At 42.3% G+C, this 144,179-nt stretch overlaps 1 protein-coding gene across 2 annotated transcripts; it reads right to left on the bottom strand.

The window, feature by feature from the left end:
* Positions 1 to 45,085: 45,085 nt before the first annotated feature.
* On the bottom strand, positions 45,086 to 117,122 carry FAM53A (family with sequence similarity 53 member A). Of its 2 annotated transcripts, none has more exons than XM_069014646.1 (5): positions 117,054 to 117,122; positions 96,195 to 96,441; positions 89,282 to 89,336; positions 84,698 to 85,500; positions 45,086 to 46,292 (listed from the first exon to the last, which is right to left on the bottom strand). In XM_069014646.1, exons 2-5 carry the CDS (start codon positions 96,270 to 96,272, stop codon positions 45,969 to 45,971), a joined length of 1,260 nt encoding a protein of 419 aa, XP_068870747.1. In that variant the 5' UTR covers positions 96,273 to 96,441; positions 117,054 to 117,122; the 3' UTR covers positions 45,086 to 45,968. The 2 variants fall into 2 exon arrangements, with proteins under 2 accessions (XP_068870747.1, XP_068870748.1); XM_069014647.1 differs by having other exon boundaries at positions 84,698 to 85,497.
* Positions 117,123 to 144,179: the final 27,057 nt, after the last annotated feature.

Raw genomic sequence — 144,179 nt, 5'->3', positions numbered from 1 at the left:
GTTCTCAACTACACTCTTCCTAAACTAATTTCTTTTGGCTCCTGGCAGCTTTTCCACTGGTGTCCAAACAGATGACCCTGGCATTCTGGATTCACCCTTTTTGGTCAAGGGCATCAAGAAGGCAGCTATTCTGTAAAGAAACTTAGGAAGAGCTGAATTTGATGACTAGAACACAATGCCACACAAGTATTCTTTTACCTGGGTTTTAGCACTATTCTATGTTTTCAAGACAGGACAAAGTACATCACTGCCACAGCAGAGCCACCTTACCCAGAGATGGGAAAGCAGGGACCAACAGACCTCACACAGAGATGGGAAAGCAGGGACCTGTAGATGTCCAAACAGCCTTCTTCCTTGCTCTAACCACCATGTTACACGTGTAAAATACAAGCAGGCATAAAACCTTCACATTAACATCATTCAAAGCCCAGCTCTACCCTCTCACTGCTCTTTCCTCTGGAGCACATCCCATCCTCCTGTGTGCAGTTATTTATATTTCTTCATGCTGTCCTTTCCGGCAGGCTGTTCTACTTAACACCCCCCCAGCAGAGCATTCCCAGCAGGACCTCTCTGCAGCAGCACTGCTTTTAACCTACCATCATAATGACCATAATTTACTGCCATTGTATTTCTACCCCCCCTCAATGTTAAACATTAACCTTGGGCCCACTGTTGACTGCAGAAGGCATCTGCTGCAATCATATGGGAAATACTGGGCATTATTTGGCTCTTCAGGAGATGGAGGCATACAGAGGTCCATGCTGTGTTGTTTAGGGGAAGAGCAGAAAATGTCTGTGTATGGCCAGTTTTAAAATCAGCCTTTAAATTGAGCTTTCATAACTTCTGCTTCCAAAGGTTGGTTCAGTAAAGCACTAAATCTTTCCACAGCCATAGCATTCAGAAAGAACAGAAGTTTCCTTGATGATCAACCTTGTTAGCTCCAAGGACCTATTCTTTCAGAGTCCTCATTGTGTGGCAAGAAGAAAGAAAAAATGAGTTCTTGGAAGTAAAAATCCTCCCTCTGTTCAGGTTTGAATAAAGAAAGGGTCACTGCCCCTGAAGGCTTGCCTCTCTCTTTTCCTTTTCTTAGACCACATAAATAGAAGAGTAACACCAGCCCATAAGCTGAATACATCAGGTTCTGATCATACACCAAAGCTTTTGCAACACATGAAAATCATATTTGCTGTCATGTGCACAGGGTGTCACGTACACGTTAATCCTACTCAGGATCGAATGGGCAGATTCTTGTCTTTCTGTGGTGTGTATCTCCCGTGGCATAATCCCTGAACAACACTCTGCCCTTGGAAGGAAAATCTGAGAACGTTTTGAACTTTTTTTAACCTGCAAATTGAAGGCTGGTGGTAGGATTAGTAGGTACTGATGGAAGAAGTACTAGCAAGTGGGAATCCTGAAAAACATCTCCTTTTCCTTTGTCTTCAAAAGCTTTGGCAGGCCTCCCTCTCCCTGCTTTTGTCTCACCCAAACTGACCAGCAAAATCCTTGCCACCAAGTCATCTATGACTTCCAGCCTTTTTTTACTTTTCTGGTGTTTTGAAACACCTACCATGCATAAAAGCAAGGTAAATCTAATTGGCTCATCTTCCTCTCCTTCCCCATACAGCTCACAGTATCAGACTAGAAGCATCCCACAACATCCTTCACGTGAGTGCATCCAGCAACTTGCACGTGGGTACTCCCATCCCTATTAATTGCACTTGGGGGCATTTAAATATCCCATGGTGGTCCTGTTTGCAGACCCAAACAGTTTACTGTCAGAGCAGACAAAATATTATTGTTTACCCATGTAATATGGGATGCAAATTATTCCCCTTTTTTTGGGATGGAAGGGACATTACATATTATCCAGCTCCAACCTCCCTGCCATGGGCAGGAACACCTTTCACTACACCAGGTTGTTCAAAGCCCCACCCAACCTGACCCTGAACACCTCCAGGGATGGAGCATCCACAACTTCTCTGGGCAGCCTGTGCCTGTACCATCCTCACAGAAAAGGATTTCTTCCTAACAGCTGAACTAAATCAGTATCTACCATCTTTCAATTTAAAGTTATCCCCCCTGTCCTATCAACACATGCCCTTGTAAAGTCCCTCTTCAGCTCTCTTGTAGCCCTTTAGGTACTGGCAGGCTGCTCTAGGGTCTCCCTGGGACCTTCTCTTCTCTTCCTCTTCTTCTCTTCTCTTCTCTTCTCTTCTCTTCTCTTCTCTTCTCTTCTCTTCTCTTCTCTTCTCTTCTCTTCTCTTCTCTTCTCTTCTCTTCTCTTCTCTTCTCTTCTCTTCTCTTCTCTTCTCTTCTCTTCTCTTTTCTCTTCTCTTCACAGCTCCAACTTCTTCAGCCTCTCTTCACTGGAGAGGTGCTACAGCCCTCTGAGCATTCTTGTGGCCTCTTCTGGACTCACTTCAGCAGGTCCATGTCCTTCTTGTGCTGGGGAACCCAGAGCTGGATGCAGCTCTGCAGTTGGGGTTCCACCAGAGAAGAGGAGCAGAATCCCCCCCTCATTTGCTCTCTTTCTTTTGTACTCTCTGGTGAATATATTCATTTTAATCACAATGTTCCTTCTCTGTTCTTTTTCTCTTCTGTCTCGTGTCTTGCCAGCTTTATATCACTGTGAAGAATTTGGGGTTTTTTTGTTGGAGAAAAGTGAAGCAAAAGACATTAAATATATTTGCCTTCTCTAGGTCATGTGTACTGCTCCTGTTCCTCATTAGGTAATGGGCTTGTGCCTGCTGCTGTCTTTCTCTTACTTTACTGTATTTATAGCACCTTTCTCCTTGTTTCCTAACACTCCACACTGGTTGTAATTCATTTAACATGGAAACCTTTCTGCCCTACATGCTTATTTTATTCCTTGATCTCATCCTCAGTAATGTGACCTCATTCTCCTTTTTAAAATGATTCTTCTGGGACTCTCCTATCCTTACCCTTCCCTCTGGCTATCCACAGTGGGTAGAGGTGGATCTTCTACCATGAGCAATATCCCCTGGCTCAGATGCTTGCTGCCCATGAGGGCAGCTCCTCACCTCTGGCCCTGCTGAGAAAACCTTGCCAACATGTGGGATCTCACTCAAACAGCAAGGCTTTACCCAGCACACAGCACTGAAGTTGTTCCAAATCCTTCCAGCACCCAGAGAAAGAGGATGTGCCCCATATAGAGGACGAGGGCAATGATTGTCCCCTGCACTCAGTACTGGTGAGGTCACACCTTGAATTCAGTTTTCAGCCCCTCACAAGAGAAAGGTATTGAGGTGCTGGAGCAAGTCCAGAGAAGGGAAATGGAGCTGGGGAAGGGTCTGGAGCACAAATTTTATGAGTAGTGGTTAAGGGAACTGGAGGTGCTTAGCCTGGCGTAAAGGAGGCTTAGGAGGAACTTGCCACTCCCTACAACTCCCTGAAAGGAGGTTATAGTGAGGTGGGGCTCAGGCTCTTCTCCCACATAACGAGGACAAAAGCAAATGTCCTCAGGTTGCACCAGGGAAATTTAGATTGAATATCTGTAAAAATTTCTTCACTGCAAGGGTGGTCACACATTAGAATAGACTCCCTAGGGCAGGGGTGAAATCACCATCCCTGGAAGTGTTCAAAAGGTGTGTGGATATGGTGCCTGGGGACATGGTTTAGTGGTGGACACAGTGGTGTTGGGTTAACAGCTGGACTTGATGAACTTGTGGTCTTTTCCAAACTTAATATTTCTATGATTCTATATCAGGGACATGCCAGATGAAATCCTTTTATCTGTATCCCATGTTCTGACATGCTGTGACAGCATAGGATGGGAAATGGTGGGCCTCAGTCCCATATCCATTCCCACCAGCAAAGGAGAAGGGAGGATCTGGAGAGAGGGAACAGGGCACTACAGAAAGGTCTCTGTCCCCATCAGTGAGGAAAAGTCACAGCAATTTGCCCTCCAGTTTTCAGGCCTGATGGATACCTTAATGTCAGCTAGATACTTACTTGGTTTTCTTCTGCAGCAGAGATGAACATTTGCCTGTGCAGATCCTCTGCAGCAAAGTTAAAAGGATGCAGGTCTGCTTTGCTCCGCTCCTCCTCCCTGCTCACACAGGAACCAACACTTCCCAAAGCCACCTCTGTAAATTCTGCAGAGAGTTAACACGACACTGGCAGACATGAGGCTGTAAAAGATTATGTTTAAAACTTTAAAATACATATCTCCTCTGGCAAAATCGTCTGACATAGAAAACCCCATGGTAGGGATAACTCAAACAGTACCAGGAGCTTTGTACATGTTCAGTCTGTGCATGCTGCAGAAGGGGGATATCGGAGCAGGAGAGTCTCACCCATATTTGACTTGCTGAAGGCATGAGGGGTTGTAGCCTTACCTGTTCCCTCCTCAATGCTCAGCAGTTCCCATGCTGAAGTCCCTGCAGTGTTCTGCTGTGCCCAGAAGGAGCTGAGATGCCTTAGGCCCCTTTCATGTAACCTCAGCGGGGGTGGCCCTTGGAAACACTGGTACGGGAATAATTAAAAAAAAAAAAGCAGACAAAGAGCTGATCACAGCTCCCTGTACAAGCAGGACATGAAAGAAAGCTGATTGCAGCCCTCCAGGTAGGACACCAAAGACTTTCTCTGTCCAGTTTGGGTTTGGTGAAAACTACAGTGAAGTCTGCTGAGACTTGACTTGGTCTCTCCAGGTAGCTTTCCTCCACAACACAAGCTGTTAAATAATTTGCAAAATGCTTGTAATCACATTGATACATGCTGGCTGTACTGGCCATGAGTGTTTTTTGGGAAGTACCTCGATCCAAGTGCCTCCTCAAAACTTTTCCTCTCTGAGATTGCAAGGACTCAGAAGCTGAGGGAAGGGAAAGCTGTTGTGATTTCTATTTCAGGTTACCGGAAGGCAAATAGCTCCAGAGAGCCCTGTCTCTGTCATTAGAGACCACAGTTAATGCAGGGCCAAAACCAGAAATCAACAACACTCATGGACCCCTCTTCCAACCTTCCTAGATTAAAACCTGATTCTAAAATATTTTAAAGAGTTTTTATAACACTCACTTATCACATATATGTGTCTGAGTACTGTGGTGTGTTGAAGCATCAGTTTTAATATCACAGCACCACTCTCCTGTTGATGTGTCCCTAAATGATCTCAAACCTCTCTTTACCCAGAAAAGGTTGGGGGTTTATGCCTTAATTACTTAAATTCAGGTAAACTCCAAGGAGTTTCCCAAAGTCAGCCTTGAGCCTGGGAGTGATCCACAGGGCTGGTTATTTTTCAGCCCACAGCTGATCCAGGCCCTGGTTGCTGCCTATCTCACCCAGTGAGACCTTGGGTGAACCAGCCTGGCCCCACCAGCTACAGTATCAGGTTGTGGGAATACAATCTAAATTCAGCGAGCAGCCCTAATTAATGCTCCTTATGTTTATTTGACTCACCGAAGATACACATCGACCTAAGTAGTAAATCTCATAGTTGCATAGGAACTAGAGGGATGAGTTCCTTTCCAAATGTGTCCTGGATAGAGCCCAAGATATCTAATACTGTGGGGAAAACACATATTGAGTGTCAAATAAAAGCAACAGCAGCACTGCAACAAATGGCAACTTCCTCCTGGAAGAGTCAAAGATGGCTGTGACTGCTGATGGTTTTAAATGTACTTTCAGATTATTAATAGAGACGATTTAAAATAGTTCCTCTCACTCCAGTTCCTGCTTTAACTCATACCCAACTGCTAAACATACTGTGGCTGCTCCTGCTAATACACTCTCTAACAAATCACAGCCATGAATAGGTTTCCTTTCAGTATTTCCAATTTACTCTTTAATGGGAGACAAATGTGTCTTATTTGCTGACTGCTTAATGAGTCTGATTTCTGGAAAGAATTTCCAGGCATGCACTGGGATGGTGCTTATTAGAGCTGCTTGCAAATTGTTTTACTTGCTTAAATCTGCAGCCATAGGATATTCACTGGCACCAAGATGCTGGACTGGCTGGTGCAATGCTAACATGCAAATCAGTATATTATGTAAAAGAAATAGAAATTTCAGTAGGACTGTTCCCATTTACACTTGACAAGAGTCAGAAACCAACATATTGAACTGACAAGATGTACATGTAAATAGCTGCTTTGCTCACAGAGTAGGATAGTAATTGCCGTCTGGCTTCCTATTGTAGAAATTTACCAAGTACCTGATCCTGGCAACTTCAGGTCTGTTGAATTTCATGCTCCTGGGGTTTATTATTGATTATTCAGAGGGACTCTTTGTTTTAGTGGCCATGCAAAGGAAATACACCTCTTTGTGGATTTGTACATGTATTTTGGGATTTTTTCTTTAAATCATTTTTTCTGAGTGTGACAACTCCACCAGGAAACATTTGCAAGCGCAGACTTCCTGACATAAATATTTATATTATCACCTGCCTTTCCACCTGCTCCCAGACACTGGGTCAGAGGTGGGAAGCATGGATTAAGGGCTGGGGACAAGGTGAAATGCAGCAGGGAGAGAAGCTGAGAGGGCTGAGCCTGAGGCAAGGGTGCTTGGGGCATGAGAACGGCTGGAGGAGTTGAGGGAGGGCAAGGGATGGAGTCATGGGCAGGGGCGGGGGATTTGTAAAAATATAACATAAAAAATTTAATTTTGGCTAGGATGGGAGTGGGCTTTCACTGGCAAATCTCTCAGTGTCCATCACTCTTCCTTCACAAAGGAAGGGTGGTTTGTGGGTGCTGGGTTTTGTGCGGGCTGCGGGTACGTGGCTGCAGCCGCCACAAAGCGCCTTCAGCAACAAAGAACCAGATGCAGCAAGTTTGATCAGTCAGATGGGGTTTGGGGGAATAAAGCACCCCAAAATAGGTGATCATTGGAATAGAAACAAAAAGAGAAGTTGTACATTGACCCTGAACTCATGTGACCGAAAGAAGGAATAAATCCCTCATTTTTCCAGCATAAAAACCTATGCAGTTTTTAGAGACTAAAAGGCCTTAGATCTTATTGCTTTGTCTTTTTTACTGCTAGTAGGGCATTCAGCCTTAAGAAAGCCATTAAGGATATGCTTTCTCAGGGTATCTGAGGCTCTTTGCTATTCAATAACAGGGGAAAAAATGAATTAATATCATTCTGTTGGTTTCACAAACTGAGAGAGACTACTTTAGGGTTTTCCTCTCTTAGAAAAGTTTTAATTTTCAGCTCTCAGCTATACCAAAATTAGCCACATTTACTGCAGAATAGCCCTTTCAGTGTGTAGCACGTATTTGAAATATAGAGGCACGCCAGATGAAAACCAGCAGTGTGAAATCAGTGCACCAAGAGAAAAAGGCAAGGATCAGATCAGACCCTCTGGGGCTGGCTGCTGGCAAGCCTGCAGCGTGTGTGTGCTCTCCCCTCTACTCCCAGTGCCCTTGATTTCTCAGGCTGTTTTGAAAGACAAAAAGAAAGTTGGTAATCATACACCGACAGATGGTTCCTTGGTTAGTTACTCTTTATTTAGATGGAAACAACTGCGATTCATCAGCTTTTTCTTTTTTTTTTTTATAGCTACATCATGGTGAACTTTCAACTCCTAATCTATTCCGAAGAAGTATTGTGTGGAAAGTGTCTATTAATAACAAACCTTAGCCTGACTGGAAATTTCCTTTTCTGTATTCATATTCCAGTTTTTGAGATGTTTTCATCCAATTTTGTTTTACTTTTCAATGACAGAACTATCTGGAAAGTTTTCCACTGAATGTCATATTAAAGATATTGCATACATGCCTATAAATAGATATTCCCTTCTTATTCTTGGACTTGCTTTCTTTACCTTAATTGTGAATTGATACCTATTGAACTTCTTGTTTCTTATTTTGATCATGAACAATTTTGATTGATTATTTTGGGGAAATATGCTTGTAGCACCTTTCTAGGCATATCAGAGTTAAGCTGTATCTGTGAAGAGCTCTTTTGAATGGTATTTTACAGAACTCTATATGCATTTAAAGTTAAGAATGTCCCAAAACAACTTTTCTAGATGGAAGCCTGAAACAAAGATTTGGAATGATTGACTTGAAGTTGAAGAGTGGCTGTCCACAATAAAAGGAAAAAACTCATATTACATTCCTGCTCATGCCTAGAGGTTCATTTTCCTTTTGGCCCTTTTGGATTGATGTAGGATTTCACTGCATGTCTTAGATCTAAGTGGACAGTAATTTCTACAAGTTTCACTAATTAAAGGAAAATCCTGTTTAAAAAAATCCAAACAATGAGAGATTCAGATTCTTTGGGGGCTTTTGTTTCATGTTTCCTACCATCTATCATCACAGGCCTGCACCAGAATTACTGAGTGCAAACAAACGTGCAGATGAAGTAGTGTCCAAGTTTTCTTTTACAGACATAGGGGAGACTTTCACTGATACATTTTTTTCCAGCTGCACAAACAAAAAATATCAGAATGACTCATTTTTTCAGGTATTAAAATGGGTTGAATTAAAAAAATATTACTACTTCGATCTTTCAAAAATATATTAAAATATTTCAGATTTAAAAACAGAAGGAGACCGTCTATATGCTTAGTCACCATAAAGCACTTAATGCATCTGTGGTTATTAATTTTTTAAGGAATTCATTTAAATTTTGCAGGGGAAAAATCTCAGGGAACACTAATGGTCAACTTAATGTCTTTAATTCTAAAAGAATCTGATCCAAGTCTGCTCTAAATTATTTTATATTTGGACCTAATCTACCTCAAAACCCGTCCATAGCTGACCATTTTCAGGTCACTCAACTTCTTGGAAATTCTTCCCTTTTTCACATACTATTAACACTATCAAATTTTTGCCTCAAGTTTTGTTCTGTAACAGGCAAAGTAAGAGGAAGAGTCCCTTTTTCACAGGATATACCACACTGCTGGCCTCCTAGACAAAAGCTGTGTACACTGATTTCCCATGAGGAATGGCATGCTGTTAGGAGATGGGATCATTGGCAAGAACAACTCACTTCCTTGCAAACTGCTGTCTTCCTCATCTCCCTTTGGCAAAAAGCTCTCATTGATAAACCTCAGCAGGCAACTGGGAATTTCCTCTGTTGTTTTATCCTCAGTTCACCTGTCTGGACTTGAGCTTGCCCAAGTGCTGCTGAAAGGCATTGGGATGATGCCACATTTTTGCATGGAGAAAGAAGATGCTGTGAGAAGATGCAGTGGGAGGCCCCTTACACAAAACTGCCCAAAGGCCTGGACAACTATTTCAAGGATTCACTTTGTGCACATCCTACCTCGAGGTAGCCAGGACTGTTGACCTTCTCCAACTCCTCATGGTGAGAAATGGTCACATCCCCAGCACTCAGCTCTGAGATTTGCCCTGCACTTCCCTTCCCCTGACTCCACAGATCCTCCAGCTGCCCTCCTTCTCCTCCTCTTCCCCTCTTTGGCACTGATCTGAAACCCCCATGGGTCACACAGTGGGCAATGAGATTAAGACTGGGATTTGTAAAGATGATGCCTTTTTAGAGAGCTTAACAGCCCAGATGCTCAGCTGAGGATCAGGCCATCTGTTTGTTCAAGCCCTACCTGTACAGCACATTAATGCTAACAAAGAGAGGGAGAAAATTTGGGACTGCAACCCCAAAATCCAGGGACACAGCATCTTTCTGACACAAACAATTTGGAAGAGAAAATGGCAGATGATGTTCCTGGCTGATATAAGCACTAGTAAGAGGGAGACAATCCCAACTGCATGCATGGCAAAGGACTTCTTTGCTCTTCCAGCAGATATTAAGGAGCCCAAGAGTCAGCAAAAACCATAATTATGCTCACTTTAAAATCCTTTGCTCTACTAGAGTGGAGTGAAGTGAGCCCCCCCCCCAGAAATGAGAGTCAGGCCCAGTCTCCAAACCAGCTGCTGCTTTAGTGCAGTGATCTGTCTCCACACTCCCTGATAAGCAGTCTATGCCCCGTGACTTATAATAAAGGGAACGATGGTCCCTGAACAAACCCAGAGAAGAGGTATTGATTTGCAAATAGTTTAAAAGAATATTCAAGGGTCATGAGCTGACCCTTTTTCAGCTCTGACATTTTATATCAGGGGGGATCCCATTGAGATGGGAATTCATATCCTAGACATTGTTTTGTCCTGTTTCATAAATAAGTTGAATAGCTTAATTGATTGACACCCACTGCACTTTCCCAGCTTCCTCAGGCTCAAAAGTACACTGCTGTTTTCTGCCATAAATAATATGAACTTTCAATCAGCCGCCAGGCACAAAAAGGAACTGAAAATTCTTCATACAATAGCTGCAATCTGGCATACGAGGCACTGCAGGTCTAAAGGGAGAGCGGTATTTGATGTCATCAGGTATTCATTTTCCTCCTGTGGCACCAATAGCATTTTCCTACCCAAATGACCTAAATCCTAAAAAACAAGGACCCAGGGGCCCCTGCAAGGAGGAAGATTGGTTTGTCCTGGATTTTATGTGTGGGTTAAGAAACTGGTTTGCAATACTGTGAACACAACATGGAACCACATGCTGGATCACCAAGTGCAGTCCTTTGGAAGTGCTGGTACAGCATCCCTTCATCTCTCTTAGATTCTGATCCAACTTCATCTCAACCTGACTGACATTATTCTCCCCCAAAATCCCCATTTGTCCCCAGACCTCACTCCTCTGGTAATTACAAAACTTCTCCTAATTTTCAATCCATGCTTATTTATGTTTAACTGAGATCAATCTGTTCTCATGGCAAGTTTATTCTTTTACTAAAATAGTTCTTTTCCTCCCAGGATAGTTAGTCCTCAGTGGATTTTGTTTTCATTGCTCCTCCTCAGTCTTGGCTGCACTAAGGAAAATGAGATACACACTTTACATCTCTTATTTTTAAGACAATTTAATGGCCTTTTCAGCAATTCTGGTGACTTTTGGAGAGCTCTTGGCTAAGATACAGCCCACACTTTCAGAAAAAGGATGCAAAAAGAGTGTGAAAGTGTTGAGGACTTCCTCTCGAGGAAGGAAGGTGCGGCTGTAAGTGCTTACCTTCAGTTGCCCAAGTTGGAAAATTTTAGCTTTGACCTCCCTGTGGTTTAATTTCCTCATCTGTAAAACAGAAGGAACAACACAGACCTCAAAGGGGAGTAATTAAGTTTTCCAAAGTGCTCCAACATCTTCAAGTGAAAAGCTCAATTCTAAATGTGAAGCTCTTTTGTCTGTTGTTCTTTACTTGTTTCTTCTTAAGCAGTGCAAGCCCTGGAGAGAGAGCACTGAGCCAGACTAAAGCCAAGGCAAGTTCCTCCATTGATTACAGTGGGAACCTTTTATGCAAAAGGTTTTATAAGGGGTAACAGGCATCTGTTGCTAAGACAGAGCAATAAACACTGGAAGAGAAAACATACTGACTTGAAACCATTGCAAGGCCAAGTGAGAAGACCAGTAATTTTTCTTTAGAAATAGCTGCATACAGTTAAATCTATTTTTCTTGCTTTGTTTCAGAAGAAATTTCTTCAAGGATGATCACCATACACACCCTCATCTGTAATTAATAAATGTCTGGAAGGACACTTTCCCACTCAACATATGAAATTATAGATGATCCCTTAATTCCCCAGACATTTGCAAGCCTTGTCTTGTCAGAATTGAATTTACTACAGCTGATTACCCTGAGAATGCACTGACCTTCTTAGCTCCTGCTGTGGTCTTTATTTTTTCCATGGCAGATAATATGGGGACCAGAAACTGGGGACTTGGTAGTAGGGATTATGTGATACTAATGAGACAAAGCTTATTGTTGATGTTAACTGTTATTACCACTAAAAAAAGTGCACCACTCCAGACAGATGGACTTCACTTTGTTACACCAGGAGGGAGTGAATGCATTTTGACAGTAGCAGCATCTATTTAAAATCTGGACCACATCTGGTGCCTCTCTGAAGCAGACCATATCTGATCAATCAGAATTATGGCTCTTCAGTCTCCAGACAAGTTAGAAGAAATTCATTATCTGTTTTGAAGCCTGCTTCTCTTTCATCTATTAAAAAAAAATGAATTGTCCTCAGATCCATTCAGCTACCGAAAGAAAAAAAAATGGACAGTAATTAAACTAACTAGCAAGCTCCACATCTGAAGATATGATTAAGTTTTTGAAACACAGTGCATGTAGGGTCTTGGCTCATGCTAGGCTTCAGTCAACAGTTTCTTAGCTGATGAAATAGATAGCCTAGGACTTATCTCCATTTCTGGTTAATTCATAAACTCTTGGAAATACCCACATGAATTTCTCCAAACTCTGTCAGAAGTCAATATTTGTCTTGCAGTAACATTTAGTCCCTGGGCATGGGGCTTGAGAGTCACCACCCTGAGGACAGCAGAGTCTCCATGGGGCCTCTTGCTCCCAAGGATGTCACTCCTCTCCTGTGTATCCCCTTCTGGACCAGCAGTTTTGAATGCTGAAAATTGACACTGAATGCTGTGAATTCTGCCATGTGAGGTCTGCTGAACCCAAAAAGGTCGTGAGAGCCTGGGCTTACAAATAAAAAAAGCAGAATGCAAAAGGATCCTGTTCTGGATCACTTTAATTTCTTCAGTTTTTTCTGATTACAGAGCTTCTTCTTGCCTTTGCTGATGAGCACAATGATCACACCAGCTAGAACTCAGACTCTGAAGTTCTTATCACTGCTTCCGTCCTTACCATATTTTGAGAGCCCAGTTCAGAAAGCAGCCTTGTGAAAGCAATTGACTTATAACTCACTCATTCACAACTCTTCAAGGAAATCCTTAATTAAAAGATAAAGCATTTTATCGGTGTTATAACTGAAGTTAGTGAGAGTGGGGAAACACAGGTTTTAGGTTCAAAAGTATAACATTGGAAGAACAATTTAAAATGCTCATCAACATCTGTGAAATACTTCTCAAAATTCTTTGTCAAACTCTTATTTTTAATTCATGCCAATGAAACAGAGGGAAATTATCTTTTTAAAGTGAGGTGGAGGCAGTGACTGCTACCTTCCAGAGGAGCATCAGGTGTGCAAAAGAGACCAAGGCTGGCATTAATTTCTTCTGTAGCAGTGATAGCTCAGGAGCAAATGATTTTGACTGCTTGTTGATCACGTCCAGATGGCTAAAGCACAAAATGAGGTTATAATAGCTGCCTGCCTCAATGCTAAACCACCCTCAAAATTAGGTGGGGTGGCTCCAAAGCCATTTATCTACCATGGATGCAGGACTGTCAAGAGAAAATTGACTCAGGATGATATATATCAAAATCTCCCGCTGGCAGTAGTAACTCCTCTGGAATTTCTACAAATCATGGATGACAATTTTCTAACCAAGAAATAAGAGCTAACAGTAACTAAGGTGGAAATGATTATGTTGGATCCCTGTCTGAGTCGGTTAAAAACACATGGTATTTCAAGACAGCGAGGTTCACAAAGCTGAAGCAAGTACAAGCCAGATGTAAGGAAGGACTGAAGACTAAATGTGATGCCTGCAATGAATAGTGCAAAATTATTTAGCTAGAGGTAAAAAGAACCAAATAACCAAAACCAAAATCAGACTAAAACTGTAAGTGAGGAAGCAAGCATGGTTCCAAAAATCTAGAATAGAAAAGGATGCAAAATAAGCAATAATGATGGATGGATGTTTAGAAGACAGATGTTGTAAACACTGAAAATACATCCTGGAGCTATACAAAATTAATAAGGAAGCAAAGGAAATACATATGGACAAAACCCAAAAAAAAAGACAGTAAGGAGCAGATGTTTGAGTCCATTGGGACCAAGAGTAACCCTACTAAATACTAAAAGCCCATGAATAGTAAGAGCACCAGAATGGTCAGTAATAATGCAGAAAATCAAAAGGGTTTAACAAATGCGTCCTTCTCTGCCCAGGAGTAAATCAGGACATGTTCGTATCATGAGGAAAGAATGAATATTTTCTACTCAAGCCATAATCAAAATGGAAGTAAAACAGTCACTACTAAAGTAACTTTTTAACAACCAGGTACATGGCACCAGGATTATTAAAAGCGCAGGTTAGGAAGTTCCTCTGGATGCTGCTTTTAGTGACTCAGGCCCAGCAGTGGCCTAAACATGAGAGAAAGAAAATACCTTTGCAATGTTTGGACATGGTAAAGGAAATGATCAAATAAGTATAAATCTGTCATCCTGGCACTCACTAAAGGTTGCAATAACAGAAAATTTTTACAGGATTTAACTACTAAAGAATTCAAGGAGGTACTTTAAATATTTTGCAATTTATGGAATTCTAAATTTATGGATCTTCTAAAAGTTGCTGATATAATCCCTGCCAAAGACAGAGACAGATAAGACCTGTTGCTTTCACTTGTTCTCATCTCCAGAAAAGATGGGAAATATTCCCTATATTCCCCGAGTAAGAAATATTTGGGGTTTAGAAAAATGTGACACAAAATTCAGACTTACTTTCTTTGTAAAAAACATTTGTTATCAAACTTGGAAGGATGAAGGAGGTCCTAATTAGGGCTGGTACAATTTGACCTAATTTTAAATTTAAAATTACCAGCGGTAATCTGTAAAATTTTTATTTAGTTGTGGTGATGAAGTAATAATTTATTGTCAGTATTATATTTTAAGAAAGGTATAAAGCTTTGAGGCAGTCCAATCCAAAACACCTGCAGACACCCACATCTGATACAAAATACTCTTCTCCTCTGTATTTTTACATAGGCTTCAGTAATTAACCTCTGATATAAAGAAATAAAGAATTTGTGAAAGAAGTGGAAGAGAAACAGTCAGTTCCATCTAATTTCCACCCAAGTCAGAAACAGGTGTGAAGCATGTTCTCCATAAATAACTGAAACGCTCCTTTTTTTTTTTTTTTTTTTTTTTTTGATCTGTCATTTCTTTGCTGAAATAGGGCATATCAATTCGTTGAGGTGAAGAGAGAAATTCCCTTTTTGTCCTGAGCTTTCTGAAATAATCCCCACTCCCAGATGGAGCGTGCAATGGCAGGTTACCGAGTTCAGGGAATGACTGTGGCTCGTGCTGCCGATCTCTTTGTGTCGTTATTTCTGCATTTCCCAACAGCCCTTTCACCATATGGAGATGAAACTCACTTTCAACCTCTGAACCATCACACCTGCTTTAAAACTGTCTGTGATTTGAGGGGTGGGATTGAGATCCAAGATTAGGACATGGGAGCACAGCAAAGTGCCCAAATTCCCGCTGTGGTCAGTGGAAATGGAATCAACGTGGTCTGAGGGACCTGGAGAGCTATTTTCCTGTAGAAGGCACTCACTCCTATCAGCAGGTTAAATTCCACACAAGTCCCCCTAGCATCAATTTTTTTCAGAGAAACTGATCCAATGTTTTGCAGCAGGAAAATTGAGCCCTGTTTTCAAAGGAAATACTTCAATCTATGTTTCTCTCTAATAAAATTTCTCCCTAGGGCCATAGAGAAGGCATTGCTTGCTGTTTTAATGAAAATCTTCTTTTAAAGACCCCATAGTTCCTCAGCATTTATAAACTCCTCTGCTTCACAGCTCGGTCCTCTCAAATCCTGATGTCTGATGGGTGCAGCTACACTCAGATTTTTGCAAGCGCCATTCAAGAATTAGTAAAACCAAAGCTTTGCATTGATATCAGTCTGCTTTTGGCTCTCTATGAGAATTTATTCCTCCTTACTTCTAGACATGCCTGTTGACTCCTTTGAAGGAAGGAAAAGGACAGCCTTCTCCCAAATGCTGTGTGTGACATTCCACCTCCAGATGGGAAATAACAGCATTGGAGCCAGGCTTGCAGGGGTTGCAAATCCCTTGTACTAAGACTGTCCTCAGACAGATCAACCACAGCCACCTCTGTCCTGCAGCAGAGAGCTTGGAAATGACAAGCAGTTTTTGCTCAGGTCACCCTGAGCCATAACCTTCGGTGTGAACTCCCCCACCTCCAGGAACAGGGTGGGAGGTGCGTGCATGAGAACGCCTGAGGGAAGGAGGCACATTTGCACCACATCTCTGATCATCAAGATATGCCGCCAGGAGACTGTTTATGAGTACTAGGTTATCGCATTATGATTTGCAATATTCCAAAATACAGTATAAAAAAAGACCCCAAACTGAGACAATGCCCTGCAGCACCAACTCTGATGGTAGAAACAGATTTTCCACACCTGCTGACTTCATACCCAAACCCACGTCTGTTTAATAAACAGTAGCAGGATTAAAAAATACCAACTCCAGAGTTTCATCAACAGTTAGAGTAAACCTGTTATTATGTCAACAGTCGGCTATTTCTGCTTGATGACTGTCACACACATTCACATGAGAATGTTTCTGAGTTGTTCTTATTTGGGACAAGGGCATGATACAGGTGTATACTGATTTTAAAAGCACTCAGATAACCTGACATGGATTTCTTTAAAAGGACTCTCATGGTGGAACTCAGACTCAAAGTTATCTTGTGGTATCAGCGCATTTTCATCCCTGATTGAGTTTGAATTTTAAAGTTAATTGCATTAAGTCAGACAAGATGAGGAGACTTTTAAGTGTGCTGACAGTCTTTTTGCTTTGCAAGCCATGCCAAATGCTGATGATTAGCACCTTACAATCTCCTGATCTTCATCCCTAACATTTTTCTTCGAAGTCTTGTATTTCAGATTCTTTAGGTATTCTACGGAGCCCTAACTAATCTTCCCATTTTAACATTGTTCACTCACCTTCCACACACGTCAAGCATTACAATGCTTGTTGACTTCCTTAGCAATACAGCCTTGCAAGACCCCAACACATTTGTCATCACAAGGTTTACAATGAAAATACTCCATGGAAGAAAAAATAAAATACTTCTTTGTCTTTTTTCTTTTGTTTCGCTGAAATACTGCATTTTAATTTGTTTATTAAAAAAAAAATTAAACACAAAATGTTAACAGTTTTCATGGCTCTTACAAGAACAAACATATTAGAGCAAGACACCGAGCTGGACCAAGAGTGCAACAAAGCATTATAGTCTTAATTCCTAAAACCAAGTAAAAATTCAGGATTGTGGCAGGAGTCAAGGTTCCTCCAGCTTATTATTACAGATTTGAGTAATCTGAGAAATTTAATAAACCTGGCCCAAACCCTTCAGCTGTTACATCAGCCTACAAAAGAGAACCCCTTCACTGGGGTCCCCACTGAAGCTCCATCTGCCATCAGCTGCGGACATGTCCTGCTGGATCCCAGCACTGCTGGGACGTGCTCCCCTTTCAAAGCCAGCCAAATCCATTTGTGTCACACACTCTGCCTGCCCAGGACCATTCCCCTTCTGCCCCTGTGCCCATTTGGCAGGGCCCCCAGGCCTTCCTCCAGCCCATGCTCCTGTCACACACACAGATTGCAGCCCGAGCCCTGTTTTGGCACCTCAAACGCACAACACCTGTTTTGAAGGTTAACAGATAGTGACAAGTATAATCACGGCTTCTGCTGAAGTTTTAGCCTGCCAGACAGTCAATTATGCTATTATTTTCAATAGTTTTTTCTCCCCACACACATAATGCATCACTTTTGAAGGCAGTGCCACAGGCAGCTGCAACATGCTCTGGTTTTTAAAGGTGGTCACATTTCCTTACTCTCTTTCCTGATGGCCAGCAGCTCTCAATGCCATTCCCCACCATGCCATGGCATTTCTCTGTGGTTTTCTCCTCAAAGGTTATGGTATGAAGATGCTCCAGCAGCTTTTCCCACCTTATGCCCATCAGGCAAGGTTACATCTGGAGCTCCATCCTCACATTTCACCTTTCAGGGCCCTGGGGTCCATGGCCAAGAGCAGTCACAAGCTGCCCCAGTTGTGGTCACACTGCAGGACTGGGATTGGAGCCTGCCAGAGGTCACTGCCAGGGCAGGAGGGGGAGGCTCGTATATCCTTGTCTAAAGGTTCCCACGACCAGAAGTTTCCTCATAATCTCAGCACAGGGGGCTTTCATTTGTCAGAGAGCGTGCTTTGACAGAGGTCTTCTCCCCAGGCAGGCAGCTGGGCTCGTCTCTTGTGCAGGGAGGAAGAGAGGGAAAAGGGACTTAAAAATGGGAGTGTAGCAACACCCCCAGCTCCCCCCATCCCCTACAATGCACAGTTTACTGGCGTTCAGTCCTGCAGCCTCAGTGAGGACACAATTCCTGGCCATTACAGTGTTCACAAAAACACTGTCATAAACTTTCATATCTTCAGCATTAGGCTTCCAAAAACTTCAGACCAGAAGCAATTATTCATTTTCCAGTGCACCATTTTGCTTTCTTCTTGGCACAGAAAGGAAAGACAAGCTTTCTCCTTCCTTTCCTGGAAGAAGGTCTAAAGATACCTGCAACACATCCAAGGTCTGTTTCAAGATCCATCTCTATTGCAAACCCTGCTGACCTGAGCTGAGCAGCACAGATACAAGTGAGGATTCTTTCTTCAGGGTGCTTAACACACTCTGCAATTGAATCCCAAGGGCAGAAAACAAACACTGGGACTGTGGATGTAATATGGAGGGATGGGGGAAAAAACACGTTGTTACTTCACAAAACAGGGGCACAAAACTTTTTAAAAATACTTATTTTTCCAGTTAAGCTGAATAAGAAAGGAAGCTTTAAATATTCATTTGAGGGGTCATTAATTCTGTCATCTAAAATAAAACAAATATAGCACCATGGAAAACAGCCATGATGAGCTGACACAGTCTGCATCACTCCTCTCTAGTGAAATCCATTTCTTGTTTCCACTGGAGCCAATGTGCTTTCTGTAGGACTACATAAAATAGATATCCCTGTCCCCATCCCATGAGTGGGGACAACAGCCAAGTTCAGCAGGTTTGCAGATGGTGACAGGGACAGCACTGGCATTTTTTTCCTGGAAAGTCAGAGGCTCAGAGTGTAAATAGAAAAAAATTACATTACTGGTGTTTATGATGTGCCAGTATAGGAAAACTCAGAGGACTATTTCCTTTGGGGTGGGAAGGATGGATATGGAATAAGGTTTTTTCTCTTTGCTTGCTTCCCTGATACCTAGCAGGATCTGCGGACCAGCTTGGCATTCTTCTAGTTTTGGGGAAGGTAATGTTTCCCCTGCAAATTTCTGGGAATATAAATATATTTATATTTTATAAAAATATTCCCCAAAACACCATTTTGGGGGAATTCACAATTTCCCTGCAGACAGGAAGCTGATGGCAGCACAGCTTTCCTTACTTGCTCTGAGTTAAGAAAGTTCACAGACCTGCACAGATGGGATAGACGTGGGAGACCTGGAGATGTCAGATGCCAAAATCTTGTGCCAGCTTTTCCCGACCTAAGGTTGCACTGGGGATACTTGGAGGCATCATATCCCAGAAGACAAACGGAAAGGCTTGGCATGGGAAGTGGAGAGGAGGAGATTAACAGCTGTCAACAACAAGTGCAGATCCCACCTGGTCTGTGCAGTGAGAGAGGGCTGGGAGAGAGCAGGGAGCACAGGAAGGTGGGATCAGCTCCTGTGCATTCCAGAGTGGCCTCACGGAGCAATTGTCTTCGAGAGATGGGAGATCAGCCTGTCCAGATGTATCTCCTACCTGGATCATGGGGTGGGAGGGGAGTCATGGCACATACCCAACATTGCAGATGATGGTTGCCTGACAGGGAGGTTCATGGCAGTTCATGATCCACCTGCTTCTGCTGTGGGCCTTACACGCCTCCCAATGCTAAAATGTTGGCCACTATTGTGGATGCTAAGAAATCAGAAAGGCTCAGCAAAACAGTCTGCAGGAGGAAAGAGGTTATTTAAAGGGTGTTTGCCCAGGCTCTGCACCAGCAGTGCTGTGTTTGGAGGCTGACAACCCTACTGGGGGGAGCAGTCCGAGGTGAGGAGTTAAGTGCCAAGTTCTCATCAGCCTTTTCCAACCACAACACTGCTGCTAAATTTAAACAAAATCTGTTCCCGTCTGTTCTGCCTGCCGTGCTCTTCCCTGTCACACTCAAGGCGACCTGAACCTGATACAGCCCCCAGGAATTTATTTATTTATTTTCAACCTGTTCACCTGGTGACCACCCATCCCTCCAGAACACCCCATGACCTCCAGAGCAGACCATGTGCCAGGGGCACCCAGCCACCCTTGCATGGGAAAGGAAAGAAAAATGCAATAAATTTCCTGATGAGGTGCACTCAGGCTCCAGGAATTGTTAAGGACCTACAGGTTGTCCAGCTGTCAGGTAGTTTGGGCAGCCATGAGGGTACCTTTTCCACTAAAAGTAAGGCTTACACTCAAACCAAAGCTGTTCCCAAAGAGAGGCTAAGTTCACAAGCATTATTTTTTCTGAGTGCAGATCTCCTTGGCAAATGCTTTTCCTTTTTCTGAGAGAGGAGAGACAGAGAAAATGTCTACTCAGAGCTCCTGTGTCCTCAGCTGCAGGACAGGTCAGTGAAGAGCAATGAAACACCCCATCAGCTGAGCCTGTGCTATTAAATTCAAACCAGCGATGCCACACGAGTTTTCCCGGTATCATATAATCAAATAAAACCAAAATTTCCACTCCTTTTCTGTCCTGCACTAATGCCACTGGACTGACGTGTACAATAACACCAGGAAAGTTACTGCTGCAAAGTAAGCACCTGGAGCTTAGTTTGCACACTGCATGGGCTGGGGGTTATTACCCATTTAAAACATTTCTTTTGCCATGTATCAGAAGCAGAGCGCTTTTGAGTAAAAATCTGTTCATATACCGGCTATAACTAACACTGCCAGTTAAAATATTGTGCAGTATATTGTTAATAGGATACCAGAAAAGCCCAAAACAGGAAGAACACCATTAACAAAAAACATAGGGCATGTCCTCAGCAGAAGGAAGAGACAAAACACACCTATATTCCACAATGGTATCCAAAATTTTCCCATTTGGCAAAGAAAAAATATTGTCCTGAACACAGCACTTTTGAATGAAATCCAAGATGGATGGGTAGGAAAATGCCAGACCCTTTTATTTTTTCTTCAAAAATTTCTGAAAGGAAATAATAATTTACAAAACCTTTCTTACTGGTAAAAAAAATACAAGAAAAGGAAAAAAGAAAAAAAAAAGGAAAAAAGAAGGGGAAGGGGAAGGGGAAGGGGAAGGGGAAGGGGAAGGGGAAGGGGAAGGGGAAGGGGAAGGGGAAGGGGAAGGGGAAGGGGAAGGGGAAGGGGAAGGGGAAGGGGAAGGGGAAGGGGAAGGGGAAGGGGAAGGGGAAGGGGAAGGGGAAGGAAAGGATTCTAGCTACATACAATCCTGCCAAAGCAGTTTTTGTAATTACTAACCCAGGAGAGACCTGGGCTATGAGTTGGGTTTCCTAGTGTTTAATTAATTAAAGTCATACAGAACAACATTAAAAAACTTGTTTTGCTTTGTCCTGGTCAGTTATGGCCTGACATGGGACCTGTGAGCAAACCACCAGGACTTTCTTCTGTCTGATGCTGTTGTGCTAGGATTTGGTTTGTATTAAGTAACTCTGCACAGTCTGCACGAGCTCTCCAAACAAAGCCAAGGCTGTGAACACCCAGTGCCACTGAGCACAATCCCCCTGATGTGCCCAACAGCTCCCAAACTCACATCTAGCCCAATCCCTTCCCCAAGGATAATGTCATCCCAGGACTCATCTCTTTTAGCTGGTTACATTTAAAAATAAAGAGGATATTTTCTTTTTCATAACTTTCCTTTAGAGTCTATGTAGCCTTATAAACAACAATGGTGGGCTCCGAGAGGATTTTAAAAAAATCTCCTCCTGCTTGGCAAATCAGAAGTGAGACTCTTTGGCACTACACAGGCAAGTGTGCAGAGAATCACCCTGATAGCTGGACCCAATCTCTTCTGCATTTCTGCTTAGCTGAAACTAATCAGCTAAATAATTACTAATTAATGCTGGCTAATGCTGAACCACTCTGTGGCAACCTACAAGTGATCTACAGGAGCTACAGAAGGCACGTGACCAAAGCCTTCACCCCAGAATAATCGGGAAGAAGGCTCATATTTCTGATTCAATATCTGTTTTTGCCACAGAGGATAAATGATTTCTGCAATACAGACTTGAAGACAGCTCTGCTAATGATAACTTGTCAACAGGGTAGCAGAAAGGCAAGGGCATTAGTCTTTCAGTCCCTGTGTATGGAAATGTGGATGGATTTCTGGGCTGCTGCTCAAGCCCAAATACCAGCTCTGCACTGTGTTTGGAGCACCAGATAAATAAAGCCACCTACATCACTTATGAATAACCAAAAATGGTGGACAACAGGGAGCACTTCCTCAGGCCTTCAGGAGAGGGCCATAGGTGAGCTGAGAGCAGAGACTGCTCCCCAACACACTGCTGAGAGCACTCGCACACCATTGAGTCATTCCCTATCACCAGGAAAGCTGAATCCACCCCTGGTGACCTCTCAGGACGAGGTGACCCCAGCATGGGAGGCAGCAGAGGGACAGCATCCACTTTCTTGACTCATCCCAGCGTAGCACTTTGCACCTCAGAGCAACAGTGTGGGACACACCAGCCTTGTTCTGAAGAGGAGCATCTTCCCCAGTCCCCAGCCATGACTTGGCAGTGCCAGGCCTGCCCACAGCCACTCACCACAAGGACACCATGTATACATTCGTTTTAAATATAGAGGGGTGATCCACTCCCCCGCCGCCGTGCAGCTCAGTGATGCTTAGCCAGTTAGATTGATCCGAACGTCCTCAGTGGGATATAGTCAGCATTTAGGTAGATCATTGACAAAAATAGAAAATCAGAAGGACCTAGGAGCTATTTTGGTCTAGCCTTTGACTGTAAATGGTGTGGCTGATAGCTGAGATGACTGGCTCCATTACAAGTAAAAGCCCCATCTAGAGTAAACAGATGAACTGACTCAAATAGACCAGCTTCTGTTTTTACATTTTTAAAAGCCTTTTCCTATGAGAAGTACTCTTAACAAGGTCTGCAATGCCCTATCCCAAGGTCCCCTACAAGTGAAACAATTAACCCCTACTCTCACCAGATACCTTCTCTCTTTCAAGTGTATCCAGTTATTTATGTACACAACTGTTTTTAGATGATGCCATTTCATTCAGAACAACAATATCCATATATGAAAATACAGCTCATATCTTCTAGTGCTATCAGAGGACTCAGTTTCCAGTAGATAAGATTGCTGCACTAAACCATGTTTGGGAATGTAATATCCAGCCTCTGGTCTCTGACTGCCTTAATATTTGCTTCCCACTGTAGCATTTGAGAAATGTTAATGGTCTCTTTTTTTGAACAGCTAACACCTGTGAGAGGGAGGGAAGTGGTATTATCTCTGTTTTACAAAGGATCGCTGTTAGCAGAAACAAGCAAAGGTCAAGGTTATCTGCAATGTCTACAGCCCAGCCAGAAATAGTTCTTCTGAGTTCTATGGAGGGTACTAAAAAGGTAAGAAAGTTGGTAAAAGCATTTCTTGGAAACCAAACTTCCCCTGGCAGTAGAAGAATGCTTAATCCAGAAAAAAATCCCAACAAAACAAAAACCAGCAAACCAAAACAAACCACCAACACAAATCCCAGAGGTGGAAGCTCAATTAAAGCACTGAAATAGAGAGTATTTTTCCCAGCTGTGAGGATAAACTTATCCTGACCTCCCGAAAACGGGGTACTTCAGTCCTTCATTCAAGAGTTTAAAACAAGCTCATTTGGAAACTCTGAGCTTGATACAAAATGATGTCGTATGGCTGGACTGTGTGGGAGGTCAGACTTAAAGAACATCACAGTCCCTTCCAGCCTTAAAGTCTATGACAGATCAGTGTCTTTCATATGGATAGTTCTTGCTCCAAGCAGATGCTGAATTATTTCAGCATTTAAGTGTTTTGCTGCTGGCTCTGATAAGATTCTATGCTCCTATCATTCTGCTTTCCAGCTCTTTATCTTCAAGAGAATGCCCTGCTGGTAAGGGCTGACATGAGCTTTGTCTTGCAGACACCATTTTATTATAAAAAGTACCAGATCCAGTAATGGACTGACAACCCAAGATAAGAGAGTGGCAGAATATCAATTTACAGCCTCTTGCTCAAGACAGGCACAACCCAGAAACACTAACAGAACACATGGACAAAATGCTTGTTCACACTGCTCCAACATGCCAAGGATTCTCAAGTCTCCCTGCCTGGAAAATTTCCAACAATACCTGAGATGCCAGAATTGTGCTTTAGTAGATGACACCTCCTAATATGTCACCTTGGACTGATGTCTCTTGTGGAGGAACCTATTAGAGTTCAGCCTAATTGCAAAATCATGGAATGATTTAGGATGGAAGGTACCTCTGGAGACCCTTACACCAACCCTAGCTTGAAATAGGGTCACCTTCAGAGCTGTCTGCTCCACTTTTAAGTATCTTCAAGCACAGACAGTCCCCAAACTGAAACTACTGAAAGAAGAGCCATAAGTAATATAAACAAACTCTTCTTGCCCGTGGTAGAGGGTAGAGCAAGAGGCAGTAATAAAGGGGAGCAGAGGACGTTCCCAATTGCAGCTCAGAAGGCTCAGACTGGCAGCTTTGGGATCTGTAACTGGAGACAGGGTAGAAATTCCACCCTTGGAGGTTTTCCAGAGTAGGTGACACAAAGGCTGTGCTGGCCTCACCTCTTATGGCCTGCTTTGAATAGAGGTTGGACTAGAGATCTCCAGACAACCAGTGTGTCTGTGATTCTGTCAATAGATTGTTCAATGGATCAATCAATCAATGAAAGCCAGCGTAGTTTTTGTAAAGATAAGTTGTACCTCAAAATCTATCAGATATATTGGAAGGATTGCCAGCCATGAGGGACAGAGCAGTTGGGTTGATTCACTGCACCTGGGTTTTGAAAAACACTTATAATTGGTAAAGTCTCCAAATAATTTATTGTCATGGTCTATCATAAAATCATACCAGATTAAAACACAGGAAGTTAAAAGAAGAATAAAGGATGGTATGAATGCAGACATACACCCATGGGTCCATATTTTTGCATATATATGTACATTCTGACATATGTAACAGAAGAAGAGTGTCTGGAAAGTTCCCCCACACCTTGTGCTGGAATTTCAGGTGTTTAGTGCAATCATAGTCATGTGGAAAGACGATGAGTGATGGGTGAAATGACCAGTGATCAGGTATTAAAAGTTATCCAAGACTTTCTGATCTAAGCCTGAATGTGAGTAACTGTAGAAAGATGACAATTAGTAGCCAGGCAATGAAGCCACAGTTAAGTCAGTATCAATAAACACAGATTAATTTATGTGGGAGAAATCATCCCAGCCATACACAGAAAAAGAACGGACATAATTGTTAATAATTGTCTGAAAATTCCAGGCCAGAGGCTTTGAAAAAGAGAGTGATATGATTTATCAGAAGAGGGCAGAGAACACAATTAAAAGTTCATTGCACACCCTCAAATTTTGTAGAGGGAAACACAGATCAAAACCTGGAGTGGCACTTGTGTGCCAAGTGACTGCAGGAACTCTGAAGCTTGCAAAGAGCTGATGGTGGGGTGTGTCCCCACATGCAATGACACCAGAAACAGGCTGCTACATCTGTAGGTTGACTTTCCCCTGACCCTGGCATAGATTCCTTGCAAAAAAAGCATAACTATGCACAATTCACACCTGTGCACCCAGATGCCACCCATAACATGTGCAGAGGACAGGACAATTAGAAGCCTGACACCATTTAAATATTTCATTCTGCAATGGCTAAATGTCATATATGTTACAAAGTCCACCAGAAACCCCCCATTTCTGCAGAGGGAGAGTGAGAGAAGGGAAGAAAGCAAGAGACAGACCACTGACTCACTGGTGCTCAAGTGTAATAAGAATGAAAGAGAAATGGCTCAACATAAGATGAATCTTTCATACCCACAGGCTCCATGATGGGACTGTAAGAGCCCTGTAGCTTTCAAGTGGCATCAGGAACAGCAGGGATTCCAGTTTAAGGCCACTACTGTTTACTTATAATTGGTATCAGTGGGTGGAAACTCCTATTTCCAGTTTTGTAAGAGAATTACTCTAGAAGTCTCTGCTCCCTGCAGAAAAATCAGTGTCAGGGGCTGCAGCAGGTTCAACAGCCTGGAGGACAAGATCTGGGCACCAAGAGCAGTGAACAGGACACTATATTGCATGGGCCAAATTGGGGCTGGTGCACAAAATTTGACTGTAACTGTTCCCAGGTAATGAGTCCAGTGAAAGAAAAGCTGTCTACCTCTCGGATCAAGAAGAGCTTTCTCCGTGTCTGGGCCACTTGTCACCATAACAGGCAGGGCCTGAACTGCCAAGTGTTTTTGTGACCACTGAACAAATCTGTGTCCGGAGGGCAATCCTTTCTAGAAAGATTTTCATACAAAGTGCTTAAGTATATTGCAAGATTTACAATGTAGGTTATTAAGAGCTAGGATGTCAAAATGGTCAGGGTTAGAGCTCCCACCCATTCTCAAACCCAGGTTTCCAGACACGATGTACAGACCCTTGAGCTCTTGGTATGATAACCATCATCCAGATGGATTTGGGCTTCTACTCCTAGTGTAATCAATGTTTAAGTCATGCATGCAGTAGTATTTTTGACAGTAGTATTTTGACTTCTTACTGAATATTGTTCTGCTTCTTAGAGAATGTTGTTACAGAGGCCTGCAAAACCAAGCAGCGCCACTTTTGCACTTTAGTTGCGCCTGACAGGTTTCAGAAACCAAAACTCAACCCCACAAAGTTTTGCAAGCAGAGAGTGTGACAGGAAAGTTGGCCAGCACCCAAGCCCATCCTGACAGGGGAAACTGGCTCAGCTGTTTCTGAAAACACCTACTCAGTTCACCCATGCACCGAGCAGTTTTACAAGTTAGTCATTAACCACCTCACCTCCACTGAGGCACACAGAGTGTAACAACCTCATGATGTGGCTCTCTGCAGCTAAGTGCCTAGCAGATGTGTAATGGATCCAAATCCTCACACACTGGTTTGGGGTGTTGGGCAGGAGGAAAAGAAGGGGTCTTGGAAGGAAACTCCCATCACTGTTTCAATGGGACTCCAGCTGACAAAGAGGAGTCAGGATTCTCTGTGGGTGCAGAGCCAAGTGCTGAAGGTGAGTTACAGAAAGTCAGCTGAAGCATTACATACCCTGAAAACAGCTGCTGGAAGCTGCATTGTGTGACACTGCTTGCTGGCAAGAGCTTGCCTAGGGCATGAGGAAAGAGCTCCTCTTCCACCTGGAAAAGACAAAGCCTCATGGTGCTTGGAGGGTGTCTCAAACACAGGGTTCAGGGCATGTACACTCACAGGAAAGACTTATGGGGCTAGAAAGGGGCCAGGTGGAGAGAAACGAGACCTGGTAATTCAGGCATGCAGCAGAGTCCTCACTCCCACTTCTTGTTCACAACTTAAAGACACACAACTTAAGTTGGGTATCCTTATCACTATACTATGCCTCCAGCCTCCAGGAAAATTCTGTATCACAGAATTTTCTCATCTATTCATATTTTCAGAGGCCAGTTAAATCTGGAAAGGTTAGGAATAGATTGCACAGAAGAGGACCAGCCTTTTTTGCTCAATTTTGAAGAGCTCTGCTTTGAGAGAGCTGCTTCCTGCCATGGCTCTTTGTCCACTCAGAGCAGGACAAGTAAGCAAGCACAGAGTAAGATTTCCCAGCACTCGGGGAGATTGCAGTGAAAGGCTGGATAGAAACATTCCATAAACAACAGGCTTCCCTCCCCTTTACATCAGCAACATTACAGAAGGAAACAAAACAAAAAGTGACAGTGGGCTGAGATAATGCCCTGCACCCCTGTACTCCAAAACCCCCTTGCAGGCAGTGGCTGCGCGCTGTGTCCTCTTCTAAGTATGTCACTGCAGGCAGGGCATGGCTGGCAGGTGGCACGTCCCCGGCTGGAAATGGGGTCCAGCCATGGCCCTATGGTGAGTTGAGCCCCTCAAGCCTCCCTGTTCGCCTCAGGCCTTGCTGAGCCCCGCCACGTGCACCGAGGGAAAGGGTTCCACTCCCATCTGGCAGCTCTCGGAGCAACAAATCAAGCGAGGCCTTGTTAGTTTTAAGACAAAAGGGGAGGGGAAGAACAAAAGGTCAGAGCAGGACTGATTTCTGCCTTGTCGGCCTCCCTGCGGCTCTTTCCTGTTTATTGGAAAGTTTGCTGAGGGCTACGGATGAGCCTCCAGTGCAAGCTCTGCTCCAGCCAGCCTCGAGCACTTGGGAGAAGGAAATGACTCCAAACTTGGCAGCACGAGGCCCATCTTTGCTAGAGTGTCCTGCCACTCTCTGGGGAGCAGAAAGCCAAACGCCTCAGAGGAGGATTTCAGAGCACAGCTTTTTGCCACAGGCCTCCAAGCAAAGGCAAACACACACTGAAGCTGTGGCTCTTATAAGGAGCAACCCCCTTGTCCGGCAGAGTCATGGCTGTCGGCAGCACATCTAGAAATGAGGCCATTCTGCCACGGGATCACACAGGGTTTCTCAGGAAAGTGGCTCAAAGGGAATGAAGATCTCACCCCTTGAGGCTGCTGAGTTTGCTTGTCATGCTCACCTGTGAGCACTTTTAGCCTACAAACCTCAGGCATGTGGACAAATAGTTATGGGAAGATATTGCCCTGTCCAGATTGCATGGGCAAGGAGGCAGCATTTGCTGTGACACTTGCAGAGCCCTTGTTCCTGCAGTAATGCTTGTATGGCTCTGGTTTAGGATGATTTTTTAAAATAGGAGCCAAACCTCAGTTTGCAAACACAAGAGCCACTTTTCGCTTGAAACAGGCAAATGTGGTTGTGAGGCCTAGCTTACGAGCACAAGTGCAGACTTTGGAACATGCAAAGGCTCTAGAAGGACATCCACATGTTAACCAAATCACTCACCAGCGCTGTCTCCTCATGCTCATGCCTTCTCTACAGGCGCAGGTCTGGATTTTACCCACCAATGATGCTGGAAAGGATGATGTGCAGACACGTCACACCTGTGCACCAGTGCTCTCAACAGGGACCTCAGGATGATGAACAAAAGGCCAAATAGCTTGGGTGGGGAGAAAAAAGTTTAAACATATGTTTTACCTGAAGGAAACAGAAATGGGCCATGGCACAGATCTTATCTCCCCACTTACCAGCAAAGCTTTTGCTGCATGACCCTGGAGAGTTGAGACCACTCCCAAAGCTTCAGGAACAACCACTGACAACAACTGTAACAAATGCTTTTCCCTGGGTGAAGCTGAGGGACCCTTACCCGGCCCACAACCCTTCTGTTCAAAATGACCAGCTAAAACATGCCCGTTGCCATGCCCAGGAAAAGCCCTTCTGAGGCCTCTTGTGTAAAAGGTGAACATGCAAACCATCCCCATGACACAACAAGGAGTGCATGGGTGAGCAAGCACATCTCAAAGGCACTCTGTCCAACAGCAGGGCAACATTTTCCTTCTGCCTGCAGCCCTGAAAATGCAGGCTGAGGTCTGAACCCTGCTCCTAGGTTCAGCATCAGCACATGGTCCCTGTGCAGTGCCCCTTGGGCTGTAGCTGTGTCTCAGTCCCCTAGCATCCTGTCATGTCTGCTCGCACAGGGGTACCCTGGCTGCTGGGAAAGAAAGGAGATGGCTCAGATTTCCACTTCCCAGATGAGTCTCCAAGGCAGTCAGTAAACAACCCACAGCAAACAGCAAATGGAACTGGAGAGACAGTAAAGCAACTGAGCCATTTTCAAATGGCTGGAGTATTTTGCAAGCCAGGGACAATTTAAGTGGAGTTGATCACAAGTTTGCACATACACAAGGCACAAACAGCCTTTTCTTGTCCAAAATTCAGCATATCCTACAAAGCTAAGAGAAGGAATCAGGGGAGGTCCTGCAGGGTGCAAGTGCTGTGTGCCCAAAGCATCCTGCAAAGGTAGGAGCTCATCCTTGCTGGTATCACCTGTATGCAGAGATGCCTCTCACAATGGGACAGGGTTACAGTTGCACAGCATGAAAGATGTCCTCACTCTAACCTGCTTTTCAGGCTGACTAATTCCTCCTTTAATAGAAACTCTTCCCCAGCCATGGGCATTCAGTGGCTATTGCCTTGTGGGGGCTCTTCCCTCCCACAGCCTCTCAATGATCCTCTCTGGCCAGAGGAGCAGCCTCCAGAGCAGCTGTGAGCTGGGAACCTCCTGATCCCCCTCACAGGCAGCGAGGCTCCCCTGGCACAGCCCAGCTTGTGCCACCCAGCCCCAGGGAGAGGACACTCAGCCACAGAAGGGCAGTTGTTCCCCAAGGCAAAGCCCAAAAGTGTCCCCCTGAGGGCAGGTCAATGCCAAGGGACACTCTTGAGATGGGGGGACACATCCCACATGGGCAGTGGCCACCACCCCTGCCAATGTGCTACAGGTGGCCACAGCAACTGCAAGCTGTCCTGAAACTGGAGCCTTTACAACTAGTTAGATAACAGATATGGTCCATTAGTTTGGCAGGCTGACAGGCCCCCGTGCCAAAAAGCCCATCTCTACTCAAAAGAGACACTGTTAACAGTAACTCAAGAGGATGCAACAGAAGAAAATAAACAACAGTTGAGGCAGTTGGTGTAATTGGCCAGCAGACAAAAATAAATTTATGCCAGCTTGTGAATACGGCTGCTGAGCATGATTCAGTGAGTAAATCGTGTGGCACAGAGCACAGGGCAGGCAGGAATAAAATTAAGTAAAAGACAAAAGCCAGGCTGCCTCTTGGAGAATATCACCCCTCCAACCACCCAGCTTTTCCCATTTCTGCCCATTTCACTCTCATGTGTCCCCTCATGTTATTAATGTATGGGTTTCCCAGCCAGCCATAATGTTTTTCAGGAGGGACATATGCTTGAATCACTGCTAAAACAAATACCCAAATCCCACAAAACCCAAGCAGAATTAAAAAAAGAAAATGTTCAGCAGAAAATCCCAACCATTTCAAGTGCTCTTTGAGCACCATACATGAATAACAAAGAGTGAGCCTGCCATTTATTCCTTTGCGGATCACTTTTAAGATCAGCTTTTGTTCTGTGCTTTTTAGAGCAGCTCAAGTCCAATGGACAAAAATTCCATTCCCAGGAGCACACAAGAAAGAACTGGGAGCCCTGGGCTGCACATTTCACCTTTACTTTTTCATTTTATACTATAAATGTTCAGCATGGTCTTAACAAACTGAGCCAGCGTCTTCCTTTGTGCAGTGGGGCCGACAGCTTGGAAACTGGAATTCTGCAAGCGGGAGAGGAGGATGGAGGCTGTAGATGATGTGAATCACCTAGAGAAAAACAGACCTCAGCCAGAGTGGATGGGACCCCACCAAGCATTAACATAACCTCTGCTTTGCAGATGTTGCTTCCTGATCTTACAGGCAGCAGAGAAAAGAGCTCCCCTTTTCTCATCCTGGCCTGGATACATAGAAGGCATTTTAAGACACCTGTTTATCTCCTGGTTTAGCTGCAAACCACTTGCTCTTATCAGTTCTCTCTGTGAAACACCAGCCTACCTTCTTTTTGCAGAGAAGTTTCAGTTATTGCTGGCACAGAGGTGGCTTCAAAGGCAGCAGAACCCCAATGTTCTTGCTGTCTACCACCTTCAAAGGGACATCCCTCCCATGTCTTGTTGCCAGCTCAAGCCCATCCTTTGCAGACAGCTGGGGGGTCTCCTTCCTACTGAAACGAGCTCCTAGCAAGAGTTGGTTTTCTTGCCTTTTTCCTCCAGATGATGGATTGCTTGTTTCCCCCTGGTTTATTCACTCTATCTTTTTCAAAACAGTCAACCAAATCACAGTGCAAAGCAATGAGGTCACTATAAACTCCACAGAAGATGTTATCACTGCTATCCTACGATTCCCTCAGTCTTTGCTTTGACTGCCTTGTTTTCCTGAGCCATATGGGAAGATAGTGCCTCTCAGCAAAATATAGATGTGAGAAGTCTCAAGGGCTCTGCCTCAGATAACAAAGACAGTAGCATTTCCTTGACAATTATAACTCTAAGAAATAGAATTTTTCCTCTTTTTAGTTATAGAAGAAATATTTGGGCCAGATTTTCAAAGTGTATTTCAAGCCCCAGGTAGGCATGGCAAATAAACGGCCTGGATTTTTCCCCAGATCCAAGAGGCTCTTTGAAAAATCAGATCACAAAAGTGACAGTGGGAGCTGCTGAAGGCAGAGACCTTCTACCAAACCTTGCCCTAAACAGCTTCCTGTGCTGACAGTTACTTCACTTTTCAGCCTCCTATGTAGCTTGGGAAATAAGGTCGCACTGGCAGCATCAGACAGCTGTAGGAGGTAGGGACCACTGAAGTTAATGATTAGTTAGGTATATAAAGTTAGGTATAGGTGACACATCTAAGCAGATATATTTTCATGCTCTGGTAGGATGAAACCAAGCCCAGGAAGATCCACAGCAGGTGTCTAGCCTGGATTTGTATGCCCAGTACAAAAACCATTTCCTTCTTTGAATATGACAAACACATCTGTAGGGTGGCCACAGAGTCTCCAGGCACAAGACATTGTAGGGTGAGGTTAACTAATTAACAATGAACTGCGTTTTGTGCACATTTGAAACCACAACATTCCTTTGAGAAAGCTGTTGGTGGGCACGTGTGGCTGTGCACAGACACGTGAAGGCACTGGCTGCTGCTCCTCAGCGAGGAGGCTCTAATGTGTGTCTTTGTACCTGCAAAGTCACTCATCCAAAGTCCTCCAACTGCCTTGCAAACATTAATTGTCGACTCGTGTGGTGGGGATGCAGGTAAATATCAACTGCCCTGTTTTACAGACAGGTTGACTGTTGCATAATCTCAGCTGATGTCATTCAGAAACGAAAACCAAAAGGTCATTTTCTGGTTTAAGGACAATATTCCTTTCCTTTCATTGTGCAATATTTCTTCATGTTATGAAACCATTTTTTCCTGGTATTTTACATGTGTGTCTATCCTAAATTCTGCTGCCTTCCATGATTGTCTGTTCTGCAACTGCAGATAAGTGTCCCGCTTATTTATCAGAGATATCCCTTATCTGCAGGCTTTCATCACATGTTGGAGTCCCCAGCAGCTCCCAGCCCTACAGAGCAGCACCAAGCCCCATTTGCAGGTACTCAGGGGGACTGTTTGGACCCAAACCTTGAGCAGATATCACCGAGGCAGGCTGTGAACAAGATGCTCATATACTTCTAATGACTGTCTAGACACATCTGGAAATCTGAAATCCTGCATCAAGCCTGGGTGGGAGGCACATCTGCCCAAGTAACAACTGGCAAATTTAAACTGTCTCTGGAGGCTAATTTTCAGGGCTTGGCATAAAAATTCCCCCTTTATTTGGAGAAATCCACTGTGATCAGAGGATTTTCAACTCCCCAGACCTCCCTAGGGTGATGGGTGTGTTAAACTACACCTCATAAAGGGAAAAGGTGTGATCTCAGGGCAGACAGCTACTGCAGAGTGACACAACTGTAGGGATGCGTATCTCAGTTGTGGGGCAATTTCTGCTCGTATTATCGGGACCTTCTGCTGCTGCCTCATTATTGAAGTGTGCAATGACAGCCAGCTTCAGAATAACCTTGTTTGCAGCAGGTGCAGCTCCAGATTTCATATCTCCAAGTTCATCTTTTGTTTGCTTTTCTCTTGTTGGCCAAACTTCTGGTAGAGCTCTGCCCAGGGTGACAGCACCAAGTTACAAAAGCTGCGTAGGTAAGGAGCAGGAAATGACTTTCTCTAATGGATACAAAATTCAGCATCCAGATATCAAGGTCAAGTAGAAAATGAAATTTTTTTTCCCCTGCCCTTTTAAAATTTTTTCTTTAAACAGGGTGAAACAAGAGTGATATTCTTGTCACAACTGCAATGTAGCTGGTGACAAGAGACATGAGAGGCTGTACTTGACTCTCCAGTGTCCCATGGAGCATGTCCACAGGAAAAGAACTACCTTAGACAAGACTGTGACAAAATATGCAGCCCAGGATGATCACTATGGGAGCAGCCAGAAGACTGATTTCCCAAGGAAAACCGTGGTCTGACATAATTCAACAATTCACCTCCTTCATTGTCTCGTTCCCCTTGAACCTGGAGCAAGCAGGCCTCACATCACCTCTGCCTCCACACTGCATAAGGTGTTATCCTTCAAAATAACTAGGCAAGACACCATGCAGCCTTTGTATCTTCTCAGTATTCATTGTGGAAGTTCCATTTTCATCCTGCCGTAGTGGTGGATCATGCATTTGGACCTGTATCTACCAATCCAATAACTATGCTGGTGCTTGGGGTGAAACCATCATCTTCTGGGCAAGTTACCTTCAGTTTTAAACTGATTTCTCTGCCATAAGGACAACATGATGTTTCTGTTCCTGATGATAATGACCTAGGAATGACCACAGTTCAGCACAAGTTAGAAAGATGAAGAGTTGGTACCACATAAGGAAGGTGCCCTCCCTGCCCAGCAGCAGTTAAAGTTATACAACACCTTCTAGGTTTCCCAAAGGACCCCTTTACTCTTAGACAGGCCCTTGAACTTTTTTTCTTTTTCTTTTATGCAGCACAGAAGGGAAAACACTAGCCTTGCTGATTGAAAACTGTGTTTAAAGCAGTAAAAGCTGGCAATACTGAGAAGAAACATAAGCTCGAGAGAGAACTGTGCTCCAACGAGTGCCCTATTGTGAGATAAGTTTTTCTTTTAGTGATGAATCAACATAATAATCCATCTGTAACACTAGATGCGTCTGCCTGTACTACAGCAAAGGGCCATCTGCCCATCTGCATATATGTTCAAAATGCTGCTGGGACAACCACGATGGTCTCTTAATGAAAGGCACTTGGCAATTAGTACTTCAGTGAAATCGTGCCTGGGTGGCTCTGAACCCTCATTTGTCCTTCCCACTCCAATGCAACAAGTGTCTGTAACTTTTTTTCTTTGTTTTTATTCCAGCAATTTCTCTTTAAAGCCTGGCGGGGAGGGGTGGACACGTTCTGATTCCTGCAACAGCAGGAGCTGAGGCAAGTTGTAATCAACATATGTCCTGTGTGAGCTGCGCGGCCGCGAATTAGCGGGACAAACCGCTCCTCGTTTCCAAAATACCCACCTGCTCGGGGGCCAGGCTGCAGCAAAGCCATCCACTACGTGGCTCCATCTGTCTGACAAACAGGCTGCACATTTGCTGAAAGCTGAATCATTTTGCTTCTATTTACTTCCTTTCTTTTCCCCCCTCTTCTCCCCCGCTCTTCTAATTGGGGCTGGTTTGAAAGGTGCAGACACCCACAAAAACAATGCAGCACAATGAGGCCACGGCTGACGTTCGTTAAACTGCTCCAACTGAAATCCGCTGAGGCTGAGCGGGCAGAAAGGAGACAGACCTTGTCAGCCTGTAGTCAGAGCGGGAAAATTAAAAATAAAAATGGTCCGGCTACAAATGGGTGCAGAAAATCCATTGGGGAAGCCTTGCGTTACAGTTAGAGGAAGGAGCTGGAACCAGGATGCCAAGGGTGCTGTAGCACATGGGTCCTGCTGGGAAAGCCAGGGGAGAGAAAATGTCAGATATTAAAAGTCCTGAGGACCAGCTCTCCAGCACCACTCAGAAAAGGGGCAGCACAGGGGAGACCGAAACACCCTTGAGTCTGCCCCCAGCTCTGATGCAGGCTCGCTCATCAGTTTTAAGGTATAGCCCCAACAATTAGATCAAGCACAGGACTTGAGCACAGTCCCCAGAGTGTACAAGAAAGAATTGAAAATTGTGTGCGTTGGCATTGCAGTGTCGAAGCAGGTGTAACCAGGAAAGCACAGTTTCTTGGAGGTCTTCCTTTGGTGTCCACAGCCAAGAATCATCCTGACAGTCCTGTGGTCAGTAAAATAAGCATATTTCTATCCCTGCTGCAAAAAAACAAATGATGGCCAGGAGGCTGGGTTGCTCCGAGTCTGGAAAGCACAGAGTGCTGCATGGAGCTTCTAGGCCAGGACATACTGTGGTCATGAATTTCCTTCACCTAATCACTTAACCTCATTAGGGAAATGACAGATTTCTCCACTAATCAGACCTTCCATTTCACTTACAAAGGAGAGACTAAAAAGGGGAACTAACTGTGATTCTAAAAGACATTTTACTAAAAAACTTTCAATAATCTACCAGGCAGTAAAGACACATTATTTTCCCAGTAGTCTGGACTATCTCCATAGTAATCTATTATGTTTTCAGATGGACTACTCACAAAATGCATTAAAATTAGACTGTAAAAGCTATTTGCAAGGATTATCATTGGTAGGAGCACCAACTTTCTGGTGAGAGAGTGAGACATGGAGAATGAGTCAGGTCTCAAACAAGGTTTTGACAAGTCAAAAAGGGTCTTTCTGGGGAAAGCACCATCTCTCTGCAGACAATGGTGAGATTTTTCTTCATTCTTTGCTACCACCTCACTGGGTTGCTCCCCAGCACAGCATAGCGAGGATCTGAAAGATGCATTGAGTTAATATTTAGGATAGGAAGTCTGTGAGAGAACAAGGTTCACTGCACATCTGAAAGCGTTGATACACGCAGCCGATATTGCTGCCAAGTCCAGTAAATTTCTCTGTGGGTTGCACTGCTCAAACCCGGCTCAATGTCTTTAAAGGTGGAGCTCTTCCATTCTTTCTGTCTATGATTCGCTCTTTTCCTTTGGCTTTGGAAACCCATATACTGACCTGCCCATCCACGGCAGCCTTCTTTCCCCACAGACATCTCACCATGATGAGCAGCTTTGCCCCAGCCCCCCATGACCCCCCCCCGCCTGTCTGTCCCTCCTGACTCCCCCTCTCCAAGCAATGCAATTCATCGTTTGAGCCCAACAATTTACATGCCTAATTGCAGTTCAAAGTTTGCATGAGTGGATTTCAACACCTGAAACGGTGCTCGGCCTTCAGCCAGATGAATTGCTGATCCTATTTTCCCAGCCTTTCTTCCACCTCCGCCCAAAAGGAAGGTGCTGAATTCCCTGCATTCATGTGTCCGGTGCCCTGGCTGCACCGAGGGCGGAGCATCCCTGCATCCTGCCCTTGGGCTACCCATCACACGGTGATGGGGGTTTTGATGTCAGTGTGGACACAGGGAGGGCTTTCCAGGAACAATTCTACAGGAGCGAGTTGTTTTGCAACCACTCGTGCAATGACAAGGGGAGAGCTGCTGGTGCAGCTCATTCACCCACAGTGGGCGGCTCTGGAGAGATTTTATTTTGTGGCTTCTGTGGGGAGAGCTGATGTGTGCTTGCCAAGGGATGAGAAACACAAAGGCTGACAGGTAGCCAAAAGGTAGGGAGGAGGGAAGGGGCCCAGACCCTTGTAAAAGGTCTGTGAGGCATCCTGACCCTGTTTCAGCCCAGCCCAAGGCCATCAGTCTCTGTCCCAGTGATGCTGTTTGGTGCCCGACCAGAGCTCCTCACCGCGGACACTGCAGAGCCAGGACAGTCATGCAGGCTGATGTCCTGTCCCATCCAGCCCTGTGCCTGGGGCTGCCCCACTCCCTGGCGGGGGTCACCCAGCCCTTGCTCCCCAACATACACCACCAAGCCTGAGACCCCATTTCATAGCCCAGCAGGGGGATGCAGCTGCCCTCATGCTGGAACCCCCACATACCCCACAGGAGCTGAGCTCAGACGGCCCGACCCACCCAGCTGTCTCTCAAACCTGGAGCTTTCCACCACACTGCAGAACAAATCTGACACCAGGGCAATGGGGAGAGGTGGGCACACCACCCCAGGAACCCCAGCACATGGTCAGAGGGATTAAAACAGGGGTAACAACACAGGATGAGCCAACTTGCTGTGGCAGAGCCTGGATTTTTGTTGAAACATCACAGTTTTTCGTATCTCCGTGGCCAGTTTCAGACAAAACTTTCCTCACTGCATGGAAGAGATGAGGGTGGGAGGGAGGAGCAGGGCCACGGGCAGGGGAGTCACCCATCCTGCTTTACAAAAGCCAGTGCACTGACCTTGGGAATCCAGCATTCCTGCCCCAAACAACTGGAGTTTTTGAGCATGCCATGGGGCCAAAGGCAAAATTTCAGCAGGCAAATGGTAAAGCTCATCCCAAAGCACCGCGGGCACACACAGCAGCCTGGCTAAGGAGCAGGCTTGTGATACAAAGCCCAGCTGCCAGCTTCAGCCCTGGTCCAGCTGCCTTCCTGTGCCCCCCTCCATTTGCATAACTATCCATGGGAGGAGCGGGGCAGCCCCGCAGCCGAACAGCTGGCCACTGGCAAAATGGATTATATCAACCTTTTGTCCCCATGTCTGGCTCACTCCGTTTGCATATTCAAGCTTTTCCCCCCACCCGGGCATCTCCTGCGCCGGGAACTCGAGGTGCTCCCGGCTCAGCCCCTCGCCAGCAATTCAGTTTTGTTCGGGTATACAAATATCCCGGTGAGGAGAATGGAAACAGATCCACTGGGACAGAGCCCTCACTGTGAAGAAGTTGGGAGAGTGGAAATGAGGTTGGATGTTACCATTTGCAAGTGGATTTAGGAACAGGTGTAACTGAATACTGGAGTCTGTAAAAACGCAACACCACACAAATTAGAAAAAAAATATACTTTTCGAAGTCACTCTTTTCCTGTCTGAGAGTCACTGCTACCATTCTGAACAGCTCTTGCTGTGCACGATACACGCGTCTTCAGGAGTTCAAGGTCTATAAAGCTTTGTGTATGCACAAATCAGACGAACAGTCCCAGTGCTTTCCTGCCTGTGGGCTAAATTCACATTCTTTTCCTCAAGGGCAATGGTTTTAGGAAACTTCTCTTGGCAAGAACTCAAAGAGATTGGTGCCTAAAGACTATCCCAGTCATTCTCACTAGCACTGAGTAAGGCTGACTTAAAGAAATTCCTTCCTTTGGAATGAATGTGTGTTTCAGACCAAAAATATACTGAGTAGAACAACTTGCATTTCCTACAGTTCAAACATTGTGCCACAACCTTTTTTGGTTTAACTTTTGGTTGCCTATATTGGACCTTTTCTCATATTCAAATTTTGCTATTTCTGTTGAGTTCTGTGTGTTTTCCCTCTTTGTTTCTGTCACCATTTTCTCATTTGCCTAGACAGATTCCAGTATAATGACATTTGAAAGCAGAACACCCACATCAGACAGGCAAGTCAGACACACTCACCCTGCTCTACATGATGGAGAAGAGCTCCAAGATCAGGTCACCCAACATTTTTCATTACAAGATTTCAGACTTCTTTCCAATGACTTAAAGGTGTTCAGACCGAATTTCTTCCATGACAGGTATTTGCTTTGGGTCAGTTCCTTCTATTTGTTAAAAAAAAGCTAAACTTGTTCAACACCAGAACCAAAACAACCAACCAACCATGTAGGTAAGAAGTCTTAGCATCTACAGGGACTCACTTTCCTGTGATCATCACAAACCTAGTAAGGTAAAAAGGTAAAAATCAGCATTTGTGATTCCTATAAAGTTTCATCCAATTTTGACCTTGCTTTAAGATATGCAAAAACACACCAGTTTGTAAACTTTTATTTGAGATTGGAAATTTCAGCATTTCAGCTCTTTGAACATTTCACATGGCATGGGAACACACCTGCTGTCCCAGCTCTCTGTCACTGCCCAGGTAGCCCACACACTGCCCAAATCCTTCCAACAAACCAGCTCTGGACATAATTTTCTAAACTGAAAGAGGATAATGGGTGTAACTGAGCAGTATGGAGGATAGAACAGAATGATGGGGATGGGGAGACATAAGGGATGCTTATGAGTCAGAGGGGAAAACCAGAACTAGATCATCTTGTAACAGCCAGACTAAATTCCAGAGTAAATCCTATGAGCCCTAGGCATGGACATTGCTTTCTTGGCAAGTAAAAAGCTATGAAGACATCTGCAAAACATGTATTTCCTCTTTGGTGGATCCATTCTATCAGACTATAAATGAAGTAATCACAGGCTGTTTGCTTGCATAAGACTGACTCTGATGTGGGCCACACAGAATGACACAGAGTCATTGGGGTTGGAAAAAACCTCCGAGGTCATTGAGTCCAACCTTCTGACCAACCACCACCTTGTCAACTGGACCATGGCACTGAGTGCCACGTTCAGTCACTTCTTGGACACCTCCAGGGACAGTGACTCCACCACCTCCCTGGGCAGTCTTTTCCAAGGCTTAACAACTCTTTTTATGAAGAAATTCTTCCTGATGTCTAAACTGAAACTCCCCTGGAGCAGCTTGAGGTTCTGCACTCTCATCCTGTCACTGGTTGTCTGTGAGAAGAGGGTGGTCCCACCTGGCTCCAACCTCCTTTCAGGGAGTTGTGGAGTGACAAGGTCTCTCTTCAGCCTCTTTTTCTCCAGGCTTTTTCTTTCCAGCTCCCTCAGCTGCTCCTCACAGGACTTTAAAAAGTCATGACAATGCTGGTGAACAAATCTGGACAATTAGCGTATTTTCCTGTCTTGCTTCAGTAGAGGATTTATATCACAATGTTTTCAGAACTGTGCTAGAGGTAGATGGACGTTGAAAAGTCCCTCAGAATTAGCAAACAGCAGAGGCAAGGCTGCCTGCAGATTCACAGTTTGCTCTCATGCACCTTTCTGCATCATGCAAGATTGTCCATTCATATAACAACGTGCTCCATTTTCCATGGGAACACATCTCAGTGCATGGAAAGAGCTTTGGAAGGATGAAGCAGCGTCATGCAGCAAAATCACAGGCAAGGGCTACAGCACTGACCCTTGCTGTACCCACATGGCCATGAACTCTGACACTTCAGAAACCTGTTCAGACAGTGTCCCAAACCCTCACCTGACACAGAGCAGCTGTAAGATGAAGAGCAAAGGAAAAAAATACAGTGCTGGGGCAGCTGAACATCATCCCAGCCCATACCTGAGTGCTCTGGGAGTACATCCTCACTCCACACTGCTGCAGGGAGAGTTCAGCCAAGTCTGTTTGGGAAAGTGGGACACAAATTTTGAGTACTCTACAGAATAGCCCTCACTTCCCATTCACATCACCACTCACATCACACAAGCTTACCTGAATCAGGAGACCACAGCTCTTTGCCCAAACTGAGGCATTGCGAAACATTTAAACTTACAGTTTGGGTTTTAAAGAGTAAGAAATGAAATGCTGCTCTAAGGAAGTTTTAAACTTGTTTCCATGGAGTTTATGCCATACTTCTCTGGCTCAAAGCACTCATAGCGTAGATCTCAAAGGCATTTTACAACTGCAAAAAGCCATAAAAGCAGTATTGCTGATGGGTCCAAGAAGCTGTAGATAGTAAAAGCAGCCTCATTTTCCCTATCCAGCATTTCAGCATGCCAGTGACTATTGTGATAACCAGATGGTGGTGGGAGCAGCAAGTTGGATGATGTTAACTACACACAAACTCCAAAACAACTGATGCCCAAACTCACTTTGAAAACACACCAGAACGGGCTGCTCAGCATATGGCAGCAACACTTCACTGAAACTGCATTTTGTGTCCTTTAAACAACTAACAAGCTCCACCAAGGGGTCCAAGGGCGAGCAGACACAGCAAGCAGGGCCCCAGACCCTGACTATTTGATGCTTGTCCCTTTATAATGGTGATGAAAAGGTGCAGAGATGTGGTGGAAGTGTCAGCCTGCAGCTCCTGGACCAGGTCCTTTGTAAGGTGAGCATGTGCAACACATGCCACCAGCACAGCTGTGTCACCTCTTCTAATGGCAAGACCTCGAAGGAAACATCCCGGGTGATTTGCTGAGCAGCACTGGATGATTCCTAATGAAAGGATGAGCCCTGCTGTGAGAGCACAGATCTAGACTCGGGTACTTTAAACAACAAACAATGCCTCATTTGCAAAATAAACACAGTGAACAGATTGAGAAAAATCATTCTGGCATCTGCTGACCTCCACGGAAGGCTCTCTAACAAACCTGTGTGTTTTCAGAGGAACTGCAGAGGCCGTCTTTACACCAACAGGTAAGCAGCAACTCCACCTGCGATTTGAAAGCAAAGGTAAATTCACTAGGCACCACCCCTCAGAATAGACCTGCATACACACAAATATGTATTTATATTTTTCTGAGAGATGATTTAGCCAAAGTTACACCACAGGGGCCTGTATTCAAACAATGTCAGCTCTGAGCAGGATCCACAGATCCCAGGTGAACATGGAAAGGAAGGAGCATGGGAGCTCCTTCCTTTCTACTCCAGAGTGCTCTCCTTGCCACCTTATTCCCAGCTTCTCTTCCTCCAGCAGTTATTTACCTTGAAACCTCTAGGCTTGCTTGCAGATGAAAGCTGCACAGATTCAGAGGAAAATGGGACAGGAAAGGACTGTGGAAAGTCAGCCAGCCGTGTCCCCTGGCCCAAAGCAAGCTAAAACACAGCTATTGCTCCTGACAGATGCTTGCTCTTAACAGATCTCCATTTGTGGAATGGCTACTACTGGCTCCCCACACATCTGTTCAGTGACTCCCTACCCGTTTTTTATTATTTGGCCTTAGAAGAAACTACCACTCACTCATCCTAGTTACAGTTTAAGCTCTATTTACCATATGATTTCAAGCTCAGTTCTTCCACTGCATCCTCACAAATGCCTTTTCCCACATTTTCAAGATATCAGTCATGCAACTCTCCACTGCACTTTAATGCCCTGTGTGCAGTGTCTCAAGTTGCACCTCTAAAGCACAGGATTATCTTGAATCTCACCAAATGCACCACCATTTGTGAACCCCAGCCTGAAGCTTTTCTACCACCAGCAGGACAAGCTGACAGATCTTTTATCTGAAACAGTGCTCACTAGCTGGCATGACTCTGAATTTGTGCAGTTGTTTTACCCTACCTAAATTTAGTGCCTTGCTCAAAAAGGATCTTGTCTTTCCCCACCATCTCCTCCCTACTGCAACCATTTCTACAAGTCGCCAAGACTATTTTGAATTTTAATGCTATCTTATCTTCCACATCTGTCCAGCTTCCTGTTGACTGTAGATTTAACGTGCATACTACTTTGTTATCCAGGTTGTAATAAAAATGAAAGATAAGTGACCTAGAGCAACTCCCTCAGCCCCACGCAACACGGCCTTCCGTTCTGACACTGGGTGCAAGATGGAAGGAAACCACTCCCAGAGCAGAGCTGCTTACAGCCCACTCAGCTACTTCCAAGCCCAATTCAGTCTCTGAAACCAGACTTTCCCTTCTTGCAAACCATCCTCTGTTTGCCCAACAGCCACTAGACCATCCTATAAGCAAGTGCAACAGTGCCATGCTCATAATCTGTGATTTTCTTTTAGAGCGGGACTTCAGATCTCATGGGGTGGATGCAAAGTCCAAGCCTGTCCCATCTGAAGGAAGTTTTAACCAATAATTCCTTCTGCTGTTGATTCTCATGGGGGATTACATTGGAATCTGCAGACAAAGTGCACAGATTCCTTCCAGCAGATTTCTTCATTTGTGTCACTGCACAGCTGTTCAACTGCTTATTTTCCTGTCACCGACTAACACAAGCCTAAACTAGATAATTACTACTTCCTACTGTCATGAAATTCATTCTTCAGTATCCAAACCCACTCTTTTCTGTTTGTTTCCATGAAAGGCCTATTTAGAGTTTTAACAGCTGGCTTAGCAGGAGACTGAGTCCTATGTTACCACGAACAAATGTATCTGTAACTTCCCTTGGGAAACCCCCTCCTACCCTGATCCTCAGGGTAGGAATGTTGGTTTGTTGACTGAAAACAGCACACCTACAAAAGCAATTCATTAACACCACAGGCAGGCCATATTTCAGAGCTAGAACAAATATCTGGTTGTCTATCCTTGCCTTTGCTTTATCACCATCTTATTAATAGGTTCAGCTCTTGTTATTTTTTCATTGACAATGCACATCTTAAGCTCTGAGGCATTTTCTTCTTTTACTTCTTCCAGGAGCTTGTCTTCCTTGGGGGAGGAAGAGCTAAATGGATTGCCACATTAGCTCTCTCATTCCATGCCATTACACTTTTAACTAGTGCTTTCAAATAGGTAAATTAGCTTTTAAGTGATCCCAGTTGCACCATTGGCCTTTGCTACAATCCTGCATTAAAGCTGATTCACTTTTACTTACCTCTGCTGCTCAGTTAAGAACACACAGAGAGGAAATGCAGTTCTGCAGCCAGCAGCTGCAGTCCAGAGTGAGCTGCACTGTTCATTATCCACAGCATCTCATCACCACACTGGAGCACTTGTCCCATCCACCCAGGAGGGGAACTGGCTGCACCTCACTCACTATTTCTTGAGGAAGCACCAAGATCCTCCATCACGAGATTATTCCAAATGGCTGTATGTGCCAGCACCTGTATGCTCCGTGCTGCCCCAGACCAGGCATCTGTGGGGTGAGACATTCCCAGCAGGAGCTTCTGAAGGAACTCAAGTCTTTGCTCCAACAGCAACTCCTTTATTTACTCATCCAGAAAAAGGAGAATGATTTTCATCAACAGTGAGCGGCTTCACTTCTCCCACACACTGTGCAGTGACATATCAAGAACCCAGCAAGACTCTGCAGTGTTCTTGCACCTTAGTACGCACACACACACCAGTACCAACAGCAGAGATCACTGCCACTTGCAGTAGGAGCCATAAAAGTAAGAAAAAAGTTGAGAGCATTTTACTGAATACCCTGAATTTTAAAATGTTGTTTAGATTCTGGGTTATGTGCACTTGTTCAGTAATTAAGGGCCAATTCCCTTTATGATCCAAGGCTGACCCTAACCACATGGCTGGATCCTGTATCACACCTTGCCACAGCCTTTGACGTATCTCTAAAGGGATTTTTTTCATATTTTAACCATATTCCATCTCAGCTGACTTAAAATAGGTTGCTGTACTTTGATTTTATGGCACAAGTTCCAGTAGGAGTTGGCTCATTTAAGAACACTAACATAATGCACTCAAACACCATAATCTAAGTTTCCCATTTCCTATCCCCTTTAACACCATTTTGAGATCAGCTGCCCCCTTTGTTGAGGAAATTTCTTTTTGTAGCTGAACTAAAAAAAATAAGTATGTGTTGCAATAGTCTGCAATAAGTGCAATCCGACATTTGAGATGATTCCAGTGTATGTAATCATTGAGACACTTTTGGGATCCAGCATGAGTTATTCCACAGCTCTCCAGACAAACCTGATGTCACTTTTGTTTCAGATGACCAGAAATCTGCCCTTCCCCTCCACCCAATTCCACACATAAGTACCACATTACTGAATCTGCCACAGACTGCACATTTTTCACCAGTAAAATCCATAAATAGACACAAGTGCAAAGCAAAATGTCGTTTTATTTAATTCAAGGACTATTTTCCTTCTAGTATTGCTGAAGGGATCACCTCCTGGGGAATTGATCATTACAAAGTCCCTGTCTAAAAGTTCAAGTGCTCTTGTTGTACATTCTTTTGAACCACAGAAAACGTAATGACCAAGTAGGTGGGCAGCTACTTGCAGTTTTAGCCCACCTAAATTAGCATTGCCTCAGGCTAGAAAACAATTCAAGTAGTAAAATAATGAAAAATGTTAACCTTTAAGGTCACTACCATATTTTGATCAAAAAGTCCTGAATGTATGAAAAGAACATTTGTACATGTTATGAAGTTGTTTTTTAACCAGACACTGTCAAAGATGGCAGTTAAGTATTTTGGACCAGTTGTCAACCAGATATTTAAGAGTTCTATCTGAAGGTTTATTACCAATTTTATTATGCAATTCAATTTTCACATTAAGCTCTTTAACAAAAGCAACATAGACCCGCACCAGAATCACTGTAGACAGATTTAGTTTTATAGAATGCCCTTCTGAAAATTCATTTCAAAATAGAGATGCTTTTTCTCCAGAACTGTAAAAGCCATAAAAATGCAAAATATTTGTTAGGAAATTTTTAATCAAAATTATTCCTTAATGTTCAAAATAACATTTAACCTCCTACTTTTTGTTGGTGTTGTTGCTGTTGTTGTTGTCATCCACGTATTGACCAATAGACTAAACAGGTAACAATGGTTCACGTTTTTCCCCACCTGAAACATTTCTTCTAACACAGGCCCAAAGATAGGCAATACAGAGATTCAGGGACATGGATTATGCATGGCAAAGGTAATCCTCTATCACTTTAATTTAGAACAATTCTGATTCTAGCACACAACTTGGAGTCTCAGTTGTTTTCGATCTGCTCTAGGTCCAAGTCGCCACAGTCTAGAGGGAAGATTCCTTCCTCAGTGCTCTCACAATCACTCGTGTCCTCGTCGCTTTCACACACTGCGGCTGCTTTCTTATAATCCCTTGTTTTGAAGCTACGTTGGCATGAGCCGTGGTGCCTCCCTTCATCCAGCTGCTCTTTCATCGGGCTGGAGCCAGGGGTGATGATGTTCATAAGATCATTTGAGTCACATGGGGATGACACAATTGTCTTCATTTGTGTGTCATCATCATCATCTTCATAGTCAAGGGAGCAAAGACTTTTGGAATTTTTTAAAGTCTGCAATTAAAAAAAAAAAAAAAGATAAAACCATGACTATATTAACCATGACTGGACAGGAGGAACAGAACAAATTCCTTACATTGTTGAATGGTTTGAGTGTATGTACTCAAGAGTGCCACGTGTTTAAAGTAATCCTGGAAATGAGAGGCATGAAGAAAGAGGAAGAATGGTATTTACCTACAACAGTCAGGTTTTGCACAGATATTTTGGCTATACTGATTCCCATTTGTGAGAAAAACAGTCTCCTTTTTTGTGCAGGAAGTTCCAAAACCTACCTTTGGTCAACTACATGAGGAAGCAGAGACACCCACCCAGTTTGCTGTACTGGGTTTCTGGCAAATCCAGTGCAGAGCATTTGGTAACACCAGCATTTAGGTCAGACAGCTGCACTGCAGCCTGGTCAACAATTAATTTCCCCTGCAGACAATGAGCCCTCAGGCATCACCTCAGTGAGACCGTCAGGACAACTGGCACATTTGGGTAATCTCAAACAGAAGAAACCCAAGCTTCTACTGGGAGCATCTTGCTCCAGAGTCAGCTTAGTTTGTCTTTCAGTTGGGTACTGTCTGAACAAGAGCTCAGGAGCAATTCTATTTAAATTCAAAGGATATTAAAACCAGAGGGGCACTCATCTTTATTTATACAAAGGCAAAAGAAAAGAAACACTCAGTAAATGTGCTACCTCTGTCCCACAGAGAAAGGAAAAATGCCCAAGCTCCTCATGGAGCTGTAAGGGATCCTTGGCTAGAATCCAAAGACAGCATTTAAGAAAATAAAAAACAAATATACAGAGAGCAGAACTTAGATTTTAACAAGTGAGAAACTTCCAAATTGTGCCTCATTGAAGCACCCAGTGAGAGGAAGGTGAAATAGCCAGGGCTCCTCTCAGAGGTGGTGCAAGACAGAATAATGCTCATTTTCAGTCTCTCACTGGTTAAGTGACTCCAGTCTCACACACGGCAATCATTGTATTACAAGGAGATCCACAGGGAACAAGACCAACTTTCACACCCATTTCCAGCTTCCTCCCCCAATTTGTCATTTCTTAAGTATTTTATATTTATTTGAAATGGGAATATTGCAACATTCCTAGTATGCTGTATTCCAGATGCTCTTCCAGAGCACAGGGTAATGGTTCCTACTTCACCAATGCACATCAGCACCCACATAAGGGGCTTACCAGTATCTTTGGGTATTTTTTAAACAAAACTTCACAAATTCAGAAGAAATTTGAATTAGGCTTGTCTGTATACAGCTGGTTAAAAGAGGAAACCTCACTAGGGGGAGGTGACTAGCCTGATTCCTTACATATGGAACACCCTGCAGACAACCCCACTGCCATGCTGCAAGGTCACACAGTTCCTTGGACACACCTACATCAAATGTACACAGAAAGCTCACTGGAGGGAAAGCTCAGGTAAAGTTAAAAGCAGAGCACCCAAGCTTTGGAGCTCAGTCACAGCACAGGCAGGCTGAGGTGATCAGAAGCACTGGGATGGGATGGGATGGTGGTCCCCATCACTGGTACCCCCCTCCACAGGGAAGGCACTGCAGCAGCGTTCCCTGAGCCTGCACCACATTTAACACATCAATGCAACACATTTCTCTACTGATCAGAGGTTTGTTTTGCTCTTCTCCTGCTCAAACAGCTTTCATATCTTACAACACACATTAGATGATTAGTTAACAAATTATACATTTCCGGCCAGAAAGATCTATAAGGGATAATCTAGTTTCTTTGAACAGACAAACAAGCCCTCATTTAGAAGCTGATTTATGTAACTTCAAGGCCTGCATTCAAAGATCAGCTCTCAGAAAAAAAGTTACCATTGGTAATAGTTCTGTCAGGAGGAATTCAAAGTCTTTGCTAGCCATGGTTAAAGCCCATATCCAATTTTGCATGTGACTAACACCAACAAGATAAATAACCCTGAATGATCAAAAAGATTTCTACTTTCAATTTTCACTCCCCTATGAAAACAGCTGTGGTAAAATATACATTCCTCTTTTCAAAATGCTTCTGTATAGCTCACAGCTTATTCAAGTAGAAACATTTGAGTTTCTTTCTATGACTAACAGGTACAAATTTCTCTCATGTTTACTTAAGAGCAAACCAGTATATTTTTAAAGTAAAAAATGTTTAAGTATATTTTAATCCTAAGTCTATCTCATTCCTTTGGAAAACACAACAAGATGTGTTCTATCTCCATATAGGGGACAATATTTTCAGTTCTTTAAACTTATAGTAGGTACTGGGAAGGAAAGGGACTAAATAAAGAGAAGCTTTGAAAGTTCTGCTTTCAGTGTTTCAGAAAGGAATTCCCGAGTCCCCCTTCAAAATATCTTTTATTCAATTTACTGCTAGAAATTAATCCAACCACACAGCTGTCTTTCTAGAAGGTTTGTGTACATAAATGGAAAATTGCCTGTTAGCTGTACTGTGCTGAAACCACTTGAATGGGAACTTTTAGCCAGTTTCAACACAACAGCAAGTGCATTCAACTGGTTCTTTGTTCACCCACTTGTCACAACCTCACCAAACTAAAAATAGGTGGATTTATTATCTCACAGCACAATCCCGCTCCTTTCACAAAGCAAAAGGTAGAAATTGCAATGCATTCAGGCCCTCTGAACTGCAGCTTTCCATGTTACACTGGTACAGTACCACACCTTCCAAGCACAATTGTGCTCAGTGGGGAGCCTGCGAGTACTTGCTCAATGGTCCTCATTTTATAAAGGATGCTGGACTAGCAAGACAAAAGAGTCCACAGTTGGCAATGGATAGAACTCAATCAGCTAAAAGTATTCTTTTGTGTGATGGAAAAAAAGGAAAAAAAAAAGAACCTCAGAGTTTTAAAAGAAGTGAGGCGATAAAATGTCTGAATATTAAGAAAAAAACCCCAACTTTGTACCAAAAACAATGGCGGGGAAGGAAATAAAAGAAATCTCTCTAGACCCTTGCCATACAAAGCAAACAAGAAAGGCCCAGAGCAGCTTGAAAGGAAGCTAATGTCTGTACTCTTTACTAAACCTTCAGCTCAGAAACCCGTAATACATCACTTTCCAAATATAAGAAGCAATAAAAAGGTTGTTTTTGTTTTACTAACAAAACTAGAGCATTTGCTACAGTAGTCAAGGGAAAAAATAAGACATTTATGTGCATGAAAACCTAGTGTATAATGGGAACAGCAGTTCTCATGCTTCTCCCCCAAGCCCCCCATCATCCTCCAAGTCCACCCCTCAGCTTTGAGTGGGAGTGAAGATCCAGCTGCTCTGAAGAGGTGCAGCTGCAGCAGCTGGCACACGGTGAGGAGCAGAGGAAGCCCGAAACCACCAGGAGCTCTGAGCCCATCCTACTGCTTTCTCAGCACCTGTTACCACCACAAGATGGGCTGCTCCCTGAAGTCACAGGCTTAGGAAGAGAGGGAATTTATCAGGATAATCAGACTGGTTATCTGGCTTGCTTCCTGTCCCATCCTGCAACTTCTGCCTATGATGGCACAAGAGATGCTGCTTTAAGATAAGACTGGCACGCAGGATTTCTTGACTGTTAAGGTCCCTCTACCAGATATATGAAACATGTGGCTGGTACAGTGGTCCTCATGAGGAGATTCTGGAATTTCCTGGAGTATCAGCATCTAATCCAGGAGTAAAACACTGAAGTAGCAGAACCCAAGCATGGAGCAACATGTGGCCTTTTTGTTCCTTCCCTGTATCTAGCCAGTTGACGGAGATGGGGCAGGTTAGATGGGCTGCACTTCTCCCTTGAGAGCTTCATGGGTCCTTACTTCACTTCTTTGACTTATGTTTCCTGTAGGTTAGTGAGACTGGCTGAAAAACAAATGCCTTCACTGATGGTAACTCATAGTTGAGCTTCAGATCAGAAGCACTACAAACAGCACAATGTGTTCATGTCTCAGACACTAACCTGTCCCCAAAAAGGTCACAGTTGAGTGTCAGCAACAACAAAATCCAACCATGGTACAAATTCATTATTTGGAGAGACTCCATTCAGTGAAGCTAAAAGGGAGGCTTAAGGAAGGACTTTGTAAGAACTGACAAAAGCCTGGTGCTGAGCAGCTCACAGTCACACTGAGAACAAACCATCACCTGGCTGACATCACATCCAACCACACAGATGTGAAGGGTGTCCCTCCCTGCAAACTGAATTTTCACTTTGTGCACCTCATTACTTTTAATACCTTCACCTGTGACAATTTAAGTTGGAGATATGTGCAGTGTCTACTGTAAATGATTAGAAATGTCAACTGGTTGTATAGATTAAAAAATATCCCATCAGTCCTGAACCCTGCATCTTCTACTATGCATAAAGTGAAAAATAGCAAGAAAAAATGCTGTGTTTGTTTAACAAACTATTAATCTTTCTGTAACGTAAATCTCTTGACATTTGACTCTGACTTTTCTGTCTTGAATTGCACTGAGCATTCAGGGAACACTCCAATGTTTGCAGATAACCTTTGCTTTCAAGTAACTTGCAGCTGAGTAGAAATGTTGCTTCACTGGTACAAAGTGGTGCTGACAGGAGGAAAACAATACAGTATTCTCCAGGATGTTATGTGCTTGAGGTTTGCTAATGCACTAAAAGTTAAAACCCAAAGTGTAGTGGGAAAGAATTTCTCCCTGTTCAAACAAGAAATTAAAAGGTGTAGCAATACATTAAATTTTGGAATTCTAGTGTCTCGGAAAATACATCAGGTCCAAACCCACTGAAGATTTTTAAGTTATGTATTTGAAGTAAATCAAGAGAGTTGTCATTTTTGTTCTTGCACCAGGTTAAAAAACAAGTAGTGAACAAAAACATTTCTATTTATGTATTATGTGGAAACAATCAAATCTCAAGAAAATTCCTGACAGCTTCATGGGCAAAATCAAATCTCTGATGAAACTGACTTTGGAACCAAAGATGCTCTTCCCTTTCTGTAGCTCTGCAGGTATCCCTCATTTTCCTGGAAATCTGACTGTACTTTTATATGTTAAAAAGGCAACGTTTATGTCATCATCTATAGCTAGGAATCAGAAAAAAAACCTGGAATACTGGATATGAATGAGAACAAGCAAACAGCCTCTAACATTCTGCCATGTAATTAGACACTAAACTATAATAACCATTCCTTTCAGCAGAGAAAGAATTACTGCTGCAATTCTTGTAGTCAAATAAGGTGAAACTCTATTTGCAATGCCAGAGACCCAGTTAAAAATCAATACAAGCTGACAGCAATACAAGCAATATGGCTACAGCTTGAAATGACAATTGTTCAGTGCTTTGTCTCTGCTGTATCTTCAAAGATTATTTCAATTTTTCAGATGTAGGTGCCCAGGAAGGGAAGGGAACTGCCATCAACTCATTTCACATCAGATGCTAAACAGCATCATGATGTAATAGGCTTTCATCTCCCACTAGCCAGACTGTTCCAGATTTAAGCATGCAGTTTTCTGGTGTAGTCTACCATGAAAGTTGATCTATTTATTGGCCTAGATATTTATGCTCATATTCTAAATTGTGCCACAGTATCCTTGTAAGTTTTGTTTATAAGCTGCAAGAACCTGTGATTTAATTTGGCTTTTTATTTAGTGCTATTAGTTGAAAAAAATAATGACTTAAAGAAATACTTAAGCAAAATGCTGAATTTATCTAATTATACTCAGTTACGCCAGAATACAAGGCTGCTCAAAGTGCGAAGTAAGGCTCCAAGTGAGAAAAGTAAAATGCACAAAAATTGGGGGACCGGAAGGGAAATTGGGATCCAGTTCCCTGACTGAGCACCACTGCACTCACACAGGGTTCCCAGCAATGGTGAGGTGATTTCAGAACTCAGACACTGCAGCCTTCAGAGTTGTAAAGCAGCCTACTCACCTAGCCAGGAAACTTGTAAGACCCAATTAACATCACTCCTATCACACCACAATCCAAACAGCCAAGTTGGAGGCATGGCAGATCCCATCAGGGATTACAAATACCACAGATTGAGTTTAACCTAAAAGCCTGCTTCCCCTTGCCCCAAACTCAGACAAAAAAAATCATTCATTATGGGCACTGCACATATGATATTAAATTTCACACTCAAACTAAATATCCTCTCAAACAAAGCATCTTTTCCTTTTAGTGATCTGAACAACTGAGAGCATCCCCAGCCCCCCTCAGAGCTAACACAGCTCACCCCTCATGTGCTTACGGACTACACGCACTCAGTGAAGTTCCAACATTATGTAACATAATAAACTAAGGAATTTAAGCAGATTAAAGAAAAGTTTGTCAGTCTAAAAGACTTTAAATGGAATTTACTCGGCCAAACCACTACTATCATTCCTTTAAAAATGAAATTTTGGTCTGATAGGGGCAATTTAGTGCAGGAAACCCAGCACTGGGGTTTAGCAGCTTCTACAAGTTCAGAACCATTCATCTAAGAGGTTAAGTTTTGTTTGCTTTTAAAGACAAATTGAAAGCTAAGTGAGTTAATGCAGTACTTAATGTAATACAGTCAAGAATATGATTCAACACTAGTGCTAACATGAAGAGGGTGAACATATATAGCAATTTTCCCCTTTTATAATGCCCAGATCAACATTAAACCACATTTTTAAAAGTTTACAGTATGGAATTTTAATCAAGATGTTAGCCTCATAGATTTTCTAATTCAGTGGATTTGTGAACCTCAACCTTTTACCTTCCCTGTCTGAGTAAGTATAAATCATGCAAGCTTTTATTGTAAGAATGTGGAATTACACTCTACAAACATCAGGCCTACCTATTTCACCTGCATGTAATTAAGCAGAGAAAGTTTCAGCTATTCTTAGGACCAGTCCAGTAAGCACCTCCAGATGCTATGAATTATGCCATTAGCTACAACAGAGGGGGCTCACACAGTGGATTTAACTCTTCTGAACTGGCTGATAATCAATACAGTGCCAAAGTGAAACACGGTGACATTGCTTTGTTCAGCTGCCTAACGCAGTACAAGGCTTGGGCCAAACAGGACAATTACCAGATACAGCAGCAGCATTCATCTGAAACGCACCGATGCATTGAAACAGAGGTTTCTTCAAAGGCAAAGAAGCACCACAGAAAAAAATGATTCAAAAGGGCACTGAAAGAACAGGGAAAGGGCCTGGATGACAGGTTCTTGCTCTGGTCTTGCTTCAGCAACAGCTGCAGTCAGGGGTCTCTGCAGTACCACAGAAACTTTTCTGCCTTAAGGTAAACACTGTCTTTGCACACCTTCATCCAGATTATTTTCCTACTCGCTGCTTGACCCTAAGCACATCTGTTATGGATAGCAAATTTATTCACCTTATGGATAGACTGAAGAGCTAGACAATGTGGAGTTGGGCCTCCACTGTGCTTGAGCTGCATAAGCTCAAGAGGCTTCAGTCTGGCAAATCCAATCAGCCAACAGCACTAAAGAGCAATGGTGTGATGAACAAACAGATGCACCACTTGTGTGCATACAGGGATGATAAACACATCTGGTTTTGTGGTAGGAGGACACAGAGGAAAACAATGTAAGCACATGCTCTCTCCCAGCAGAAATGATTCATGCTTTGCCAGAGTCATTCCCTCTTTTCCTATTCAAGAACTATTACCTTTCCTTTCAGAAAAGAAACAGGCTATGGAAGCAAGAAACAACTTAAACTGCTTATTACCATCTTCATTAGTAATATGAAAAAATTTTATGAAGACTTAATTTAAACCTTATCCAATTAATACAGATGAAAGATGCATCTATTTTCCCACAATTTAGACTGGGAAATAAGAAGGCACGTACACATCATTAACATGAGCTACACACACATCCCTGAACAGAAACAGGCACAAAAGGAGCAGCACAAGAAAACTGCTTAACAAGACTATGATTGCTTGCAGTACCATCTCTCAGTGTTCAGCATTCAGGATCCAAAAACAAAGACCACCCTGGGTAGTCAAAGCCTTCTGATGTATTATTCCTCTGACAGAAGAATTAACAGACTACAATCAGCTCTGAAACAACATAAACAAAAAAAGTTAACTCCAACCCCAGGAGTTTTAGTAAGTTTCTCAGTTTCTAACTAGATACACTTAGACAAGAAGAGAAAAAGCTGTAGCTGTGCTTCCACAAAACTTCAAATAATCAGTGACATTTCAAAGTTTGCTTTGCCATGCCAAACTCTGCTCTCAAGTAACAAGGTTTAACTTGACTGATTATGCACCAGAGTAACACAGGACAGGATTTGACCCTTGTGGCTTCAAAACATGACCATATTGGCTTCATTTCCTGCCATTTATGTGTCATCTATTTTTATAGAGAAGTTCTATTCCTGAGCAGTTTAGCCAAGGTCTTATTCCTTCATGACTTTGCTATGAGCTGCAAACAATTACTTTAACAACTGAATCACATATGCACCAATTGCTGCAGCACACATCCACGTACCCACTTCTCTTAAAATTCCTGCATGTTCTCTTTTTTTTTAATCCTCAGGTCCAATATTAAGTTGATATCATGGGTCAAACTTAAGAGAAATTAGAAAAGTAAACCCCAAATCCTAATTCCAATGCTGCCCTCATTAGTTACTGACAGATGTCAGACTCACCTATATTATTGGGTTATGCTAGCACTCCATCATAACTAGCATTTTAAGGGATTCTATAATTGGGCCATAAAGTTCACTTCTGCCAGGGAAGGGGGATGGGGAAAAAAAGGGAAAACTACCCCATCAGCTTGGGAACAGTTCCCCCTTCTTCAGACCAATTTTCCACTACAGAAATACTTGTCCAAAACAAAGCCTTAAGATCTTGCTATGGAAGTGCACAGAGGCACACATGGGCACAGACACACAAAGCACAAGTGCTACTATGAATCTTTTGCTGAGCTCAATGCAAACCCCACAATTTAACAGTAAATTCTTCCAGGAGCATTAATTCAAATTGTAGGTGGACCTTTACCACTAATTATTTCCAGGGCCAAGTTAAGTTGAACACAATGCATTTGTTTAAGAACAACAGAATTAATACCAGAGATTGAAGGTGAATGGTACATGGACTTCATTTTCTACCTTGGTATCTGATTTTGGACTATCTATTTTTGAAATAATGTGGTTCAGGAAGTGTTCCTGACATTAAGTGACAAGACTGCTATAATTTTTAATACTAACTCAACTTGTACTAAAGCTCCTGCTTGATAAATACATTTCAGACAAGTTTGTTTATTGGTTCAAATACCAAAGCTGACAACATGTCAGCAGTTGACGCTCACGATGTTTTTTTAAAAACCAGGAAACCATATATGTGGTCCTTTATCCTTCAGTGCAATATATGTTTTAAAATACATCAAACCAAGTCAGAGGAGAAGCAAAGTATACACAACTTGTGTAAGACAAGAGTCAGCACTCAGATTCCTAAAACATTGAGGTAACACTAAAACTGAGCTCAACCTCTCATTGTATGGCCTCAGTTTTCATCTATCGTGTGGTAAACCCAGAGTTTGCATGAAAAAGCTTAAACATTCAAAAAACTGTACATTCAGTTATTACACGTGCTTTATTTTGAATATGAGGATTTGTTTATGCTACCCCAGCTTGCAAACTTCCTAGCAGACCATGAAGGCCTTCTAAGTTTTAGTCACGTGGTTATTACTATAAAGAAAACTGAAATCAGGAAACTCATCAGAAGTCTCATTTATTTAAATTTCCTTTTCTGCTAATACTTAAGTTTTATAGCAAAGCACATGTCATCATCAGCATAAAAATAAATGAGTACTTCCAAGTATAGGAACAGATGAACTATTTGATTATCTGCAGCTCACCTTAGCACTGAACCATCACCTCCCAGATCACTTATGCAGAAAATATCACCTTATTAACTATATTCCATTAAAAGTTGCATCTAACAGCAACTTAAGAACAGAACAAACTTCCCTTCCATTTGTATGTACTTGAAAAAGCATATAAACAAGTCAATATTTCCCATCCTAATGGAAGAACTGACATCACTAAGTGATGTAGAGAAATTCCCATCAGTTCATTTTCAGAGTCCTGAGCTATCTGTTCTGCTTTTATCACACGTATGCACCAGTGCATAGATGCAACAGGAATTGATCTACACAATGCAAGACTAACAAAAGACAAAGTGACAGTTAAACCTTCCACTTTTCCAAGTGATTTTAATAAACTTCTCTGCAGAGAAAAGCCTCAGGTGAATCAACTTGGTTTAAGGTCTCTTTTAGATGATGATGATGCATCAAGTCAGAAAGTGACTGTCAAAAAGCGACTGTCAAAAAGCAAGGAAGTTTCACAACAGATAACAGAGTATGGAAGAACAAAGTCTAGTTTGAGAGTTAAGTCCTTGCATTCAGGTACCATAAAAATGTACTAATCTATTAATTTCATTAACATGTTATTAAAAAAATGCTGCATATCTAAAGAACCCTCTCCCCAAATTATCCTGAGTTAAAGTCAAAGACATGCAACTTCTTTTTCTAATAAACTTTAGAAGATTACAATGGGATTTTATTTTTTGCCAAAAAAATCTGGAAAAAGTTCCTATATCAAAGATGAAACATTACTCAACACTTCTGCTAGCCATCATCTTTTGCAATTTAGAGCAAGGGTAAAAAAAAATAACTTAATCCCCTGCCACCTGCCAAAACCCAGATGGTAAAACCTGAGAAAAGTGCTCTCACCTCTCTTTAAACCCTCTGGTGCAGCTTAGGCACATTAACTACAAGTACTCTAACACTAAACCATAGCTCTAAACTCAGTATTGTATTGTTTTCGAAACAACACCACCAATAATTTTAGCATAATCCAATTTTCTGATGGGATAAGTAATAATTAAAAAAGAAATATCCACAGCTGGCTGAAACCTGACATGCGATTCAATAGATGGCCCCTTTCTTTTAATGTCAAATGCAGCTGGTCTGGTACTCATTAGCTCTTTCAGCAACATATACTTATTGTACATACAGGAACTTGCCAGAAAGGAAAAGCAACTCTGCAGCAGATATTAAGCTGCCTCCTCTTCTTCTTAGCACGGTGCTTACAGAAAAGTACCATAAATATACACACAAAGCTGACTGCAGGTATGGCAAAACAACAGTGCTGAGCAGCTCTGGGTATCTGCAAGACATTTGTTACAGAATCCATTCACAAAAGAAGGGGAAAACCTCCATCCTTAATGAGATTTCCTTTTCTTCACTCTCCTCAGGGAGAGGGCTTATACTCCCTCACTGTCAGAGCACAGGGCACCTCCAGCACAAGGGCTCACTTCATTAAATGCCATTTCGGGCCTAATTTCACATTGTGACCCACTCTGCCGAGGCAAAGAAAGCAAAACGCCAGATGCTCTCTGTGCCTGCTACCTCAGCAGCGTTTCATTCACTGCTCCAAAAAACTTCCAGGCATCCATTCAAAACCAAGTACCCCCAGCCTGGTCTGTCCTGTCACAGGACAAAGTGCTGGCTTGTCTTCAGCTCACTTTTGACGCTTGCCTATCATCTCCCAGCCCAGCCTACTCCTATCTCCTTTCCTTCTTCCCAAGCCTGCTGGAATTTGAACTTTAAATGGACGCCCTCCATGGCAACAATAGATAAAAAAGGAGCCTTTGATTGTTCATGCGTTGCAGAAAAGAAAGGAGGAGATTCATCCTGGCTGCGACCTAGCAGGAACTCATCAAGCACGGCTCCCCTTCCATTGCAATGGGATGCCTGAGCCTGGAGCTACTCATTCAAGCTCCCTGCATCTATGTTTCCATTCAAAGAGGATGAATTCTTCAGGTTTCCCCTGAAGGAATTAAATGTTGATCTGTGAATGAAGAACACCACCAAGCTTGGAAAGCTGCCAAAAGGTTCTGTAACACTCAGCAGTTTGGACTTAATTCAATACTTATTGATACCTAGCAGGACTTACAGCTACATTATTTATAAGGGGGGGGGTGGGGGGGAATCACAGAGCCATATTTAGACCTTGGCAATAAACTATTTTTAGCACCATCTGTTTTTCTAGTTTGTTCCCTTGCTTAGGCAAGAGCATACTTTTATCCAAGTATCCACAGAGTCTAAACTGAAGTGTAAGTTAGGATCACTTGGAATATTTATTGTGCAGCAATCCTCCTAATCATGTTCTGGAAGTCAAACCTGCTGACTAAGGACAGTCTTGGGCTGATGTAACACTGTATGTTGTCTTGACAGAACTGAGCAGATATATTTAATGTAAGGGGCAATGTGTTTCACAAAAAGGAGGTTACTATCTGGAAAGAAACAGCTGATCATTAACTGCATTGAGCCATCTGAAAAGTGGTTCAGAACTCCTGGCAGTGCTTTTCTGGGCCATTTCTGGGCCACAGTTGCCAAGTTTCACCCTCATTAAACACATAGATTTTCTTTTTTTTTTTTTTTTTTTTTTTTGTCACAAGTACATTCTGTCAGGCCAGGCTGCTGTTAGAGGGGGAGACAAATCATAAGCAGCTGCTGCAAGCACCTTGTTTCAGAGATGAGTTTCAAGCTGCAGCTGCTATCCAACTCAAAAGCTCCCCCAAACCTTAAATTACCTCTTCAAGTTTACACTGATATTCTGCTTTTAGTATGTGACAACACTGGTGGCCTCTGCAGCATGACAAGAGACAGAGTGAAAGGATTGCTGGTTCCTTGAACTCTGACAGAAGTAAAGCTTTGGGTACTTCGTGCTGATTAAGCTCTCAGAAATGCACTTGATAGCAGCAATATATTCATCTTACCCTCCTGGCTCACAAAAGTTTTGTTTTTACCCAAATAGCATAAATATTCAGAAGTTTCACTGTTAACTGTGTCAGATTAAAAACTCTTAATGTAGAGCAAGGCAGAAAACTCCTGTAAAATATGAGCTCATGGAGTTCTTAGTCATTACAAGGGGCAGCAGCAATAAGGGTTGCAAGCTGGTTTCCTAGGCCTTGCAGCACAGGTCAAGCTCTCCTGGGAAGCTGACTGAATACAGCAAAAAACCAAAATAATTCCCAGCATGTAGTACATAGGTCAAAATTAAATTCTACAAACGCACAACAGAAATGCACAGCCACCCCTATAATGGGTTCCAACAGAGTCTTGAGGGCTTTGAAACATTCAAGCAATCAGTATTAATACAACATTCATCTGGCACTGGCATTATGCAACAGTAAGTTCAGTGTGAAGGAAATGTAACAGTGATGCCCACCCAGCAGCCTCTGGGATGTTTCCTTCCACTTCGCTGCATTTTTTTTTTTCTCCAGTGGAGGAAACAGGGCACAGCACTTCCCACAGTAAGTACAGGTACATGGAAAGGCTCCTTGGCAGCACAACATGCAGACAAGGCCATTCCCAGGATCAGAGCCAGGATGGGAAAGTCTGCTCCTGGTGAGAAGCATCTCCACATGCCCCAGCAGCAACCACTGTGTCCCATCTGCCAAAGCTCCCAAATGATGTGACAAGTGGTCTGTCCCTCTCCAGGGAAAAAAGCTCCAAATCCATGCTGCTTGGAGAGGACACCTCTCAAAGGACAGTCTGCCTCAACTGAGAGCGCTCAATAAAAGCCGTTCAAAGGACAGAGTCAGTCTGCAGTACTTCGAGAGGCCACACAAAGCACACGGACAAAAGCCAGCACATACAGTAACTGTCGCAATAAATTTAAGATTTATTGCCAAGTATGTTTAAGAGTAAAAACTGAGATTACAACTTGTAGTTCAATTCCCTAAGGCTGTTGCATAACCTGCAAATATATTACAACATGAGAGCAAACTAATACTGGTGATTAACCAGGAATATAATCAGAGGATCTGGAAATCTTCAAAAATGCAGCTTGTTGCAAGCCTTATAGCAAAGCATCCAACTTTCATGGGGGCAAGGATGCTCTCTTGTTTGCACATAAGTACACATTTTTGTGAAGATCTGGAAGGTGTAACCTACCTGATTCCTTTTACAAAGCTGATACTTTATTAGCTACTACACATGCATGTTTAGAATGATTCTGCACTCAAACAGGACAACAGGGACAGATGAATCACAGTCTCAGAAAGCAACTGGAGAAGATGATGGCAAAAAGATCCAGGACCAGGCTTGCTAGGATCTGCCCATTCACCCTTCCCTTACACACCAGATGGTCATGGAAAGACAACAGTTATCTGTCCTTAAAAATCAGTGATGACAAAGAAAGGACTTTGTCATTAACTCTCAAGTCCATACCCATTTGAGAGGTGGCTGGGTGCCAGTGAAAGGAACTGTGGCAAGTCAGAAAAATCAGTACAAACTCCATTTACATCCTAATTCATTCACAGATCTCTCCCCTCCACCCCAATGACTGTAAGGGATCTGAGCAATTGTGATTCACAACTCCAACGCTGAAACCCTCTCTATCAATATTCTTACATAGCAAGCCTATGTTAAACTGAACTACAGCTGGTTCTAACTGTATCAAATTATATATCAGCAAAAAACAGGAACCATTAGATTTGTATTTTATCCTACTTAAGTAGCTAATCTGTAGGTGAAGTCTGAGCTATCTATTTTGAACCTTCAATTTTAAAAATAATGCTCCAAAAGCATTGAAGTAGTTTGAACAAAATTACTTTTTAAAAAAAAGTCATACAATAAATTTATTTTTTTAACCTCAGTAAGTTTGTTACCACTACTTAGCATTTTGAACTGTATTACTTCAGTTCTCATGATGAACATTATTCAGCAACATGTTTCCATGTCAAGGCCTCTGATGGCAGAGTACAGTGAAAAAGGTACAGAAAGGCCTTTTTATATAAAAATATCTAATTAAACTGTATGTACTCTGTAAGCAGCCACAAACAAATCCTTGTCACCTGACACTAGTTAGAACAAACATATCAACACTAGCCTACAAGGTCACTCACATTAACTTATGCAGTATCAAATCCTGATTTGGAGTGGTATCACCCTTGATCCTAGTAGAAACATTTTATGGTGACATGCACACAGAATTCCTTGACCATTTCCAACAGTTCACCATTTTCTACAATTGCTGTATTTACACAAGCACATGCTGGCTTATGTCTACTACAGATATCTTAAGGCCACCTGAACGAGTTCAAATTATACTTGACTCAAGCTACAGGTGGGAATCCAATTCTTTAGTTAAGATATAAGAAGGGGATACATGCTTCAGGTATTGCAAGTACACATTATAAAGGATTTCTCCTACCCCCATCAAACAAGAGAATAACATTTACCAGATTAACCACACCCTAAAGTTTAATCTAATTGCTTTTGAATCAGACTGTATCACTACAAGATGCAACAAAAACACTACACTCGACATGCAGGCACCCCATTGACTTGAGGACCCATTTCTCTTAAAACTGAATTCTTTCTGCTACCCACTCTTGCCAGGAGAGGACACCTCCTGCAGAGCTCAACCACCACAGAACAGAAGTAAGATAAGATGAATTTAAACCAGGCTTTTTTTCCAAGGGATATGGAAACAACCAGACAGTTTGGATCCCAATTAAGAATTTATTATTAGTGCCTCAAAAGATGGGGATCAATTAAGTTCCTTCCAGTATACTGAAGCCATTCAAGACTACTAATTACTGCCTATCTACTCAGGGTCTGTGCTTTCTGCTGTTAAAGAACCTTAGGCTCAGTAACAGAAAGGACAAAAATTCTTATTTCTTCATCTGGTTATTCAAACTTTCCAGGAGGTGTCCTCTCCCTAGGAGAGGGGACAGCAGAAAGAATTCAGTTCTCTTAAAATACAAATACCAGAAAATAGTATTTTTCAACATGGAACATATATATACTTTAGTCAAAAGTCTGAGCTGAGTCTGGAAGTTAAACACATTTCACTGCAAAGTTAAGTATTTCTGTTCATATTAAATCCCATTATTACATTCCTACTCACCTCACAAAGTACTTTATTTAACAAGCTTAAGGGCCATTTACCAACCTAACTGCACACTTGCATGCCCTGAAAACTCACCTTAGTGTGCCAACTAAGTGAGCTTTGCAAAATTGAAAAAGGCAAGCTTATTGCTCTGGGACATGCAATTTTAACAAGCCTTGGAAATTCAACTTAAAACAATTTTTGGTTCTATAGTAACACACACTCAAGTTACAAGAGTTACACAACCAAAATAATATTAAATGCTTAACACAATGGCCTGTCCATTGAGCACTTCAGGACCATACAATCACTCTGGAACCTTCAAGTTCATATTTTGATTCATGAAGGTATTCTTAAAACAAGTAGGATGAATAACATTCTCAAAAACAAAACAAAACAAACCTGCTAGGAAAGCTATTATACCAAAGTAAACTCTAAAAGCTGAAAGGACAGAAGGGAGAAAAACCCCCACACTAAGTTTTTATTTTAGGGGTTTGTAGCACATCGAGAATCTCAGCCTCTGGATCAATTTTGGTTTTGTGCACTAATGAAGAATTTCAGCGAGGCTCTGTGTTGACTATGCTTCAAGCACATCTGATTTCTGCCACTCTCAGCACACACTACAGCAGTTACATATAACCTTGAAGCTCTACAAAATAGGACATGACAGTTAAGCCACAAGCACCTGTCATGAGTTTTAAGATCTCATTTAAGATCTTTCATACTATTTGTACATCATAACACTACTTCATATCACTTATTTTAACCTACTACTTCAGACCTAAATACCCTTATATATCTTTTAAAAGGGGCAAGTTTTAACACATTAGCTGAAATGGAGCTACCCAGCATTAGATGAAGTTCAGAAAACTTTCAGTCCTGCTAACCAATTTACACCACAGTATTCTTGTTCCAGTACTGCCAAGACCACAAAGTTCTCTTGCTCTTTACTGGTAATGTGAGTTAGTCTAGAAGACAAGCAAAGCACACACTGATCAACGTAAAACAGAACTGAAAACTGAGATAGTTAAAATATAACTAAACAAAGGGAAAAAAGTCTCATACAGTATCAAAAGCCACACCCGAAGAACAGTGGGAATATGCAAAACCCTTTCCCAGAAGGACAGTACCTTTGCAGAGCTTAAATTGCTCGACCTCTGGTCTTAAAGGCTCTTTTAAACTCTGCATTTGTAAAACCTTTAGTGGCCCAAGCAATCATATATGGAATTTCTGAGTTGTGACAAACTAGTCTACCTCTTGGATGAGAAAAAGGACCACACAGGCTATATGCCTTCTAGTTTTACTACTCAGGCTTGGCTGAGGGAAGCCAGTTTCCTTAGCAGGAAGCTAGAAATGTTAGTAAGTGTGGTATTGCAACCTCCTGCTACATGCATCCTTCCTAGGTGAGGGCAGGGTAGAAGGACAAGAGACTCCTCAACCTACAGCAGGCACCAGTGACCCCATAAGGGACACACTGAGCCAGGCCTTGGTTCTAGTGCAGACCTAAATATCTACCCAAGAGTGAGATCTACCACTTCTCCTTCCCCTTACACTGACAGGCACAGGATATTGTTCTCCTATTGCACTAGAACATCGTGTCCTTTTGAAAATGAAATAGTTACATACAAAAAAATCTGCCAGTAGAATTTCAACACTTTGATATTTCTGATCAAGGCAGACAATGTAATGGTACCTGGAACACTAGGGTACTGCAAATAGTGAATGTTAAAAATTTAACAGGCCTCCAAAATATAACTCAATATTTTATCCCACTGAAACACACCATGAAAACACTTTTGTGCTGAAGATACTTCATGTTCAAAACATTCCACTGACTGAGCAAGAGGGCTCACTTTTGCAACCCACAAAATACCAAGATATGCCCCTTCTCCTTTTTTAGAGGAAAACAGAAATTATTAAGGATTTGCACATACAAAGAACTGGGAAGAGGCCCTACACTAAGAGAAGAGTGTCTGCATTGAGCTATTCTAGAACAGTCATTATCACTCAAACTTCACACCCTTCTCACTTGATAACTGTGCTACATAGGCAAGCCTCAACTCACTCATACATGGGGCCTTGCTACAACTTGTCCCCTCAAAGTAACGAGTTGTCAAACTAGTGGTATGATTAGGAAAAAAAAAATTAAAGTCCAGGCTTCCTTTGGTTATACCACAAAATAATTCATGTGAAAAAATGTAAGTGCTGCTTTCAAATTAAAACCAGAGGGTGTTTCCCTACTACAGGAGAAACATGTTTGACAGACTGAAGATAACCCTAGTCAAATCATCCCATATACCTTGCATTAATTAAGCACAGTTCAATTAAACACAAGTACAGGTCAGATGAGTACACTGTATTTCATGCAGCTGGAAACAATGCTCCTAGGTCAGAGAAAGACAAATTTGTTCAAATGTCTGCAAAAAAGTTCAATGAGTTGATCCTCTCTCCTTTCCCAGTTTCCAAAGTAATCTGCATTTTTGCTTCCCCTATCATACTTCTTTATAATGCCTAGAAGCATAACTATTCTTTTGGACTAAAAAAAAAAATTAACTGCCAAGATTAGCTTGAAAATATTTCAGTTACACCTGAAAAAACAGTTATTGAAATTTAGTTTACATGAGTTTATCAGTTTCTATATCTAATTTGAGTACTTGAGTATTTAGTCACTTGGTTGAAATTTACAAAGTTGCCACATTAATAATGAAGTTTTCAGCACGCTGTTGCTGCTCAGCAGTACTGGCAGCAAGCAGAAACAGTTGCACTTCAGAACTGAGGATGCATTTGCTATTTTCTCAAAAGCATAGGAAGACAGTTAAAATGGAAGTGCTGTTAAGCAAACATCCGGATCGATGGAACAGTCATTTCACAGAGCACTGAATGAACCAAGTTATTTTTTAACTACTGCAAGTTCAAGTTTCTTAAAAAATCCGCTGTTGGGCGGATGAAGTGTGTCACACCACTATTGCAACAAGAACAACTAATGGAAAACCACCCAGGTTTCTGTTTCACACAGGGTACTGCAGCTCAGACTCCAAAAGGCTTGGGCTAAGACAAGCTCTCCACATTTCTGCCATTTTATTGTTAAAGTCAGAGCACCATTTTAGCCACTACAGGTTTATCAAAAATACACTGTCAGCAAGATAATTTTTCTATGTCAAAAGATGTAAGTTTAACACAAAAGGACCTACCTACTACTTATCCTGTTGATGACTTGCACTAGAAATTTTATTTCATCCCTGATTACTTTCTATTGCACTTCAGAGCTAAGAACTCCTGTTCAGGAGCTGCACTTTGTTCTCTATCACTTCATTATTACAACAGACCTAATCTCCAAGGTACCACCTTATTTCCCAGCTAATGCAAATATTTACTTGAACTATTTAATTGCATTTTTAAACCAGACAGGTGATGCCTGATCAAAGCATTTTCCTGAAAAGTCAGATACACAACATAGCAGATGTGTTCACGTGGCAAAGCAACCTCAAAATCTGTGGTGGGATCTCCAACACTGGGAACAGTGCAGAGAAACTATAACCATGACAACAGCAAATCACCTGGAAAAAAAGGCTGCAATACCTCCTGATATCAAAACAACACAGGTCCTAACTTCATCCTGTGTTGCCCAAATACAAGCAGTGTTTTACACTCCAAACTGACACTTTCAATCCTGATCTCACAAGCAAATCTGAAACCACCTCCTTCTGCTACACACAAATGAATTTATATAAATAAAAATGAATCAATTTAGAGAATTAATCAGAAACTAAGAAAACCAAAGACTCCAGGACCTAAAGAAAAGCAGGTTAAAACAATTCATTTTTTCATCTCTGCTTGCACAGAAAGTTGGACAACTCAAACATCTGGATATGAAGAAACTAGCAAGATTTGAAAGAAAATTAATCTCATTTAGTCCTGATTTTCTTTAAATAGACTCACCTGAAAGTAACCATACTAACTTCTGCAATGATTTTTTTTTTTTTCATTTAACAAAAATTCTTCAATCCTTTGCTTCAAAATGCACAGTAGAAATCTCATTCATTTGACCTCTCAAATCCTGGTAAATTCTCACACAGATTCTAGAAACACACAAAATCCACACCAGAAGACTGCCTACCAGCACTGAGTGACCTTCCTGTTGCTCCCTCCCTTCAACCATACCAAAAAAGTCCCAAGATTTTAGAGGCTTCTAGGCACTGTCTATTCCTGGATAATTCTTCTCAAACAGAGAAGACTCCTCTTGCTTTTTACAAACTTAAACCCTTCTTATTTCAAAATGGAAATTCTCCCCTACACATACAAGTCCTCACCCTTGTAATTTTTGCAACAAAAGCTCACTTCATATCATGATTGTAGCTGCATTTGTTGTAAGCCAATTTTCTTCCTTCACCCAAGATCCCCAGCAGTCATTACACTCAAGTAGTCTTATAGATACAAGTTTGAAGTTATTTTCTCTAATGTTTATACACCACATTGAATTTAAAAAGTCTTTCTGAACATCAAAAACCCCACAGAAGAGGAGTCTTCTCTACTAATCCAGTAGTACTTTCTTTTCTTCTTGTGTGCACTGATCTCACAGGAAGTTTCTTGGGTGGAGACTTGAGAAAGTTTTCAAAAGCCTCTGAACTGTCTCTGAATTACTAGTTTGGTTTTATTGCACATGCCCACTTTCTACCATCCAAACAGTGCTAACCCAGAACATAGGTCCAGAGAAAAACCTCAGCCCTGGCACATCTTCATCCCCTGAGAGCTGAGGAAATCACACACCCCACTCAGCACAGCAATTAATGTCATATTCTACTTACCCTTACTGACATAATCAAAGCAGGTTAAAAGACTTTTCCATAAGTAAGACAGGCAAGAGAGCAGAGTGACCACACTTCAGTCAAAGGGAGCCCAGAACAGCAGCATGAGACAACTAGTCTTGGAAGTTACACCTTATCCCAAAAGGAAAGGGGTGAGTTATTCAAAACCATGCTGTGACACAGCACTTGGAATAAAAAGTTATAGTCTGTATTAAAAGCCCTACTAGCAACAAACTTGCAATGCCTACAAGAAAAATAAACTAAGCATTGAACCTCAATTGCTTACTCCAGGAAAGTATGTAGGAAAACAGGTCCAGAAGAGAATAGTTCTTTCTTCTTTATGATCACACAGTTTTCTAAGAAATGTATCTCTTCTAGTTTCATGTACTTAAGAGCACTGGTACATCTACTTCAAGTGTGGCACAAAAACCTGTTTCCAACTCTAATGTTGTATCTACCTCCATGACCAGCTAACTCATCATTTATGAGTTCTGCAAGACACAGTGCAGCAATACTGAGACTCTCATCTAGAACAGAAATACACAAAACAACTGCACAAAGATGGAGGTGGACATACATCTTTGTGACAATGAATCTGAAGACTGCTTAAAAATGGGAAAAATATCCCCAAAAGAATACATTATATTAACAGACTTCATGAGTTAAAGCTGAGTGACATCAGCCACATAAGGGAAGGTTGGAATATTCATGAACTTAATTGAAATGATATCATGGGCACATTTATAGAAAAACACAAGGTCACACTATCAAACTGCATCACGAGGAATTAATCAGTTGGAAGGGTCAGTGCAGGACAAGAAAAACAAGTGACTGCAGTCACCAACTCAAAACAGCCATAAAAGGAGAGAGAATAAAAGCAAACAGAAAAAATAGTAGAGGTAGGGATGGTTCACAATCTGCTTCACTAGAGCCTGTTTTACTTAGCATGGAGAAAAGGACCATCAGCAATAACTTTCTCTAGGCAGGCACACTGCAGAAGGATCAGCTGGAAGGAAAAGCTAAAGAACCAGCTCCAGGGAACACACACTTGATAAGGACATGTGATACAATCATCTATGAGCAAGTTAAGAAATCACTCACAACCTTTTTTTCTTCATGGAAGTTTTCTATCATAAACCAACCATGCTGGGAATGAACAACAAAATCCAGTTCCAATTAAAATCCATGTTAGATTGGTGCTCATGTGCTAATCCTAGAAGAAAAACAAACCACAACAACTTCTGCTATATTCACTTGCTTTTTACAGTATGTTGAAGGCCAGGAACCTGTGCAATCTCTTTCAACAATCTCTTTCAACAAGAGACTTCAGCCTGGCTATACATCTGACAGTTACTACTTCTTGGAAATTGATGCTTCTACAGTATGTAAGCCTAACCAAGAAGGTTAAGGAAGAGAAACTAGCAGGGTGGGGAGTGTTACACAAGAACAAATCTATCATAAATCTCAGGACATATTTAAATAGATCACACAAAAATATTTTGACCACAAGCTGGTGAAAGTAGCCTTACTCTGTGTACACAAAATCTCTTCAGAAAAAAAACCCCTCAAAGTAGGTATGAGTCATATTAAAGAATTTAAATATGATTGCTCTGGAACTGACATGTAGAAGGGGAAGGAGCTTTAAAGCAGAGGGAGTTAACAGCAGCCCTCATAGTTCACTAACAGTTCCACTGAGGTTTGTTCTTACAGATTAGAGGTTATTACAAATACGACTGCTCACGAAAAATGCATTTCAACATCCTGCCCCGCCTTCATTTCCTCTCTGTAATCCTTTGGTTTATAGTTTCCAAACATGAACTTCAAGGATAAAGTTATTTCTCCTGTAACCCAAAGGTAAAACCACTAATATACATTACAAACCGCATTATCATTACAAAACTGGACTTGACCCTCAGTCTGAATGAATATAGATCAAATGATCCCCCATGGAAGGCATGATGAAAACTGTTTCACAGCAAGGGAAGGACTTCACCACAACAGAAGAAAAAAAACACCCCAGCATGACAGCAGCCAAAGCAGTACTATTTGCAACATCTCCTGTAAGATATCAAAGCAAAAAAAAGGTTGTTTTGTTTTTAGATATGAGATGAGAAACTCAAAGTGTCCCAAACCTGTCACTTGTTACCCTCTGCAGACAGTATGTTGTAGTACTAGTTTGAATCTCCTTCCTATTTAGGTCAGTTCCTGCTACTCCCCCAAGTTTCTGCAGGACAAAGAAACACCTCATATTGCCACTATTACTTGCAGTGAATATTGATTTTTGCTTTGTGTAAGTGGCAGTTGGTTTCATCACTAGTCAGAAGAACAAGCATCTTAACTGCAGTTATTTCACAGGTGCATGAGGAACTCCCGAAGTAGAAGGTCCAGCATGTATCAGTAGACTCATACCTGAAGAAAAAATAGCATTTATGCTTGAACAGACATCTGAAACCAAAGGCTGTCTCAAGAACATCAGCTTTACAAATAGTGCTGCTCAGGGAATTAATAATTGGAAGAGACAGGCATTGAGAACTATTCACAGACCTAGAGCATACACTAAAAAGGTTGCAGAGGACATTCCTTCCTTCCCCCTCAAACTCTGGCATCCCCTCCTGAAGTACACTAGCATGCTTTTTTTGACCCATAGCTATAAGGCACTAACTTCCAGACTATCAAACTGCTGACAGCAGCAAAGAAAATTATTTCCCCAAATTCTGCTTAGGAGCTGACCTTTTGGGCAGTTTTCACGCTTTTGCCACCATCCTCTAGCTGCTGACTGCCATACATGCTACTTGTGAGATTTGTCTCATGGCTCCCCAGAGGTCTTCATATTTTTCAGAATAGGTATTAAGACAGAAAAAGCCAGAATTATGCTAAGTGGATTTCAATTTAATATGGTAATGTTAAAGATTCAAAAACCACAGTCACTGATGGCAGAAACAGATTCACTAAAAAATACAAGTACGAGCCAAAAGAAGAGTTGATCACATTTGAGCCAGTTTGGATAGCAGAAGGATGGTCCTGTGTGCATAGGAGCAAGCATGGACACAGATGTTTGAGTGAGTTCACGTGGCTTCACAGATGCTGGATACTCTCAGCCCTGGCTCTCAGATATGCCATGGCTACAACATCCAGCAAATGTCAGGGTCACTACATCCCAATCCTACCTAGTCAGGCAATGTTTTGTATAAAGCAGCTTCTACAGTAGCCCAAGAACAGCTCAGTGTCTTTATGTAGTACTGACTGTGGGTCATGCCACCACACAAGAGGATTAGAGAACTCAGCTCTACTGGATATTTCTGGTAGAAGTCATAGAATATTCCTTACTGCCATAATGAAAATGGAGCAGGACTTAGTGATGCTCAGCACCAGGAAGGACAGCTGGTTTTCTGGACAGTTATTCTCTACAAGGGAATCTAAACAGGATTTTGACACCAGACCAAAGAACTTGAAAAATCCCTAAACAGAAAGCAGCAGAGCAGAGCTGCAAAGATAACTCAGAGCAAAGCCAAAGGGACTAGCAGAGCAGCAATATACATGAAGCAAAACCTGAGGAGTGGCAAGTTGTGTAAACTACTTAATTCTGCACATGTCCTGTTCTCACACAGTAAAAGAGAAAGAATCACTCCTGCTTCCAACATTCAGTTCTGCTGTTCTCCCTCCAAAAGAAAGAGAGCTTATAGCAGCAAGCAATAGTCTGTAACATCCTTATAAAACATAAGCACATGTAGGAACACACAGACACAGTAATGGGGAGAGAAGCTGGCAACACTTAGGAGGAAAAAAGTTTTTAGACCATGTGAAATTAGCCAGCAGACATCATGCTGGGTTGCCAGTTCCCAGTAAACACAGACATGCATTTCATAAAGATGCTTAAATGCCGTCTGACAAAAATGTTGACTCCCAGTAGAACAGTTCCATACTTTAGGTTTGTACTAAGATTCATCCTAGAGGAAAAAGCCTGACGTGCAGACAAAAGTTTCCTTTTTCAAAGCCTGTTACTGAAGGAGCTTTTCAAGTTCAAGAATCTTACTTTTTTTTCTGCCCAGAACACAGCTGGGCAGAATAGCATCCAAATTCAACAGTATCAGAGGCAGAGACTAGAGGTTCTCCAAATCCTGTGTCAAACCATCACACTAACCCCTTCAGGCAACAATGTTCAAGGTAAGAAAAACAGTCATCTGTCTTTGAAAAATAACTAGGTCAAGAAAATACTCTGCTGTGGTTAGAAAAAACCCACAAGGCCACTTCTTAACAAACTTTATGACCTGTACAACTCCAGTTTGGAATGTAGTTATCAGTTATGTTTCAGCACAGAAAACTTAAATCTGTTCTCAACAGCAAGATCATTTTAAGGAACAAGAAAAGGAAAAAAAATGTTCCCCTCTAACACTGCTCAACCTAAAAAGCTTTTTCTAACAAATTAAGGACTCCATTAATTAGCAATTAGAGCTATAAGTAAATGACCTTTTTCATCATAATGAAGGGGGAAATTACACAAGATCTGGATTACCCAAGATCAGATACATCTGAAATGGAGCCCTAGATGGACAGCAATTCCTAATCCCCTTCCCTCCCCCTTTTTTAAGCTACCTAGAGAATTCATCTTGTTCATGGCAGAAAGAGCTAAAAGCATCAAATTTAAGTCTGGCATTATCTCCAACAACTTGGCAAACTGCAGATTCATCCTCAGGTACTTAGACTAACACTAGAGTAAAACAAGTCTCAGTTAACTGGCCCTGTTCATTAAAAAAGGACTGGAAAAAATGAAAGTATGTTCAAATTCAAGCCTGGTAGAAGCTGAAGGCATGGGAACAGGACCTGCTGGTCCTGCCTGAAGGATCTGACATCAATATGAACACTTGCTCCCATAAGTCTGAGACTACACAAGAAGCCTTAGATGTGCCCTGGAGCTCTTAGGAAAAGCTTTCCTGCTCTAAGACACCTATTTTTAAAGACCTTCCTTCTCAAAATGGCTGTTCCTTGGGCAAGTTACAAAGACTAACAGCTCTGGTGACAAAAAATCTTCATCAGTAACCAAAGGAATTTCACTAGTTTTATACCAGGCACAGAGCTATACACAAACACCATCAGATGCACTGAAATAGCAGGGATTTGGAGACCACTCATGTTCAGCAGACACCAAATGCTATGGGCAGGACACTCCCACTCAACAGGAAGTGTGAGCTCTGATGATTAAGAGCCCCAGGCTACTCACAGAAGCCAAATACTGGCAACTGGAAGCTTCTAGCTTGCTGAAGTAATTATTTGTAGTACTTTGAACTAAGCTAAAGATACATAGCCTGGTATATAAAGGATGCTTCTTCTCATCTAAATCAGTATGAAGGTAGCACAACATGCACACCAATACAGGCAAAATACATCACTTGTCCCCCTCACTATAACAATAATTACTTTTTAATAGATTACGGTTTCATTTTTAATAGTTTAATCTGTGATGCCCTAAAATATAGCCACAAGAACTGAGCAGATAAAAAAAGCCCAAGAAGTAACCCTGTGACAGCAATTCATACTGTTTTTGTACCACTATATAAAAAGTTGCCATTTAAAGGTTTCACATATTAGATCAAATTATAAACTGAGTAGAGAATGTTATTCTAAACCACCCCACCAAAAGTAAAAATACCTGTCAGATGCTACAGCTTAGCAGGACCAGGACACTAATTATCCATGATTCATTAGCCATCCCACAAATCTGTTATTGCTTCCTCATATGGAAAGTTCTTCAGGACTGTTGTATTCTGAAGCCTGGCAGTCAGAAGATGACTCACTTGCTTTGAGACAAAACATTATTACCAAAATATAATGCCTGTTTCATACAGACATTGTTATCACCATTGTATTTGGAAGATGAAAACAAGGAAAAGGAATTCAGCTTCCCTTCCTCTGAGTCCTCCTCATACAAAACTCAAACCACAGGGGTGGCAAGGGGAGGGGAGTGAGGAAGGGAAAAACAAATGTTAAAGTGGTTTCCACAACCAAACCCTCCATAATTTCAAAGCATGTGCAACATTAAGATGTTGCAGGGTGACCACAGGAAAGCACAGCTTCAGGGAAGATAACGCCTTACACCAATGCCTTGCACACCACCATTCGTCTAGGGACATCCTTGAACAACAAAAATTCAAGTACTTTGAGAGCCCAAACTTAAAATTACACAATAGTGGTTGTGAAAAGAAATGTTTTGGAGTTAGCTTATCTTCATCGACATAAAATAAAACACAAGAAAGTTAAGCAGCAAGTGATGAAGGAGGGTCTGTAATTCACAACAAAAAAAAAGATACAGTTTAAGTTGGGTTTTTTTCACCTATAGAACTTACTAGAAAAATTAATTCAAGTTCCCAATCAGCACTTTATTGGATGGGGCAGGGGGAGTCTCAGTCTCAATTACATCCTAGATTCAAAAGGAACTGGGAGGAAGTTGAGAAGTAGTAGTTTCGACATCTCATTTTGTGTTTAATTACACATGCCCTTTTCTCTAGCTTCATTCAATTGCAGAACTATCTGAACTGTAAAGTTCAAGAAATTGATATAACCAACATTAATTGCTATCAGAGATGCTTCTACTTGAGTAAAAAAAATTTTTTTCTTAAAGGAAAATCAAAAATACTGAAAACCTTGAAATTCAAGCATCCCTCTCAGTTTAATTTGCTGGACTCAGCATGTACCATCAAGCACAGAGGATTCAAACTCATCGCCCCAGTCTGCTGCTACAGAGTCTCCTACATCTCCCTCTTGCAGTAACTACACTCTTGAGCCAGCATTGCTCTGCCAGGAAACCCTTAGAGCTTACACCATCTACTACCTGTACTGCTGCCATAAAGGTTGACACAGACTGTTCAAAAGGAAAGTTAATTCCACAGGGCAGTGTCTCTGACAATTAAATCCATTTTGAGCTGAGTTCATATTATTTGGATAGAGCCCACAAGTTTTACATGAAAAGCTCAGACAAGTCAGTTCAATAGCTACACACCATTGACACCATCTGGGATCTTAAGCCCTACAAGATTCATTGTCAAATTAAGTTATGACCTGTCCTGCCCTTCTCATAGGCAGATGTTGGAAGGTTTAAACAATGTTTGCCACCTTCCACAAAAGAAGGTATTAGATTAGATAGCATTCTTCATTTTAGGAAACTAAACTGTTCTTCTCACTTCCACAAAAACTTGTCACAACAGATTAAAGAAATAAAAACCACACTTCAGTCTCTGCACCTCCCCATCAGCAGAGAAAGTTCCTAATGTTTGCTCCCCAAAGGGCCTTTAAAGTCAGTCATGGCACAAACATTGCCCTTCAGCACTGCTGCTACACACATTTGGTGAAAATTTTGGTGAAATTTGTTCAAGAGTACTTCTGTTTTCACCTGGTACAGTGTCTGAACATATTTTTAAAAATTAAAGCTTAAGTTTGCTATGTTGCTTTGCTAGTTATTAAGCATAATTTACAGTTTTAAAAATAGATTTTCACATGGTCCACATTAAAAACTATCTGGGAAGGGATGGAAAATGAACATCAGTTTTGCAACACCACAGTGTTAATAGGAACTGTGTAATTATAGATAAGCCTTTTAACTGATGTTAACAAAGTCACTCTTGAAATAGAAAAATTTAGAGACCTCCTACATTACTTTCACACAACAGATGTGCAGTTCATCTATTTAGGTTTAGAAGGATGAAAGAACCATACAGCTATGCCTGAAATGACAAAATCCAACTGAAAACTGATTGTCAGATAGTAACATAAGGCCTAGTGGAAAATAAAGATTTTTGACAAGGTTAAAAAGCTGCCTTTAAGCTTAAATCAACTACTTATGCCACAAATGCATACTCTAAAAATAGTTTCATACCTCCCTGAAAATACTACTGTAATTTAAACAAGTTCCTGCTCAAACAATGGACATAGCATGAGACAAGCACTAGCTGCTACACATGATCAAGAAGTTTAGAAGAATGCTATACTGATTTGTAATGGCATAAAATAAAGCTGGGGGGGTTGTTTTGGTTGTCTGAGGTTTCCTTTAAATGTTTGGAGTTTAAGCCCACTTACAGGCTTTTTATTCTGATATAACACATGTTAAGGATTTTTTGTTAAGTTTTGAAACCAACAGTTGAGTATTTCTAACGTAAGTACTTCAACTTACAAAGTAGCATCTGTATAGCACCTTACAAAGTAGAGTAAATAAAGCTTAAGATGACTGAAAAAGGTTCATCATTTTCTACAAAACATTTCATTAACCTATTTTACAGGAGTACTTTGAAGAGGTTTAAATTAAGAGACCTAACTATTAGTGAAAGGAATAGTCTAAACGTTTGACTGGAAATGGAGATCCAGCTGAACACCTCAGCTGGTGCTACTCAAGTTCTTAGAACTCTGCAAGGAGCTCTAATCCTTGACTATTCAGAGCAAAAACTCCCGCTCGTGTGTAATTCTCTAACTCACAAAAAAAAAAATCTTCCCGGCCAAAAAAGCAGAGTCATTCATAAATTTTTCACAAAACAGAGAGGTGTAGCTGGATACAGGCTCCCGGGCTCTAGGTACCACACCTAGTATCTGCCATTCCACCTCTCGTTCCTGCAGAAGTTGCTTTCAAATGGAGGCTAAGACATTTCACATGTTTTTATTAACTAGTGGACCAGGAAGATTAAAGTTCTATTTCCATGAAATATTATCATGACAGTAGGAAAGAGATCCAAAAATACATGACACTATCTTACGTGAGTCTGAATGGCTTTTATAGCTTAGGCAAAACTGCCTCTGCTTCCCACAAAAGGCTCTTTTATCTGCTAAGGAAACCACATCCCTGGAGGCATTTAAAAGGCTACAGTGGACCAAATACTAGAAAAATATATATTGTGGGAAGTAATCATGCATCAACAGAGAACAAGACAGAACGATTTAAGACATCTTTCCTCAGCCATGACTTCCACAGTTGTTTTTCACAGATTGATAGCCAAATGTAAATAGCTACTCACACAAAATTTGACTCAAACTGCTGTATATTATTTTTTATTTAATTTGAGAAAATTGGAGGTTTAATCACACTACATAGCAGATGTATATTGCTTAACTTCAGAGAGGCAAATTTAACTCGCAGTCCAAGTCAAAATACTTGGAAATTCATTAGACATCTGTTGTCCAGAGAGGTGCAGAGCACAGGAATACCTGTCCTCTTCCACAAGTGACAGCAGTGCCAGGACTGCCACTGGCCATCACTGAAGTTTGCTCAAGAAGTAAATGACACAGAAGGAGGCATCTCAAGAAACTGCTCCTACCTTCCACATACCTGTTCCTCTCCAAAGAGAATTTCTTCCTGATCTTAGCAATTCTCTGGCCTCTTAACTGATTTCCAATGAATAAAATATAGCTTGACCAACCTCTAGCAGATTAAAGCTGACTTGCACTTCATTGTTCAAATTCCTGCAGGCATAGCAGTAGTTTATCTTCACTCTACTGAAGTTTAGAAAACCTGCAAGTATCTTACTGTACTCCTTTCCATTCAGACATTTGTCCTCCAAGACAAGGTTACTCTTAAAGAAAAGCCACACTCTGGGAATATTGAAGTCTTTAGCCTCTTGCACAAAGGGGAACACTGCATAGGCAAAGAGTAGGAAACTTTTCCTTGAGGTCCATTGCTGACGATTTATTTTCAGCTATAAATTATGTTTATGCCTAGAATTACATAAAATGGATTTAAACCACTGATTTACTTATCTGGACAATTTTGATACTATCTTGATATTTGAAATACAAATCATGTTATCTTTTGCTTTCTTGGTTTATGATTGCTTACAGAAATTACTACCAGAGGAAGGAAAAAAAAAAGCCCAACAAGTCCCAGAAGTGTTTTTCAAAGCAAAGGTAGGCCAAGATAAGTTCTATTTTTCAAATGTTAAGTTAAAGGCTCCCCTGGTAATAGGTATTAAGTTTTCAAAGAAGAGCTAAAATTCTGTTCCTGGCTCAATTGCTTCATTCATAGCTGTTCTTTTTGCTCTTAATCTTATACAAAGGGAAACTACTGGTGTTACATATCTGTATATGCTACCATTTTATTGATCCCAATCAACCCCAGACCAATCCTCCTCTACATATTACTCATCTGTATTGCATTTTCCACAAACCATATTCCAAAAGCCAAGGGCATCAAGGGTGCCCTCCAGCACAAGATATCCACATGTAGTGCAAGGACATCTACCACCAATTTTATCTGAGCAGTGCTGCACCATCAATGCGCCACTGAATTGCAACATCATTCACAGGTAGAAAAAAACAGGCCGACGTTCTGACCAAGAGATGCTGTGTAGTACATCTTGCCAAGTGCATCACAAGAGCTTAAGTGATTAAGTGCTGCAATTTAAAGACCTTCCCAAATCACACTGCACTCATGTGCAGGGCACAGAACAGCCTTTGCTGACTCCACTGCATCCACAAGCAGAAACTACATCTACCCTAAATAACCTGTTTGTTCCCATTTAGACAGAAGGCTACAAGAGACAAGCTTTACATAAGCATTTCAAGCTATTTAAAGCAACATGTTTACTATTTACAGAACACAATCTGAATGAACTTCATGAGCCAGTACTTAACCTACTTTAGCCAGTGCAGCCCTGTGTCATGGTTTGACACTGGCCCAACACCAGGCACCCACGAGAGCCACTCGCTCACCCTCCCCTGCCACAGCTGGGCAGAGGAGGGAAAAGGAAAAAAAAATTAACAAATGATTCATGAGTGAGATAAGGACCGGGAGAAACACTTCAAGGGCGAAACAGGCTCAACTTCAGTTGGGATGTGAATTTATTACTAAGAGAATCAGAGGAGGATAATGAGAGGTAAAACAAGCCTTTAGAACACCTTCCACCCCCAGCCTCTCCCTCCTTCCCACCGACAGTGTAGGGAGACAGGGCACGGGGGTTTGCTCAGTCCCCCACCAAGACTTCCTTCCGCTGCTCCGGCAGAGGAGTCTTCCCCTGTGAGGCCGTGGGGTCCCTCCCACGGGAGACAGTTCTCCTGAACTTCCCGGCGTGGGTCCATTCTCAGGAGCAGCAGCCACACCGCCCCTGCTGCAGCCTGAGCCCCTCCCACGGGCACACAGCCCTCCCAGAACTGCTGCGCTGGGGCTCTCTTTCCACAGGGTGCAGTCCTCCAAAGACAGGCTGCTCCAGCCTGGAAGCAGGGCCCTCTCTCTCTACTGCGTCTTCCACTGGATCCCAGCCTCCTCCAGGCATCCACCCGCTCTGGCACGGGCACCTCCCCACGGGCTGCGGGTGGATCTCTGCATCCCCCGTGGATCCCCATGGGCTGCAGGGGCACAGCTGCTTTGCCATGGTCTGCAGGTGGATCTCTGCATCCCCCGTGGATCCCCATGGGCTGCAGGGGCACAGCTGCTTTGCCATGGTCTGCGGGTGGATCTCTGCATCCCCCGTGGATCCCCATGGTCTGCGGGTGGATCTCTGCATCCCCCGTGGATCCCCACGGGCTGCAGGGGCACAGCTGCTTTGCCATGGTCTGCACCACAGCCTGCAGAGCAATCTCTGCTTCGGCATCTGGAGCACCTCCTGCCCCTCCTTCACTGACCTTGGCGTCACCATGTTCTTGTCCCTCACATGTTCTTACCTCCTCTTCTCTGACTCGAATCCAAAATCTTGTGACTTTGTTTTGATTTTCTTCTTAAATATGTCATCACAGAGGCACCACCAACCTCATTAGCCCAGTTTTGACCAGCAGCATGTCCATCTTCAGAGCCATCAGACGTTGGCTCAGCCAGACATGGTGGGAAGCTTCCAGCAGCTTCCTCACAGAAGCCATTTTTGTGGCCCCCCTGCTACCCTAAAACCAGACCGTGCCAAACCAATACACCCTGACTCCCAGGGCAGGTACCCTGTGAGCTTAGTGAGGGACTTGATATCACTTACTTATCCTGCACATGCTAAAACAGCAACCTGGAAGAGAGCCTAAAACAGCAACCTGGAAGTTAGCCTTGACTACACTACTCATATATATGACAATACTGCCTTTTTTTTTTTTTTCATGTCCATTCTTGAGTTCTAAGTACAGCAGTACAGCTTGGGAACATTAATGCATTTTGCTGTAGCATAATCAAAGTGAACAAGTTGACTGTAACTATGCCTAACAGAACATAACTTGAAATCTTCTGGACAAGAATTCAAAGAATGAATGAGAATGCTTCCACACTTATTTTGTTAAACTTAATGAGGTCACAGTATGGCTAATTCATAAACCTGTCCACATACTGACCATTACAGTAACCTCAAAGGGCAAAAAAGAACCATTGCCTGGCAGTTCTCAGACTGCAATGACAATTTTGTTACCCTGGTTGTATACCTAAATAAAATAATTAGTATTACAGCTCACCCCTGTATCTATGCACACTGGCTTCTACAAATTGGCCTCCACAAAAAGAAACTCAAGTAAGTGGATGCAGAGATTGCACAAGAGAGATCAGGAGTTACCAGGAAAGTCTCTGTAATAAAAGCAGCAGTCACCTGACCCAAGCTCAGTTTGCAACACCACTGATGTGCTCTGCCCTTTATTAAGCACTGCCTCCTCCTCCCACCCTTCAGGGAAACACATCCACCCCCAACATTCACCTCTACTTTGGTGTGTATCTTTAAACTGCTGTGGAAGTCACTACCAACTATAGTCCCTCTGCTTATTCTCACATGTAAGTGATACTAATTTTGCTGTTTTGGTCAAAGTTGACATCTTTGACTCTGTTCACACTCACCCAGTGAGAAGTCCTCCTTACTACATAAAGCCACTACATCACTGCAATCTGCAGCATAAAGGTAATAGTCAAAGCAATTTTAGCTCAATTTACTTTAAGGATCAAAGTTATCCAAGTGTTTTGCCTGTTGAAGAGCTTAAACTTCAAGAAAGACTAAATCAAGCATTCAGGTTTTACAGGTGATGAAGAACTGTTTACAAAAATTAAACTGTTATATAACACTGGAAGTCCAAGATACAGGGTTAAAAAAGCAGATTATCAACAGCAAGCAGCTCTACCAGTAGTTGTCAGAATTTGATTCACACTCTGAAGCCCCCAAGATGCACACTGGCAGGAGCCAGGCCACACTGGAGGAAGTATCACATTGCGCATTCATTGTTCTTGCATCCCTCAAAGCAGCTGTTCTGGTTGGGCAGGGTGCCAGCCACAGCTTTGGCCTGACCTGGTGTGGCACTTAAGAGTCTCTCTCAGTACCAAGAAAATCCAGTACTATAAAATCCAGATGACTTTAAAGCACTTCTACAAAAAAAAAGCATCCTGTGCTAGGAAATTACAACTTCAGTCCCTGAGTTACTTGACTGTTTAGAAGACCCTTAAAACTCTTCACTGTGTTGTCTTACCAGTCCAATGTTAATTAATGCACGAGATGCTCTAGGATTCACTAGTTGAAAATATTAGTTATGTGGATAAAGCCACGTGTTTGGTATTAACTATTTAAAAAGACTAAGCACCACTTCATAGAAAACACAAATAGTTTGGGCTTTTTAAGTATGATACCCAGATTATTGTTTTTTGGAACTTCGTGCCACCACACTGGGGGAGGAGTAACGCAAGAATGTTGAACACCAGAAAGACTTCAAACTACAGTGTGTTGTTTGATCTAAAACAGAATTAAATCTCACTGTCACAGTAAAACTTGCTTACACACCAAAAATCATGTGCAACCTCTTGGCTGCTCTTTCCTTGTCGCACCTCAGGATCAACTGACATAATTCATGAAGCAGAACATTGGAAAAAACTCAGCAGTTTCCACTTCAGTAAAGAAACATTTCTCTCCACATACTGCAGTTAGCAGTCAAAACACCACCTTGACTCATTCTGCAGCAGCCTCTGAGACAGAGCGGACCTGCTGCGGGAAAGCACAAGCCCAGAGAGGCTCTTTTCCACACACAGGCACCTCCAAATACCAGGGTGACGGGATGTCTGCTGCCATGAAGGAGGGCTGAGACTGCTCACCAGAGCCAGCTTCTGATTTGGGTGGTTGGGAACAAATGCTCAGCAGGCGCAGACACCGCATTCTGCTGTGCTACAACTCCTACAGTTCTTCTTGCACACAAAACTGAATGGAGAAAATAATTTTGAGCCTTCAGGGGCTGAAAACAGCTATCATATTTTGTTATCTTTTCCACTTGTTTTTACAGCTGTCTTCGTGTCCTAGAAGCTCTGATGTTTCACAAGTTTGTATTTTCAGCTTCTAGTCCAGAAAAAGATCCTTCCAGAATTTAGCACTACGCGAGAGCTAAGCAGTGGTGTACAGCAATCTGCCTGAACACTTCAATCTCTCTCTACGTACATGAATCACTCACTTTACTGGATATTAATGTAGCATTTTCCATGAGAACTGAAGATATGGCATATTCCTTCTCAAGAGGGCATGAAAACCTAAACCAGAGGGGGAATGCAGTGAAGTGTGAAGGTCTGTGGAAGAATAAAACAAAGTCAAAGTACATAGAAATAAACAGTTTATGATATTAAGAGCCGCTCAATTTCTTTACCTCTCCTAAATAAAAGCACAAATCAGAATATTAAAGATGCAACAGTGGAAGGAGCAAGCCATGAACAAGTGCATAAATTAAGAACACGCAGATAGATTAATATCTCAATTTTCTCATCAGTGAATTCTGAACTTAAAAAGCAATGACAATGGAAACTTTGCTTTCAGAATTAGACTTTTGATTTTCTAGCACTAATATTTATCAAATTATCAGGGACTGAAGCAGCAACCAACAAGTACGTTTTCAGAACTCAACTAACAAAAAAAACAGTTCAGTAATGAAAAAAAGCCCAAAACAAACAATAAACAACACCAAAACAAAAACAAAATAAAACACATCAAACAAAAAAATCACTTTTCATCCCCTTCTGCCTCTAAAGCTTCACCCAACCACAGCTATTTAAGATCTTCATTCAGATATAACAGCCCTTGCTTCAAGCTAAAGTAAATAAATCATTTATTTACTGATAAATATTGACTTGAGACAATTCCTTGCTGAGAAGCCTTGAGCAACTTTAGCAGGTGTTTGTGTCAACCTCTCAGAGCATTGGCAGAGATGCCTGCAGCCCCAAAACTTTCATCTTCAAGCAACTGTGGCTCCAATATACCAGTTTCATATCTATCATAAATCATATTTGCCCAATGTTAAATTCTGCACAGGCACTATTATCTAACTGCTGACCTGGTTTTAAGCAACTACTTGATAGATAAGTTGAGCTTTTTAGGAAGATTTGAGAACATCAAAATATTTGCAGTAAAGCTTAGAATAAAAATCCTTAAAAGCACTTGTTTTCAACAGAGGCCTTTCATAAACTGACTTGGAAGTGAATTTGAAATCACAGAAAAAGTATTTTTGGAAACAATAAACAGTCATCAAGATACATGAAAGGAAGGTCTTACTGAACTTTCCCTAATGGTAGCCCTGATCTTCACTGAGCTACATGCAGATATAGGACACCTTGTATGACACTTAGAAACAACCCCAGGGCAGGGGGGTAGATTATCTTTGAAAGTCCCTTCCAACCCTAACTATTTTATGACTTCTTGATTGTATGTTCCAGCTGATGATTCTAATAAGTAGAGACAAAATCAAACTTCTGCCTTCTGTAGTATTAGTTCATGGTATTTTTCACAGTACTAATTTTGCTTAGGACCACAATGCAAGTTTCACAGCATATACATCTGCCAGGATTTGGGGCATAGAGAGAAGGTAAGATATGAAGACTAACAATATAATGGGTAAGCAAGCTGTCATTCTAAAAAACCCTAATATTTCTTGGAAAATTAATTCAACTTTTACTTCAAATGTTTCCAGTACTTGCCTAGTTTTTAAACAGATGTTTCCATAAAGTTTAGCATGTTTGGAAATTGATGTATTTCCAAGCTATACTTTGTGCCTTTGATTAAACACCTTAATAGGAAGATTCTACTGAAATATCTGGAAAAAAAACCATCAGGGCCTTAACACTGCAGAATGAACTTCACTGCATAAACTACTCAGTTTATCATGAAATCCTAATTTCAAAATAGGTCTCACAGGAAAAAGTCATCAAGACTGGCTGAATATTAGTCTCATGTATAATTCTACAGCAAATCTAAATGGCCAAAAACCTTCCTATAGACATGAGCTGTTAACAGGTTCCCTCCATACACACTGCTGTACAGATTACTTAAAAGGTGTAAGATCTGAGCAACTGAAGCTATTCTGTAGGCTGAAATATCGCATCTCACCTCCAGAGCATGAAGAATGCAAGCATCAAGTCTAGCCAAAAAAGGGGTAGGTTTCAAATTTTACATAAAGAAACCTGCATTAGACCACACAGGCAGTTGAAAGGCAAATCCAATAATACTTCTGGTCTAGATTAGCAAACTAATCCCAGCAGTGATTAACACAGAAACAGGTAAAATCTGATTAGCTAACTAGTAAACTTGCATCTTGGCCAAAACTCAGAACACTGTCTAGTCATACCTAGAACAGAATTGGTTACCAACCTTGTCAATAAGTAAACCAGACTGTTCTACACCCATAGCTTCAGCAAAAAAATTGTATTTTTCAAGAGGAAAATCCTTTAAGATATAAGGAAGCTGTTTTATAGAAGTAACAAGGGAAGGACAGATGTTACCATAGAGACCTTTAGCCAAGCCGATATAAATTAGTTAGCATCAGACAGGTCCAGTATCTATCTTACTAGTATTTTTCCCATGTATTTTGATGTAAAGCCTACTAATACTGGGGTACCACAAACTGGAAGTTTTAGCCAACCCCCCATCCTATTCAGCTTTTCTTTTGCTCAGTGCATCATGTACAGGGACACTGGTGCACAACTATGTCCTTTCCTTACATTTTAACTGCTACTTTTGCCAACTACCTCCTCCCCACTACTCATAACAGATCTATCACACAAGCTTTCCAAGTCTGGTACTTACTGACCAGTAGGGTTATACTCACAAGCACAAAGTGTTCTCTGACCGTAATGTGAGATTCAGTTTTACATTTTGAACTGCAGCACTCAACTCTGTGGACACAGAAGCTCCAAAAAATGAGCTGTGTACATGCATTTGTATTACATGCAGAGTATAGGCATGAACTAAAGTTTTCTAGTTCTTGAATCAGCACCTCTACTCTCATGAGAAAGGAAGTAGAATTCTGAATAAAATTCTGGAGTAGAACACCTCTCCATTGAGCTGGAGCACCTGCAGCTGCCATATTAGAATACTATCTCTTTCCAACTGCTTATTAGCAGCTTCTTTAGTTAATCCATTTATACAGGGGTTTACTTGCTCTTATTTAGGTTTATGGAATTACTCAAACTAAGGGGAGGCTTAATCAAACAGTTGCACTAAGATTACTCAGAAATCATTGCATTTGGGAACACAGTGGTACAAATTTTTTTGCTACCACATCTACTCCATTCCCCATGGCTTCCTTGCTTTTCAAAAAGCAAGCATTTCTCTGTGGCCTCTGCTTTAAGCATCTTTTCGGAGCTCACAGCATTCTGTATTAAGTACAATGGACTTCAAGGACTGGGTTTCACAGGCAGAATGTAAATTGCTTTAGGGTATAGCAATGGCAAGTACAAGCAACCTGCTCTCCTGCTGAAGGTGTCAGATACAGTTGTTGCAAATTTGCAACAACTACAAATTAGTGCCGCTGATCTAGAAACAGCCTTTCTGCAAGAGCTCCCTTCCCACACCGAGGAAAGCAAAATCTCACCCGTGTCATTTTAAAAAAGTCTAACGATGGCCTGTTCCATCGTACATCCTCCTCCCGTCTGCGCTTCAGCCGGCTTTTCTTTTCGTTCAGGACGCAGGGCTGCGAGCGGCACCTCAGCAGGCCCTGCCGCCGGCTGAGCTCGGGTGTGGAGGTGGGAGTGCTGTTGGCTGAAGGCATGAGATTTCCTGTCTCGGTGATGTGCTCCTGGGAGAGGGAGAGGCGGCGCCTTGGGTTAAAGTCACAAGGGCCTCCGGAATTCCAGCGGGTGCTGGAGCTCGTGCTGCCCTCGCTGCTGTCCACAAACCCGCTGCTGGCAGAGGAAGGTCTGGGTACTGGAGAGGTGTTGAAGCTGGTGATGGTGAAGACGTTGTTTAGGGACAGGATGTTTTGTGGCAGGCTGATGCTTGTGCTTCTCTGCAAGGTGGCACTTCCGTGGCTGTTGCAGCGCTGCAAGGTAGCGCTGCCGCCGCTGTTACAGCGTCTCTTTGACACAGGAGTCCAAACCTTGGAGCTGCCCGGCTTCCAGGGCGACCGGCAGCGAGCCAGCTCGTCCGGCTCCGACAGGGACCTGCAGTGGCGCTTGGTGGGCGGTGCCAAGGGCTGACCCGAGTTCTCGTTCAGGTTTAATTCACTTATCCATCCTGACACCATGGACGTGTTGGAAGATTCCTGCTGCCACGGCAGACTGCCATTGCTGGCAGCGCTGGTGCTGAACGGGCATACTGGGAAAGGGTAAGCTGAATTCCTGGTTGTGTCAGGCTGGATTGGGTAACCCCCATTTAAAGCTTTCCAAGGACTGTCTTCTGAAAGCAAAAAAAGATACAGGTAAAAGATGAAAAGTGAAAGAACAATTTGTTTTAAACCTAGTTTAATGTATAGCCAACAAAATCATGTTTAGAAGGCTGAGCCATAAATACCCAGCTCTTAATCAAAATTTCACACTAAAAAAAAAAAGATAGAAAATTCAAAAAACACAAAGACAAAGTATTTCAGGAACCAGTCCAGGCATTCCAATGTATAAGTACCTTGTTAATACCTTTTCCTTTATACTGAATAATTACAATATGTGCTTTTCAGTGAGCAACAGGGACAGTTTCCTAGTGTACACACATACCACAATTAAATCACGTAACAGTGAACAACCTCAGGTACAACCAAAACAGATTAACAATGTGAGAAGCCAACAGGGAATTTTTTTTCTTTAATGCAAAAGCAGGATAATCTCTTCACATTGCTGTTCTTCATTTAGCTCTTATACTTTTCTATTAAGAACACCTTATTAAAGAAAACTTGCAAAGGGTGTTCACACATTCTCCACTCTGAAAAGCTTTACTTTGAATTAGAAACAGTATAAAGTTAAATCAGATTGAAGATTGTTGCCTTCCCCCCTCCCTTACACTCTGAATATAAGAAAAAACCCCAAATCTTAATTCAACACATAAAGTATCCCTTAAGAACCTCCTGCAACTTTTACTGTGAATGCAGACATAGTGCACAATTTCTCATCTGAAGTGGCAATGCTGGGTTAAAAGCAGTCTGCCAGTGCAGCCTCTCACTCTTTTGTGAAGCGTTTCTTTGAGAACATTCTGCACATTTTACAGCTGTTCCTCCACATTATACAATGAAGTGTAAGAAGAACTACGGCAGACTTTGGATTTGCAAATTGAAAAGCAGCAAAACTCTTGGCCAGCTAACAGTGCTTCATGCTTGGTTAGAAAATTTGCTAATTTAAACCAATTAGCCAAATAAGTTTCACTTATCCTGGCTTTAAAGAAAGAACATTTTAAATACCCATTTTTTCCCATACACCTATTTTAAGAACCTAGATAGAGCCTAAACACTAAATACTAGTATATTCTTACGGTTGACTTTCTAAACTAAGTTTTAGAGTAATCTACAGCTAAAAGATTGCTGAGTAGCTTTAAAAGTTGCAAACCCAAATAGTTGTACATGTTCCATGCCCAAAGTATGTCATGGATTATCCTGTTTATTTGGATCTTATTTAAAGAACACCCTATTGTCTCAAAATCATTTAACTGTGCAGACAGCTGGCCTATTCAAACATGTTTTATTAGAATTCCTCTGTCCTTCCTCCTCCATTCTTTCAGATGGGTACAACCACATACTGTGCTTTGCCTTAAGCATGCAAGCTCTGCAAGGCAGGGACCATCCATAATTCAGTGCAAGTCAAAGAGCCAACACAATGGGATCCAGCTAATGTTTGAAACTCCTAGCATCTACTGTAGGACAATTTCCTAGCTTGGACTTGCCTGATTTTTTAAAAATCCTTAGGAAGTTTTCTTCCAGGCTGGGAGGCTTATTTAAAAGTTTAAAGTAAAAAAAGAAAGCCAAGAGTTGAACCTGTTTTAATTGTTTACATGACAGAAGCACCTAATAATTTAGACTGGAAAACAGCTCTAAGATCAGAGTCCAACCATTAACTTAACTCTGCCAAGTCCACCACTAAACCATGTCCCAAGTGCCACATCTACATGTCTTTTAAATACCTGCAGGGATGGTGACTCCACCACTGCCCTGGGCAGCCAGTTTCAATGCTTGACACAACCCTTCAATCAAAGAAATTTTTCCTAACACCCAATCTAGGCTTCTCCTGGTGCAATTTGAGGCCATTTCCTCTTGTCCTGTCACTTGTTATTTTGGAGAACCCCTTCCCTCATGCACTAGATAGGTCACCTTGTTAGAGAAGGAAACCAGGTTGGTCAAGCAGGACCTGCCTTTCATAAAGGCCAGACTGACAGGCCTGTAGTTCCCCAGATCCTCCTTGTGGCAGATGGGTGTCACATTTGCTGACCTCTGGTCAGCCAGGACTGCTGGTAAATGATGGAGAGTGGCTCAGTGAGCCTGTCTATGAAGTCCCTCAGTCCTCTTGGGTGGATCCCATCAGCCCCATAGACCTGTGTGTGCCTAAGTGATGTAGCAGATCTCTGACCATTTCCCCTCAGATTATGGAGGCTTTATTCTGCTTCCTGTTCCTGATTTCCAGCTCAGGGGGCTGAGTAGCCAGAAAACAACTGGTCTTGCTATTAAAGACTGTGGCAAAGAAGGCATTAAGCACCTCAGTTTTTCCTCATCCTTTGTCCCTATATTCCTCCCTGCATCCAGTAAAGGATGGAGATTCTCCTAAGCCTTCCTTTTGTTGCTAATGCATTTATAAAAATATTTCTAATTGTGTTTTATGGCAGTAGCCAGATTAGGTTCTTGCTGGACTCTGGCCCTTCTAATTTTCTCCCTGCATAATCTTAAAACATCTTTGTAGTCCTCCTGAGTTGCCTTCCCCTCCCTCCAAAGGTCAACTCTCCTGGTCTTTTTTTTTTTTTTTTTGCTTTGAGCTCCAGCCAAAGCTCTCTGTTCAATCAGGCCAATCTTCTTCCCCACTGGCTCATCTTTCAGCACATGAGATAGCTTGCCTCTGCACCTTTAACATTTCCTTCTTAAAGCACATCCAGCTTTCCTGGACTCCTTTGTCCCTCAAGACTACCTCCCAAGGGATTCTGTCAACCAGCCTCCTACACAGGCTGAAGTCTGCCCTCCAGAAGCTCAAGGTGGCAGTTCTCCTGATCTCTGCCTCCGTATTTCTTCAAGGATCAAAAACCCCAGTCACTGTGCCCAAGGCAGCCTCTGACCACATCACCCAACAGTCCTTCCCTCTTGAAACCCAGCAGGTCCAGCAAAGCATCTCCCCTGGTTGATCTCACTCATCAGCTGCATCAGGGAGTTTTCTTCCATGCAGTCCAGGAACCTCCTAGACTGCTTCCTCTCTGCTGTACTGTACTTCAGCAGACATCTGGTAAGTTGAAGTCCCCCACAAGGGGGGACAACAAGGACTAGTGATTGTGAGACTTCTCCCAGCTGCTTACAGATTATTTTGTCTGCCTCTCTTCATCCTGGTTGGGTGGTCTGTAACAGACTCCCACCAGGATACCTGCTTAGTTGGTAATGCTATTTATGATAAATCACCATTTGCCTTTGAAACCTCTCACAAACCAAGATTAACATTTTAGGAGGAATCCCACTGAGCAAATAAAAGTCCTCCATGCTCAGAGAAAACATAACATGCAAAATTTCAAGTCCATCCCTTAATAAGGCAGTGGAAAGTTTACATATCAATAACTGGAACTTTTGCTTTTGCTAGATAAAACTTATTCTAGTAGGACCAAGGAGCAATAAAAGCAAATAACACTTCTATGAGGGCACTGGACTTCACCTTATGATTTGCATCATGCTGTATGTTCTATGTGGCAAAGAATAGAATAAGGTGTACAAAGATTTCTACTAGCTGAGGAATCTGAAGATGTTTAACATGAAAAACAGCATTTCTGTGCTTCTGTACACCAAGGCAGATATTGAACAAAAAGAAAGTGTTACAAGGGCTTTTTACTATGCAAAGCAGATCACAAGTACAAAACTAACAACCAGCTATTCCCAGTATTGTTCAAAGACCAGCTTAAACCAGCAGGCTCTACAGCAGCATGCTCCATCCCCCTCACCTTATTTACAAAAGAAAGGCTGCTTGCTATACCAATTACCTCAGTAAAACACAGCTAAGGCTTCTGAAGAACTTACCATTGATTTCGAAAGGGAACAAGCTGCCACTTTTGTTCAGCTTCTCAGATGAGTACTGAAATCAATCAGAAAAAAAAAGTTTTAACTGTGGAAAGAGTCAGCATTTACTTCAAGGAAGCTGCATGCAGTTTTTAGTTTTCCTATATGTGCACTTAACAATGCCTTTAAAAAGATGGGGTTTATTCAAGATTTCTTGAAGAAATTCCTGAACAGTTGATCTTTATAAATAAAGCCTCTGGCATCTATTTATAATGTTTTCTGATATACTGCTAAGTATCAAACTGTTTCAAGAATTACAAAATTAGCCCATGTGAATAAACTGGAAAATTAAGGGTGATAATTCATCTTTAATGAAAAAGCTTTGATCCAATTCTCATTTCAGTAGAGAGGAAATTACAATCTGGCAGTTGGGTTTCCATTTTCAATCTTAAGGCTAGAAGGCAAAACACTTCATCTTCAGCTAAGAGACAAGAATAGCTTTAACTAAATTAAATATACAAGCTCTTGAGGTTCACCACCATGAACCCTGTTCCAATCAGGCTTTATTGGTATTTTACATTTTCTTATAATCAATGCAGTGGCATTATTTTTTATTTCTTCAAAGTAGAAAAGCCATTGAAAAAAATCTTTCCTATCCCCAAAACATCTGTTGCAGACTGACTGCTTTTTAAATCTTAACTTACTGGTGGTGGCTCCCTACTCAGAAACAACATAATAGACAGGCTTAAAACAAGGTTTGTGTATAAAGGCCTTCAATTAAGCCTCATCAGTAGCATTGGCACAGTAAGACAAGTTTGTAACTAATTTTACCTAAAAAATTACTACAAAGGCATTCTTAATGGTCTAGATTTCTCAGACCAAGCATAGAGCTTGCAATCCAGCATCCTATAAAGGAGCTATAAATAAGTGGCTCATAGCTCCATCAGCCCAAGGGTCATTAGTCACTCCCCCACCACCACCTCAGGATGAAGAGGAAGATTGCTTTAAAAAAGAGCAACACACTTTATGTGAACATTGTTCTTTGTGTATAGCCAAAGATGATAGCATTGTACATACGCTTCCTTTCCAGATACAAAGTCAATTTTTAAACAAACATCCTTGGGCTACAAAGCTTTTTCCTTTTTTTCTGTACAGCAGCACATAGTGCTAGTGACAACTTTATATCCTTGAGCCCCACAGAGACAAACACTGAGTTCTGGTAATATTCCCTTGGTATTATTGTTTTAGAGGTAGAAAATAATAGAACAAATGAAAGGATAGGACAGCAATGAGATTAAAAATCTCATTTTTTATCAGCACCTGCACGAGACAATCCATTTCATTCTTACTTTCCATTTGCATCTGTAGATGCATTTATAACCTCCTTTTAAAGAAGCTACTTCAAGTAAACAGCAGAACCCTAAGTTTAAATCTCCACTGAATTTGCTATTAATTAGTCCAGTTCAAACCACATGAAGTCTGCAAGTTGCCAGTTTTATAGTAGTATTCACATTTAAAAAGCCAGCCTCCATCGTTTACTCTAATCAGGTACCAGCTTCATGTGAAACACAGAAGCACATTAAGGTAACAGTAGCTACATTTCAGCCGTCCCTGAAGGGGAAATGGACGAGTTAGAGACTAAAAGATAAGGTCTTCAACAAATTCTTCCTTTCCAGGTTTCCCCAAATAAAAGGCAACACCAACCTATTCAACTATCAGAGAGTAGCTAAGGAAAATGTGTTATTGGAACAAAATTGTGTCAGAAAGTCTTATAGCTAATTTAACCTGAACCAGATGAAAAGGGCAGAAAGATGACTTAATATGAGCATAATAGTTAGGGATGTTTAAAAGACTATTTATTCACAGAGGCCAAGATATTCAATGCTTATAAGGAACAGAACCTCAAGCACAATCCTATGTGGCAGTTGATACTTAGTTTTTACAGTTTTACAGCCAAATGTATCTTTAACAAGGTTCTCTTCATGAATGTCCAACTTGTTTGATTACCTGCACTTTTACCACCTTAAAAAGCCTTGTCCATCAGGTAGACACTAAACTACTCTGACAGCTGCAGAGCACTGAAAGCATTTTTCAGGGTGAACATGGAAAAAGTGAGATCACACACACACAGACCATTTGTCCTCCAGAGAACTGCAATGTTCTCTTAATTCAAACAGCAACCTTGTCTTTACAGCTATTTCTGACCAGGTTCTGGAGAAGTCAGTGCTCAGTTCCATGACAAAGCAGACATATTTTCTCTGCAACTTGCGATCATTTATACAGAATCCTGCTAAGTGACAAAAAAATTCTTTGCTAATTCTTTGGAGATTCAGACCAAAAACCTTAAGAACATCACATGTGACATCACATGCTGAAAGGGAGAGTAAGCTGCACTATTTCCAGCAAAAGCTCAAGGCACTGAAATAAGGGTTGAGAGACTAAGAGGACAGTAAGTAACAAATCTCCTTTACAATATATGCTTTGCTTTCCGTAACTGAAACTAAAATACTTGGAAACAGTGTCTGCTGGTATATTTTAACGATGTCTGGAAGTCCAAATTTGAATAGACTCTGTCAGGCTGTACATTCTTTATAGGAGGGAGGATTTTTTTTATCTATACAGCACATGGCACAAGTCCCACTAGGTATTACTGTAACAGGGCACTGAACCAGTTTATCAGCTCTCCTGGGCTGGCCACACTCTACCCTCCCCCATTCATTCCCTTTGTGCTATGATCTACCTAAAGCTTCCTCAATGAAGACTTTTCAAGCATAGTCATAAAAGAAAGACTGCAATTGGCTAAGAACCTTGACAGGGAAGTCTGCTACCCTCTGTGTGAAGGAAGTCTTCCTTAGAATAAGGCCAAGTTATTCAACAAAGTCACTTTCCTGAAGAGGAAGCATCCATCTTGCAACTACTGCTTTTTGAATAGATGTTAAAACATCCACCAAGATCTCATGCCTCTGGAGAATTTAGTAAGGAAATATGACATATTTTAAGATGGACACACAAAACAATGAAACTACAAGTTTCACCTGAGGTTAGAATTATTTGCTTCATGCCAAGAAGTGGATCTACTTTGAAATGCTTATTCACAAATAGAACCTCTTTTGTGCAGTTGGAGAGACTATGCTCAAAAGGAAAGAAAACATGTGGCACAATATTTAGAACAATGCTGCAAGTTTCAGTGAGTTTTCTGAGTAATAGCTGTTCTTTCATTAAAATAGTCACTTGAAAAGACACCTAGTCTGAACAGAGTAAGTGGAAGAGCTGTGTGAGGCTGACAACAAATTATAATTTCATCACTAATTTTAAGTGTTCTTTGCTAGCAGAAGCCAATTGCAACAAAAATAATTCTGGCTATTCTTCTACACTCCAATGTACTGCATTAAGAACTTCACAGCCTGTGCTATCCCTCCTCATTATTCTCAGAATGACAATTTCATCTTCATACTTTTAAAATTAACGGCTTTAATTTCAAGGCACTTTTTCCAGTTTCCAAGTATATTTGAGTTCCTCCAATTTATCAGCATCCTTTCCAAACCACAGGGAAGCCATTGTTTATCATTCAAATACTAATTTAACCACCACCATACAGATGTGACTCAGTTCAAATAGGTCATATCAGACCTCCATTTTTCTACCAAATATCCTCCAAATACGACTGGATATGAAATAGTGAGGAGGAACATTTTGACCTTTTCTCAGGTTGTAAAGAAATTATTAAGTCAAGTCTTCTGACCAGGGGCTTTTCCTCTGAGGAAGTCAATAGAGTTCTACATCTTTCAACACAAATAAGCCTCAAAAATTAAAAATAATGAAACCCCACATGCCTGTAAGGGGTTTTATAGTAAAACATTCCTTTTACAAATCCTTCTCTGGCAGTTCTTATGGTTTCTTCTTAATACCACACCTTGAACTCTTACAGCTCACATGCTGTTATTTCACAAACCAACACGAGATTCTATACAGGAATATGAAAAAGGTACAAGTTTAGTCAGAATATACAGAAAAATCCAAGACTTTGAGCTCTATGAAAGTTCCGAGAGTTCAAGGGAATAGAGACCAACTATTTGATTTAATGCTGCTGTCAATCCATGAAAGACACAATGTGCTCACAGAACTTGTGTCTTGTGAGGTAAGTTGAGCAACCAGGGACACCACCTCGTGTGCTACAGTACCCAAATTGAGGAAAAGAGCTTGGGACAACCTTCCTGCTTCTAGAGCAGGTCACTCAGTCATTTTCCTGAAGGCAGGTGCAGGACAAGGCTGTACAACATAACTGAGCATGCACTGGCTGAATTACACCAGCCTGGAAAATTAGCATGTCATTTAACAGAGCACTAAAAAGCTGCAGCCAGTATTTTACAACATAAAAGAGAGGTACTTGGTCACCACACAGCTTACACAACTGAAAAAGTGTACTATGCCCTATACATGTTGTCTTTATGCCCAGTTCGGCTGCACAGTAAATAGCTTTGAAAGAGCTATTCTTTTTTCTTTTATAACCCTGATTCATGAGCTGTATTACAGAATAGCTTTTCCCCAGCTATTTTATCTACTTGTGCCAAGCCACTTGAGCAGATGCACTGCACAAGGTATCACAAAACTGATAAGGTTTAACTACATTAACCCAGGCAAGAAAAGTTGCTTCTTAATCCTCAATCAGCTCACAATGAGGTTCACCACATGGTGTCACAGAACTTTCTGCCAGCACAAGTAACAAAAGGTGCAGGCAAGATGACTTCAGAATCACTCTAAACTGCTGCTATTAGAAGAAACTACAGCATTAACCCAAGCTTCTTGCCAAAAAGCCTAAATGTGCTAGCACTGATACCACACCACCACCAGCAGCCTTTTTCCCTTAGTGAAATTACACAACTGCCTTCACCAGTGAAAAAACACTTTTTATCATCTCATGTTCACATTTTAGTCAGTAAGCCATCATTTGCTTCCATGAATCCTTTTTCGTAGGGAGCATCCTACTTGCACACTTTTATTCACACTTGCTTCTCTATTTCCACACCTCACTACACACTTTCCACACTTTTTCAGGGTGCCATTGTGTACAAACAGAACCTGTTCCTGGCCTCAGAACCTATTTTCTGTAAGAACTAAAGCACTTACAAAACCAATTACTTGACAGATAAAAGGAGGAGAGGAACAGGAGAAGGGCAAGGACAAAACAACTGATGAGACATCATGTGCCATTTTCCGCTCCACTTGTTCTTTTTCATGCTTTATTGTAAGTCCAGATAAGGAGAGGAATAAAAAACAACCAACCTACAACACATTACAGCATGCCAACACACTCCTGTACAGACTGCACACAGTGTAAAAGCAGTAGTATGTCCTTCTCTGCTATCTGAGGTCTGCAATCCAAAACCTACAGTGACTACTGGTAAAAAGACAGCTCCATTTCCAAATTTATGCAAACTTTAGGACCTCAAAAACTAGAAGTTACAAGGTGCCACCACATGTAGTTACAAACACTGCTCCTGGTTATAAGTCATCATTGCCTTACACTTAGGCCCCAGAGTTTAGTTAAATGATGACTTTGCCAGTTCACAGATACAGCAGATTCTCCTACAAACTGCATGTCCCAAGTGCTTCATCAAACCAGACAAAATAAATGAAAGCTAAGTAAGCACTTCTCCTGAGAGTTAACACCATTTTAAGACCTTAAATCTGTCTTTCAAGAATAGCACATATTTAAAGGGAAGGCAAAATAGAAGTAGAAACAATTATTAGAAGAACTCTAAATGGACCTGCTACAGTTTTGAAAATAAAACTGCTTGATTAATGTCTACTGTTAAGATATCCTTACTGGACAAGGAACTGGATACATGAGAATTGCAAGTGCTTGTGCACAAACTCCACCACATTCAAGATATGCTTCACCTGCTTTGGGCTCATGAAGTAAATAAGGAAGCAGTTCAGCTGTTTAAGTTACAATAGTTTTAAAATAACTGACATACTTCAGGTCCAATATTTGAATTATTTTTTTAATAAGTAACAGAACTAGAGTTGAACAACACCCTGACTTTTAGTCAAATTAAGTTCTTTTGTGTCCCACTGGAACCTTGAAGTTTGACCTACACAAGGGTGCCACTGTAATTAAAGTCAGTAAAACAAAATTAGTGCATTCCATACAAAACATGGTCTCGAGGCTCTCAGGTAGGCACCTGAAATCGACAAGATACTGTTCTGCATTACTCACTCTAGAGCAGATATTTCATTCACAAATGACATGTGAAGAGAATAGACTCCTTCATGCCTGAATTGCATGCTTGAACCACACTATGCACTCAGAGATTAAACCAGCAAGAATACCACTATAAACTACAAAGATTTTCAGAGCACTAGGCATCTGAGACACTGAAGAAGCAAGGATCCACTCTACTAGCATCAACAACAGTCTGGAGGTAACCTGACTTTTTGTTTAACTGTATTTACCTGACAACTTGTTCTCTTTCTGCCTAGTGCTGATAGTTACCTACGTGGCAGTCAGGGATTTTTATAAATACTCTTGTCAGATATAAAGATATCAAGCACCTGGTTATAGGAAGTGAAGAAAACTTCAACCCATACAAATATTTGTGGGTTTTGCTAGCAAAAACAGGAATTCTGAGAAGCTTTGATAATTCTTTTCAGTCATTAGAGCACTATTTCATGAAAAGAACTGTTTTTTTTGCTATTTAAAATGAAGTAGCAAGGTTAAAATGATCATTAAAGAAAGAAAGCATGACTTCAAAAAGGGGCTAAACACTGAAGTTCCACTTTTTTCCTCCCCTTACAACTCTCACCAAACCTTGCAAACCGGTCCTAACCTAAATAGTTACATTCTGGCTGAAATACATTCTTGAATTTGTTATGCAGTTCTGAGTTACTTGGCATTTCACATTTATTTCATGTTATTTTGGTAGATCCTTACCAGATTAATATTGTATGTTTTACAGGTCAGATCATCCAAGCTCTGGTTCTGCAGCTTTTCTGTTATTAGTGTTACCATGGTAGTTGCTCCTTTTCCACTGCTCACACAGAAGTGTCAGAGGCTCTTCAGTCTCTTCTTTCAATACTCATGAGCCATTTCTGGTTTGGTCTAGAATCTTGAGATTTATGCTTCCATCTTATTGCCAAAGTTTATTTTCAAATGTTGTCAGTGTATCATGTCTGGCTTCCTGTAAAATTGGATTAGAAAAAAGGAAAAAAGTCAGAAAAATTCTTGCATATATCATAATTAGTATTGTAATAACACAACTCTTATTTGGACTATTCCTTCATGCAAGCTGATGGCCTGGCATTTCAGATTACACATCTCTATTCATGAAAGAATATTCCTATTTGAGGTTTCACTGATTAAAATTTCAGAAAGGAGATAAGACTCAATGGCAAAGATCAGAGTATCATTTGGCTTTTTCCTGCTATTGAACTGATTCTACCCAGGAGTTTGATCCAAGGCAGATGGAAAGATTTCCCAAATTTTAACTAATGAAGCCCAAGCCAGGTATATTAGAACAGCATATAACACAGGCAGATACCCACCATACTGTTCTGCATATTTAACATTATTTAGCATTTTTTACCATGGTTTTTCATCACTAACCCCTTCTTAAGAAAAGTGGAGCAGTGGGTAACAAACACTATACCCACTTCCCAAACCTTCAGCTACTTTTAATACCTTGCCCTGAGGTTTTTTTTCAGGGTTTGGGGTTTTTTTTTTAAGTTACAAAATTGTCAGCAAACACCAGATCTCCTAACCAGGACAGATTCCCATACACATAAAAGTATCACAGACAACAGCTTTGATATCTTTATTCTATGAGCAGTCATCTAAATCAAAAGCACTAGGTTCATCAGCCACATCTTTTTATCCTAAAAAATCCTCTACATTCCCACCCCCCCCCCCCCCCCGTGACCTCCATTAACCATTCTCAATTATTTAAGCTGGTCAAGCATATTCAGGGACCACTTATGGAAAATAAAGTGGGAAGAGATCCTCATAGAGGTATTTCCAAATTTAAACATGAGGCTTTGGGAAGGAACATTGATGCCGTTAGGACCACAGGTTTACTTACGTTTTCTAGTTTTAATATCTACAGTTTAAAAAAAAGGCAGAAAATTATTTTCAAATAATGTTTCCATAAAATATTGCCTCTTCCACACTACTAATTAGTTGTTTAAATAACCAGTAGTAGCAAGGAAAAGAGGCAACTTGAGGCTATGAGTCAAGTTAAACCCACTTAAAACTAGGATATTAATAATCACAATAGTGATGTCAGACTATCTTTTAAACATGCTGCCTTTAAGTACTCCTCTAATATTATTTTCATACACTATCCATGCACTACTTTACCTTCACAGCAGTCTGCTGCACAGCAGCCTCCTTCAGCCTGAGAGCTGTCCCACAAATACAACTTCTACCCAACTTTTGGCCCTGTTCTTATACCTACTTTTTCTTTTGCTGTAAGATAACATGCTTAGAAATGCTCTTCCACCACAAATAATGCTACCCAGATAGCTGGAAATTCAACTGGTCTGTTTTTACCACGTATGTCCTGTCTTTCAGGAAATCACACAAGAACTTGAAATATTCACATATTGTTCTGAAATTACAGCAGGTCAAATATCAAAAAACCTCCAAGTTCATACACTCACAGGTAAAAGCTGCACATACACTGTTCAATGTGAGCAGCCAGAGCAGAGTGTGGTTCATGAAATACTGAAGCTAACTTTGAGGGCAAGCATGTGAAGACAGCAGTATCTAGAGCAGCACAATCAAACACTGCTGTGTCCCTTTTAAACCTGGCCGAGTTCAAGTAAATCTGGAAATTCGGAATACAAGTCACACGGAAGGCTGACTGGAAGTCAGAATTTGCTCCTTTACAGATTGAAAACATACTGAAGAGCTTCGTAACTGGTGCAAAGACTTTCAGATCTATGTTAAGGATTAATATTTCCACACATAAGAGGCTACTACTAAGAATCAGCTGAAAAGTTCAGCAGATGCTTCATTACTTCTATTTGAAGGGCTGTAGAAGAATTTGTGGGTTTTTTTCCTCAAGGAAAAAAAAAAAATCAAAATCCAATAAAACTACCAAAGATGGGAGAAAAACTGATCTGTAATCAGTTAATTATAGTTTTATTTTGCTTAGTACTTCAAATCTTCAAATGTTTCACTGCAATTTTAAGTCAGCTTAATACAAGCTAAAATAAGGAGAGACTAGACAGAATGATATTAGACTTTAGTTAATGAACCAGCTGAATCAAAGGATAAAGGGAAAGCAAATGAAATCACAGAAGCATGGCACTTTCAGAATCATGCTGACTTGTAGTTATCCACATTCATAAATCCTACCAGCTACTGAAAGTAATACTTGGGCACTGCAACCACTCAGGCCCTTTGTGACAGCATGGAACCCAATCAGTTCTGAAACACAGGCAGTGTGGAAAATCCCCCACAAGAAGTTTCATTTTAGCAACTCACACTTACCAATCATAATTTTTCAAATGGAGACATGCTCCACTGACAAAGATTTTATTTTTAAGTAGGGGGAGGGATGAAAAGGTGCTCTTGGCCAGAAAAGCCTTCACCCATCTGCTCCCACTTTCTACTACTCCCCCTCCTGAGTAAATTCCATGTCTCAATATGAAGCACAACCCTAATAGCAGGGGTTGTAGTTCAGATCAGAAGCATGCTTTGGAAGTGAATTCTCTTCTCATCTTTCTTAAATGTTCTTGATCTGTACATTGGCATTAACTGTTTTACACTAGAAATCTGTTCTTATTGGGCAGTCCTTGTTAAGGACAACACAATGAAAGTTTAAGTGGTCAAAACGTCGCCAACACTTCTACCACTGAAATGTCACCACCACACACCTACCACTGAAAGGCATTCTAGGTTGCAGTTTGATGTACCTCAGCTGCCATCACAACTGCCAACACACTGTCTTCTCTGGCTATTTGTGGCCCACAGCAGTGTGCCAGCACAAGTGTTTCTGCTCATCACAGAACTAGATCAGGGAATTTTTATAGCTGGATAAAACCAAAACACTTCCTTTTGTTTCTGGGAAATGTTGTTTTCCAGCTGGATTAGCTCCCCAGCCTGGTTTGCCATGAACTGGACACAAATGCTTGTGTGGGTGCATTGTGGGATGCTGACAGTGCTTGTCCAACTACCTGTCCAACTACAGTGTCAGAAAAAGAAAAATACATCACACAAGAAAGCCAGTTGACATCAGCATTTCCTACAGTGAGCCAGGCAGATTTTTCCTTCATTAGAAACCAGGCATCTCCTCCTCAAGCACGGTTTGAGCATTTTTCACTCCCATCTTCCTTTTCCAATTTGTACTTCTTTGACTGGTCAAACTTACCAGCTCAAAGGGATCTGAAATCACCCCTGCAGCCTCAGCACCTTAACTCAGTGACCAGCCTCCTGGTTCATGCTGGTTCAGCTATTTATACTCCCCAAAGAATTGCTTCCCTCATCCACGCTAATTAATATTGGCTGACAGGACACAAGAGATTCTTCAGAGTGACTCTAGCTTCACTCAACTGTTGTCATCTTAAAACTTCATTATTATGCATTTATAGGCTTTTTGTCCCTCTAGCTCCTAGAGGAAAGCTTCTCACTTGATTTTCCTACTTTTGAGGATTTAGTTTATTTCAAGACTCTCTGCTATGGTATGTATTTAATGGATCCACAGAGAGAGTAAGCTGTTTACATACTTTTTCCACCATGGTATTCTTCTAGAGCTGGTTAAAGGCATCCAACTTCATTTTTCAGTCTCTCCTCATCATACTCTTTATGCTTATCAGGCTGAATCCCTCTCAAACCGCTCAGCTCTTCATACTAATTGGATTTTCAGTAATATGAACCATTTGACCATCCTTGTTAGGGCAACAAGGATGCTGCTGAATTTGCATGTTTTCAGCTGCCTCATGGCAGAGATCTTGGCACAATCCAGTCCTGCCCGGGAAGCACAGCCCACAGGTAACACAGCTCTGTTGTCACCAACTCTCCACAGGCAGCCGTGGAGCCAAGAACTGCCAGTTCAAACAGGAACATCCTCTAAGCCTTGAGCTAATAACAATTGCCCTTGGAGCTCCAAGTTGGATGGAGTCCTACAAGATTATGGCCATCTTTCCCTTAGCACACCATTCTTTTTGGAGCCTGATTAGGTAGGATAGCAAGCAAGCTGAGACCTCCAAGATAAACACACACAACAAAAGATGTTACTCAGTCTCTGTCCTGGGAGAGACTTAATCTTCCTACAATTTCCTTGAGCTGGGGGGCAGAGGTGAGAGGTAGGGAGGAAGAGAAGCTATTTTTATTGTTGAAAGGTAGACTAACCAAAAGGAATAAATGGAATATAAATATCAAACTCCAAATGCAAGCCAAAGCTAACATTCCTCACAGCTGGAGAATGAGCTGTGATGGAATCAGTATTACCATTGTCTATGTTCTAAAGTTCTTTTCTATTCATTCTGAATTCATTATTGTATCTCTATAGTACTACTAAAGGAGAGAGGGTTTATTTCTTTAAAAGTTTAGCTACAAGTAGTAATGACTTGTAAAATCTCTGCCAAAATTAACAGTGGAGATAGAACAGAAGTGCTCATGTCATGAATTCTGTATCTTCTCAGTGACATCACTGGTGTCTTTTTTGGGAAGACTACTAAAAATACAGATTATCCAACCTCCCAGTCAATTAAAGGATGTCAGAGGCTCATTCAATTTGACAAGCTACTTTCAAAGAGATGAAGAGTCCTGATGAAGAACACAAAGCCAATACAAAAAAAAAAATCTCTCCTTGGCTCTAAGAAAGTAAGGCAGCCAGACTCATTTCCAACCCACTCCTCCTCCTCTACATCCTGCAGGACAAAATGTTCCAGCAACAGCTCATCTCAATGGGAAAATTTATATTTGTTTGAAACACTTCTAACAATTTCTTCTCTGTTTCTGGAAGTTCTATCTTGCATAAAGAAGAAGTGATCACAAGATTTTTAGATGATTTCCCTGTAAGACAAATGTAGGTGTTTCTTGGTGCTCACAATTCCATTTTTTTCTGCCTATGGCACTAAAATTACCTGAGAGAACAGAGAGGGTTGCTTCTTCTGTTACTCCTCATTATTTCCCACTCTTTGCTCCATGTGCTACATGGAGCCTTCATTACCAACAATCCCATACATGCACTTAGCCTGCTCCCAGCAGAAGAAAAGGATTAGCTGGAGTCAAAATTCCAATTCGGATAAGTAGGTCCTTTAAAATATTATCTCTGCATCAGCAAGCCAAAGGAGCTAATCACTCCAGCAGTACTAACTCCAGATCTAGATGATTTTGCTACTAGACTCTAGATGAAAGGTGATGTGATTTTTCGCCTCCTGGCACTTCCTGAAGCATCCAAGAAGCATTTCAAAATTGAAACATCACACAAAACTGATCAAGTTTTAAGAGAGCATTGTCTGTCCCATCTCACCTATGCTTGAAGCAACACTAAGTTGGAAGACCAGCTTTTCAGAAACTGCTAAGCCAAAAGTTTATGCCATCTGACAAAAGGCTACAAAATGTCTAGTTTCTTGCAATGCAAAATTCCAACTTCCAAAAGGGAAGAGAACATTCTATTTCTAAAAGTACACATATTTACTACAGTGCTAAGAAGTTCACAGAGAGGCTAAGCATTCCTTACAACATAAGTCTATTATTAATAACTTTTAGCCCAGAAAAGTTCTTGGTAGTAGGTACTTAAAAGAGAATTATTTGGACTCTATCCTTTCTAGTACTAATCTGCAGTGTGGCTATTCTGCAAACCTTCCAAAATTCCACATCAAGTGTAAAAAAAAAAAAGTTCAATTAGAAAGTTTCCTACAGCAATAAAGTTATCAATGTTTTGGGGGATTGGTACTAAAAGGGGACACCTCAATTTCCAAAAAATTTTACTTCAGGAGTCCTCTCAATGCCCTTTATAGCACCCCTTTCTTTTCTGAGGTTCTTTACAAAGAGTTTTTAAACAGTGCATTAGAATAACAGGTTCTGACCAGAAGTGACAAAGAGAGGAGAGTTTATAACCCTAGTCTGTATTCTGTAGAAACTGTTTCACAACTATCTAGAAAACTGTTTAAATTGTAGTTGTTCTCCCTGAAGAGTTCAGATGTGACAAAATAAAGGCTTAACACCACACTCTACACATTCTAGAACTCTGAACAAACAAACCAAAGAACCCAGTTCCAACATTTGCAATTTAGAGTTTCTCTAAAAGGGTTGAAGACATTTCCTGAGCTACAGAAGCTCTTCACTTTCTCTATGCAGTGCTTTCATAAGCCAGTTTTTATTAGAAGGAAACTTCAGTATTATGAGGTGTTCAAGCTTCGATTCAGACTGACAATTCCAGCACAAAACTCCAAAAAGGGACAAGAAAAATAGGCTAGAAGGCATCCTTTACATCAACTGATGGCCAGTGGAGACAAGTTTTTCAGATATTCCACAGTCTCTGGAAGCACAAGGAATATCAAGAGCTCAAAACTTTCTGCTGAAGAACATACATCACTTAATGAATGTGCAAGGCAGGACTACAGATCACCATTTTAAGGTCAAAAACTAGGATTTGGGTTGTTAATGTCTCCAGAGATAGACGAGAATAAATATTAGGTCCACTTACCTCAAATGCAGAAAATCACTCCTGAGCCCAGAATTTCACTGTTTTGACCCTAAAGCATCATCACCAAGACCAACTGGTCACTAAGGCAGCTGAGAAAAAATATAAACTGCTACTAAAATAAGGCTGCATCCTACACACTCACTTCTACTGCATCTCCCACACTTCAGATGCAAGAGCTCCTATGAGAAGGAAGGGAAACCTCATCCATCACAGCCTATGGGTTCCACTTTACTTGAAACAGACAGGTGATGTGTTGGAAAGAGGTTAAAGGTAATACTTTGGTATTACCTTTGATAGCATGGTTTCCCTTCCTTAGCTGTACAATTCACCCAGCTTGGCCGAGAAACACATACAAAACAAAGGCCTAAAATAATTTAATACATTTTGATTACACACAATATTTTACACAATGAACTGTTGTCTGTAATAAATATACCACCTTTTACTTCTCAAGTGTCAGTGGTTTGGCTTTGGTTTTAAACCAAGATGAGAGTCTCCTTCCAGAAAGGAAAAAGAAGGGTGGAGATAGGCAATGTTAAACCTTTGTCACAGTTTATAAAGTACATTTCTCAAAGCAACAGAAGTGGTGAAGCAAGCTCAAGAGACTTTTTCCAGGTCATACCTAATTAAAGCAGGGAATAGATCACTACAGAAAACTAGGGCTAAGAATTCAACTCAGCCAGAGGTTAAAGCATTTTTTATTGCCAACTCATACCAGTAAGAAGTCAGTCTCTCAGGTTTAAACCTGTCTTTCACACCTGAAGACCACTAATACTCATATCACAGGCAAGTCATCCTGCATCTTTTAAAGCATCTATGTCAGACAGGACAACAGATTAGCTGTGCCTTGTGTCTGATGCTGTACAAAGATGCTCTTCCAAGATGCTTATGTTACTTACGCTCTTTCCTAAAATAATCCACCACAATGACAGGCAAGGATTTCATTAATTTTGCTGAAGAATATTTACATCTGACCTGTTTGGAGTTCCATTTGAATGAGCCATCAGCTCTGGCCCACGACCAGTCATCTCCCTGCAATGTGGGACTTGGACTCCTTCTCCTCAGCCCTACTGCAGAAAACCCAAGGCTACAGCATGATGTTGAGGAACAGAAGCCTGATCTACTGAGGCTGGAACACATGAACACCAAGCCCTCGGTTTTATGCCATAATTATGAACTAAATGAGTTAACAGTCATTATTTCAAGACAACACTACTCAAACCAAGAGCTATTGCCTGTTTAAGCAATTCAGAACAAAACCTAGTGGGCAATCACCACTTTTTTACTGTAACTTTCAGTCTATACTACTAAAATCTCAACGCTCAGGTCCTAGCAACAAATTAGTTGCACCCCCACATACTGCTTTTATAAATTATGCTATTTAAAACCAATTGAAGTATTTACTTCATAGACAAAGCCTCCAGCAAGATACAAAATTCAGACTCAAATAGTAATTTATACTGATAATATTAGTGTTTGGAGAAATCTACCTACCTAGCAGACTTTCACTAAAGTAAGTGATCCAGACTGTACAAGACCCATGAGATTTCCTTTTTCTACTAAGGCTTGAAGAATGAAAAAAATAGATCAAGATTAACCAGCCCTACTGCTGAGATATTTGCTTCACTCCACCAGTTCAAAAAGCCAGAGGAAGAAAAATAAAAATAATGAGTAGTATCACCTACTTTCTCTTAGTGTCTGCCCTTAAAACTGAGAAGTAAAACAGGCACATATGCATACTTTAAAAATATCCAGGGTTGAAAAAAATAGCACTGACCCTTAACTCATATGGCAGTGACAACGATTACCCCACGCACATCCTGCTTCCCTGTGATAGAATGGAATAATATCAGCACTGAAGTACTGTTCTATTACCAAAGCCTATGGGCTTGGAGCTGAGGGATTATACAAATCTCTTCCATACATCCTGCTCCCAAAACACACACAGCTAATAAACCTCCTCCTGTTTGCCTTCAGGTTCATTCGGAGGAGTTTCAGACATCTGGTTGGCTTGTTTAAAATAAAAAGCCCAACTAGTAGGTTTGTTTTTATGATCCCAAGTGTGAAATGTTCTGGCTGGAGGCCTTAGGCCAGGTGAAAACCACTTATGTAAAGATGCTACTTCATGGAATTTAAGGGATCTAACGAGCTATATAATCTGCACACAGGGAAGACTCCCTTCATTAGCTTGCATACAACTATGGAAATTAAAAATGAGGAACCTATGGTAGTCCAAATATTTTTCAGTAAATAGTACAGCTGGTGAACTGCAGATAGCACTAAATTTAGAACTCAAGTTCTGAGCAGCATTCTGTAAATATCCATACATCTCAATGCTTACAGCAACATGAAGCACACTTCTCCAAGCTTTACTGTCCTAATTTTTCATACTATGAGTAATATTTCCTTCCTATGACAAAGTATTATCCCCAATTTAGCAGTTTAAGAAGAGTGTATCTTTGTCTCAAAATTGTAACTCTCCAGAGGATCACTGTGCAACTATACTGAATGAGCATATATATGTGTATATCCTTGTTTTAGCAGTTCACAAGTACACTGTTTACATATTTTCATATAAAACCCTAGAGTATAAAGAAAGCAAATTACAGGAAACGTTTGCACAACAGTAAAATTCTATGCAGGCTTGCACAAAGTGGTTAAAGCTTGCTGCTACATTATCTGTGTGGAAAGAGCATGGAAATGCATTGAACAGATATGAAATATGGTGTGTAGCTGACAACCAAATTCCATCTCATGGCCCAAACTTGTTCTCTATCATGGCTCACCATCTGTAATTTGTTACTGAAGAAACCTTAATTCATCTGGCAGGAGACACCACCTCAAGAGGTGGCACACAAAGATCTCAAGTTCTGCAACACTAGATCCATTAGAATTCAGAAAATAAAACCCAAGTACCACACAGTTTTCAAATAGCAGAAATTTTATTTTAAATAAAGAGGTCCTGGTATCACACTACAAGTACCAAAACTGAATGGTAGCATGAAGAATTTCTTGTTGTTCCTATCAAGTTAATTATTTGTTGGTTTCCAGCTTCTGTTTTGCACATACCATGGGCTTTGGAATGGTGAAGCCTCTGAAGGGATCTGCATTACATATAATCTGCTCTACATGTGAGCCCTCAGTCAACAAATGCCCCAAGTATGAGCATACCACAAATTAAAGTCCATTAAAATAATAGAATGAAATATGAAGACAAAAGCAGTACACATCAATACTGTGTGTGCTTTCACCATTCAATTCAAACATTACTTCAAGTGTCACCAGGGACATCCCTTTTGCCAGACCTATTAAAGGTAAAATTAGTTCAGTTGAGCTATGCAGCTCTTACTAGTTCACTAGACTATTTCAAAAGCCAGATAACTACTTTGTCTCTATGCAGTCAGCCTTCAGCAGCACAATGAACAGCTGGATTCAGGAAACACTGTGTTAGAGGTCAAGACACGAACCAAGGGGTAAACATTGCAGTAGGTATTTAGAAAAAGCATTTGTAACAATTACATCAACTAAAAGAAATCCCATGAGACAAAGTTACAGCACATAAGAGAATGGAAAAAAGGTGAACTACTTCAGCACATTAGTATGATTATTTTTTCTTTAAATACTGGAAGATCACCTTTGCTCGATGGAAAAGCTAAATATATTCTATGTACTACCTCAACACTATCTGATGTTCAGCAACTCATTGCTTCTACAAGCAAATTCTGTGGAAAGATTTACTTGTCAAAGGGGATTTACAGAAGTCACTAGAACTCCAAACTACAAAGCTTACTTGCAGACTGGGCTACAAAGCTTTAATGTAAAGCCATGCCCCTGTATGGGGAGTAAACAGGCACAAGGTGCCAATTAGTACACAAGTACTGTAGACCACACTTCAATCAGTATAAGCCAAAATTGCTATTTTATTTGAGCACAAAAATGCCAGGTGAAAATAAGCATTGAGGAAGGCCTTTACTTTTAATCTTCCCTGACTGGGACAGAAATTTAGCAGTTTTTGAATGGCAGCAGGTAGTCACTTGGCAAGTTCAGCACAGAATATTCACAGACAGCAACTGTGCAAGGGAGGACATGACCAAGAGTGTTTGGAAAGGAAATGGGACCTCCCACTCGGGTAGTTACCTTTACAGACTACAGCATTCTGACAAGATCAATTCTGGCAATCAAGCTGAAGGACAAAACAGTAAAGGTTTATCTGATGAAGTCAACAGTAAGAAAGATGCAAGTGTGTCCTTTTAGCTCTCCACCTGAAAATTCAGTCTTTCAAAAAAATCTTTCAGTGCTGACAAAAAGTGTTAGTTAATTTAAGCTTCCTTTAAAATAAGCCTCTGAAATGACATCTGGGTTCCTGGCATCTTCACACATGCAAAGGTTAAGCACACTCTAGTCTGCATAAAGTAGTAACATCTTTTCTGCTGAAGATCTGAAGAAAACCACTGCATTAGGGGAAGTCGCTGGCTGAACACCTGGACCCAAGAAGTACTGAAGTGATAAACAAGCTTTTGACAGCTGCAGCCTTTTCTGCAGGTGCAACAGGCATTTACTTCATTGCAGTTTGGCTCAGTTCAACAGCTAGTTTAGAACTCAGAACTAGCTTTGGTTTTATTTGATCAGCTTGAGCTCCAGCGAGAAAAGGGCAAAGGGAAGGTCCCCCCAAACTAGTTCCAAAGTTTAAGACTGTGTATTTAACAGGACTATAAAGTTTAATCTCAAGGATACATGGCATTTTGCAATTTTAGTAAAATTTGAGTATCACACTTAATACAAAAAAACCTGCCACAACCATGAACGCACCTTGAAAGAGCTTTTCTGAACACAGCTCCCCCATAATCCTGTTTAATGTTTGTAATACTTAAAAACAACTATTAATAACTTAAAGTACACTCAGCACACATTTCACCATCCACATTTGCCTTTAACTTCCCAACACCAGGTGATGCCGCCTTACTGTTGTGGTAACATTTTGTGGGTTCAGAGTGGTCACTGAGGCAATCCCATCTAACAAACATTCAATATCTTTAGGATTATCAGACTTTCTAAAACTCTGCTCAATTTAACATTGCAGCATGATTTCAAAGGATATCTGTCCATCTCCTTAGAGCATCCAGTGGAAAGAATGGTTGGAAGATTAATTATTCCAGCTTGTAGCCAGGCACAATAAAACTTTTAACTACACTCAAATACATCTGTGTGATGAGAATAAACTGCTACACGTGCAGGGACTATAAATAAGGCAATAATAGGCAAGTCTAAGGGAATTGCTGAATGGAAGAAGTGTAAAGAAAGTTTACAGGGAGAGGTGCTGGAGAAGAAACAACAAACAGCACTTACTGAATTGTGTCAAACAACCCCAACAGAGACAGGGCTCAGAGAAATCCATTTCTATGCAGCACAAGATTCATTATGTGCATCGAGTTCAACAGGGGAGATGATACAAGAACTAAGATTTCAAAGAGAAAATTGCACCTATAGAGATGTCAACAAATACTTACAAATACAAATCTAAGAAAAATACTCTAAAGAAAAGCTGTTCCAAGTAGTGGAGCTTATCCTTCAACATGTAGCTTGCAATGCAAGAGCAATTTCATCTCAAGAATGAACAGCTTCAAAAAACCCTAACTACAGATGACTTCAGCCACCCTGTAACACCTGGAATTATTTGCAAGGTACTAGATTTAGGCTTTTATGTGATATATTTAAATACAGACAGAAACAGGACATGGGTTGGGGGTTTGATTTTTTTGGTTTTTTGTTGTTGTTTTTTTTAAAAAAAGGTTTGGACATCAGTTTGAAGTTAGGCCTGTCTTTGTTCCATGCCTGCCTTCAGAAAAAGGTCAAAATTCATGTCACTGGTCTCCAATTCTCCCACATTCAAGTAGAGCCTCTGGGAAGAGTGGGAACCTTTTGTGAGCACTGAACAGCTACAAAGAGGTGTGCAGCACCCACCTGGCTCACTGGGACATCAGTGTAACAGGGTTTAGGGACAGGGAGGAACCTGTGACCTCACATACCTAAATTTTACAGACTTCTGCTGCTGAGAGGTTAAGCAAAGGCTCTACAGCAAATGCAATCCTTGGGGGACAATCACAGATAGAGAGCAGTTCCCAGTGGTGCGTGGGAGAACACACAGAGCAGGAACCCAGCTCAGTTCCATTTCTGTGCTTCCCGTGATCTGCTGCTGGCAGAGGAGGCTTATTACATGTAGGAGAACAGCAGGAAGGACTGCAAGACAGCCTTAAAATTCTGCATAACTTTGACACGTTGGAAAACTGTTCTGCAAGTAATAGGATACAAGTGAGTTCTGAAAGGCACGCTCAGGCAGGATTAAATGAACAAACAGGAAGGCAAGTTTTCAGAAGAAAGCTGTGAGCTAGGTGGGATCAACAGGCTGACCTTGAAATGAGTGTTAAGCTGGTGTAAAAAAGTCAAATGTATGGGGATGCATAAACAGGAATATCAGCTCCAGGGCACATGAAGCCATTTTTTCACTCCACTCAGCACAAAGTCTCAGCTGCAGTACAGACCTGGGCTTTGAGCACCACACTTGAAGCTCAATGGGAACTAACTTAAGCGAACAACAAGAATGGTTAGGGGTGAAAAAAACCATGACCTCTCAGGAAGACCTGAACACAAAAGTTTTATTTAGGACAAAAGTATCACAAGGGTGGAAGGCAAACAGATGGAGAAACAGGAACATTGCAAAGAACAGTTCAAATATTTTCAAAAGATTACTTACTACAGGGGAAGGAATAGCTGCCCCTTATGTCCAGGGAATTAGGCAATAAGCTTGATCTGCAGTAAGGAAGATGACTGGTTTCATATTCAGAACAAGTTTTAATGCTGAGGACAGCAAAGCACTGGACTAAGTAGAAAGAAGAGCTGCTCAGGCTTCTGTTATGAATCACATTAGATGTGCAATACCAGCATGGGGCAGGAGACTCACGATCAGCCTACACCTTTCACAGCCCTAATTTTTTTTTTTTAATGACAAACTCAGTTTCAAGTCCCTGTAATGTTTTTGCTTATCCTTCTACAGTGAATGTTGAGTTTCAATAAACTAGAAGTTACTTTTCTGATTTTTCAAATTAAAACTTCAGGTTTTGCATAACCAGGTTATTTTATGATTACCAAAAGAAAGTACCACCTGCCCCATACTTCTTTCACACAGCAATAAATCCCCTTCAATCACCTCCCACAGCAGCATGCAAGTTTCAGCAATATTGCAGTATTCTGCTGCATCTTTCTTCTGACCAAGAGAAGCCAGAAGCCCATTACTTGAGAAAGACAGGCGTGCTTTGCCTTCTAACAGCCCAGCAGGGTGATGTAATGGCTTTCAGTGATGTGGTGTCAAGGCACCGTCACACAAACATGTGAGTGCACCTTTTAACACCCACTGCCTCGGGCTGGGCTAGAACTTCCTGAGGATGGAAAATGCTGCACACAGCAGCCAAATACTCCAAAATAAAAACTAAGATATGCAGCATTTTACAGATGAGGAGTTGAGGTAAAGAGCACTAGTTATAGCCAGTCAGAGTTCCCATTTAAACTGCAAAATCTAAAGTCACTAAAGCACAGAAGAGTTAACTCTTAAGAACTCAAGCATAAATAGACCACCTAAAAAGCATAAAACAAAGTACTATCCTTTTTCATCCTCTGTAGTAATTTCGTACTACAAGTATTCATCCAGGTACTTTCCTGCTTTCTTAAATGACATTCTTCTGATTTGTAGAGCATGAAAACAGAAGAGCAGCAACAGTCCACCTTACCCTCCTACAGTTCAGCAATTTCTTATCCAAATATTGAACCAGAAAGGTCTGGTCAGGATGGGGCACTAATGGAAGAAGAGGATGAAGTCAGCAGGCACATGTGTAGCCAAGCTCAAGAGGACCAATATGCATCCTGAGAAGGGAACAGGCCAAGTACCAGGCTGGAACTGGAACACACTGCCTCATGTTCCAGTGCCAGCAGAATCTCCAAACCAGCAACACACCCCTGCTGTCTCTTAACCTTTGGTAGCCTCTTACAACAGGCAGCAGCACTTCAGTTCAGCCCCCAAAATACTCACACTTCTCAAATTCATCAAGGTTCAACTTTGTTGTTTCATTTCATTGCTTTTAAGAAATGAAAAGATGAAGTGCTGGGTACTTGTTCCTTTCCCCCCTCCCACTACAAGAAATACATGCTGTGCTTCAGCCAGTTCATGTAAGTAGTTCTTATATGCTGTTTTCATTACCCCTCTCTCCTCTCATTTACTGAATACTGCAGCAAATAATGCTCCAAAGCACAGTAGCAGTCTTCAGGCATGCTCACACACCACTACCCTCCATTCCAACAGATAGCAATGAATTATTTGCCACCACCATTACATTGGGATAACTGGGCAAAGAAACTCCCTTTTTTTTTAAAGCTAGGATTGTAATTTTAACTATCAGTTTATCAAAAACACTATACAAACATAGAAATAGGTCTCAGGTATCTAAACGGAGACCAGCACTTAAAAAAAAAATCAATAAATCACAGCCTCCAACAGTCCATAGATCAGAAGTTTCCTATGTTATGAAAACATGACACAGAAACCACCTGCAACCTCAATGGCCATTTACATATTGACTAAGAAATGCTGAGCTGCAGAAGGCAGAACCCCAGATCCAGACCCATCCTACCTTAACCATGTTCCCACAATTCTGTTTTATAACTTACATCACACCTGAGGCTCCAAACTTTAACCTCTTCCATATTCTGCATACTACTTTTGTACAGTGGAAGCTGATAAAGCCCCAGGGTTTGATATATCCAAATGACACACAGCTTTTGTCACTTGCACCCTTCCTTAAACATGATAAACTTTCATCCCGCTAAAAACAAAGGAGGTCAGCTCAACAGAAACCTGGAAGACAGAAAAGTGCATTTTTCATTGGGAAAGCAGGGGGGGTTAAAGGAAAAAAACTTTAAAACAAGAATTTTCATTATAAACAAACTTTTGAGGGTAGAATAAAGAACAAAAATATCATACAGTATCCAGTCATAACTGTATGAGATGGATGAATACTTTACCAAGACAAAATCGAAAGCCACAATTAAGAAGGTGAAACAACACATGTGCACAGCACTGAAGGAATGATTTAGAGCCACTGACATCAACAGAAGCTGTGCAGAGCAAAAATTAAACATGCTGCAATAATAATGTGAACTGCCCAATTAGGTTAAAAAATACATTTACCCTACAAATTAAAAAACCTCCCAAACCCCTTGAAGGCATTAATGCTGTTCACAATGTTATTTGAGATGCAAATTAGGGACCTAAAGTTAATACAACAACCAACAGAAGTTTCTATTATTCCCATTCAGGCTCAAGGGAAGGCAACAGTAGAGGAGAAGCTACAGCCCTGTTGTATGAGGTCTTATTAGGACAGTAAAGGTTTTCCTTCATTTTTTTATACCTTCCCTTTAATGTAGAAATGGGCAAGCTAAGAATGTGATCTTTCATAACCCAAGAAAACTGAAGTGAATTAACAAACAGCAAGTCAGTTGTCAAGGCTGGCTGGATGACGGGAGTCTTATGGAGGAAGAAGTATTCCTTTAATAAAATGGAATTCAGATCCTGTCTTCCAACATCACAGATCCCAGGCTGAAGCACAGAAGTAAAGGTATAGACAGTGGTGCTGCAGTTACTTCTTTGACTAATCTCCTGTACCAGCTGGGTTCCAATTTTGAAGCTCAGCAAATGCAGAAACTGCTTTCTTCCATCTCAAATGCCCTCCCCACAAGGATGTGTAGGTCTTGGTACACAGAGTCAGTTTTGCAAATGACACTTCTAATGACAGCTCTAGCCAAGATACTGTTTGATTTCACACCCTTGGCTCTATCTATACAGACAGACCCATACACACTGAAGAGCGGCTGCCATCACTGGCACTGGATGTCCCAAGCTCTGGACCTGCTACTCTATTAACAGAATTCTCCCCAGGGCCTTTTCTACAGTTTAATTTTCACTTAAAGCAATGTTGTCATATCAGGTTCAGAGCAATGATGTGAATATCAGGTGATCAGAACCCTTGATCTTACTGTTAACACCCAACATGCAAAATGTGGCAGCTGCATTTCACCAAAATACTCTCAAGTTCAAACAGCAGAAAGCCAATTATATTAGTTTTGTTTTCATACCTGAGAAAATATCCTAACTTCGTATTACCTTAAAACATAATATTGAACTGCATGCTTAAAAAACAGTGCTGTCAGTAAACTGAGAGCCATAACCCAGATAATGTATTTAGTAACAACCCTGCCTACTTCCTCCCCTCAACCTAAAAATTAGCAGAAACATGGCCTTCAGAAGTTATTTACGCCCACTGCAAAGCATTAGCAGTTAGCTGAGCAGCTTCTTGCCAGCTTGCTAATGATATTATTCCCCAAAACAACCAAAAAACAAAAACCAAAACAGCACCACATGTAGAAAGGACTATGCTAAGAGCTGACAATTACCTGGATTTCAGGTTTCTCTATCCTCAACAGTACCAAAATATCTACTTGGATCATCACAAAAAAAATTGTAGAGCAGCCTAGAAAGGAGTTAAGAATATGCCACTCCCCTCCCCCTTTTTTTTTTACAGACCTCCTCTTGAGTGAGAAGAAAATCCTTAAAGATGACAATTTTCTGAAAATATGACTGTCTCAACCACCCTAACAGAGTCCAACAAAGTGAAGGTGGTTTGGTTTTTTTTTTAAACAGACTCATCACTGAATTGCAATACTTCAGTGCTAAGATCTCATTAAGGACACAAACTTCATGACAACCAAAAAGCACACTCTCCATGTCAATGGCTCCCTCACAGGTGTAGAGTCAAGAATTTAAAACTTACCTACCAAGGAAGTATCAGACCCTACACTGACTTCAACTACCTGTATTTCTAGGATGAATTCCTTCCTTAAACATTGAACAGGGCTTCCTTCTGCTGATTAACCCTTCCTTCAGGGGTGCTCATAAAGCCCTCCACAGGTTTTTGTGAGTAGTTTCACCCACCCCAGTAAGATTATGTTACTTACAATATCTAAAGTAAAAGCTGCAGATAATTCCACAATGCACAGGAATCTCTTCTATTTGAAGTACAGTACCTGCAAGACCACTCTTAGATGACTAGCAGATCTCAAGAATGCAGTAATCAAAAAATAGTCCAAGAAGTTTATTTCACAAAAAAAACAAAATTACAGTTAAAAGCAAGCAAAGTTTTGTCTAAAAAGAAAGCACAGAACTTGTGAGCTTGCTGGGGAGAAAGAAGCTCACTGTTGTCAAAATACAAAATTTCTGTTTATATTATGACCATCAACATACATAGAAAGAAATGTAAATCATAACATAAATACTAATATTTTCCACTAAAGGCTTAAGGAGACTTGTTATTAGTATTTAAGACAACTCAAAGCAGAACCAGAGAGGACAAATTCTTAGAACAAAACTCAAAGCCAGCATCAAAAAAGTGGAGGAGCAAGGAAAGAATTGTGTTTGGAAAGTTTTAAGTACACCACGATTCTAAAGGGAATAATCTATCAAACCACAGGAGGTGACTAGAACTGCCATCATCACTGCTAACACAAAGGAATGTAGATTGGGGGCAGGCAACAGAGGAAAGGGGAGAAAGCACAGAGAAGGGAAAAGGAGAAGGAACTAAAAAAGGGAGCCACAGTAATGGCTACCAGACTCTCAAAGAATTCCTAAAGGAAAGAATAAATCCTTCAAGGTTTTGTTTTAAATAAAGCAATCCATGCAATATATTGCAGTCTTCTCAGTATAGTCAGGCTTTCAGTTTATCTGCACACCATATTTTCATAAACATAGTTTTACAACTCTACTAAACTTCCGAAGTTTAACACAATGGTTGCAAATATAAATATTTCTTCTTTCAGTCTCCTCATTCTTCTGAATCATAGTACCCTGCAGAAAAACAGCTTTTCAAAGGGAAGAAGGGAAGTTTAACCATCCTGAATTTAAAATATCCCTTTACAATTATTTAACCAACTTCAATCCCCCAGTTAAAGAGACAATAACTATGGGTTACGCACTGGCAGGTAAAGGCCGCTAGAGGACTGCCAGATTACCACAGGAACATCCCAAAAGGGTATCATATCATTAGGGGCTGATCTTGCAGATCACTATTTTGAGCTGATGTCTAATAGGCAGCATTTACTTCCATATGATGAAGAGTAGCATCTTGCTACTGATGCAAAAAAATAGGGCTCATTAAAAATAGCAGACATGTTAATATGAACAGTATTTCACAGAAATTCAAAACGAGTGAATAGTAAACCCATTTTCTAGTTCAGAGTTCCACCAGCTTATATAGAACTACTTGACACGTATGTTTTAGTCTCCTGGCTCGGAGTGCAATTCTTCCAGGCGTTTTTGGAAGCTCAGTAACTGTAAGGATACAAGCTCTTTGGGCTTGAACAATTACACTGCACCTCCAATAAAACCAGACCAAGTAACATGCTTCATCAGGAAAGTTTTTGCTATTCAGCAAACATCGTGCTCCACATTTCATAAGCCCGACTCAAAGCAAGCAGACCATTCACAATTAAAACACACCCAGAAACATTTCAGCTTGCCACAAGAGAGACAAACTTACTGGTTCTTGCCAAAAATGGCAAATTTTTCTGACAAAAATATTTTTTGTCAGGCAAATGAACGGGAGGTAATGCAATAGTAAAGGCTCTAATAACTGCTCTCAGGGGCTAATTTTAATGTAAGCACAGCGAACCAGAAAATGGATTTGACCAGCTGGCTCAACTCATCCCCAGGCCTAGCACTCATGGTAAAAGCCAGAGACTTCATGGGTCAGAATCACCCAGCCCCTCTCAACCCTGCAACCCCAAAGCTGAGGTGCTGCTCCAAAGCTTCTGAATGCTGGGATGAGGATGTCATTCCCTAGAGGGGAAAATGCCTGAACTATTCCATCCCAACCCCAGGAGTTCAGATCCCTGAGCAACAATCCTGAGAAGCCTCCACAGCAGGTAGCTGCTGTATCTCATAGGACCTAAAGCGACCTGCTGAAATAGCACACCGAATTTCAACCACACATTTCTATCCAGCCTCCCAGCAGGCCAGAAGACATTTAATAAGCCAAATAACCAGAACAAAGCCATGTTACTGCCCTTAGAGAAGCTAGGGTAACACAAAGAGCCCATTCACTCGCCCACTGAGCCCAACTGGTCGTTAAACTTCGGGGCCATAAACTAGAAATCAACTTTCCTATTGCAGAAGGGAGGGGAAGGAAGAAAATAACCACCGCTTCCACGCAGGAATCATTATGGAAGGCAGCTTTTGTGAAAAACATGCACCTCCTCAGAGGTAACTCTATCCTTGAACCAGACAGGGGGGGAATCGCCTCAAAATCGCCGGGGTACGTGCCTGCAGACATGTGTTTGCAGGGCAGCGGCACAAAGGAATGTCCGAGCCCCGCCGGGGCCGGGCACCTTCCCTTCCCCGCACGGCCGGGCCAGGCCAGGGCCTCGGGAGACACAGCAGCGCCGCGCAGCCGGCCCGGATTCCGCCCCAGCAGCGCCTATCAACGCTAATAACTTCATTTCGGGGGCTTACGGGCTTTCTGCCCGCCGGCGGGGCCTCCGGCCTCAGCGGGCGCACGGCAGCAGCCCCGGCGGTGCGGGGGGAGCGCGGCCCGGCCGAGCACCGACAATAACAACCAAACGCACAATACCCACACCGCTTTACCTATCTATCAAGGTAATTGGAGGGATGAGCAGCCTGCAGCCCTGCGGCAGCAGGAGGTGCCACCGCGGGGAAGCGCAGCCTCGGGGTGACACCCCCGCCCCGCAGGGACCCTCGGGCCGCGCTCGCTGCCCCGCCCGCCCGGCGCTGCGCGGAGCCCACGGCCTCCCGGGCTCCGCGAAGGGGTCCGAGGATGGCCCGGCCGCCTCCCCTCTGCCCCGCACTGCCTACGGACCGCCAGCGGGGCTGCTGCCTGTCCGGCTGCTGCCTGTGGGGCTGTTATTACCTGTCCGGCTGTTGTCTGCACGGCTGCTACCTGTTACCCGCCCGACTGTTAGTACCTGCCAACCGCACTCGCTGGCCCCCCCCCCTCGTGCCCCCCCACAGCAGCCGCCGGTACCTGCGCGGCCGCGCCGCCTCCCCCGCGCCTATGCACCGGGCTGCTCAATGGCAACCGAACAAAACACCGCCGGCCCCGCCCCCTACACCGCCCGCCCGCGCCCATTGGCCGCGCCGCCCGCCCGCCGAACCTTGACCCGCTGTACCATTGGCCGGCGGTGCGGCTCGGCCCCGCCCACCGAGGGGCGGGGGGCGGGCGCTGCCCCGGTCGCGGCGGGGACGCGCAGCTGTTGTGCCGGGGGGGGTGGGGAGCGCAGGCCGGCCTACAGCCCCCAGGAGGCCTTGCGGCGGCACGCCTCTCTCATTGGCTGGGCAGCGCGCGTCCGCAGGGGCGCGGTACGATGCCGCCCGTGGGGTGAGATGCGCTCCGCGCGCGGGGGTGATGATGTCATCGCGTGCCCGGATGGAGCCGCAAGCGGGACGCGCAGCCTGCTCCTCCTCGTTCTCGTCTTCTTCTTCGTCTTCCTCCTTTTCCTCTTCCTCCTTCTCTTCCTCCTCTAGCAATTTCCCTTCCTCCTCCTCCTGGCTCTTGGAACCCTTTCTGCCTGTGCTCACTTTCCCCCCGGCCTCACTGTGGATTCTGGTGCGTGGGAAATTGTAGTTCATCTGCTTCCACAATCCTTGTCCCTATCCTTGGCAGGGATTTGGCTCCATCCTTGTAATCAGTTTTTGTTCGCAGAATTCCCCACTGAAAACAGGTTATCTCTGAAGCATTTCATTGCTACATCCTATCCAAACTTAGGATATATATATATGTGTATATATATATATATATATATATATATTTTTTTTTTTTTTTTTTTTTTAAGAATGAAGTCATTATAATGTGTTTGCCTTTCACGCCAGGCCGAGGTGCGGCGGGAGCAGGGCTGACACCCGAGGCCGCCGCCAGAGCCCCCCGGCCTGCGCCGCTCCCGCTGCTCCCGTTCCCTTCCTCGGAGCCGGCGCTTCCCGGCGCTGTGTCCGTGTGCTTACACTGCCCTCTGCTTGCCCGCTCTCTGCTTCCCGTCACACCCGCCGGGAATTCCTCATCGCCCCCAAAAAATGGAGGGCAGAAAGCCGCCCAACATCTGCTGCTCGCTCCACAAGAAACGTTCCTATGGGAGTTTCTCAGAGGCGGCCGTGAGTCAGCCGGAGTGAGGAAGTGGGATGTGTTTGGACAGCAATTACACCGTGCACTTGTCAGGGCAGAGGCTGCTTTATGTGGGTGCATAATCCTTAACGTCATGAGAAACCAAACCCTGATTTACTGCTGCCCACAGGCCTAACATTAGTGCGGTGCAGGTATTTCTTATTCACGGTAACTGTTAGCAAGCTCTTCTTGTCCCTGTGACAACCATCTGTTGTTTCAGCCTTCTGCAACCTGTTCTTCTGTGTTTGCACATGGAGTTGTATTTCACTCACCTTTCCTTTGACCCGCAAGTTTTTCAGCTGAATTTACCTTATTGCCCTGTGAGATTTTGCTGAATTACAGCACAACGCTGCAATAGGTATCCGAGTTAACGTCGCAATGCAGAGTCCAAACCAAAATTGTATTCCTGGGAAATGCTTACTTTGGCTAGCTTACTTTGAAATTTTAACCTTAAGAGACCAATAAATTAAACCCAATTTTATTTTAAACAACATTACCAGGTTTTGCTGCTGGTCTTCATCACTGTCCTCCCGTCTTTTGCACTCTGTACAACCCCACAGTAATTTTTTCACATCGTTTTCCAAGATTCCTCTCCCTGATTATACAATGAATATTTAAATCAGTGTTCCAGTTCTCTGTAAGATCAACACATACCTCTCTTCAGAAAGATCTTGCAGGCGATTACAGGTACACAGAAGAAAGTACACAGGCTTCTCCCATCACTCAGCCCTGGCTCTTGAAATGCTTTGTGATTGTGCTCATTTTGCTCCTGGCCTTGTTGTGGATTCTGGTGCATGGGAAATTGTAGTTCATCTGCTTCCATGATCCTGTCCGTATCCTTGGCAGGGATTTGGCTCCATCCTGTAATCAGTTTTTGTTCGCAGAATTCCCCATTGAAAACAAGTTATCCCTGAAGCATTTCATTGCTAAATCCTTATCCAGATTTAGAAATAACTTTTTTTTTTTTTAAATGAAGTCATGATATAATTTGTCTTTCACAACCATTATAAGTATTCCACTGGAGTAGAGCAGCTCAGAGGTGAGATTTTGACGTAAAACTGATTTTCCTTTACTTATGACTTCAGCCATTTCCACAGTTTTCAAGCATTAGTGTTTCCAAGATACTTTCCTCCAGACTCCTATACTATTTATGTTTCAAGCAGGGTAAAACCAGAGGGAACTTTGTGTATTTGAAATTGAAGTTTCTTGATTGCAACTGTTCAGTCACAGCCATGGCTGCAGCGTTGGGGGAGGCACATGAAACAGGCACAGCTGCACTTCCCCAGCAGCCAGTGCTGCTGCTCTCAGCTTCCACAGGCTGGGTATTTCCATCTAGGCAAAACTTTGCAGGAATTAAACTGTCTTGTGCATTAGATAACTCTCTGAACTTCTTTCTCTTCTCCTGTAACACTCCCCTGTAATTACTCCCCTGTAATTTCTCCCCTGATTTATCACTTTCCATTCTCCTCTCCAACTTAATCTGCTTTTTTCCCAATGTGACAATGGCTCTATACTGGCTTCTTCGGGGGTGGAACTGCTTTTACCTCTCTGTAGTCCAAACCCAGGTGGGAAGATGAGCCTTTAACTAGAGATGTTACAGAGGTGGTACCTCCTGTGATCCCAAAACTTATCATATGGGCAAACCACATACAGTGGTCAACAGACACTACAGGACGGGGTGGGAGACAGGAGTGAGTGATCATGTCTGAGACAGGGCAGGTGGTAGCTCTAATCAATGTCACTCAGTATTCAACCAGAGTCTTCTTTCATTTTATACCCAAGAGTAAAGCCCTGGCAGGGATCCAGTTTATAATTCAGATCTTGGTAAACACAGACCTAAATTTCCCTCATGACAAGGTTCGATAGTAATTGTCTAGCACTTTAAATATCTAATTACAAACATGCTACCACATGGTAAAGTGGTCCGTGTCTGTTCACTCAACTGTGTGTCTTCAGGAAGGGCCATCTGTTTCCAACAAAACAGTGAGACACGAATGTAGGCAGGTTTCTAAATTAAAAAGAAAAAAAAGAGAAAGAGGAAAGAAACTGAAGAGAGACACAAAGCTGTCTTTACAATAAAGCACAGGCTGAAATAGGTGCAATCAGAATGAACTTCAGGAGAGTTTTCACCTAGGGAACCAATGGATAGCATGGCTTCTCTAAGATGTCCTTCTGAGCATTATTTTGTGCACCTAAACTGCTGCATTAAGAATATGGAAGTCTTCACTACAGCACAAATTTGGTTCATCTTGACCCCTGTGTTCCATAAAGAAATAGCAGATCCTCTAACTTCCTGTCTCCACACCTAGGTCATGTATGCAGGTATTCAGAAAAAGGAATGTTTTCCCCTCCTTAGAACATGGCAGATAGGCATGAGTGACACTCTGGCATTGCCTCTCAGGCAAAACCAGCAGACAGACCATGATGCTACGGCTGTGTGTTACAACTAAGCTGCTGCCTATCTAGGCAAATTACCACCTAAGATCAGGAAGGGAAGCAGAGGAGACTATGCAACTCAGTTCTTTTTTTGTTATTATTTTCATACTGTTTGTAGATAAGGAGCCCAGCAGCTATTTGATGTAAGGTCATGAAGTGCAAAAATAGTTCAGACACTCTGTAACGTGCACAACTGCTCGTAAGGGTCAGATGAGCATTTCCAACACTATTTCAAACTGATTGCGAGTGTTTTGCTGTGGACGCTGATTAGATCAACATTAGTAAGCCAGAAGTCAGTGCATTTACTGCATACAGTGTTCTTTTAACAATGAATTACAGAAGCAAGACAAGTGGGTTGGGATAGCAGGTCTCAGTTGGGATAGCAAGTCTCAGGTAAATTTACCCCAAATAATGCTATTTCTCTTCTTGTGGTAATCACTGTTGGCCATTCATCTGCTTTTCCATAAAATACATATAGTGGCAAAGGGGCCTCTGTTTTAAAAGACAAATTTACAAAGGCATGTCAGGAAGAGTCCAGATCCAATAAAATCCTTTACCGATCCTGTTTCCCTCAGGGTCACTTTGCACTCCCCCTCAGGAGCAAGGGGGCAATGTGGATTCCATCTCCTAGACCAGGGAGTCCCCACACAAGGGGGTGAAGAAAGACACTGGACTGACTCTGGAGTCTGACAGAGCAGGTACAGGAGACACTGCTTGGGTATTGAGTTCACGGTGATGTTCTTCCTGTTTTGAAGGGATGTTTGAGCATGGCTGAGCCTCATCAAAGCTGCTTTTTACACTTCTCCATTCTCTCTGTTGAGCAGTTTCACAGGTTCTGGGCACAAGAGGAAGTTCTGCCACTAATTATATGTATCAGTTGGTGGGTTTAATGTAAACCTTGCTCAGACTGCTCAAATAGATGAAGTTCTTGTATAATGTGCTTTTCCTTACTTATATTCACAGGCTTGCTACAAATGAGATAAAGCAGTAAGAATGCTAAATAAATAATCTGGAACTGAGAAGCAGAGCAGTGTTCAGCATCAAAATCTGAAACAAAAAGAGGGCTGACATCCTGGGATATTAAGGACAGGGGTCTCTCACATACCACTATGAGCTGGCTAGATACTATGTTTTTAAAAGGATTTTTAAAATGTTGAGTTAATCATGACCAGATCAGTTTTTATTGGATTTCATGGAAGGGTGACTCCATCCCGTGCACCCTGAACACAGCTGACTTTTCCTACACCCAGCCTTTCAGCTCCATTACCTGTTATTCCAGCTATACAGTTGCCTGTTTCTTCTAAAATTGAGCCAACTGGCCAGGATACACTTCCTTCTTCAGGGTATGAATTAGCCACCGGATTTCAGAAAGGGCCAATCAAGCTCCATGTGCTGAGCCAATACAGCATTGTTCAGCTTTTCACTGCAGTCCCTGAGGAGCAGCCCGTCTCCTGAGAACTCTAAACCACTAAGAGTTCAGCCAAAGCATCTTCTGCCTACTCAAGTTTCTAGTCCTTCCTAAATTCATTTCCAACTGCCTTGCTCCTCTTGCAGTAAACAGCACTTCCTTCCTAGCCCTTTCCAACACTTGTCTGCTTTTCCAAATGGCTTGTTCATGTCCTGACTGAGCTTTTTCTCAGCCCAGAACTTTTCCCCAATGTGTGTCTCCTTGAAAAAGCCAGGGGCACCACAGGTGCATCAGGTACATGCATCCTGCTGCCAGAGTTCTCAGGCTTGCAGATTTTCTGCCAGGGCAGGGCTTGCAGAGCTCCTGCAAACTCCTCTAGTGATTTCCAATACAAGGCATAGGGAAGGCATATCATTAACAAGTAAATCTGATTAATAAGCCCTGTTACTTAAAGCCCACTCTGCACAACATGTCACACTTGTTATGATATGATATACAATTTCTGTATGAGCCATTTCATCTGCTTCTCATTTTATATGAGTGGAGGTTGGGGGGGTTTTTGGTTTGGTTTGGTTTTGGCTGGTTTTGCTTCATTTGGGGGTTTTTTGTTGTTTAGGTTTTTGTTCTTGTCATTGTTCTTGTTTTTGTTTTTGTTGTTGTGGTGCAGTTTTCTGTTTGTTTTGTTTCGCTTTGGTTTTTGTTCCAAGGAGACAGTAGTTAGCACTGTTCTGGTACTTTTCTGCTTTTACTTACCCAGGAATCTGAGAGAGCAATTAGCAAATTAATTCTCCTGTGGAAAGACACTGGGTAAATACTCTGTTAGTGTTAGAATTGTTTATAACTGCATAGGTATTATTTTCTTTTATTCTGACTCAAGCTCTGCAGTGAAGTGGTGGAAAATGTGCACTGGGCAGTGTCATGGTGTCAGACCTTAATATCTTTTACCATCTCTCAGGAAACAAAGATCTTTCAAACATGAAACTTCACTGGAGAACAAAGTGATTGCAAGCCAATAATATCTGTATGTCACTTCATCTCATTCCTAAATTGACTGTGGTTAGATAAAGCAGCAACTATTTTAATCCTCAAATCAAAACAGGGATTTGGGGATGAATTTTCCTTGTGTTTCAGCCAAGCAGAGTGATATGTACCCAAGATTTTAACCATGAATTCTTCACATAGATTGTGCATACTAATCATTGGGTATATTCAAGTATTGAAGGGTTTTCTCTTACATCTTATATTTCTGGATAATTTCCCCTGCAGAAGGCAGTTCAAACACCACATTTCTATTCACATTCCCCGACATGCCTGCTCTGCTCCAGCTGAAATTGTAGCCTGTCAGAAATCCTGTCCCAGACACAAAAGTGACAGCTTGAGCCCATTATGACTCAAACAGAACTCTTCATTTTTCTCTCAGTTTTCCCCTCAACTAACCCAATCTCATCCCATCCAGACCCACTGACTTCTGCTGCAGTGGCTGTGTAGCCATGTCCTTTAGCCACATGAGCCTCCTCCTCCTAACTCTGGTGGCTTTATTTCTGTGCTCTATTTTTGTTGTATCAACCACATACTCCCTGTCTTTTCATTCAAAGCCCTTCACAGCCTGTTCTGCCTCTATCTACCTTTCAATAAAGCAAAAGCTGTTCTGCCTCTTGAGCCCCCCAGACACTCTGAACTGCACCATAAGATCATCCAGTGTGACCTCTACTTTCCTCAGGCCTTTACATTTAACAAAGGTACTCATATATTAAGCCCAAAGGTTTCAATTAAACAAAAGCATTTTAATTCTCAGGAGAGTAACCTGTGTTTCACAAGCAGAAAACAAGAGTGATCACCATGGCCTGAGGCTTTTTTATGATGACCTGAACGATTCAGGAGGTCAGCCAGGCCGCTGGCTGTAGAGGGAGGGGATAAAAAAAGACAAATGAATCTTCATGTCCCTGTTTCCCTGACTGGGAGGGAAATGTCTTCCTGACCCCCAATCAACCCTGTGCAAGGGAGCAAGAGACATCCATCAGTCCTGTAGAAAGAGGGGTTTCCTCATCACTTCCAAGTGCCCACATAAACAGTTGTGCACTTTGAACTGTGAGACATTTAGGATGTTTCTGAAGAAGGGAGCAGATAATATTGGAGCTGATACATTTTAAAATCTGTTTTAATGAAACTTGGTATCTTTTGAATTTGTTTCAAGGCTGACTGACTAAGATGCAAGTCCTGGCTGAAACTTTTTCTGCACTTGGGGTAGGAGAAAACCTCACGAGTTTGGGGGGTTTTGTTCTGTGTTCTCTGTTGTCTGAGACCACAGGCCTTGTCTTAAGTGGAAATACTTGCAGGGTGTTTTCTATTCAGTTGGGTACTTCCATGAATTTTGTGCACTGTCCGAAACTGTGCAGTGTCTAACCTCTACAAAATTCAGTTGAAGTTGAGGTTTTTAATCTGTTACATCATGTACAGATACACACAGACAGGCTCAGATGACATGCAACAGTGGCTATGTGTTATCACAGAAGCACAGAATGGCTTAGGCTGGAAGGACCCTCTAAAGGCCATCTGGTTCAACACTCCTGCAGTGATCAGAGATGTCTTCAACTTGATCATGTTGCCCAGAGCCCCAGCCCACCTGGCCTTGAGTGTGTCCAGGAATGGGGCATCCACCTCTGGATAACCTGTGCCAGTGCTTCAGCAGCCTCACCATAAAAAATTTCTTCCTTATAGCTAGTCTAAATCTATGCTTTTTTCCTCCCTCATCTCCGATACTGTTGGTTAAAGGCAGAAGATTTAATTATAACTGTTTTTTGAATACCAAACTGGGGTTGTTACAAGTCCATCAAAGGCTGCCCACAAAGCCTTACTCCCAGAAAGAAGGAACTGAGCAGGAAGAGTGTGGCACAGGTACTGAGCTCAGAAAGCAGCAGTGAAACCCTCTAGCTCCAAACCTGTTACCCACAGGGCGAGGCTCCATGGTTTCCTCTTGAAGCTAATGAAGCATCTCATGGCTTAGTTTAAATCAAAGGCAAGTGCAGTGCATTGCTGTGTAAGCAGCAATACTTATTTAAAATCACAAGAAAATGTCTGATTTCAAACTGCAGTAGAGCAATGCAATGAGGACCACTGGAATCTTAATAAAGATCAGCCATGGTACCTCTGTCTTCTTTTTAAACTACAAAAAGACACCTCTTGGCTTTGGCAAGGATTATACACTTATTCTGTGTTGGTGCAATGCCCAGCACAACAGGGACCTGGACCATCACAAGAGTTCCTAGGTACTTTGAGTAGATAAATAATAATCTGCAAGAAATAAATTGCTTTGAGGGTTCAGGGCAGTGGAGTGTTTTCTGTGAAGCAAAAAATGTAGCTTGTTCTCCCAGACAAATCACTTAAAATACTCTGCATACAGATCTGTAGATCCCAAATGCAGGGAGGCCACTGGAAATAACTAAAAGAATTCCTCTCTCCCGACTCCAAGAGCTATCATCAAATATGTGTTTTGAGGAAGAAATGCAATCTTTGAGGGTAGTTTTTCTGTTTCCGTTCTTTTTTAATGTTCTAAAGACAGCGAGTACTTATTTAAAACAAGCATCTCAAACTTCGTCATTAATATAGCTGTTAGGATTTTTTTTACATTTTTAAACTCATTATGTATGTCTGTATGCTGAGGCCTTCTGTGAAAAAAATTAAAGGCAAACTTTATGGGAGCAATGTATTTTTTTCCTGGTTACCAACCTTGTACAAATTAAAAGCACATTAGCCACTTTGAAAATAAATCCAACTGCAGTTCAACCTCTTTGGAGTTTTAGTTTGAAGATAGCAGTGGCATTCCACTGACTAAGCCACTTGAGTGAATTTCCTGATTTTGCTTAGTTGCTTAATTTCCTGTTGGGCTCACATTTTGCCTAATTCAAGACAAAAAGACCCCTATAAATGGGATAAATGATTGAAATTGCAGAGCTGGACATAGTAATTTGATTGCAGTTCAGCATGTGCCTCTCTGAACAGAGGTAGAATTTCTGAGACATGCATATAAGTAACTCTAAAAATGTCTTTAATTCAGCATTTTCTTCCCTTATTGAATTACCCATCTGTGTATCTGAATATCTGTTATCAAAGGTCTTCTCCTTGTGTCCAGGGTTTAATGTGTGTCCATGACAAGTTTCCCCCTGTTATGACATCACTCTTGAGGCTCTAAAACAGGACAAAATGTAAAGCAATAGGAAGTGCTGTGGTCTGTTCTTCATAAAAGCTCTCTAGCAGTAATTAGGAGTACATTTAAAGCAGATCTCCTTCTCTGCCTCATTTCTGCAGTCATAGGCTTTAACTTTTAAATAATCAGGATTGTGAATGGGACTAAATAATGCTTTAGCCATAGCTTATAAATCATGGCTATATAATTCTTAGAATTTAAGTCTTTAACCTGATGGTTCCACACACCTTTCCTTTATGTATTGCTTACCATGCTGTAAAAAATTACTGGGCTATAAAAACTTAAAGTAAAACTGTTGACTTTTTTCTTTGCTTCCTTCCTCAGTGAAGAGCACTGCCAGTGTGGGTTTATGTATCAGTTAGATCAGGGGAATAGTCTATGAATTTAAAAACACACTTCTCAGCTTTCTCTGAACACCATCAGCCTGAGCTAAGCCGGATCTTTCCTGGGAAGGCTTTCCAGGAAGCTCTCCCTGAGAACACAGTCTTTCCACAGCACTAGGCCATGGTCCAGGAGCTCCCAGAGTGCCACCTGTGTGGGGCTGGACGCTTCAGGGATTTGAACCTCGTATAGGCCAAGGCTAAACTAAAATCATTGCAATACCCTTTTACAAAGGTCAGTTTCTGTAATATCTGTTCTTCAAATATCTTTTCAGTCAGGAACTTGGTGATGGATTGAAATTAATATAGTTGAACTGAACTCCCATATTTGTTAAACTAAAATGTTAGCTTGGCTTTGGATGCTTGAGCCTGATGATTCTGAAAGGGCTGTTGTGAACCACATTTCCAGCAGCCTGATTTGCTTTAAAGGTGACAGATGAATCCTTCAGGAAATGAAAATACTGTGTCTTCTTTCCTGAAGATTATTATTATTATTATTATTATTATTATTATTATTATTATTATTATTATTTATTGCTCTCATATGAGTCTTCTTTATCAGATGATCTGTTAGTGGCAGGGATCTTCTCACTATGTTAAACATCTGGTTAATGGCCTGGGACTTCATCACTGTTTACAGATATTTCTAACAGGAACTGAGATCAAAGATCAGGTTAATGGAAGAAAGACCAATGAAAGATGAGAGCCAGTCCTCTTTTAGAAGGGACCAGATTCTGCCCTTGTAGAGCTTTGTCTGATAGGTATTTTTCCGTCTCTGCTGACTGTAAGCCAGATCCTGTGATCTTTGTATTGACCAGCTTTGTATTTAAAACTACATCAATAAGACCGCATTTAATTTGGGCACATTTTTAATGCACTGCCCTTTCACTTCCTAAAAAATCCATTGTAACTAGCAAGAGCTATGTAATACTGCCTCTAAAAATACTGTGCCTGAGCATCCTTGTGGCCATGAACCAAAGGTGCTGGCTTTTTCATGGTGGTGGAATTGGTCTGAAGGTTGCATCACTTTCTGGGTTCTTGCAAATAGAAGAATGTAGGTTGAAACAGGGAAAATAATTTCTCAGAAGAGCCAACTACACATGGATCCAACAGCCACTTGAAACTTTACAAACTAGGTAGCTCTGAGAGTGGGCTTCAGGTTTCCATCTATATAGGAGCAATTTTAACAATATATATATATAACATAAACATGACCAAGATACTATGACTAATTTAGGTAGTTCTGTTTTTATGTTATTTTATTTTTAAGCTCGGTGGGAGCAGCCATGGTTTGAATTAAAACCCAACACTTCCACATAATTGAAGAGGGATTTACAGAAGATGCAGACACTTTTCATGCCAAATGTTGTGCACGTACAGAATGAGAACCAACAATTACAGTTAATTTCTGAGCCCACGTTCTGCACACAAGAAGCAGCAATGTGCCTCCTTAGCACAACAAATGCATTGGGGAAGGGGTTTTATAGGGAGGTTATGCATTTTTCTCAATGCTGTCAGAACCTGGAAATTGTGAAATGCCTCGGATTTCTTTTGCATGCGTTTGTCCAGGCTGGCAGGAAGGTGCTCTGTCTGGCAAGGTCTGCAGGCTGGGACAGCAAAGGGCCCGGCAGCATCTGAGAGCTTGAAGTGCAAGTCATGGCAGACAAAAGCAGCGCCTGTTGCATTCCACCTGTTATCTGCCGGAGTCAGCAGCGCTGCCTTCCCCCTCCAGCTGCCGGCAAGTCCTGGCAGCGCCGAGATAACATTTGGTTCAAGATCTGCTCCTGCCAGGTTATCGATAAAGTGAGGGAAACGAATACCTGGAGGGAGCAAGGCTAGATTTTCAGTTTGCTTAATTTATGGGCCAAGTCTCGCCTGGTACAATGGAAGTCCCGCTGTCAGTGCTTTCAGCAGCTTTTACAGGATGTCATTTTGGGACATGAAAGGAGGTTTGAAGAACACTTTGCAGTGATGGTGGCTGACCTACTGCATTTCTGGTTACAATTAACAGCACATTCTCACCCACTCTCTCTGATTCTGCTTGTTCACAGGCCCGGGGGCAACCGGAATATCTTTCTTTTGTCCCACGCTCCTTCATCACCGTGGCAACAAATGGGCAAATATTATAGTGTTTTTTGCTTTTTTTAATTTGCAAGTAGTCTGGTGAGTTTTCAAGACCACACACACACACAGACGCACAGTACATGTAGTTCAAACTCGGGGATTAGCACATTAAAACCATGGGTTTAACCAGTAACTTGGGCTGTGGCCTGGCTCCAGGCCAGTGCCCACTGGAAAACGTCCTCACGAAGTCACACAGCAGAGTGGTGACAACACAAGAATGGGGGCCATGTCCAATGCCAGCCTATGGTTGCTGTCACCAGCAATTACAGGGAGGTTGAGGACCTCCCCAGGACCACCCTGAGTCCATCCTAATTGTGCCACTGGTGGAAACAAAGGTCAGCTCTTGTGCAGGGGTTTAAAAATTGAACTTGCACCCCCAGGGGGACACTGTAGCCCTGGGCCCGCAGGGACACCACAGTCACTAATCACTGTGGCCTGGGAATCAAAGACACCATCTGCTTCAACAAGGGCTGTCCCCAAGTGCAGGGGCAAAAGGAGTAACACCAGGAGTTCATCGTCCACTGGGAATTGAGGGAGGGGATTCACCTCTGCCTCTGTGCACACTGAAACCCCTGTGTCACCAAGAACCCACCAGGCAATACTCGTCCATGCAGCAGTTAATTACAGCACTGGGGCTATAGGCGCACATGGAGTTCCAGTTTCTGGTTTGGAGTCTGGGAAGAGATCCTTGCCAGCTACAGCTGCTGGAAGGTACCATGTCTTGGCATGGCCATTAGGCTGATGGATCATCTGGCATCAAACAGACCCAAGGGAGCTTGAAGGCTCTCATCTGCAGTCTCTGGATACAAAAGCTAGCCAGAAGCATCGAGTCTTTCCCTAACCTGCGGTTCCTTAAGCACCCTGCAACATCTGTATCACTTGGGTATTTCATGGGAAAATTTTCTTTTTGTTGGTTACGTGTTGCTGCTTGCATTTGTTTTTTTCTCCCCATGTATCTAGACCATCTAGTCTTTTCAAGTGACAGATACTAAAAGTAGTAAGCTGTAAAAACATGTACCACCAGGGTTATAAAGAAAATCTCTTGGGAGATGGTAAAACAAACCCAGTCCCAAACACCCTCCCCTGGCCCACATTGCCAAACCACCTCCTTTTCTACCACCCTGCCAACAACTCAATTCTTCCACAATACCTACAGGGAGGGAGGTGGTAGCAGATTAAAAAGCCAGGTTCCTCCCTCGCTGAGGTTTCCCAGCACGTATTGCTGGCCTGGGGAATACGGGGGAAGGGCAGAGGAAAGGCTGGCTCTGCCTGTGTAGGGCCGAGCAAGTTTTCAGCTGTATAAAATATATTAAGTCCCAATCTCGCTGGAGCCGGTGTTGAAAGATTTCAGCAAGGCCAGCACTTGACCTTTCGCAGACAATAGCCCCGGCCTTAATTGGCAAGTGCTCATTGTGCGGCCTCAGCTGTGCTGAACAGGCGGGTTTCATGCTCATTCCCCCGTGGGCTCAGGTCTGCGGCTGCGGGCGGGAAGCGGCCAAGGTTTGGGGGTTCCTGATTGTTCTATAATGCCACCTGCTGACTCGAGGGCGACGGCAGCCAGTGTATCAAAAGTCCTTTCACGGAGCCCTGCTTTTAACTTCAGTGCTATTTATATTAATGGGATCATTCAATGCACTTCACTCATGTCCTGATTTAGAGTCCAAGGACAGCCCCGAGTTACAAATCCTGAGTGAGCACCGTAAGATACATTGGACACTAACTAGACTGGCTTTTTATGCTTCATCTGGGTTGCGACTACGAAATATAATGAGGAGGTGATTGAAAAGGTCTTGGAACTCAAAATATTAACATGTCTGTTTATACCACACTATGCTCGTTCGTGACTGAAGCGAGCACAAGCATCTGTGTGCCAGCACTATGAAGTGTCTTCGCCAAGTGCCCAAGGTGGTAGGAGGGGGCAGACATAAGGGGCTACTTTGTCTGGGAGGCACAGATCTTGCTCAAGCTACAAGCATCCACAGCAATTCATGCAAGGATGCATACATAGAGTAGTAAGGAGGCTCCCATCCAGAAAAAGGCTCTGTACCATCTACTTTGCAAAGCCTGGGAAAGTGCAAACATGGACATGGAGTGGATGGTACACTGCTAATTTAATCTTTTGGCAAATTGAAAAATCGTGGCCTTTTTATCTGATAAAATTTGCACTTCCTGAGCTCATCCAATTATGCCAGGGAGTCCTTGTTCTTCACCACTTCCCTGTCTCGACCAAAATTCAGTTTTCAGCTCCATCTCTGGCTGCATGCTTTTACTGAAGGATCATCTTCATTGCAAGGGTGTATGTGCTCCCAGCACACTTCAGCTACTTGTGCTGCTCTGCCTGTGCTCTGCTTGTCCCCTCACATCCATTCAAGTTCTCTTTCCCTGAGGTCTGGCTCTGCTGTTGCTCCCGGCACCAGCCTTACTTATCAGCTCCATAAATAACTTGTTCATCCAGGTCTCTACCAGCACCCGCAGCAAATCTTTGCATCTTTCTTACAAGCTCCAGGCTGATGCTCAGGGTACGTTTTTCAGAGGGTTTCTGAGATGGGCAGCTTGATGCTCTCCAGCACAGCAGAGACAGGCACTGCAACCTTTGCCTTTTCACCATTCTCCTCCTTCTGGCACCTTTATGGGGTCTAATTTTTTGTGCTGGCCTCCCACGCACTTCATAAAAGACGCACATTCAAGCAGGCTTTGTGCCCGGAACGCAATTAAACATCCAACTGTCCGATCTGTGTGGCCAAATCCTCAGTGTTCCCGGGGCTTCTCAGGTGCAGGTTCACACTGGTTCATCAGGTTTCCATAGGGGGGAGGAAATGTAATTTAGCTCTTTCAGTCTTAGTCATTGAAAATAAAAGGGGAGTAAGTGAAGCTTGTCTCTGGCTATAGGAATGGCAGACAAACCAGCCACGATTCTTTATCTAAAAGTGAAATTTGCAAGTGAACAAGGCATTATAATTGATGCAGATTTAAAGATTTAAGGTGAGGCTATTCTGTGTTTTGTTTGAATGACAAACCTTATCTCGCTTTTCCCATCCCCTCCCTTTTTCTTCCCTTGCACAGCAAAATGCTTAACAATCATTTCTTCAGGCCCAGTCCTCAGAACTGCCATTCCCTACAACTTCAGCAGTTTTTTTGAGCAGCTGGAGGTGTTTAGCAAGCCTGAAAGAAATCCCTCCATCAAACCTCTCTTTCATCACAAGCTGACCACAGAAATGTCACAATACCTGTGAGGAGCGGTTTTGCTGTGTGCTCTGGCTCAGTCTGTGCCACTAACAAAACACTATATGTGATGAAAACAACCCAAAATCACAACACAGGAAATAACTATCTTCCCTACTGAAGATAGATCAGGTGTGTTTAATTCCAGAACAGAATCAAACTTAAGCTCTGGACTATTAACAGTGCACCCTGTTAAACTGGCAGTGCCTTCCATCATAAAGCTGTGGCCTGTGCCCATCAGTACCTTCCCAGGGAATGCCTGGCATGGCTTTGGGAATAGCAGGAATTCCTAAAAGTCAGAGCCAGCTCTGGCTCCCTCCGTGGTCCTCCAGCACTGTCTGAGCAGGCTTTGCATCCGCAGGGAAATCTGGCCCCTCCTCATGCTGCACACCAGGGCTCACCAAATATACACGCCTGCAGTTTCATAGTATGAAAAGCCATCTGGATGGGATACACAGCCCTGGCAATGATTTTTGGACACTTTGTGTCTTAGGCCTAAAGGCCACACATGGGCCCAGAGGAAACCACAGCACCACAGACCTTCTGTACATAGCTGGCTATGCCACTTTTCTTTGGGGCTGAAAACACCATCTGCTCTGTTGTATTTAGCAACATAGCTGTCACCATGGAAAGGAACAATTTCACCTCCTAGGACTTGTCAGGGGGCAAAGTCTTAAACTATAAACTCTGTTATTGAGTTTAACTCTGAATCTGAAATGCTAAAAAACACAGTGTAAGACTTGGTCTCTTCTCTTTGTTGAGGCAGAGAGAACAGGGAGGTTAGAAGATGGACAGGAATGGCTGATGGCACAGAAGTAATCTTGGATGAACACAAAAGTAAAGAAAAATTATTTTATAGCACCGCTACTAAATGGCAGCCTTTAGCAACTAAAGCACGGTGTCATTACTGTGCGAGGGAGGTTCCTCACCCACCCAGAGATGGATCCATGTAGAGTTGGATTGTTCATCTCTCTCACACCAGCTCCTCTGCATATAGCTGGGCATTGCATTGCCTTTGCCCCTCAGCTGTAACCAGGCAAGGAAAAATAAAGTGTGTAGAAGAATAAAAGCTGCAAAACCGCTCAGACTTCAATGAAAGCAAGAGACCACTTGGAGCAAGGAGCTCTAGGTCCTCCTGTTAGATTTGCATTTTCCAACTACTGCAGAGGAAAATGAGATCTCATCTGACTGAAGGCAAGACTGTCCACTGGAATGTCTGAGTGCACAGAGACACAGATGAGCCTTTGATGGATTAGCTCAGGTTTGAAAGAGGTGCACAAGGATGGAAACAACACATTGGAGAACAGGTGGAAGCTAAGCACACCTTGGCAAACTGAGCTCTAGGGGTTTTTTCTTATAACTAGGAATTGTTGAAATTGCTCTGAAAATGCTCTGTTGTATATAATAAAAGGACAATTTCACTAAGTGAGTGGGTCAACCTTACTAGGTTACATACCTTAAGAGTGAGAAGGGCCCAAACCATGTTGGGATAACAAGATTTAAAACAATCCTCTAGGAAAAGTGCTTACTTTTGGTCAGTGCATTCAGTGAAAAGCAATTCCTATTGTACAAGGACAGGAGGAGGTGGAGGTGAAAGGCAGGGATCTACAAGGATGCCCAGGAGCTGCATCCAGCACCTCACTGTTTCTCCAGCTTGCAGTTTTCCAAATGACTGTCATCTTCCTCCTTGCTCTGCCCTCCATGGTTGTTGGAAGCCCCTTCTGTCCCATTTTTCTACCCTCTCAAATATCCCTACTGCCCTACCCTCTCATTTACTGAGAAATATCATCAACAGATCTTTTCTCCACTTCTCTACATCCTTAATACTGCCAAGTAAACAAAATAAACCAAGTGCAGCATCCTCACTGTCAGAATCTCTGAAGCACCAGGCCTGTGAGTCTGAAGTGTTATAGGACAGTATAGGACAGAGACAAAGAAAATTAACTCTGGCACACTTCTGTACAGCTGTTTTGTATTAATTGTTAAACTGTGTGATACAAAATGCAAAGATAAAATTGATTTAGTGAGCAGATCTCTTCTGAGTAAGAAGCTTATAGGTTTAATAAAGAGTCAGTTTTTAATGGTATTTTCTATTTTATTTGTTATATATTCATTATGTTTTCAATGCTTGAAATGAGATTCAGAGAGAACATGAGAAAAACTTGGTTTGGGTGTTTATCTGAAGAACCAAAGGTCTGAAAACACACTTTGAACTAACATTTGCAGAAGTTCTGCCCAACCTTTCAGCTGCTAAGATTATTAATGCAAATTAAAGCAATACTGATACTTTCATTCCAGTTTGAAAATAAAGGCTGATGAGAAGTCCCATTAGAGACCAAAACTAGCTACCTACTGTTTGCAGCAAACACTAGATGGGATATTTTTCTGAGAGAAGGGGAAGCACCAGTACAGGACAGCCTGCTCACTTGTCTGGTTTAGAGCAATCTCAAGCCTTTGCATGCTGGTAATCTTCCCAACTCAGCCCCAGATGTTAAGGCTGGCTGGAGGGAGGGAGGAAGGGAAGATATGGAGAAGAAAATGCACCAGATATCCAAGAATAGAAGTTATGCAGTCTCGGGCATTCATAAAAGATGGGAGCTTGCCAGCTCCTCCACATATGGGATGGAGATTTGAAAGTGGGAAACAGCTGCTGTTGTCCTGTGCTGCCTCCCAGGCCATGGAATTTGTGCCAGTGCCCCACCACGGCCAGAGATGGAGAAAGACCCTCAGTGCAGAAACCCAGTTAGATGGTGGAGTTAGAGCTGACAGAGGACAATCTCATCCAGGAGAATCATCCCTGACCACCAGACTACGTCTGACCCCTGACACTGACAGCTGGGCTCCTCTTACACCCACTGGGATGATGTCAGCCACCTTCTGGGGGAAGCACTGATACGTGAAACTCAGGTGTGACTGTCACACTGTCACTGCATTACAGCAAGGGTTTCCTGGATCCCCCTGTATGACTGATTAGATTTTATGTTTCCCCAGACATCTCCAGAGGGAATGTGGGCCTTTGTCCAGCTGCAGTCCCAGGTCCCAGCTCATTTCACAGGCAGCTCAGGCTGTTACTGTGCTACCCCGGGATGTTGAAATCTTGCACCACACACTGCACTTTGATGTGGCATTGGCACAGGGAGGATGCTCCCCTCCAGCAATGCACAGAGTGAAACTATGCAGTGAAATGCCGAGTCCAGGCAGGGTCAGGATGGATTCCACGGCTTTTGTGCTGCCTCCTCTTCACTTTTCCCTTCCTGTAGCAATTATTACTCATCAGCACAGATTAACAATTGCACAAGCAAACCCTCAGAACAAATGAAATCAGGGCTGAGGGCCAATCTTAGTCAGTGGGGCTCTGCCACTGACTTTAAATGGGATTGGGATCTAGCCCTGCAGCCTTTCCCTGTGTTTCCTCTTTTTATCCATTCATGTGCTGCACATGTGTAGTTCTCTGGCAGCTCCTCCGGCTTTGGGATGAGGCACTCACAGGTACAAGCTCCAAAAGTTGCACCCATAACCTTCTGGCATTCTTCTCCACCCACTCCCTGGCCTTGGCTTTCTTCTAAGAGTTGTTCCAGCCATTTTATGATATCTTTTAAAAGGTAAGAGAATAAAGACAAAAATAGCTCTTAATCCATTCATATGGGTTTCTGTTGGGCTGTGAATAATTTAAGGTCTTCTCACCTCATCTCTTGTTTATCTCATAGCCTTGGGCCTCATCTACATGAAAGAGTTGCACCCATCCAAGTAGATGTTAATTTAAACCAATTCATTAAACTAATACAAACCCCGGAGCAAGCAGAGGGAGGGATGCTCCCGTGTTAAACCCAGGCTCCTATCGGTTTGCTTTAATCTGGTGAGAAACTAAACCAAAGTAAGGAGCGCCCGTGGACAGGTTCGCTCTGGTTTTACTGAGCACATGGAACAGAGCAATGCAAATCATGCCAGGGAGTTCTCACTGGCAGAGCTCTGCTGCTCACTCCCTGCAGGGACAAGCTCAGACATTCAGCAGAGATTGGAACCACCAAAAAATAGTCATGAGCCTGCGACATACAGCCAGGGCCACGAGCCTTGAGCTGGGCTGTGTTGTGGGGGTGTCACACCTCTCACCCAACCCAGGGCTCTGTTGCAGGTCTGCACTTTGTGGCCAGTGTCCCTGCAGGTAAAAAAGCCATACTAGTGTTTTCATACCATCGTTAACAGGGGCTATACAAGAAGCCAGGTAAAGTGTAGGTCACCTGGAAAAACTGCAATGTCAGTGGGAGCCAAAAAATGAAAGAATTGCAAGGAACACCACCCCAGAGTCACACAGAAAATCACTATTCAATGAAAACAAACCCAAAAAGGAAAGAGGGGAGGGATGGGACTGGAACATTTCTGCTTCGCAGCTCTGCCCTCTTTTCAGGGAGTGGAAAGGACTAAATCCCCTGTTGTCAATATTGAATGAGGATTACAAAGAACATGAAGCCAGACTTCTCTCACGTGTGCCTAGTGGGAGGATGAGAGGCAACAGATCCAAGCTGCATCAGTGAAATCCCAATCAATATTAAGAAGTTACTTAATGATGAGAGCAGTTAAACAGGAGGTCAGAGAGGTTTATGGATTATCTCCATCCATGGAAATAATCAAAACTAAACCATACAAGATGCTGAGCAACCTGATCTAATGCAGAAGCTATCTGTCTTCTGAGTAGGGTGGAGGTTTGATCTGGTGGCTTTAAGTCCCTGTCAATTTAAATTATTCTGTTTTATTCCAGTAAAATTTCTTTTCTGAAGCCAGCTTCCCCCATGTTCCAAAGTCACACAGCTGGTAAATTCACCTGGCTATTACCCAGTTGTTCACTCTTCCTGAAGAGAGAAGGCAAAAAGAAAATATTAAGAGACCTGTCTGTCTGCAAAATGGTGCCAATCGGTGCAGTGCAATTCCATGGGGCAACACAGAAGATTTTCCATCAGGAAAGTGGAAGTGGGACACTGGAAACCTACAGAAAGCTTCTTAGCATCCACCTCCCTGCTGAGTGGGTCACACCGAGATGTCTTGGCTCCAGGGGCTCCTCTAGGCTTGGGAAGTTACTGGAGGTTTTGCTGGTGGTGATAACATCATTTGGCTTTCCCCTGCATTGGTAAGCACTGGGAGTCGGGGTGGAGGTGGCTGCTGGCTGGTTCTGGCACTTCAAAGCTGCACCAGTAGCACCACACCATGGTACCTACACCTCTAGCAGCAGCCACGGCTCCCAAATTTCCATCACTGTGAGTGCTCAAGGCAGGAAGAGAGACAGAGTCACTGTTAATATGGGCAAAACCCCTTAGGCTATGCAGGGACAGAATAAATATAACAAGATCCTCATTATTTAAGAGAGGAGAAAAACAGAGGAATGATTTTGCAAGATGTATATAGATTTTGCCAGTACTTGAATACTTTTGGATTTGTTTTGATTTCTATATATACACACATTCTAGGAAAAACATTTGTCTTGTTTACATTTATTTTTCATCATACTGGAGAAATCCTGCAGGATCTGCTTTGTATCACTATGGTTCTTTTCATTCAAGGATCTTTTATCAGTTATCATGCCAAAGCTTTCATGGGTTCAAAGACATGAAAAATAAATTTCCAGGAGGAAGGCATGCCAAGTGCCACGAAACACAAAAGCATGATATCTAACTCAGGAAGCCTTTAAGCCATGGATAGCTGGAAATTGGGATAGCGTGCCAGAGAAATCTCAGCATGTACTGCTGTCCTTGTCTTCTGTTCCAGCACCCAGCACAAACAGGACACTGGCTATGTGCTGTCTTCATGTTCTCAGCCTGATCCTCACATCTCTGGTCAAAGTGATGGTGGGTGCTCCCTTGGTTTCACTCATCTGCTCTTCCTAGGAATTGACTCCTGGGCTTTGTCCGTGCTGCAGGACCCCTTTGTCCCCACCCCTCTCTCACACTGACCCTTTGCTGTGCTCACTCAGATCCCATCAAGATGCAAACGCCTCTTTTATTCCCCGTGTGAATTTTTTTTTCTGCCAGCTCATCCAGGTGATGCAGCGTGTGCCAGAGCTGGCCCATGGGAGAGGAAGGGAGAGCACAGCTGGAAGCAGACAGAAAAAGGAGCTTTTCCCTCTCCATGATCTGCTGTTCACTCTGCCTGTGCCATAACAGAACTTCTGCCTTTGGGCACAGTTCCACCCCTCCTGAAGATTTACTGTACATCTCCAGTGCACCCTCAACCTCCTGCTCCCCCATTTTTGCACAGGCTCTGGCTCTTTTTGTGACCTTCACTGAGCTGAACCAACTGGCTGATGCCCCAGTTACTTGGCCTAAAAAGAGGTCTGACAACTACAAATGGTGGTATAAAAGTGGCAGGCCCATGTGGTTGTCTTGAGGTCTCCTCCAGCCTTAAATGATGTTGGGCATTACTTAGACCTTGTGACAGCTGTTGAATTTGACTCACCTCTTCCACCCCACTCCCTGAAACAGATGTGGTTGTAAATTACAGCCAGATTAGAAGGATCAGTGAAGACCATAAGAATGCAAGAGCAACTAACAGGTTGTAAATTCTGTTGGGTTGTGACTTATGCAAACTGTGGCTCTGACCTTCAGCACAGCCCTGAGTGTACGTGCAACATGGACAGAAGAGGAGTCTGCTCTGCTGCACTTCTTTGACAATCCAAGATAACTGAGAAGGATGGAGGAGCAAGTGCCCAGAGATCTCAGAGAGCTTCCCAGAAGTCTGCTGATAATTACTGTGAGATGCATCACAGCCATCCTCACCTTGCCTCTGGATGTTCATGGGAGATGCTGAAGTCCATCAAATCACAACTGTAAATGCAAGAATTCAAATCTCAGCCCCCAGATGGGCCAGGAGGGGCCATCTGAAGCCCTGTGTTCAGAAACCATATTCAGTAAGTCCACCAGACCAGCAGCCCAGCATAGTTAACACACTGCTAAAGCCTAGTGTGGGAAATCAGACAGAGGCAGAAAACCTGGTATATCACCACTTGAATTACTTCTCTGTCACAGGTGGTGTTTGTGGTCTTCCCAAACACCTAATCTGGGAGCCATCTGGAGTCAGTGGGAGGTTTCCATTTACTGCAGATCTCATATCAGACCAGTTATCTATAAAGCATTGGGATATGAGCATCTTTCAGTTCTTGAAGTCTATAGAACTTGCTGCCTTGGTCAAATTTGTGCAGATGCTGAGGTTGATTTCTAGTGTGATGTTTAGGCATAGTTGAGGGGAGAGGGTTCTTAGAGAAGGAATCTTAATAAAATTACTTTAAAAAGTATTAAAGTGTTCTTCCTATTGCCAGGAAAATCATAGTTTTTCATACTCCATTGGTCTGAAGACAAGTTTTTATTTTTTGAGGAAGTACTGCAGAAAGTCGACAGAGGCTTTAAGAAATTATTCTTTAAAAGGTAGGTAGTTGTCACTGCGCTGTCTTTGTTTGGTTAAAGAGATTAGAACTCAGGCAGTGGTAAGTTTTGCATGGCAAAAAGACACTTCAGATTTCTATTTACAAGAGACCTCTCTGTATTTTATGTCTGCTCCATTAAATATGCCCATCCCAATACAAGAGATTAACACACTGAACACAGAAGATAAAATATATTTCATTTGTATTTAAGATACAGTGCAGTTATTGCATGCTCACAGATGTAAAATAAAGAAAATAAATGAGGATATTAAAAGTTTCTCCCAGTCACGTGCTGACAGAACAAGAACCTGTATCTCATTTTGTTTGGACAGCAGGGGAAAGATGAGAGGGGGGCAGCCAGAGCAGCTGCAACTATGTCTGTTTCAAATTCAGAACAAATCATCTTCTTGGTGTAATTCCTGACAAATAATTTTCTTGTCCAACAATTTTTAGGTTGATCCTGCAGGACTGCTGGGATAATCATCCTGACACTGCAGATAACAGGATTGTGATCATAAATCTTGAGATTCAAGTACATTCACCATGGTTGAGTGACCACCAGCATTTTGAGGGAATGAGAATATTTTTCCCCTGAAAAGATGACGGCACGAAGGGCACATATGCGGAAAGTGAAGCCTCGCAAATACAGAACAATGCATCATCTTTATTTCAATTTGCCATGCACTCCTTATCATTTCACCCACATTCTGCCCACTAATCAAGAGGAAGAGGCTTGGCTGGTGCAACTGGTTCTGGATAGATCTATTTGTGGCTGTTGCTATTGCAGCAACAGCAAAAGTGCCTTTTTTATAGAAGAATCTAGGCTCTGTCACAGAACATAAGTGACTTACTCTGTGAACAATTATTTTTATCTACAGAGTGAAAGAACCTTTACTCCAGACTGGTCTTGTGTGGGGCTATTCCAGTCATGTACATGTAAGTGATGAAGGGAAATACACTTCTTTTCATTATTTGGCCCTGCTTGGTACAATTCTGCCTTTTCCCTACAGAACAGGACAGATCAGGTATTTAAGTAATATTAGTATTACAGAACTATGGAGCTGAGTTTTTTGTCTTTTGAAGATAGTTTGTCTTCTGCAAGCAAAATGAGAAAAAAGTACGAAATAGTACCGAGTTGTTTATCAATATAAAACACTCAGCTGATGAGATGCACTAATCCACAGCCAAACCCTGATAAAGGCCCAGCTGACTCCTATTTAAGCCACCACCTTACTCCACAGCTTTTATATGTCAAATCCCTGACAATACCTACAATTTGAGCCAATTCCACAGTTAACCACAGCCCTGCATATCCACGGTGATCAAAAAAATGCTCACCTTCCAAAATGTGAGGAATCTGACATTAATAAAGGTGTGCTGCTCCCTGCTAGGCAATGTATGAACTGACCAGATGTGCCACATTATATCACTTGCAAACTGGCAGCATCACAGGGCAAGTGTGTTAGCTGGGATACTGCTGTGAGAAGGCGAAGGGGATGTCTGGATTTACTTTCTTCCCCAAGGACCTCTCCAGCAGACAGCATCTTCTCCCTTGCACATAATTCTCTTTTACTAGAAACACCTGGTAGGTCTTGTAATTCCTGTCCTCATGTTGCAGTGCTCTCCCCTCTCACATCACTGTCCTCCTCAGGCCACACAAGACACCCTCTTTAAAAGAACACAGAGCTAAAAAGCAGAAGAGGAAGCAGATGACTCCCCAAAAACCAGAGCAAGGCTATAACCTGTACTGCAGCCTCAGCCAGTGAGGTCTAACAAGGAGTCCCCCTTTGTTTCCATTTCCCCTGGACTGTAGGATGCTGATAAAGCAAACAGACCTCTACAAATCACTGCTGCTGCACAGGATGCCCAAGTTTTTCTGGAAAAAGTTGGTTAAGTCAGTGAGTTAACAATTTGTTCAATTACAACAGTGACCTGGAGTACAGCAAAAGCTTCTTACCTTCCTCTCTCTGCAATTGCAAAGCTCCATGCACCAGGACCCTCATACCCTTGTTGCATGGTTTATATATTCTGTGTGCGTGGGAGTGAGTGCTCAGGGATTTGGGAAGGGAGGGGGAAAGGGGGAAGAGTCCAAACAAAACATTTAAATGTAATTCCTTTGATGGTGCAGCTGTGAGAGGGCAACTGAGATGATTTTGCTTTATTTCAGAAGCTGCATAGTTTTCCTGTCCTTTATTAAATAGAAATCATGTTTCCATGGCCAGGCTCTTCTCAAGTCAATCTCTCCTGCCTGCAGAGCAGACCTTGGTTCTAAATTCCCACCCAACAACTGATGCTTCATTTCCCCCTCCTTCTTATGACCCTGTCTCCCACCTTCTCTCCCAAGCATGGCACACAAGAAATATTTCCCAACCAGAGCAAAGAGAACACTACAAATGAACCCTATTTGCTTTGCAAGAAAACTGCGCAATAGCCCCCAAATGAGAACGATGAGTTGGGGCATTGGAAACCCTTGCAAGGCAAGTGGCTTCCTAGTTCATTCCCAATTCCTTTATGTGCTTGTGCACTCCTTGACATGGTGGCATGAATCCTGGTCTCCAGGGCACAAGGAGCATGGAGCAGACCCAGCTCAGGGCGATCCAGCAGCAGCAGGAGTTGTGGCAGTGCAGGTGGATAACGGAGCCGTGCCGCTCCCCATCCATGCGGCTCCTCCAAGAGCGCGGATCCCTGATGACTTCAGCATCTCTACCCCAGGCTTTGCATGGAGCAGGGACCTCCCCACCTGCTGTCAAACACCTGCCCTGTCAGACAGGAGCAACGGCACTAAGTGGCTTCATGGGGATGTTTTCAGAACAGAATACACTGCAAGGCAGATCCTGTGCTCCAGCCTTGCCTTCTGTGAACCTGCAGCCCCCAGCTCACAAGCCATCCAGCCGTTTCCCTTGGTTAAACCAGGAGCTAAGGTGACACAGTGCTGCAGCACCGGGCTGGTGGCACTGGACAGCAGATAAATGGCTCAGGCAAGGCAAGGAGTCAGTACCTGCAGCATTCTGTGGTTTTATTGCAGTGGCAGTAGGGGGGAAGGTTGGAATTCTGTTTTACCCTCCACATTCAACAACATACATGAAGGTTTTTCAATCCCTCTTCCAGAATAAATAGCACAGTTGAGCCTTTCCTGGAAGGGCTAAACCATTCAGAAAGAGCAAAGAAAGGAGAGAAGACGAAGCTTCTCCTCAACTGCTGACAAGCAGTGGTGTGACAGGCCTGACGTGATTACGGAGCACAAGTTGGACGCCCTCCCTCCCAAACCATTCATCCTCATCTTCCCAGCCCAGCAGCTGGCTCCCTGGCTGAGCTCCCCACCACCTCTGTTTGCATGGTTACTGTCACGTCTGGGAAAACAAGGAACTTGTGTCACACTCTGAGCTGCATCTCAGAGCATCCCAAGCAGGGGGGGCACAGGGAGGGACAGTGTTACCTAGGAGCTCTGGGATTTTCTCCGATAGACTTGGTTCATTTTCTCTGAAGCTTCTGTGTTTTCTTTTTTCCCCTTTCACCCCACTTCTCTCAATGGTCTGGTGCCCTCGGAGAGTCCAGGAGCAGACACCAGCTGGCCCTAGCAAAGGCCACATCCCCCACTGCCTGTGTTGTTCCCTCCAGCTCGCCTATATGGATCCCTTAATTGCATGCATGTCTTTCAGGCTATTCTCCATGCATGAGCTGTCAGCAAAACCTTGCTGGAAACACTGGAATTTCACATTTTTCATGGAGATTTTCCATATCAAGTGGGCAGTTTCACATTTTCCATGAAATTCCTAATGACTAGAAAAAAAAAAATACAGCCCCAGTGTTTGGAAGGGCTTGCTCAGCTTGCCTTCGGGCACCATTTGCGTGTTAAATGCATGTGTGTGAATTTACTTAGCATATCATTTCAGGGATGGGATTAGAATTTTTTTTTTTTTTTTTGTTGCAGATGACAGGAGAGAAGCATGCATTCATCCGTTCATTCATAAACCCAACTTGTGGCACGGCACACTGGGGAAGGGATCTTTCGCATCATTTTTAAAACAGAGAGAGTGCAAAGCCCTGTCAACTGACAATATCCATCCAAGCTGTCATTGCCAATCACTTGAATGGACTGCAGCAGAGAGTATTTTCCACAATGAGATACCAATGGGGGTGACCATTAGGTCAGGAATCTTATTTTCTCAGCTCACCAACCCCTGCAAATAAATTCTCACCAAAAGGAGAGAAAAGCCTCATTGATTTGACAAGCGATCAGACACTGCAGTTGTCATTTTCCCAGCAGTTGCTGGCATATTTTTTTGCCTGGTGTGTGAGATATGAATTTTGTGACTTAACCTATCAAGCTCTTAAAGGGATCATCCCTTTTTTATCTGCATCCGAGTGAAAAGGAGAACTCACAGCAGCAAGACTCCGAAAGCAAAACACTGTTCTCAGCTTTAATACATTATTAGTTGATTTACAACAAAGTTCATACAGGGGCTCTACTTTGCTGTTAATAGTCAGACATACTTAGTTGACTTGCAAGAATGTGGGTTTTTTCCCCTCATCAATACCCATTTTAATTTGTAAAACACATTTTTATAAAGTTGCTGGTGTTGTTCCCTTATGAATGCATCAAGCCAAACCAAGACAGGCTACGAGAGCAAGAAAAAACACATTCTTCAATGAAAGAAGTCACATTTTCAGGTCTCAGTGTTCTTAGAGTTTTCATAACTTTTAAAAAAATCGCATTATTATTAAAAAAAAAAAAACCCAAACCCAAACAACTTTATGCTGAATTCCAGCAAAGGGCCAGATTCTACCAGTGGATCCAGTGAAACAGATTGGT

This window comes from Aphelocoma coerulescens, chromosome 4 (assembly GCF_041296385.1).
Source record: "Aphelocoma coerulescens isolate FSJ_1873_10779 chromosome 4, UR_Acoe_1.0, whole genome shotgun sequence".
Taxonomy (NCBI): Eukaryota; Metazoa; Chordata; class Aves; order Passeriformes; family Corvidae; genus Aphelocoma; species Aphelocoma coerulescens.
Note: the sequence above shows the minus strand (reverse complement) of the source record. Positions and strands in the feature narration are given on the sequence as shown.

Excerpts from the sequence above, each read along its gene's own strand:
- FAM53A (XM_069014646.1), bottom strand. The coding sequence starts at position 96,272 with ATGGTAACACTAATAACAGAAAAGCTGCAGAACCAGAGCTTGGATGAT. Across the intron at positions 85,501-89,281 it reads GTTCCCTTTCGAAATCAATG|AAGACAGTCCTTGGAAAGCT; the intron begins GTAAGTTCTTCA and ends TTTTGCTTTCAG. Across the intron at positions 46,293-84,697 it reads ACTTTTTTAAAATGACACGG|ACTTTAAAAAATTCCAAAAG; the intron begins GTGAGATTTTGC and ends TTTTAATTGCAG.